Here is a 103447-nt window from a genome sequence, read left to right as displayed (position 1 = left end):
GCTTTACTTTATTTGCATTTGATTTATCACCAGATCAAGAACCAGGAGCTCATTCTCTCTAGTAAAGACTGGAAATCTGAGAGATTAAATAAAATTCACAGAACCTACACCAACTTCTATTAATATGATTCTATATTCTGTAAATGCAAACATTCTTGAGATAAACAACAGAAGGAAAATATTGTATGATTAAATAATTAAAAATGAATAACAGAAATAACGCACACTGTGAAATTAGACACACAGGCACAGAAATTTTTTATGGGTGTATTTCCATGCGACTTATTACCGCGCCACAAGGGAGTTCAGAAGCCCTCTGCATATATTGTAAATACCAACAATTCACGGCAGCGTGGGCATCACTGGGTCGTAATTTGTTTATGTGATGGTAAGAACTCTATATTTTTTGATAGTTATGGGTTATCACCAGAAAATATTGCATTTCCTAAGGATTTTATACAATTTTTAAAAAGAAATTTTAAAAGAAAAACATACCAAAATCACCAGCTACAGGATACCGTTAGCTCATATTGCGGTCATTAATGTATATTCATGTTACATCACATAGCCATGGGCATTTCGTATAAAAATATATGCTGCATTTAACGTTAAGGAACACACAGGGGCCGATTCACTAAATTCGAGTGAAGGATTCGAAGTAAAAAAACTTTGAATTTCGAAGTATTTTTTGGGCTACTTCAACCATCGAATGGGCTACTTCGACCTTCGACTACGACTTCGAATCGAACTATTCGAAGTAAAAATCGTTTGACTATTCGACCATTCGATAGTCGAAGTACTGTCTCTTTAAAAAAAACTTCGACCCCCTAGTTCGGCAGATAAAAGCTACCGAAGTCAATGTTAGCCTATGGGGAAGGTCCCCATAGGCTTGCCTAAGTTTTTTTGATCGAAGGATATTCCTTCGATCGTTGGATTTAAATCCTTCGAATCGTTCGATTCGATGGATTTAATCGTTCGATCGAAGGAATAATCCTTCGATCGTACGATCGCAGAATTTGCGCTAAATCCGATATTCGAAGGATTTCAATTCCTAGTCGAATATCGAGGGTTAATTAACCCTCGATATTCAACCCATAGTGAATCAGCCCCACAGTGTTGTAATAACAACCAAATATGTATAACACATTGTGAAAATGCAGCAATGATCTGTAACTGAACCCATTAAGATATACAATACACATTTTATTTCAAATGTACAGCTAACGGGTCCGTTTACTAAAGCACGGTAATGTCGGGGGGCCTATCGACTCCCACCGGGAGGAGTCAGGACCGAGGAGGAAGCCCAACAAGGGCTAAAGTCTGCAGTACAAATAATCAGGCACAATCGTTAGTTAAAGTCCAGGCAAGAGTTCAAACAGGCAGGCAGATAAGGATCAGAGTCATGATCACAACAGGAATCAAAACCAGGAATCAGACAGACAATAATACACCCATGTACTCACAGGATTGAAGACCTATAATTGGGCAAGGTTTCAGAGTCCAGGGCGCCCTTTTATTACAAAATCCCGGCAACAGTGATGACGTCATCATGCAGCGCCGCCGCACCCATGTGTTCAGCATGGGCGCCGCCAACTTGGATTTTCATCACAGAAGGTAAGCAGAGCCGTTGGGTGCTTCCGGCAGTCTTGACAGTACCCCCTCTCCTACGGGGGGCCACTGGACCACCAAGTCTTGGTTTCTGGGGAAACTGTTTGTAGAATAACTTCACCAAGCGAGGGGCATGGACATCAGAGTACTTTTCCCATGAACATTCTTCGGGACCGAAGCCCTTCCAGTGGATCAGGAATTGTAGAGACCCTCTGGAGAATCTCAAGTCTAGGATCCTTTCCACTTCATATTCTTGTTGGCCATCCATGGAGAAAGCTGAAGGGGGAGACTGATCAGAAGAGAAGCGATTGGCAATTGCTGGTTTCACCAGGGAGACATGGGAATTCACATCTCAGGGGGAAGCTGAAGCCACAGGATTGACAATCTCCACGATGGAGAATGGACCAATACATTTTGGACCCAACTTGGGTGAAGGCACTTTTAAGTGAATGTTCATAGTGGATAACCAAACCTTGTCACCAACCTTGTATGGAGGAGAGGACATGTGTCTCCGATCAGCAAACGTCTTGTGCACAAGAGCGCTCTTTTCCAAACTTGATTTGGTTGCAGCCCAAATAGCAGACATATGGGCTGCATGATCGTCTGCAGCAGGGATGTCAGCAATGGTATGTAATGCGCCATCTTGCTGAAGCGGTCAATAACTACCCAGATCACAGTGTTCCCTCTTGAGGGTGGAAGCTCTACAATGAATTCCATTGCTAAATGAGTCCATGGATGAGAGGGGATGGGTAAAAGTTGTAATAAACCGCTAGGGCGAGTATGGCTAGCCTTGGAAGTAAATCGTAATTCTGCTCTGCAGGAGAGAATTATTTGGAGAAGTAAGCACAAGGATGTAATTTCCCATCAGCAGGATGTCTTTGGGACAAGATAGCTCCAGCGCCAACCTCAGATGCATCCACCTCAATGGAGAAGAATAACCCAGGATCAGGGTGTCGAAGGACAGAGGTGGCGGAGAAAGCATCCTTCAGAGACTGGAATGCTTCAACAGCTGAAGGGGGCCATGAGCTAGGTTTACCCCCTTTTCGGATGAGAGAAAGGATGGGGGCAATGCGGGAGGAAAACCCCTTGATGAACTGTCAGTAGTAGTTAGCAAACCCGATAAATCTTTGTATTGCCTTGGTGCTCAAAGGAAGGGGCCACTCCTGGATCGCAGACTTTAGCACAGTGATCCCCAACCAGTAGCTCGTGAGCAACATGTTGCTCTCCAACCCCTTGGATGTTGCTCTCAGTGGCCTCAAAGCAGGTGATTATTTTTGAATTCCAGGCTTGGAGGCAAGTTTTAATTGCATAAAAACCAAGAATATTGCCAAGTATAGCCTCCTGTAGGCTGCCAGTCCACATAGGGGCTACCAAATAGCCAATCACAGCCCGTATTTGGCACCCCAAGGGACTTCTACATGCTTGTGTTGCTCCCCAACTCTTTTTACATTTGCATGTGGCTCATGGGTAAAAAAAGGTTGGGGACCCCTGCTTTAGCAGGATCCATCTGGAAACCCTCTGGGGAGATGATATAGCCGAGGAAAGGGTTCTTGGCCACTTTGAAGACACATTTCTCAATCTTGGCAAAGAAGGAGTTCTTCCTCAAACGAGAGAGTACCTCCTTCACTTGTGTGAACATCTTATATATAAAACATCTTTATAGCCTGCTTAACTACAGTTTATGCCAGACTAGAATTGTACACACTTCTAGATAGACAACAGGAAAGGTGCCTCTAACATGACACTGACTGTTATTTTTGTAAGTAAAGAGGGTGACTGGAATCCACCTTTGGGAGATTACCTGGGTGAACTGAACAGTGAGGTGCCAAATAACACACACATTACAGAATTTGTATCTGCAGGCCCAAAGACTTATAGTTACATGCTTAATACAGGTAAAACAACATTGAAGGTGAAGGGCTTAACTTTTAATGTTGAGAACACCCAGGCAATTCATTTTGACAGCCCTTTAAAAGACCTGGTTCTGGATTATCCAAACAACTTCGACATTAAGACGCAAAAAACAATAGGAACACAACAATCTGGTATTGTCAGAAACAAGAAACATTGGCAGATAAAGACCAGGACACTACGGAAAACATAAAAGTGTGTTTACACAAAGAGACAGCTGTCGTACAATTGTGCAACATTACCTTTTGGTTACTAAATAGATGGATACATGACTTTAACACCCATTCTCCTGTATTTTAGCAGGTCCATCTAACTCAGGAAAAAGTTATTTTGTAAAACAGTTGTTAACCAATGCTGATACACATTTGTCGCACAAACCTGATAATATTGTTTGGTTTTATGCATGTTGGCAGAAACTGTATGATGAATTATCTTGTTCATTTCCACATATTAGGTTTATTGAGGGTCTACCTCACACATTTATGGATGATGATTTGTTCCCACCCGGTAAGGTAAATTTGACAATTGTTGAAGACCTTATGGAAAGCGCTAGTGACAATGTTGAAATAGAAAAAGCATTTACCAAGTATGTGCATCACAGAAACTTAAGTATTGTGTATCTTGTACAAAATGTGTTTTGTCAGGGTGAGAAAAGACGGACAAAAAACGTAAACACCAAGGGGCCAATTCATTAACTTCGAGTGAAGGAATAGAAGAAAAAAAAGTCTAATTTCGAAGTGTTTTTTTGGCTACTTTGACCATCGAATGGGCTACTTCGACCTTCGACTTCGAATCGAAGGATTCGAACTAAAAATCGTTTGACTATTCGACCATTCGATAGTCGAAGTACTGTCTCTTTAAGAAAAAACTTCGACCCCCTAGTTCACCACCTAAAAGCTACCGAACCCAATGTTAGCCAATGGGGAAGGTCCCCATAGGCTTGGCTAAGTTTTTTTGGTCGAAGGATAAGCCTTCGATCGTTGGTTTAAAATCCTTTGAATCGTTCGATTCGAAGGATTTAATCGTTCGATCGAATGATTATTCCTTTGAACGTTCGATCGAAGTATTTGCACAAAATCCTTCGACTTCGATATTCGAAGTCGAAGGATTTTCATTCCCAGGCAAATATCGGGGGTTAATTAACCCTCGATATTCGACCCTTGATGAATTTGCCCCCAAATATATGGTGCTTTTTAAAAACCCTTGTGATGTTACAAATTATTACACTGGCAAAACAAATGTACCCTGGAAAAATATGTTTCTTTTTAGAGGCTTTTGAAGATGCAACACAACAACCTTATGGGTATTTACTAGTTGATTAAAGATCAGACACGCCAGAGGCGCTCTGCTTAAGAACAGGCCTATTTCCACCATCCCTACCAGCGGAATACATACTTAAGAAAAATAGCTCTAAAAATATTTTTTTTCATTGTTCTGGTCACTCTTAATACTGTGTGCATTGCTGGTAGGATATCTAGCAGGCTACGTCACAACTGGATGCTCTTAAAAGCTCTGGTGGCCGTGAACCCATCTGATAGGAAATCTATTTTATGCAAAGCCAGTAATGATCTGATAGTGCCAATAGTGAAATTGCGCTTAATGTGCCTAAAGGGCAAATACCACTGAAAGCCCCAAAAACCTATATTGTGTACTGTAAAGGTGTCTGCTGTCAACTGGTTTGTTTTCATCTCCTTCCGAGCCTACAATTGGTAATTTCTTGGGTTAAGTCTAGCAATGTTAAAGTCAATCAGTCTGGAACTTCTTTCCATGAAAACAGCTTTCTTGAATGAGGTAACCTCAAGTTGAGAAAAACTGAGAAAAGAACCATAATCAAAAATACTTCAAGATAAGGTAATTATGAGACTTCCAGAGAACTGCCTACTGAAAGTGATTACTTTGTTTCATGCAAGTAAAGAAATAGTTTAGATAGATTTAGTGAGGTGTATCTCAACTTGAAAAAACCTTTTGGAGCAGGCACTCAATGAAGGCAATCTTCCACCAGGCAGATAAATTCAAAGTGAAGAGTTTATCTCAAGGTGTATCTCAACCTACCGCAAAAGAACAGAGGTGTGATAACCTATTGATTTTTGGGTCTGAAATAGGATTGCATTCATAAAAAGGTACTGTTGCTAAGTGGATCAAGGGACGCATCACTAAAGCTTACATTATGTGCTCAGCTCTCTTCAATTTCCTCCTATTAAGGGTCATTCAACTAGGGCTGTAGCAGCTTACTGGGCCATCCAAGCTCAGGCTATACCGGGAGGCATTTGTGGCGCAGCTACATGGTCCTCCATTTTGACATTTGTAATTTCTTCAGGCTTGAAGTGGAAGCAGCTAAAAGAGTATCATTTGGTTATAGGGTGCTGTCTGTAGAAAATATGTTGTGTAGGACAAATCCAAAGCAGCAAACTTTGAATGCAATTTTCTTTATTGGGGAGTGGATACGCACAACATGTTTCGGGCAAAGCCCCTTATCAAGTGTGAAGGAACATTCAATAAACCAACATTTAAAACCACCTGTGACCTATCACGTGTTTTAAAGTGCATCATGGGAAAGATACTTAAAGTGACCATCAGGTATAACACGTGTTTTAAAGTGCATCATGGGTAAAATACTTAAAATAACCATCAGATATAACACCTTTTCTTATTATCATGTTTAAAACAACACATATAAATAAGTACGAAAAATCAATTACAAAACACGAAGTCAGATAAAAAGTCCAGTAAATCCAAATCCTGTGAAATGTGCTGGTTAACCCAGTGTAAGTCCATACACAAATTCAATGAAATCCAGGTAACTGCTTGACTAAGCCTAACCTGTGATAAAAGTAAGGAAATTGCAATTAAGCCTATCCAGAAACTTGCTTCTTGTAACTATTTTGTTGCTTAATAACAAATATATTATCAATAGTACATCTTGTAGCAACAATGTTGCAATACTGTTATATATTTATTTAAAGCTAGCACTATACACTTAAGCTCCCCATAGACATGACGATTCTTCTTAGGGGCACATTTACTTAGCTCGAGTGAAGGATTAGAATAAAAAATACTTCGAATTTCGAAGTACTTTTTTGGCTACTTCGACCTTTGACGAGGACTTTGAATCGAAAAATTCGAACTAAAAATCGTTCGACTATTCGACCATTCGATAGTCGAAGTACTGGGAAGGTCCCCATAGGCTTACCTAGATTTTTTTGATCTAAGGAAAATCGTTCGATCAATGGATTAAAATCGTTCGAACGATTATTCCTTCAATCATTCGATCGAATGAATTGCGCTAAATTTAACTTTGAGGGTCGAATATCGAGGGTTAATTAACCCTCGATATTCGACCAATATTAGGGGCAGATTTACAAAATTCGAGTGAAGAATTCGAATGTAAAAAACTTCGAATTTCGAAGTATTTTTTGGGTACTTCGACCATCGAATTGGTTAAATTCATTCGAATTCGAACGATTCGAAGTAAAAATCGTTCCACTATTCGACCATTCGATAATCGAAGTACTGTCTCTTTAAAAAATACTTCGACCACCTACTTCGGTAGATAAAACCTACCGAAGTCAATGTTAGCCTATGGGGAAGGTCCCCATAGGCTTGCCTGTGATTTTTTGTTCGAAGGATTTTCCTTCGATCGTTGGATTCAAATCCTTCGATCGATCGATCGCAGGATTTGCGCAAAATCGTTCGACTTCGATATTCGAAGTCGAACGATTTTAGTTCCCAGTCGAATATCGAGGGTTAATTAACCCTCGATATTCGACTATTGATGAATCGGCCCCTAGATGTGCTGAATCGTCAGATATGCAGGTTAAAACAAAAAGAATTCTTTAGCTCTATCTGATGATTCAACATTAACTTTACGATGCTTGGAGCCCTTCAAAGGTGCCCGATCCAAATTTTCAGTCCTGCCTGATTGAAGAGACTACTGAAATGCCAGGCTTTTTACAGATATTGGTCTCCATGTCTTCCCCCCCCCCACCGCACACGCACCAATTACTGTACTAAAGATCTTTCGTACTATAATATTGGTGAGTCTATGGCCACCTTAAAGGCAGAAGAGGCATCATATGCTTCTGTGTATGCTGACTCCTTCTGTGTTTATTTGACTATGATTTAGCTGATAGGATGAAATCACTGAAAGGCAGTTCTCTTTCTGAATAACGGACTTATCTATTTCATGAGACAATACAATAGCAATGGTGCTATCAGGGTGTGACTGGTTAATAGTGCCTGTGTTTTTAGACATAAATGCGCCTCTTTGCCTGTATGCATTAACATTTAATTGATTATTTTTGCAGAAAGAAAGATGTTTTAGCACTTCTAAAATCCTTTATTATTTTAAGTAATCAATCAGCTTCTGGCTGGGGGAAAGCACCTTGTCCCATTTAGATTTGCATCCCGAGGATGGAGTGCAAAGAGTTTTGCCATACTTTGTATGCAGTGCTGTCTGTGTTTACCAGCACTGCATGAAGAAGGGGCACAACGTGGGTGGCGCATCGATATCCTCTGGAATGAACCTAGCTTGGACTTTATTCGGAACACACAAGCTGTGGAGTGCCAAGGGATGCAAGGCATTGAGCAACTCTGTGATTAATACTTGCCATAATGCTTTTATCCATAGTACTGATAAAGAAGCCCCATATCTCTCTATGTATTTATACATTTACATCTAGCTCTAAGGGCAGAGACACATGGGCAGATTCGGGGAGATTAGTCGCCCCGACGACAAATCTCCTCTTCTTCGGGGCGACTAATCTCTCCGAACTGCCTTCCCACTGGCTTGAATGTAAATCGCCGGGGGGATGGCACTCAGAGCTATTCGTTTTCCGAAGTCGCCCGTAGTTTCCTTGTGAGGAACATGCTGTTTCTCTCTCCTGTGTTTCAGTTTGGCATTGAAATACAAGAGGCGCAGACACTGAGCCTATACAATCTGCTACATTTGCTGATACGTTTTCTCAGGATTTCTCAGTTAGCAACTACTGTATCAGTTGTAACAGCCTCTTGTTATGACACTCAGGGGTTATGCTCATCAGGGCTAAACATAAAAACTGTATCAGCAAATGTAGCAAATTAGTATGTATGTGAAATTATACAGAAAATACAGACATTTGTGAGCAGAATACATAATGAAAAAGTGTTTTCCTGGCTACTAGAATGTAAATATAAAGCAAATAATAATTAATTGAAAGACTGTGCTTTAACGTTTTGAATATTTGCCAATGACACAGGGTTCTGATTACAAGAATTTTCTGATTACAAGACAGATTATATATACAGTAGTAAGTGACGTTAATAAATACACCCTAACGACAAGAATTTTGGGCTGGGGGTCTATTGAATGGGTGCCTCTGCACATCTGTATTTTGTATTTATTATTTTAATGACCCCTGTTTGTACTATTTGGGGCAGATTTATCAATGGTCGAGGTGAATTTTCGAATGAAAAAAATTCGGATTTCAAGCTATTTTTTTGTGTATTTTTGACTAGGGAATAGTCCAAATTTTATTACAATTTGAAAAAAATGTAGGGGCAGAATTTCGACTTGAAAAAACTTCAAAATTCAAATTCAAAAAGACCTACCAAAATTAAGTCTAAGGGGCAGATTCACTAAGGGTCGAATTTCGAAGTAAAAAATACTTCGAAATTCGACCCTCGAATTGAAATCCTTCGACTTCAAATATCGAAGTCAAAGGATTTAGCGCTAAACGTTCGTTCGATCGATCAAAGGATTTTTCGTTCGATCGAACGATTAAATCCTTCGAATCGAACGATTCGAAGGATTTTAATCCAACGATCGAAGGAAAATCCTTCGATCAAAAAAAGTTTAGCAAGCCTATGGGGACCTTCCCCATAGGCTAACATTGACTTCGGTAGGTTTTATCTGCCGAAGTAGGGGGTCGAAGATTTTTTTAAAGGGAAAGTACTTCGACTATCGAATGGTCGAATAGTCGAACGATTTTTCGTTCGAATCGTTCGAATCGAAGTCGAAGGTCGTAGTCGAAGGTCGAAGTAGCCCATTCGATGGTCGAAGTACCCAAAAAATACTTCGAAATTCGAAGTATTTTTCATTCGAATCCTTCACTCGAGCTTAGTGAATCGGCCCCTAAGTTTTTTTTTTGTCGAATAGGTCTGTTTTTAATCGAATAGGTCCGCATTTGGCCGAATTTGAATCGTACGACTCAAAGTAATAACTCATTCGATCAAATTCGATTAGTAGTTTTTCCCAAAAAAACCTTTGATTTTTCAAAGTCCACCAATTGACTCCAAATGGGTTCTAGGAAGTTCCCCATAGGCTAAAACAGCAATTCAGCAGGTTTTAGATGGCGAATGGTCAAAGTCCAATTTTTAAAGAGACAGTACATGATAAATTTCGATATTCGAATTTGTTTTCAAATTTGAATCGAATTTGGACTATTCCCTAGTCGAAGTACACAAAAAATAGCTTGAAATTCAAATTTTTTTCATTTGAAAATTCACCTCGACCTTCAATAAATCTGCCCCGTACTATCTCTTTAAAAATTCGTCTACGACCATTGGTGGACCTTGAAAAATCTAAGGGTTTTTTTTGGGAAAAACTTATAATCGAATTCGATCGAACACCATACTCTTTCGATTCGAATTCGGCCGAATATGGACCTATTCGATCGAAAACTGACCTATTCGACCAAAAAAAACTTTGACTTAATTTTGGTTGGTCTTTTTGAATTAGAATTTCTAAGTTTTTTTCAACTTGAAATTCGACCCTTGGGGGCAGATTTATCAAGGGTTGAATTTCGAAGTGCAAAAAACTTCGGAATTCGACCATCGAATAGGCTATTTCGACATTCAAAGTCGAATTCTTAGTTTTTTAAGATCGTATGTTTGTACTACGATCGTACTTCGAATCGAACGATCGTACAATTTTACTTCTTCTAAAAACTTAGCCAAATATTGTCTATAGGTTCTAGGAGGTCCCCATAGGTTAACATAGCAATTCGCCAGGTTTAAGGTGGCGAAGTGTCGAAGTTTTTTTAAATAGACAGTACTTCAATTATCGAATGGTTGAATAGTGGAAGCATTTTCACTTTGAATCGAAGTCGAAGTTGAATTTGGCCTATTCGATGGTCGAAGTACCCAAAAATTACTTCGAAATTCGAAGTTTTTGAATTCAAATATTCACTTCGAATTCACTTCGACCCTTAGGAGCAGATTTATCAAGGGTAGAATTTCGAAGTAGCAAAAACATCGAAATTCGACCATCGAATAGAATGCTCCGACATTCAAAGTCGGAGGATTTTATACATTGTACGATCGTATTCCGATCGTTGTACGATTGTACGATCATACTCCGATCGTACTTCGAATCGAACGATTTTATCCAAAAAAATCCTTCAAGTTACAAAAACGTACCAAAACAAACAGGAGGTCCCCCATAGGCTAAACAGCAATTCGGCAGGTTTAAGTTGGTGAAGTATTGAATTAGAAGTTTTTTTTTAAAGAGACAGTACTGCGATTATCGAATGGTCGAATATTCTAACTATTTTTACTTCGAATCGAATTTGAAGTACGTTCGAAGTCGTAGTATCCTATTCGATGGTCGAAGTTTCCAAAAAATTACTTCCAATTTCGAATTTTTTGACTTCGAAAATTCCCTTGAATTCACTTGGACCCTTGATAAATCTGCCCCTTAGTAAATGTGCCCCTTGTTCTGCTGTACAGCACTGTGTACATAAGTAGCTGTATAAAAACCAAATATACACACATACACGACTAAGAAGAACTCTGTGGGATGACAGGTTAGCAGCTGAGCATATCTTAATAAGTACACCATAGTCGCTACAGATCTATTCCCAACTTTTCTCACCTATCCCGAAATCAAAATACGCTCTACTACTCCACCTGTCCCATATCGAGCACCGTCCTATCAGCAAGTGTCACGTGACCTCGACGTCACTACTCTATCCAGTGTGGGCAATCGCTGTGACAAGGGGCAGAGACTGGATTCTTCCTTTGACGTAAAGCGGTGTGACGTAAAATGAACGCGACCGGCTTTAAGGAAAAGTAAATAAAGAGGTACGTGTGTGTTTATCGCTTAGATATAGTGGATTTGGGTCTACGAACCCGATGATATCGGGGAGCTTTGGAAACCTGCATGTTGGACAGTGTAGTGCTAAGCAAGCCATATATGTGCCGCGGAATTCGACTGAACATATGCGGCGTTTACGGCAGGTTGGGGACGGTGTCATCTGAAAATCGAATCTGCATTTGCAACATGTGGGAGGAAATGAAAGTCAGTTGCTCTTTGCTTCCTGCAGTTCTGTCAGTCGGAACATATATGGAGTGTGTAGTACGTGTGTAGCATTTGACCAGTATGGGGGCTTGTTCTACCTTAATCTTGGCCACATTTGGGAAGTTTCTGTCTTGTATCAAGTTACGAGTTGTCTGACAACTGTCCTACAGACAGTACAGAGCTGCCCTTAAATTCCACCCATGCTGCGACCAAAATGAATCTGCTGGTCCCAACGAAGATTTCAGTCCTGTCTAACATCCACCAAAGCCCCCCAGAAGTGAGAGAAGTGACAAACTGGTGGTGGGGGAGAAGGACTGCCATTGAGAGCATGACTTGAGGACCTGAACTAGGGGTAGTCACACAGAAGAGAAGAGGACCTGGACTAGGGGTAGGCACACAGAAGAGCACCTGGACTAGAGGTAGGCACACACAAGAGAACCTGGACTAGGGGTAGGCACATAGAAGAGAACCTGGACTAGGGGTAGGCACACAGAAGAGAAAAGGACCTGGACTAGGGGTAGGCACACAGAAGAAGACCTGGACTAGGGGTAGGCACACAGAAGATGATCTGGACTAGGGGTAGGCACATAGAAGAGAACCTGGACTAGGGGTAGGCACACAGAAGAGGACCTGGACTATGGGTAGTCACACAGAAGAAGACCTGGACTACGGGTAGGCACACAGAAAAAGACCTGGACTACGGGTAGGCACATAGAAGAGCACCTGGACTAGGGGAAGGCACATAGTAGGGGTAGGCACATAGAAGAGCACCTGGACTAGGGATAGGCACACAGAAGAGGATCTGGACTAGGGGAAGGCACACAGAAGACCACCTGGACTAGGGGTAGGCACACAGAAGACCACCTGACTAGGGGTAGGCACACAGAAGAGCACCTGGACTAGGGGTAGGCACACAGAAGAGCACCTGGACTAGGGATAGGCACACAGAAGAGGACCTGGACTAGGGGTAGGCACACAGAAGAGCACCTGGACTAGGGGTAGGCACACAGAAGAGCACCTGGACTAGGGGTAGGCACACAGAAGAGCACCTGGACTAGGGCTAGGCACACAGAAGAGAACCTGGACTAGGGGTAGGCACACAGAAGAGGACCTGGACTAGGGGTAGGCAGACAGAAGAGAACCTGGACTAGGGGTAGCCACACAGAAGAAAACCTGGACTAGGGGTAGGCGCATAGAAGAGCACCTGGACTAGGGGAAGACACATAGTAGGGGTAGGCACATAGAAGAGCACCTGGACTAGGGGTAAGCACACAGAAGAGGATCTGGACTAGCGGTAGGCACATTGAAGAGTTCCTGGACTAGGGGTAGGCACACAGAAGAGAACCTGGACTAGGGGTAGGCACACAGAAGAGAACCTGGACTAGGGGTAGGCACACAGAAGAGAACCTGGACATGGGGTAGGCACACAGAAGAGAACCTGGACATGGGGTAGGCACACAGAAGAGAACCTGGACTAGGGATAGGCACACAGAAGAGGACCTGGACTAGGGGTAGGCACACAGAAGAGCACCTGGACTAGGGATAGGCACACAGAAGAGGACCTGGACTAGGGATAGGCACACAGAAGAGCACCTGGACTAGGGGTAGGCACACAGAAGAGAACCTGGACTAGGGGCAGGCACACAGAAGAGAACCTGGACTAGGGGCAGGCACACAGAAGAGAACCTGGACTAGGGGCAGGCACACAGAAGAGAACCTGGACTAGGGGTAGGCACACAGAAGAGAACCTGGACTAGGGGTAGGCACATAGAACAGGACCTGGACTAGGGGTAGGCACATAGCAGAAGTACATACCTAGCACCCCAACCGTTGCTCCATAGGCACATACCTCTTCTGCCTACCTCTAGATCAAGCTCTGATCACTTGTAGTGTTATATGTGATGTGAATTTTTTGTAAAAGTAAATGTAGAAGAAAAGTTAAATCACTGCGGGGTGCCAAATGTTAGGCACCCCCCAGTGATTATTATCACTTATATATCTTTGAGTCTATGGCCATCTTAACAACACAATGGACACCCCCCAGTGATTTAAAGTTGTATGCAAAATGGGCAGCCATTTTAGCTTTAAATTTCATAGACTTTGGTGGGTAGTTTTATATGTATTTTCAGTACTTGTAATTGTAGTGTATATGGATTTTCAGTACTTGTAATTGTTGCATATTATACGTGACATATGTTTCAGTACTTGTTATCTGTTCTATATTATATATGTGGCGTCTGCTATGTTAAATCTTTCTCTTCAGAAGAACCCTTCTGCACAAGCATCATGGTACTGCTGCCTACAAGCCTTACAGAAGAAGAGGAGGCTTTGCAGAGGAAGTTTGCAAAGTTGAAAAAGAAAGTAAATAATCCTTCTAACATACTGCATCTCTAATATATTAAAATACATTTAAGGATCTAATTTACCCCTTTTTTATTTCTATATGCATTTTATAGTATCTGTCCTCACTCCTAGCGTAGCATTACCCTATAGTCCAACAAAGTGACCAGATTTCATAGGCTGAAATACAACTGCTACAGTATCTACAATCAATGGGCAGCTGTGATTCTTTGGGATTTGAGTAACTCTTTGCAATTTCCACAATTTAGCTGTTAGACCATGGGGAAATTCTGGGCAGGGGTGGGGATGATTGTGCATAAAGAAGCCACCTATTCTTATTTGTTTCTGATTCTGGCATGGTCATGTCATTTTAGGTATTAAATAGCCTTAAAGAGGGCATTGACATTTCCTTTATGGGTTTGGTTATTGTATTTTGCATTAAATTGCACATTACCAAGTATATCTTGTGGACACAATACGGTTCTCTTACAACCTCAGATACAATTGTGTTCTATGTTGTGTTTGAACAATGAGTTTTAACAGGTTGGAGATCACTGGCAGAATCTATTCTCCTGTTCTTGTTTCTCTCTTGCAGAAAAAAGCCCTTCTTGCTTTAAAGAAGCAAACATCTACTAACCAGACAAGCCAGACTGGTATTAAGAGATGTAAGTTGACTCAATCAGCACATTAAAAACATTTGTTTTTTTTTTTTGTATTATCATTCGAAATTCTCTGGTGCCTTGGGTCTCATCTTTATTTATCTGTTGCTGTTGTTTTCTGTTTGTTCACTCTTCTGTCTTACAATTACTTTCCATGCATTCTGTATTTAGTTCTCTCTCTCATTTACAGTCAATTTCTTCTAATTTTTGGATTTATTTCTGTCATGGCTTTGTCCTGTGATACTGTTTGGCTATTTTTCACCTAATTCTGTGTTACCTCTGCCTTTGTATTATAAAAAATGTTCTCAGCTCTGTCGGACCAGCCTGCAGTTGACACAGCTACAGCTACAGAACAAGCAAAGATGTTAGTGAAGACTGGAGCAATCAGCGCTATAAAGTCAGGGACAAAAAACAGTGGCTTCAAACGTTCTCGAACCTTGGAAGGCAAACTCAAGGTTCTGTTTCTTTCTTTTGTCAAGTGAAAGATATTTTTGTAAATCAATTCTCTCAATGCTTTTCCCGTATTACATATCTGTGAATTGACCATTTATGAATGTTGTAACGGCCATCAAACTCTTTTTATATCTTTTCAGGACCCTGATAAGGGACCTGCTCCAAGCTTCCAGCCTTTCCAGCGCAGCATTTCTGTAGATGAGGAACAGACAGAGGTAACAGGGCCACAAATTAAAGGGAAGAATTAGCTGAGAACTACATTATGTAGCACATGAAATAATGCCCAACCTCTTCATCTCTTATACAGGGTTCCAGAAGATCTCAGAGAAAATCACTCTATGAAAGGTAAAGAGAAGCTACATGTCTCACAGCTTCTTTACACTTGTCATTTACTTGTGCCTATGTTAGTAGATCAGATGTAGTACACCAGAAATATATATATTTTTAAATTGACGTCTAGTCCTTATTTGTGACTGTTTTTCTAATATTGAAGTTTTTTTACCTTCTCATGTATCCCTGGGAGGGGACTACATTAACTATACAAACTAATTTTCTACATTTGCTGATAAATTTCTTATGTTTAGCCCTGATGAGCATAACCCCGGAATGTCATTAAAAGCGGCTGTTATAACTGATACAATAGTTGCTAACTGAGAAATCCTGAGAAAATGTATCCGCAAATGTAGCAGATTGTATTGGCTCAGTGTCTGCTCCTCGTTTATTTAGATGCCAGACTGAAACACCAGCAACAATGTTTAAACTTCATGAAATAAAATTATAAAAATAAAGAATATAAAGCAATTGAAAAAATACTTTATTTCTGATGAACTATCTGATACCAACTAAGTTAAAAAAAAATTGTTTGGAAGAAAAGCAACTCCTTTAAAAATAGTATTCACTTTCATAAAACAAGTTCTGTGTTAATCCATGCTAACTAGCAAATATAACAAGATTTTTCTCTATTATGTTGTGCATAAATAAATAGAGCTTACATGTTGTATACCTTTCTCATGGTTTTTGTTTTTTAAAGGAGAAGAAAAGTCAAAGTCACTTGTGGATGCCAAAAGTTAGGCACTCCCAAGTGATTATAAACACTTACCTGATACCCCAGGTTCCTGTTATCAGAATACTGCCCGGCCCATGGTGGTTCTTATTGAGCACCACAGAGCGATCGTCTTCTTCTGCTTCTTCTTTCTCCAAAATCCCAGGAATTGATGCGTGCACAGTAAAGTGAAAAACACAACTTTTTTTTTTTTCACTCGACTGCGCATGCTCAATGTGCGAAGAAGCAAGAAGAGGATTGAGCAATGGTGCGTGCTGGAAGAACCCCAGGCCATGTATATTTCTGCTGATAGGAGCATCAGCCTGGGGTATCTGGTAAGTGAATAAAATCACCCAAGCAAGCCTAACTTTTGGCACCCCCCAGTGATTTTTGCCTTTCCTTGACATATAATATGCTTTCTTCATTTTGTCTTTTAAAAATTCCATATTTCATTTTTCCTTGTTAATTTATTGGTACTGTTGTACCTTTTCCTTCCTTTCACCTTTTCTTTTTTTTTTTTTTTTTTTTTACTTCCTAGTTTTGTCAGCCCCAGTGAACGCATGCAAGATGTTGAGAGAGAAAGTGAGGAACAAGAGAGCGACAAGGATACCCGTCAAGGAGAAAAGGAACTTTTAGACAGAGAACCTTTTGATAAAGACCGTGGAAGAGAGAGAGATCGTGATCGGGACAGAGAAAGAGATCGAGACCGCAGTGAGAGAGACCGGGAAAAAGATCACGAAAGGGACAGAGATGGCTTTTACCGCAGTAATTTGCAGCAGCCTTTTATTTTTGTTACCCTAATGAAGCACTTCTGAAATTCCATTGGAAATATGAATTGAAAAATAATCCTTTTTGTTACGTAGTAAAATAGAGGGCTAGTCTTGGATCACCTGGTTATCTTCATTTCCCTTAACTTCTTTGACAGGGCTCATTAACTAAAATAGGTGCTGGATTTTTATGTGTGTGAAAAAAAGGGTTTTTGTCAGTGATTTAACCAGTGCCTTTATGATGTTACCTGTAGGATCAGATTCATTCCCTGAACGTCGGGCCCCGAGGAAAGGTAATACTGTTTATGTCCATGGTGTGGGCATGAGCCAGACAATGCTTCATGAGGCTTTTTCCAGCTTTGGAAACATTATTGATCTTTCTTTGGATGCTCCAAGGAAGTAAGTAGGCAAAGTATGGATGTTACTAGTGTGTTTTTTTTTTTTTACGGGTAGCCATGTAATTTGCAGCCTTTTATTCCCAGCTGTGCTTTTGTTACTTATGAGAAGATGGAGTCAGCTGACCAGGCTATTGCAGGGGTGAGTTATGCTTCATGGCTCCCTTTAACTACCTCCTCCTTTCCATTTGGCCCCTACTATGCTCCTCTCTTTTTTTTTATGTCACTTGGGAGCATTAGACACTTATAACTCAAATAATTCTTAGTGTTTATTTTCTTTTTTAGCAGTCTTTAATTGGGTGTTTTTCCAGCATGCTGAAATTTTTAGTAAATTAAAGACGCTCTTTCTTTTAAAAGCAACAGTGTTATGTATAATTCATTAAATGTTTGTTTTAGTTATTGTGACCTGGGCGTTGGCTGTGATAAGCATTCGAGGCCTTAAAGGAGAAGAAAAGTCTGTTTGCACTTGGGGGTGCCAAATGTTAGCCACCCAAAGTGATTGTATTTACTTACCTGAAACCCTGGGCTGGTCTTGTTCCGTCTTCTTCTTTCTTCAAATTTCCCCGGGCAAACGCATGCACAGTAGAACGAAATAGACGACTTTTTAGTTTAAGTTCAGATATTCGTTCTACTGTGCATGCGCAACCGCACAAAGAAAGAGGAAGCAGGAAGAAGATCTCTCTGTGGTGCTCACTGGTATAACCCCGGGCCGGCACAGGTTTCTGCCAATAGGAGCACCGGCCCTGGGTTTTAGGTAAGTCGATACATTCACTTGGGGGTGCCCCCAAGTGCAAGAAGACTTTTCCTTTAAAGGGGTTTTTAACCTTCCAAACAATTTTTCCTTTTGATTTGTTTTCAGATTGTTCACCAGAAAAAAAACTTTTTTTCAGCTGCTTTCCATTTTTTACTTAATTATGTTTTTTCCAGAATTGAAGTTAAACATCTCCAGGGTTTCAGTCTGGCAGCTCAGTAATCCAGGTGCATATTCTGAACTGTTATAATTTGATACATTTAGTTGATATATTTAATTAATACATTTTTCAGCAGTATCTTTGGAATATTGGCAATTATAAAATCCGTTAAAACAGCTGCCTTTAATGAAACTCCGTATTCTGCTCAGCATGACCAAAGAAATGTATCAATTTAGTAGACACCAAGCTGTTTTAGACATAAGGTGAAAAATTAAACTTTCCACCTCAATATTAGAAAAACAGTCACAAATAGTAAATTATTGGAAAAAGTCTTTATTGCTGGTGATCTATTTGAAATGAAAAAAGATTTGAAGGCAAACAATCCCTTTAATCTCAAACTCAAACTGTTCTTTGAGAGGTTTAACCTCAGGCCCCTGTTGGGTCCGGTTTCTTGAATTTCTGTAATCATTTATTCTTGGTTTCCCTGAATTTTTCCTCCAATTCAGCTTAATAACAAGTCGATAGAAGACATACCGGTAAAGGTCAGCATAGCTCGGAAACAGCCAATGTTGGAGGCAGCTACAGGAAAATCAGTTTGGGGTTCATTGGGTGAGTTGAAACTTAATCTGTAAATCTTTGTCTGTTGTAATTTATGTATATAGATCGTCAGAAGGCTGCAGAGTTATGGCATCTCTAAAGATGGCTATACATGGGCAGATCCGCTTGTTTGAATAGTTTAACAAACTAGTGGGCAAATACAAGAGTCCTCTACACTCAACCCATTATAAATATATTTAAGACATTGATACATTTTGTGCTTACAGCTATTAAAAAAATGCCTTAACCTTTAAAAAAAACAGGGATTGTTTGTCCATATATTGCAGTATAGTTAATCTGGCCAACTGCGTCAGTCATCACATATATGGCCAATCCTACACTCAATTTTCATCTGATTCATTAAGAATTCTATTGCTTCGTTATTCGTTTTACCTGCAACTTACTTGCTGCTTTCAAAGTAAAACTCCCAAACTTGGTTGCCCTTATATTAGCCACCAGTGGGATCACCTGACTATAGCTGAGAAGGGTGGAGGCTAGTGGGTCATGCCCTGATAAGTTGGGCTGATTCGATTGCGGGCCCTACTGTCCAACAATTGGATCACAATGCCAGGAATGAAGGTGGTCCAGCGACAACCGTATCAATGAACCATGAATCATTTCCAGCTGTAAATGTAGCTCTTAACATTATCAGGACAGGCTTTTTGGGGTACCGCTGTCTGACGCAAGGTTTATACCTCCACATAGGTAAAGCAAAGAAAAGTTTACCAGTAACAAAACTTTCCCCTTCTACCCTGGGTTGGTCCTTAGATATTTATAAGAAATCTCACAAACTTGTATTCTCTTTTTTTCCCCCTCCACAGCTGTACAGAACAGTGTGAAAGGTTCTCACAGAGATAAGAGGTCTCAAGTCAATTACTCTGAAGATATTTTTTAGTGATAATCAAACTGATGCTGATAAAAAGTGAAGAAAAGAGAAGATCACGGCCCATGAATTTCCATGTGTACATAGTACACAAAATAATTTTGAGGATGGTAAAAAGTGTCTATTGACTATTGAAAGAAACAAGACTATGTTTATCTTCTATGCCCAGGAAATCATGTCTATTTTTGTCTTTTTTTATTATTTGCACTTTTCTTGTAGCCGTTTTTATACCATTAACATTAGAATGTGTAGTAAAACTATCATTTAAAATTACTTTTTGGTTATTTGTGGACATTGGGATAATTGTATGCCGCATTTCTGTATAATTGTGTTAATGCAATTGCCCATGCACAGAATCCTTTACATGTGTGCAAATAAAGCCAAAAACTCAAAAGTGTTCATGCGATCCACAATTCATATTATCTCCCCCACATCCTCTTAAAGGAGAACTAAACGCTAAAATGGAAGACGGCTAAAAATGCCATCTTTTATTTACTAAACTTATTGCACCATCTTCAGTTTCTCAATAGCAGCAATGATCCAGGACTTCTAACTTGTCAAAGTGAATCAGCAGAAAAGAAGATGGGGAGCTACTGGGGCATCTTTGGAGACGCAGAGCTTTACTGCTAAAGGGCTGTGGTTGCCTTGGGCTTGTACAGAAGCCCAAAATATTATGTACAACATTTATAGCTACTTCTTTAGTTAAAGGACAAGGGAAGTCTAAAATAGAATAAGGCTAGAAATGCTGTATTTTGTATACTAAACATAAGCATGAACTTACTGCACCACAAAGCCTAATCAAACAAATTATTTATGCTTTCAAAGTTGGCCACGGGGGGCTGTCATCTTGTAACTTTGTTATACATCTTTGCTTGACCATGACCCTTTACATGCTCAGTGTGATCTGGGCTGCTTAGGGATCATCATAAACAAAGCTGCTTCAATTCTGCATGGCTGGTAAGTATGGTGGGTGCTCCCCGTGCTGTTAATAAGTATGATTGTTTCCATGCTCAGCAGGGACTAGCTGACAATTCCTATCCACAGCAGTAAATGAAGGGAGAATTTCACTGCATACAGTCAGGTTTCTTATAAAAACAGTACACATTTTTTAATTAAAGTATATTGGAGATAGGTTTCTTTTTCATTAAAAGAAATTGGATTTAATTTTTTTTGCAATTCCTTGTCCTTTACGCTTTAGTTTTCCTTTAAATGAGTACTGTCTGCCTGTTTTTTACTAAATGGCAAACAGCTGCTGAGGAGAAGGGACCATTGACAGACATAGACTTAGCAAGTACTAAGAGCAGACTCTCTGGTTATACTGCCTTCTGAAGGATTTTACTGCCAAAGGAAGCTTCCTGAGCGATGTCTACTCTGTTGTGTTGAACAAAAGTATTTGGATTGCTCTATGTAGCAGCTCTATAGATGTGATCCAGGGAATTATCATCAGCTTCAGTGCATGAGGCAGACACTTTCCTTGTTGATTGAGCTCTGATCTTTAATGATGGAATGAGGTTTTTGGAGAAGGCTTAGAGGCTAGGGATGAGGTTTCTGCATAATGGATTCCATACCTGTAATTTGAAATTAGAATTTTTTTCAGATCTTCTGGCCAGGTTTTTGTAATTTTAGTAAATTGCATTATGTCATGGTCTTAAAGGGCATAGCACAGAGCACCTATTTTAATACAGCAGATGCTCAAAGTATGATGGAAACAACTAAACAAGCTGAGTTAATGCTCTTCCTAAAAACAACAGCAAAATAACTTTAAGTGATAACTTTCTGGTATACAGGAGGTCAGATTATCAATTATTCAGCACCTGCAGATCCAGAAACTTAAATTTAAAAGCTAGTCTTTTGCCATTCTTAAAATGGACCTGCCACCCAGACATAAAAAAACTGTATAATAAAAGTACTTTGCAAATTAAACCTGAAATCCAAATTACTTTTTATTGTTGTTGTTTTTTTTAATTAAAACTTCTTTACCTGCACCTACCTACACTGCTTATGAAACATGCCATCACATCCTGCAAGTTGTAGATGTATTTCTACAGTTTGAAAAAAAAAAACATGTATCTGATAAAAATTTGACTCATGAATTTGCCACTACATAATCTGACATGTCTATAGAGGTTTGGGGAATTTGACATAACAAGCAAATATTTAAAAAAATATATATATAGAATTAGCTTTGTTTAAAGAACTTGGGCTTTCAGTATTGACATATTTGTCTTTAACCCTTTAACCGCCAAGCAAGTACGGCAGCTGCTGAGCCCTTCTGAGCTTTTTGTTCCTTATGTATCTTTAGTATAGTTTTGCTGTTTGGTGCTTTGGTATAGAAAGATATATTTTAATTAGTTTGATCCGCCAGAATATATGCTTTCCAAAAATATATGGTGTTTTTTGGGTCTTTTTATATTTTGGGAGTCTTACAGGACATAACATACAGTTAGGGTTCTCTTTTCAGCAGCTGAGTTGGCCAGCGTGAAAATTCATATGCAAGTTTTTAATTTGTGGTCTGTACATACCACATACTTTGGTAAATCTATGTATATTGGGCATCAAACTGATCTGTAAACCTCTCACGTCACTATTTAGGGTGATTTTTCTTTGTGCGTAAAACATTGTGAGATAAATGCGGCAAACTGCAACATTTTTAGGCGATTTTCAGAGATGTAAAAACCTCTGTTTAGAAAAGCTTTGCAGTTTGGTAGTTTGGTGTAGAAAGACATTTTTATCTTTGTTGGATTCGTCTGAATGCCTACTTTCCAAATACATATGGTTTTGGGGGGTCTTTGCTGTTAAGAGGGTCTTGAGGCACATAATATGTAGTCAAGGGTCTATGTTCACAGAAAGCGAATTGGCAGCAGAGGGGTCCGCACATGCCAGCTGACTTGTTTGTAGGCCACATTTATCTCTTGTTAGAAATTAGTTGAGATAAATGTGGCCAATTGCAATATTTTTAGGCGATTTTCAGAAATGTCATAAAAACCGTTGCATTTAGCATAGCTTTGCAGTATGGTAGTTTGGAGTAAAAAGACATAATTACCTAATTTTGATTCGTCAGGGAGGGGAAATCGTCGGAGGGGAAAAGGCCAGAGGGGAGCGAAAATTGCCAGCGGGGAGGGGAAAGGGTGTCCATTTAGCCTTAGCCCTCAACTTTGGTTGGAGATAATATTTATGCCCAACAGGTGCCTTTCCCTTTAAGTATTTTATATGTAGTGATTCCCGCCCACCCCAGAGTGAAGAAGATTTCCCACAGGTGACAAAGTGCTGTCTGTCATTGTCCTGAAGGGAATGTGAGCCTGTCTTGTGGGACAATGTCTCTGAGAGTACAGCTAAAATCTCTGCCACAAAGCAGGATAGTCTTCCATTGTTTTTGTCAGAAAGGAACTGAGATAGATCGGTGAGTACCACATACAAAATGCACCAGTAATTTTTGATACGGTGAATTAAAATATTTGATTCCAGGTAAAATTGACGTTCTCTCTGTACTCGGCACAGTATCCCCTAAAGTTCACTTATGGCGCCAAGTTCTAAGGCCAGTATCCCATGATCTGGACGTGTATGTAGGAAGTCAGGGGGCAGTGATGTGTGTGACCTGTAAATTGCCTCAGGCAGCAATGTGTACACTACGCTGGGCTAAACGAGAGTACGTGGGCGTGGCTTGTTCGGCGGTGGGTGTGATTTTCACGCCGCTTACTTCGCACCTGTTTCTATTCCTAGGGTGTTGGTTGTGGGCGGGGCTTTTGTGCATTCAGGTAAAGGGTTGGGCGTGGCTCAGCAGGGCAGTGGGAAAGGTGGTATAGCGGTGGGAGCCGGCGGCTGAAAAGGGAAGAATGGGATCTGATGAATATGGTAAGTAATGGGTTGTGTTATCTTTCCACTCACTTGGCCTCCTCTTTATCCATTCGCTCATCTGCTTCTGCTCAGCACCTGTTTTTATTTATATTTACTTTCTCTCACTGTCTGCTCCCACACCTCCTGATAATCTCTTTATTATACTCCAATTGTACCTGCCCCCCTTGCCTCTAATACATCAATCCAATCTTCTGCTGCCCCCTTCTTCTTGTTTCTGCCACTTCTTCTTCTTGTTTCTGCCCTTATTTCTTGTTTCTGCATTTTCTTCTTGTTTCTGCCCCTTCTTCTTGTTTCCCTGTCCCATTTACCTTTATCCCAGGCAGAGTTTTCCCCAGTATGTCCCCTTGCACTTCCCCTTTCTTGCACATATCAAAGGGGTTTGGGGTAATCACAAATTCATTTACAGCCCAACAGACCATAATCCAGCAGCTGGTTCCTATAGTTTCTCCAACAATAATTATTCAAGATTGTATTTCATATTCTGTCCTGATCCCATGCAGGGCTAATATTCTACCTAATGGATTTTCCTGAAATCTAGAAAGTATGTTGGCTACCAAGCTTGACCTTCCGTGTAATACTACTGCTCCTTACTATATTTCTGGTATTATTCAGATTTTTGTAAAGTGACACTTTCCCATTTCTCCAAAGAATGCATTTTCTACCTGTTTTAATTTTTGCTATAATTCCTTGCTCAGAGGTTAATTTTGCCTTCCTCTTTGTACGACCTGACAGCAGGACTCCTGTTTCCTCTTTAATCCCAGTAGTACAAAACCAGTTAACCCTAGCAATGAAACCCAAACAGTTGATTCTAAAATTTGGAAATGCTTGAAATAATATGTTGACAGTGTTTGCCAGTCACCCTTCAGTAACATGACTCTGGATTCCCATTCCACTGCTTTGTGTTGGGTAACATATTAATACTGACTGACTAGTGCAGACATTCAACCTTGCTTCCCTCAACTAAAGTGTGGGCTCTGTTCGCACTCACCTTTGTTGGGGTTTTTTTTTTTGATGACCACTTTAGTTGTTTTGAAATGCAACTATGCAAATAATCCTTAAGATTCTGTGTTTAGCCAATCTTTTGTAAATTTTTTTACAAAAGTTTTTTTGGTATATGTCCAAACCACAGCATAACTCACTCGATGTATCCGCATTTATAAATGATAGCCATGCTTGCAACTGCGGGAATGTAAATGTGTTTTCATACGTTATGTATGCTATGGATAATCATGGAACGGTCTCAGTCTTTCTTGTTCAGTGATCAGCTTCACATTGCTCCTAAGCCTATGGCAAAACAGATAACTACCTTGACTAGTTGTTATTATAACTGTCATTTAGTAGTTTATCTAGAAAAACAACTGTCCACAGAACTGATAAATATTCTAACATGGTACTTGAGGTTGAAAAAAGACACAAGCTAATAAATGTGAAACTTTTTGTCCTGTCAAACTGCTAGCTGATCCAAAGGGAGATGAGAAAACCCATCTATCTGGAAAATAAAAAAAGTAACATAAGATTATTGATCATTTACTTGGTTAAATGACTTGTATATCAAGATCATTGTCTTGTAAATTAAAGGTTGCTATACATGCCAAGAATCAGACCATCTGGGCATGTATTAAAATCAATAGGGTATTGTTTCATTGATCTCTTACATGATCCATTATAAAAGCTCCAGTGCCCAAAATCTTTATGGAATAGCACAAAATTCAAGAGCCTATGTCGTGTTGTATTTACAGTATCACACCCTTGTGACCAAAGTTCATAGAACATATATTAAATTGTGCATTTGTATCTTGCAGACCCCAGTAGGAAAGCTTATTAACAAAAGGAATATAAGAAATAAGAAGTGGCACTTACCTAAACACTTAGGGGCCGATTCACTAACTTCGAGTGAAGGATTCGAAGGTAAAAAACTTCGAATTTCGAAGTTTTTTTTGGGCTACTTCGACCATCGAATGGGCTCCTTCGACTACGACTTCGATTAGAAGTAAAAATCGTTCGACTATTCGACCATTCGACTGTCTCTTTAAAAAAAACTTCGACCCCCTAGTTCGCCATCTAAAAGCTACCGAAGTCAATGTTAGCCTATGGGGAAGGTCCCATAGGCTTGGCTAACTTTTTTTGATCGAAGGATATTCCTTCGATCGTTGGATTTAAATCCTTCGAAACGTCCGATTCGAAGGATTTAATCGTTCGATCGAAGGAATAAGCCTTCGATCCTACGATCGCACTATTTGCACTAAATCCTTCGTCTTCGATATTCCCAGTCGAATATCGAGGGTTAATTAACCCTCAATATTCGACCCTTAGTGAATCAGCCCCATAGTGTAGCACTAGTTTCACCCTGTAACACTAGTATTCCTTGTCCCTACACCTGTGCTTCGTGTAATAGCTGAAAGCCTGAAAGCACAAGGAGTAACTTTGGGCTACTAAGCAGGTTTTCCACTGACAATTTACAAAAATGCTGGTGCGAAGGCTTTTTCAGATGAGTTGCCTATGGTAAAACTGCTGTAACTCCATGTGTGCCATTGCATATCTCTAAACAATCAAAATTTTTCCACATATGCCTCATATAATATTAGATACCGTATAATATGTGACACCGTCTATTTATGTTCTGCAGCCATGGAATATATGTATATCTGCGTTTGCAAACACTTTTCTAATTCTATGAAGAGCGGCAAACTTTCTTTCAGGCAAAGTGTTCTGTGGATGAGCAGTACAGAGCATACTGTTACACCACTTAGTGCTCTTGCATTACAGCCTGTTGGAAGAGTAATTGACCCTTCTGCTTGCTTGATGAGGTTGTTGGAGAAGTAAACCAAATCCAATCCAAGATTCAGTTTGGCATTCAGACACCTTTCCTTTAAAGGATTTGGTATTTGGGTAAACCAACACTGAATGAATTTGGTGTATCCCTACGGAAAAGAAAACATTCTAAAATTTGGTTCCATCTAGTAATATGCTTGTTGTTATACTTTATATGTTACAGTATATCGTTGCATGCTTTGTGTTTCTTTCTGTTAAAAAAATAAACACTAAACTTTAGGAAATATCTACCTTCAAAGTCTGAATTTATCTCAATATTAACTGAAAAAAATTCAGACCAAATCCGCACCTGTTTTTTTTTGGCTTATTTATTGATACGCTTTCCCGAAAATTTTGTTTGCGGGAAAAAATCGTGAAAAATACAAATATTACGAGTTTTTCTGAATTTCCACCCGAAAACCCTCAAAACTTCGGATTATTGCACGAAACCCAGAGCAGATCAAAAAATCTTTGGGACTTCTCCCATTGACTTTTTCCATCCTCGGGGTATAATAAATTCTAAAAAAAAAAATTCCATTAAAAATTCTGATTTTATACCTAAAAATATGAATTTTACAGGTTCTTGGCATTTGGAGTATAGTAACTAACCCCATAGGGTAATTTTTATATATTTTTCACATTCTGATCACATGAATCTCTGCTGCTGTATATCGGGTAATACAACTAGAAATAATAAGGACATATAATAACAGCAAGCCAAAAGGCTTTTCAAACAAGTTGTTGGGTCTCACTAGCCCAGCAAACTTCAAGATATCTTTGGTACTACTGTTATCTGACAAAATAACTGTGACACCTTCTTATCACTCAGTCTTCAAGTCAGTAGATCCTGAAGGCATGCTACATGAGCTGCAAGCAAAGATAGGAGACTTTCTCTGCACTGACAATACGAAGACCAGTTTGGTTGGCTGCTCTATGTACAGGCAAGGTTAGGTTTTGTTCAGGGTGTTTTTGTAGTTAATCATGCAGCAATGCTGTACAGATGGAACCAGATCCAATCAAGGTTTTGTGTAGGCAGCTGTAATTGGAGATCTGCTGGGAAAGGCTTGTAAAATGTTTTTATCACTGTTAACTTCCTCCTCTTGCCGGTATGACAACATGAGAAGTCTATTTAAATCAGTGCTGCAATATATTGTTTCTTAACCCTTGATGCAGACATGGCCACTCTTGCCATGTGGTATGGTGAGAATCTTGATCTCATCGGTGGGCCCCCACAACTGCTCCAATACATTTCTAGTAAGGCTACCTCAAGCAGGGGAACTTGAATACAATAAGACAGGAGATACAAAAAAAGTATGACACGAAGTGCAGTCATGCCAGCCTTTACCAACAATTGTGGCAAAAGATAAACTGTAATCACAAATCCGGAAAGGGGCAATTGCCCCGTTTTCCAATTTAATGTGTGACAGGTTGCCTGACACAGCAAAAAATATGTGACTCCTTCCGTTGTTGAAGTACAAACTGGGTAAGCATGTGAGCAGAATTAGGATAGATTCATTGAGGTGGTGCCGGGCACAGAATTGTCCCGGGTGCAGGAGAAAGAGGCTACTGCACAGTACTAAAGAAAAATGGCATACGATAGGGTAGGGACATTTAATCCTGGCCACTAGCCTTGGTGTATGTTCATTGGCTAGAATATATCTTTGGTAGAACTATGTATAATTGCTTGTACAATAGTAGTTATTGTTCTCAACAAGGATTCTAAATCTACAACCTTTAAGGCTAGGGGCACAGGAGGCCCTACTACACTCCATGCTCTGAATTAACTGAAGGGCATACAAGCCTGACCATGCACACACAATAAACATGCATAGTTTATGCATTTTCACCCCCCACCACCATCACTGCTGCCTATATAGGCACTACACCCTTCCTAACAATCTTTTAAGGGTTAATTCAGAGTAAAGAGAAAACATGCTGAATGGGAGCACAATTTTTTTCAATACTGTTAATATGTCATCTATTTCCTAGCAGTTGTGATTCAGAAAAGGCAGTGGTTAAATATATAACCGCAAGCAACAGCAGTAAGTAATCCATCTAATTATGAGATTTTTGCTTCTCCCATATTTCCTTGTTTTGTCTCTTAACCTTTAATCCTTAATAAAATGAGCACAGTTTTACATGAAGTTCCTATTTCTTCTTTATACTGTAACTATTGCCAGGGCCTCCAAGAAGAAATATTTTAAGTTCCTTTGCTCAAGTGATTTTGCAGGGGATGAATCGATGCGTGATTGTCACGACAATCAGGGCACACTGGCCCCTTCTTTGGCCCCCCAGATGCTGTGTCTGTTTACCATATGTAAAATTTAAAAGGTATCACTGTATTGTTTAAACTTCAAATTCAGACTCCAATCCCCTGTATCACACCTGTGATCCCCCTGTATTGTTCACACTTGTGACACCTCTATTGTTCACATCCTAAAGCCTGTACTGTTCAACCTGAGACCCAGACTGAAACTGCCACATTGTTCATCTGTTCACACCTTATTCAAAATGCTAATGGGGCACCAGCACTGTGTCACTGTATGTAGTACATATTAGAATGAGAGTTTTCCTTGTCTCCTGCTCTTTTCTGTCTTCCCTCCCTGCAGGGCTGGAACTAGGGGCAGGCAGAGTAGGCGCCCACCTAGGGCGCAATCATGGATGGGGCACACTTTTAGGGAAATTTCTTTTCTTTCTTTTTTAAACCCTGAGTTGCTTGGCCTTTAATAGTTTTTCAACTTTATAAACCCCCTGTTCCAGACAGAATCACTCCCCAGCTCCCTTTTGGCAGCTGCTGGCACAGGTACATATTTGTGGGCAATATCTTGGCTGCTACTTGCACAGGTAAACAGATGATATAATGGATATTTGGCTGCTGCTGGCACAAGTACATATATGGAGGCAATAGTGAGAGCATTGGGCATTCCAATCTAGAAAGGCAGACGAGGATTAAGGGGTGCAGTGTTCATGTAAATCAAGAATTAAGAAGATCGGAGTTAATGGGAATAGTGGACAAAGCAAAATTTAGGACAGGAGAAGGCTGAGCTATAGGATCAATAGACATCAAATATCTAGATTTTGGTAACCGTGTTATGCCAAGGTAATGGGGACAGTGGAAATCTAGAATGACTACAACATCAGAGATTAGGGAACATGGTATACCTACAGTATAACCAGGAGTCAGAGCTAAAGAATGGGTCATAAAAAATCAGATTTTTGCAGCACTGGGCAATCCAAATTAGGAACAAAAAGGAACAGAGTTAAAGGAGAAGAAAAGTCGTTTACCACTTGGGGGTGCCAAATGTTAGGCACCCCCAAGTAAATTTATTTACTTACCTGAAACCCCAGGCCGGTGCTCCTATCAGCAGAAAACTGCACCGGTCTGGGGTTATTCTATCGAGCACGACGGGATCACTCCTCTTCCGGCTTCTTCTCACGGCTGCTCAAGTGAAAAGCCGACCTTTAACTAAAAAGTCGGCTTTTTCATTCTACTGCGCATGTATCTGCCCCGGGAAATTTAATGAAAGAAGAAGCCGGAAGAGAAGCGTTCTGTGGTGCTCGCTGGAATAACCCCGGGCCGGTGCAGTTTGATAGGAGCTCCGGCCCAGGGTTTCAGATAAGTAAATACATTTACTTGGGGGTGCCTAACATTTGGCACCCCCAAGTGGTAAATGACTTTCCTACTCCTTTAAAAAAAGGCAATGCTAATTGCAAACATAGAACATGGTCTGTATTATGGGAAGCAGAGAGTAATTCAAAAATGCCACACAGGCCCACAGATCTCGATTTACCTTTGGACACCCCTGCAGTGGCGTAACTACCGGGGGAGCAGGGGGTGCGATTGGACCAGGGCCCACACCCCCTCAGGGCCCCCCGGAAGCTCGCACGCTGCTGATTCTGGGCAGATTCGGGGCCTACGGAGGGGGCGGGGGCCCGGCTGCACGTCCCGCGCCAGGGCCCGCCCCCCTCTAGTTACGTTGCTGCACCCCTGATTTAACATGTCTGTTGAGTTTATTATGTTAGGATGTTTAAATACAGCTCTATAACATGTGCTGTCTTTTGGGCTCTCATTCACACTGTGCTGATTAGTGGACTACCATCAAATCACATCCTAGCTGCACAGTCCCTACCTCAAATACCAGGGTGTCACTTTTCTACATGGATAGATTTGTTAAGGAAGTGTTACTTAATACACAGATTAAGAGAGTGACGTGGCTCTTATTTAGTATACAGCTTGTGTGTGCCTTAGGGAAGAGATAAGAAAACCTGTTGAGGTGGAGGAGAATATGTGAGGAGGAAGGAGATTTGAGTAGGAAGTAAAAAATGAAAAAATAACAACCCACAAGGGCTTATCTAAACAAAATACTGTAACGTTAGATATGTGTAAGGATGTGTAGACATAAATAGTCACATGGAGAAATTTAAGATCCTTTTTATATTCTAATAGAGAACTTAAAAGGTCTACATGACCATGTATATTTTAACAAGTGTTACTGATTCTGCGTTCGCTTTTAAACACAACTATCACACCCAAAAGACTCCCTTTTAACACAAACTCTAATACTATGTGGTCATAGTCTTTTCTAGGGTTAAATAGACAAAAGTTCTGTAACAGTTAAAATATGTTGCCTGGTTAATGAGTAGTGATGGGCGAATAAATTCGGCTGGGGCGAATTTGCTGCGAATTTCCGCAATTCCGCGCCATCGAATAAATTTGCAAAACTCTATTGAAAATTCGCCAGCATCAAAAAAATTTTATGATGAAAACAGTTTCACCCATGCAAGAAAAATAATCATTTGCAGGGAGTATGTGGGGGTTACCCCACTACTTGTCTGGATAGCCATAATTCATTGTCCTTGTTTTGGTCTTTTCTTGTATGATCAATTGAACAAGCATTGTGAAGGTGAACTGTTAGAACCATACATGCATGCAGATGTCTGTGTATGGTTAGTTTTCATTTGTAAGAGCTATGTTCTGAAACTTGTTATTCCTGTACATGGCTATCTTCAAAAATAGTGATATTGAATAGCAAAAAAAAAAGGATTTTTTTTGATTGCCTTCCCAACCTTAATTGGAAGACCCCTTTAATAAATCCGCTATATGAACTACATCATGCAAATATGGTCTTAAAAATATTTCATGGTTTTAAAGGGCATGTAAAGGCAAAAAATAAAATCCCATTTTTATTTTCTTTAATGAAAAAGAAACCTATCTCCAATATACTTTAATTAAAAAATGTGTACTGTTTTTATAAGAAACCTGACTGTATGCAGTGAAATTCTCTCTTCATTTACTGCTGTCGATAGGAATTGTCAGACAGTCCCTAACTGCTGAGCAGGGAAACAATCATACTTATGAACAGCAGGGGGAGCCCCTGCCTTACTTCCCAGCCATGCAGAACTCAAGCAGCTTTGTTTATGATGATCCCTAAGCAGCCCAGACCACATTGAGCATGTGCACAGTCTTAGTCTGGCAAAGATGTTTAACAAAGTTACAAGATGGTGACCCCCTGTAGCCAACTTTGAAAGCATAAATTATTTGTTTGATTAGGCTTGTGGTGCAGTAAGTACATGGTTATATTTAGTATACAAAATACAGCATTTCTAGCCTTATTCTATTTTAGACTTTACATGCCCTTTAAAATCAGGTTTCAGTATTACACAATGGGGCATATTTGCTAGCGTGAGAACTTCTTCTTGTCTAGCTCCATAAAAATTTGCATTAATACGTCAAGCTTATTTTTATGCCTTCACTTGAAATCATTATTATTGCCATTGCGAGCATCTAGGTATAAATACTTTGTGTAACTACCCAGTGTTTGTTTCCCATTACATTGTATGAGGAAAAGTTGATGGCGAATTTCTAATACTTGAAAACCCTTTGCTGGCAATGACAGCCTGAAGTCTTGAACTCATGGACATCACCAGATTCTGGGTTTCCTCCTTTTTAATGATCTGCCAGGCCTTTACTGCAGCGGCTTTCAGTTGCTGTTTCTTTGTGGCCTTTCTGTCCGAAGTTTTGTCTTCAACAAGTGAAATGCAGCTCAAGTGGGTTCAAATCAGGTGACTGACTTGGCCATCCAAGAATATTGCACTTTTTTGCTTTAATAAACTCCTGGGTTGCTTTGGCTGTATGTTTTGGGTCATTGTCCATCTGTATTATGAAACGCCTCCCAATCAATTTGACTGCATTTAGCTGGATTCTGCGATCATCAACCACTGTTGTCATCAGTGGACGTCCAGGCAGGCCCGGACTGACAATCTGTGTGTTCGGGCATTCTCCCGACGGGCCGCACTACATTTTATTTAAGTGGGCCGCTCCTCACCTTCAACACAGCACTGATTGCCTCAGGAGCTCTTTGAATACATCCGATGGGCACTAGGACCGCTCCTCCGTCCTATCTCCCACGTGGCTCTGCCCCTCCCACTCCTCTCACGCTGCTGCTGCTGCCGTGCTGTGTGAGTGTCCCTGCAGCCCTTCTATGGAGTACTCTGTGCTGTAAGTAAGGCCCCGCAATGGGGAGGGGGGTACTGAGGGCTGTCCACCTTTCATTCTCATTATATTTAGGATTGTTTAGTCTTCTTGGGCTGGTCTTATCCTACCCCATAATAAAATGATTTATGCTGGCTTAATTAAGATCTAGTTCTGTCTTGTTATTACAGAATAAATGAGGTATTTTTTGTTTAAATAGGATGCTGTGAAAAATGGTTCTGGATAAATTTTTTTTCTGGGAAATACCAGGAATGGTTTATGCAAAAAACGAAGGAAGGACAGATGGTTTATAAAATTTTTATTTAGGAATGGCAGCTATTATTTATATTTAGGAATGGCAGCTATTATTGTTTGTGCCCTGGTGAACATTGCTTGTTTATATGTGATTCAGTGTGCTGCTCATTAATATAAAGAAAATAACACCCTCCTAATCCTTACTAATTCCTTTCTATACATCTTCAACTGTGATGCTTGGGGTGGGGACTGAATGGATGAACCTGAGGGACAGGTGTATTTCTCCTGTAAATGTTATATGAAGGGAGTGTGACTGTGGGATAGCAGGTATAGTAGGGAGAGATGGTGCCTATAGTAACAGTGGGATAATAGTCTCTGGGAAGGGAGTGTGACTGTGGGATAGCAGATATAGTAGGGAGAGATGGTGCCTATAGTAACAGTGGGATAATAGTCTCTGGGAAGGGAGTGTGACTGTGGGATAGCAGGTATAGTAGGGAGAGATGGTGTCTATAGTAACAGTGGATAATAGTCTCTGGGAAGGGAGTGTGACTGTGGGATAACAGGTATAGTAGGGAGAGATGGTGTCTATAGTAACAGTAGGATAATAGTCTCTGGGAAGGGAGTGTGACTGTGGGATAGCAGGTATAGTAGGGAGAGATGGTGCCTATAGTAACAGTGGATAATAGTCTCTGGGAAGGGAGTGTGACTGTGGCATAGCAGGTATAGTAGGGAGAGATGGTGCCTATAGTAACAGTGGATAATAGTCTCTGGGAAGGGAGTGTGGCTGTGGGATAGCAGGTATAGTAGGGAGAGATGGTGTCTATAGTAACAGTGGGATAATAGTCTCTGGGAAGGGAGTGTAACTGTGGGAATACAGGTATAGTAGGGAGAGATGGTGCCTATAGTAACCCTATACCCTACTGTAAATGATAAGGATATTAGAAGTCACTGAGGTGTTGTTCTGTGACATTATAAAGGCACAAGGCTGCAGGCTGAGTTATACAGGGAACTCTGAGTATCACTCATGTATTATAAGGAATAATGTACCCCCTACTGTAAATGATAAGGATATTAGAAGTCACTGAGGGGTTCTATGACCATATAAAGGCACAAGGCTGCAGGCTGAGTTATACAGGGAACTCTGAGTATCACTCATGTATTATAAGGGATAATGTACCCCCTACTGTAAATGATAAGGATATTAGAAGTCACTGAGGGGTTCTATGACCATATAAAGGCACAAGGCTGCAGGCTGAGTTATACAGGGAACTCTGAGTATCACTCATGTATTATAAGGGATAATGTACCCCCTACTGTAAATGATCAGGATATTAGAAGTCGCTGAGGGGTTCTGTGACCATATAAAGGCACAAGGCTGCAGAATCTTTAACATATTTTTACATGAATTACACTTAAGAAAGAAAGGCAGCTCATTTTGCACATCATTTTTTGCAGTTTTACCCCAATATATGAGTGGATGTGTACAAGATCATCACATGTTTACATGTGGGCTGCTTTGATTTTTTTTGCCCGGGCTGCTTTTTACCCCCAGTCCGGCCCTGGGTCCAGGTCTTTTTGCGTTGCTGAGTTCACCAGTGCTTTCTTTCTTTCTCAGGATGTACCAAACTGTAGATTTTGCCACTCCTAATATTGTAGCAATTTCTCGGATGAGCTTTTTCTGTTTTTGCAGCTTAAGGATGGCTTGTTTCACCTGATAATGACACAATGAAGGAATTGCCCACACCTGCCCATGAAATAGCCTTTGAGTCAATTGTCAAATTACTTTTGAGCCCCTGAAATGAAGTGATCATGTTAAAAAAAGGCTTTAGTTCCTCATATTTTTATGCAATCTTTTTGTTCAGCCCACTGAATTAAAGCTGAACGTCTGCAGTTCAACTGCATCTGAATTGTTTCATTTAAAATTCATTGTGGCAATGTACAGAACCAAAATTAGAAAAAAAGTTGTCACTGTCCAAAGATTTATGGGCCAAACTGTATTTTTGGCCTATTTTTACTCACAAAATGTTTTTTTTTTTTTTAAATGTCATAAGCTAAACAGGGACATTGACACGATTCCATGCTTGGTGCTTTCAATGCAGATCATTTGATTACTAGTGCACAGAAGGACATTTATTCATTGCACTCATGGGAAACAAGGGGGTATACTGCCTTTATAAGTATAATATTTATTTTTTATTTTTGTGTATGTTTGCAGATAAACATGCTCATACAGCAATACTTCTACCTGTAAACTGTAGTTAATGGATATTGGCAGTTCTCAAGGTTAGATGAGTAATTTCCACTAGTAATTAGCTGAAAAGAAGTAATTATATCTTGTAATCACACACACACACACACACAAACACACACACACACACACGAACACACACACACACACGAACACACACTAGAACACAGCTTATGCAAATACACAACATCTTCCCCCTCTCTATTATGCTTCAAAACCTGGAAACCTTATAAAGTACATAGTCATCCAGATGCCTAGGTAAGTTGCTTGTGCTGGCTGAACTTCGGCATATTTCAGTGGCCTGTTCAACAAGGGGTGGAGTATTGCCTGATGGGTTTTCTGGTGTTTGTGGCTGTGCAACCACATTCGGTGTATCATCCCAGAAATACCAGTTAGAGGCAGTGTCCCGCACCTGTGAAGGCTCAGAAACAGGTACTAAACTGCTCACATGCAAAGTAGATCCATCCTGCAATTTGTAGGTGACTGGTCCCAACTGACTGTGGGTCTGAATGGGGTCAGACAATATGGGATCAAATTTTGACCTGGTTGAGGGTTTTCTTATTCTCACCCATTGCCCAACCTTAAAGGAGAAGGAAATTCCCTGGGCGCAAAAACCCTCCACCCTCCCCTGTGTTACCCCCCCTCCCTCCTCCCCCCTGGCCTACCTGTCCCGCCGGGCAAATGCCCCTAACTTGTTACTCACCCCTCTGCGCAGGTCCAGTCCACGGAGTTCACAGGCGCCATCTTCTCCCAAGCGGTCTTCTTCCTGCTTTGACCGGCGTTTTTGGCGCATGCGCAGTAGGAGCATTTCACCGGTACGGATCTACTGCGCATGTGCCAAAAGTCACAAAGTTTTCCGATTTCACTTCGAATTAGTTAACAATTCAGCCCCCTTACAGTATATCAACTGACATAGATCAGTAGAGATTGCCCTCAAAAGTTTGGAAAGATATGGACTCCATGGCTAACTGAACATCTCCCCGCTCTATTGACTCAGAATGAACAAGATCATTCACAAATCCCCCTTTTGTTTTTTGGTTTACCCCGCCACCCTCCCACACTAAGAAACAACAGTATGGGAAAATTGTTTATTTAATGGGAAAATTGTTTATTTGTTTAATGTATATTATAGCTGCCACAAAATGTATACTGACACTTTCTTCTACTGATACAAAATATCTCTAAATAGCATTGCCTTGTACAGAAAGAAACTTTTCTTTTAACTCTATAATTGGAAAATGTCATCTGTTGTTCAATGTATAAGCTCTTTTGGTTATTGTTTTAAATAGCAAAGAAAATCAATAAAAAAAATGAAAAAAGATGCTGACAGTAAATTACACACAAAGTATAGAATGTGACTGTTCCAATAGCAACAACCAATCCAAAATAACAGAGAGATAAAAAATGTTTTTTTTTTTAGTATTTCTATACCCATTTTATAATATACCCTTATAAATGTTCTATTTTTCTTCCTGCAGGTGAACCTGCAAAATATGACCCTAGTTTTAAGGGTCCCATTAAGAAACGGTAAGTCAGAAAGATTTCCTATTTTGTTTCGCCTTTATCCAACCTATATGTTAGCTTCTATTCTCACAACTCTCTCTTTTCAGGAGCTGCACTGATATCATCTGCTGTGTTCTCTTCATGGTATTTTTACTTGGTTACATGGTAGTGGGAATACTAGGTATGAACTACTCCTTTTATTTTTATATTATTGTAATGTTTGGGGACTTTCACCTAAAGAAAACTTTAATACAGTAACAACTAGTTGGCTATACTTAGGACAGTTTTCAGGATGTTTTTAATACAGGTATTGGGCCGTCCAGAATGCTTGGGATTTATCAGTTAAGACGTCTTTCCATAATCTGTATTTTTATATTTTAAGTCTACTAAGAAATAATTTAAACATTTATTAAATCCAATTAAATAAAGATTATTGATATCTTAGTTACAAGTTACTGATTTATTATCACAGAGAATTTTTTTTAAAATTATTTGATGGAGTCCATGGGAGATGGACTTTCCATAATTCTGAGCCTTCTGGATAACGGTTTCCAGATAACGGATCTCATACCAGCATTGTGACAGTGGTAAAGTTCTTGTCTATGGGACGTCTCCACTGGAAGAGTTTGAGTTTACGGTAATTCCCTGAGGCATTTCTTAATCAGAATGGTTACCAGGGTGACTTTGTTGCACTTAGCAAAGCCAAAGTATTGCGGCACCAGGAAATCAATCTGATTCCACATAAAAACTACAGCAATAGCAATCTTATGATCCTTGCCTACTGTATAACAATTAAATGGATTCTGTCATGATTTTTATGATGTCGTTTTTATTTCTAAATTACACTGTTTACATTGCAAATAATTCACTCTACAATATAAAATGTCATTCCTGAACCAGCAAGTGTATTTTTTTAGTTGTAATTAGGGATGCATCGAATCCACTATTTTGGATTCGGCTGAACCCCTGAATTCTTCGTGAAATATATCGAACCGAATCCTATTTCGTAAATGCAAATAAGGGGTGGGAAGGGGTAAAACATTTTTTACTTCCTTGTTTTGTGACAAACGTGATTTCCCTCCACTCCCTTAATTTGCATATGCAATTAGGATTTGGATTCAATTCCGCGGGGCAGAAGGATTCAGCTGAATGCGAATCCTGCTGAAAAAGGCCGAATCCCGAACTGAATCCTAGATTCGGTGCATCCCTAGTTGTAATATTGGTGTGTAGGCGCCATCTCAGGTCATTTTGCCTGGTCATGTGCTTTCAGAAAGAGCCAGCACTTTAGGATGGAACTGCTTTCTGGCAGGCTGTTGTTTCTCCTACTCAATGTAACTGAATGTGTCGCAGTGGGACCTGGGTTTTACTATTGAGTGCTGTTCATAGATCTACCAAGCAGCTGTTATCTTGTGTTAGGGAGCTGCTATCTGGCTACCTTTCCATTGTGCTATCACTCCAACTTGCAGTACAGCAGTAAAGAGTGACTGAAGTTTATCAGAGCACAAGTCACATGACTGGGGGCGGCTGGGAAACTGACAATATATCTAGCCCCATGTCAGATTTCAAAATTAAATATAATTAATTTTTTTGAGAAACGGATTTCAGTGCAGAATTCTGCTGGAGCAGCACTATTAACTTATGTATTTTGGGAAAAAAAAGGTTTTTTCCCATTACTGTAACCCTTTAAGCCCCACACCCTGCATGCCAAGGCCAGAAGACCAGCTGGTTGGACATGTACAACAAAGCAACTGTTTGTTTTTAAACATCTTTTAAAAACCTAACAATTAATAACCAGCTTTTTCTTTGTTTTATTTTTTTATAACCTCAAAATGCAACTCTATAATACAATACAGAATGTGCTCTCAAGCTAGTCAACACCCTAAAACATAATAATAACTGGTATGCTTACTCATATTTCTGCCCCTTTTTGGATTCAAGAGAAATAAGGCCAAGTAGCCATTAGGGCAAGAAGCAGATAATGTGCATAGGTACCATCTACTCTATTGTATGCCGTACACACAAGTTTTATGATGCACCTTTGCCTTTTTAATGAGTTTATCACTTCATAGTAAAACCACCATAGCCCAACCCTCCTATATAGTACAGTGGCTAATGGAGACTAGGGGAAAAAGAGCAGGGTAAAAGAATAAAGATATCCAGTGCCATTTGTACCATGGGACAAGAAATCAGATTCCCATAACATAGGATGGTCAGGTGATACTGCCCAACAAATAATTAGTCTCAGAAAATCGTTGAGAAACCTGAATAAACACTTAAACCTCTGACATGGCAAAAACCAGAATTAGCAGTTTATCCATTTAAGTTGCAATGATACCTTGCCCATTTTATTCTTCTTCTTTAAGTCCTTAGAAAATATAAAAAAATAAACATTTAGAACTGGTGCATATTTGATCCATAAACATTTTATTTGGCTTTGTAGCCAAAATGTTACCAGGAATGTCTAGGGCTATTGCTCTATAGACAATATCTAAAAACAAAAACTGCTATATTTCAATATTTCATTTTCAAAAAGTTCAGTATCCTTTCCAGGATGTAGTGGGGTTAATTATAGCAGTGCTGAGATGTGAGTGGGAATGAGAGGGTCTAGGCTTGCCACACTACCAAAGAGCATTACCGTATATACTCAAGTATAAGCCGAGTTTTTCAGCCCCCAAAATATGCTGAAAAACTCTACCTCGGCTTATACTCGGATCAAGCGCAAAAACAATCTAAGAATAGTCGCCGGCCTCCAAGAATAGTCGCTGGCATCCAAGAATAGTCTCCAAGAATAGTCGCCGCCATCCAAGAATGGTCGTCGACATCCAAAAACGAGACGCCGGCACCTCCAATGGGAGCAGAAACCCTCAATTTTTTGATTGAAACTTACCAGAAACTGCTGCATTTCTCACCCTAGGCTTATACTCGGCTTATACTCGAGTATATACTGGAGGTATATTTGGTACCTCGGCTTATACTCGGGACGGCTTATACTCGAGTATATACGGTACTTGCTGTGTAGTCAGTACCTACACGTGGATATCATTCTAAGTAGCTTTAAGTGTTTATCTATAGTGATAAAGCTGATATCTTTTAATGATAGCATATATCCTTACAATGCTGCAAAGCAACTCAGAGTCATAAAGTTGGTGGTGTCCTGTTTATTTTGTGTATCTCTTGTGCTGGCGACAGTTTTAATTGCAGAACAGATTACACTTTCTTTCTCATACATGTAATTGTTTTATAACGCAGATTCTCACCTGCTTATTCCTCCTATTTTCCTTCTTGAATAAATGTTTGTCATTGGTGTAACTCTGAGGGCCTGCCTCAAGCTCCCCTCACCCAAAATGTTTTGGGCCCCACAATAACAAACACAAAATCACGAGTCTCCTGCAATTCCTCTGTAGTTATGCCATTGATGTTTGGGCACTGAGTATTTTTTCTTGTATGTTCTTGCGGTACAGGTATGAGACTTTGCTTGTATTGTGCTCTTTTGTTTGATTTTTCCAACTGTATTAACTATGTTTTGGGTATATTTACTAAAGTCTGCATTTTCTCCTCGTAACTGCACCAAATGGTCACCTCAATTTGCAAGAGAAATTTGGGGAATTTTCTATTGACATAAAAATTCTCTGTGAAAACTAACAGGGAACGTTCCCCGTGCACTTGTAGTGGGGAACATTATCTAGAGACAGTAGCCATTAAAAAAAAAATGACGTGGGATATTAGCTTGGAAAAGGTGACATCGATAATAAGATACAAAAGTGGCTGCTCTATATTTATAAAGGCAGTTTGCCATTCGGAACCTAGAGAAAAATCCATTTTCTGCTCTTGGTAATGGGGAATATTTACTGGAGACAGATCACCTAGAGCAGGGGTCCTCAACCTTTTGTACCCGTGAGTATTAAAGTATTAAAAACGTTCCTGGGGGTTCCAAATAAGGGCTGTGATTGGCTATTTGGTAGCACTATGTGGACTGGCAGCTTATGGGAGGCTTTGTTTGGCAGGACACCATGGGGCAGATTTATCAAAGGTCGAGGTGAATTTTCGTATTGAATAAATTCGAATTTCGAGCTATTTTTGTGTACTTCGACTAGTCCAAATTCAATTAGATTTTGCAAAATTTATCATGTACTGTCTCTTTAAAAATTCAACTTCGACCATTCGCCATCTAAAACCTGCAGAATTGCTGTTTTAGCCTATGGGGGACCTCCTATTTGGAGTCAATTGGTGGACTTTGAAAAATCGAATTCGATCGAATGCGCTATTCCTTCAATTCGAACGATTCGTATTCTGCTGAATACGGACCTATTCGATCAAAAACTGACCTATTCAACCCAAAAAAACTTTGACTTAATTTCTGTTGGTCTTTTTGAATTCAAATCTAGAAATTTTCGAAAGTCGACCCTTGATAAATATGCCCCTTAGTTTGTATACAACCAAAACTTGCCTCCAAGCCTGGAATTCAAAAATAAACACCTGCTTTGAGGCCACTGGGAGCAACATCCACGGGGTTGGTGAGCAACATGACCTAGAGAATAGTTGTAAATGTTTGCCATGGTAAAGAGAATCTTCACCAATGCAGTTAATTTGGCAAAACTTGTCATGTTCTCCTTTTTAATTAATTGGTGATGTGGTGAATTTCCATTTTTGTTGCAAATACTCCAAATTTAAACTTTTATGGTTGATAAATATGCCTGTGTAAGTGGAATATTTTCTTTTTATTGTGATTTGTGCTCTGCAAAGAAATAAGTGCAAACTGCCATATTTTCAGACTTTTCACCCTGCGCAGCACCCATAGGTTCAGGTCTTGGTGCTCTAGTCAGCACTATTTGATATTCATGTGGGGCAGGCTGGGGGAAATATCTGTGCGACCCCTATCATGCTGCATAACTTTCCCTTTAGATATATGCACAAATCAGAGAGCACTGGTTACAGACAGCCTCCGTGCTTACCATGTGCCCTATGGCAGGCTTCAAGTACAGGGCCATGCTGCTTCTGGCACCTTGAACTCCATTCCCTGTAACAGGGGATTTACTAAATAGTCCACTGATTTGATTTGTTTGTCTGGTGTAACATATTTAGACTAAAAGGTACACAATCAACCATGAAGAGCAGGAGATCATGGCATTCCTGGTCTCTGGTAGAAAGCATGGGGACGGGAAACTGCAGATCTTGCTACTTAAAGTGATACTGACACTAAAAACTACTTTTTAAAATATGTACATTTAAAGTTACCTATAGGTCATGTTGATCGTTCTTTGCTATGAGGTTTGTTTATCTAAGTTATTGTAAGTTGAAGTTTCTAAACCTGACTGTTTTGCCAACCTGACTATCCCATCTCAGCCTGTTAGTTTCTAATGCTAACAGACTCCTGCTGCACAAATATGGCAGCCCCTTCATACAGGAACATGAGGCATCAAGCAAGTAATGTAAAAGCATCCTGCAAATACTTTATGACAAAGTTATAAGTAGCTTTCAAAGGCAATATTATGACAGAGTTGAATTTCTGGTGTCAGTATCTCTTTAAGTATCCCATGAAGCTCCTTTTCCCCATCCTGCCGAGTAGAAAGAAATCTAGTTCCCAGTGCCCAGCTCTTATAAGGGGTGGGTGGAAGGGAAGACTGGGAACAACTCATTTGAGTCCCCTTGGAGGAGAAAGGCATGATCAAGGGGATTTTATATTCTGATGTGATTCACTCCTTCAAAGCTCTGGTTTCTCCTGTGTGATTTTTTCCATTATTCAGGTAAACTGTGAGTGTTATAGGAATTACTTCTGCATTCAAACACAAATGGTTTACAGGCAGAAACAGTGAGTTTGGCTACTGTGAAAGTAATGGTTAAAGGAGAAGGAAAGGTTAAAAGCCTTATCAGAAAGGTCCACCAAAATATACCAGTAAACCCTCAAAGTAGTGCTGCTCTGAGTCCTCTGTCAAAAGAAACACTGCATTTCTTTCCTTCTATTGTGTACATATGGACTTCTGTATCAGACTTCCTGCCTTCAGCTTAAACCTCCTTGCCCCGGGTGTGAGCATGCTCAGTTTGCTCCCCTCCCCACCCCCTTTCTCTTCTCTGCTATAATGTGAGCCCAGAGCTATGAGTGAGCAGGGAGAGACTCAGGCAGGAAGTGATGTCAAACCAAGCTAATATGGCAGCTGTATCCTAAACAAACAGAGAGCTTCTAGAGCTGTTTACTCAGGTATGGTAAAACATTCTACAGAATAAATATAGCATTCTAGCTTGCACTATTGCAGCTAATCTATTGGCAATAAAATGCCTCCGTAGCTTTCCTTCTCCCTTAACAGAGGAACACTATTGCTTAGGAAATATCAGCATACAACAACACTGCAGGGATTGTGGGGAAAAAAAGAAACAAAATGACCATATTTGTGCTTGGCTTTCCGTGGGGTACTAGATGTTGGACAAGACTTACACCATTCACATTACTTTTTTTAAATGATCAGGTCCAGGAAATGGCAAAAACACATTGCAGACAAAGTGAAAATTGCCTTCCTTATATTTTTTTTGAATTCAAATCTGCACCCATTATTGCACCCATAAACGACATTACAAAAGGCCATAAAGAGTCATTATAAAAAGCCCAACCTGATATTGCTATTTATAGCTGCTATATAAGTGCACTGTGTAGCAGGTAAAACTCCTTACTGCCAGCAGTAGCATTAACATCAGTTGTCGGTTACAATTTTAAGCTCAGTTAATATTGTCCAATCTATCATACAGAACAAGTATTTGCCTTAGCCTGATATAGCTCACATTCTGTGGGCACATTGGGGGGGAATATCTGCTTGTTAGGTAACCAAATGATGTAGGCATTTTCTTAAATAACCATACTATTGATTCATTGATTCATATGCATATATTCAGCTCCCCCTATTTTTCATGTAAGGCCTTGATGTACAGGAACGGGACCTGTTATTCAGAATGCCCGGGACCTGGGGTTTTCCGGATAACGGATCTTTCCGTAATTTGGGTCTTCATGTCTACTAGAAATTCATTTAAACATTAATTAAACCCAATAGGATTGTTTTGCATCCAATTGAGATTAACTATATCCAAGTTGGGATCATGTACAAGCTACTGTTTTATTATTACAGAGAAAAAGGAAATCATTTTTAAAAAATTTGGATTATTTGGATAAAATGGAGTCTATACCTGTACCTCTTCACATAAATCAACCTTTTTAGTAAGAAAATTAGATAAAATAAAATTGATTGAAGCATCAGATAAAAGGGGTCATGCGCCCATAAACTGTTTGTTTGCATAATGAAAGGAAATATAATTCTAAGAAACTTTCACATATTTTTTTATGGGTTATAAAGTTATTTGTAAATGTAATTGCCATTGAAATCAGTATTTGTTCATCTCTTTCTGCCATTTGGGTCTGATTCTTGAAAGTATAGAACAGGATTCAGTTTTTCTCCTGGTATGTTAATGAACTTTAATCAGCTGGCTTGCAACAATATTTTGGAAGCTAGAACGAGGGGTGCAGAGAATATAAACCAAAATATACTGCTTTTAATATTTATTAGATTCACAAAATACTTTAAGGGCACAGGCACACGCGAAGATTCAGAGAGATTTAGTCGCCAGTCGACTGATCTCCTTTTCGGGCGACTGATCTCCCCGATTTAGATTCTAGCCGGCTGGATGGCACTCGGAGCGCTTTGTTTTCTGAAGTCGCCTGAAGTTGCCTCATGAGGAAACTTCGGGCGACTTTGGAAAACGAAGCACTCCGAGTGCCATCCCGCCAGAAATGTAGATTCTAGCCGGTGGGAAGGCTTTTTGGGGAGATTAGTCACCCGAAGAAGAGATGATAAGGCTGATAAATCTCCCAGAATCTTCACGTGTGTCTCTGCCTTAAAACCACTGAAAATGTTTATTGTATATTAAATCGTTAGTATTAGACTTTCAAAGATTATACAAAAAGTGTAGGGGTTGACTACCCTTTAATATGGAAAGATTTAAAGACATAACTGGTGCATGGATTAAAAGCATTGAAACGTATTACTAACAACCATACAAGAGTATAAAAAGATAAATAGAAAAATGACAATCTCACTGACGATCAAGGCTTGTTTTTTCCGAAATTCCAGGTGATACATGTGAGGAATTCTAACATGCCTGCAGTCTTTTTGAGTAGTAATTAAGTACACATGTCTGCTGTATGTATATATATATATATATATATAAAGTAATATATTCTGCATTCCTGTTTGTTTCCTAGCTTGGTTATACGGTGACCCTCGCCAGGTTATATACCCGCGCAATTCTACAGGAATGTACTGTGGCATAGGGGAAAATCAGTGAGTACACAGACCCCCCCCCCTCTTCACCTTTCTTACGTTTGTCTTCTCACGCATGCATTTTCCTCTTTGCTTGAATTACATAAAGATGTCTCACTTTTCTTTGTTTCTATTATTCCTCATTCTGATTTTGCCCATTTTCTCCTTATCTGGCCCCTTTTTAATTACATTTTTGTGCACCAGAGGGAAGCCCAATGTTCTGTATTATGACCTGCTGAAGTGTGTCACTGGCACAAACATCCTAGCTGCAGCAATGAATGGCTTGCAATGTCCCACCACACAGGTATTTTCTTTTTTGATTTACATTCTATTATTTACATCTCACACCATTCTACTCCTCCACTGAGTGCAGGTATATGTGCACCCTACACTCCTGTTTCTGTAGGTATATGTATGTATTTTCAAAGCAAGTAGTCGGCACGACACTTAGGGGCACATTTACTTAGCTCGAGTGAAGGATTAGAAGGAAAAATACTTTGAGTTTCAAAGTATTTTTTTGGCTACTTCTACCATCGAATTGGCTGCTTCGACTACGACTTCGAATCGAACGGTTCGAACTAAAAATCGTTCGACTATTTGACCATTCGATAGTCGAAGTACTGTCTCTTTAAAAAAAACTTCGACCACCTACTTCGCCACCTAAAACATACTGAGCACCAATGTTAGCCTATGGGGAAGTTCCCCATAGGCTTTCCTAGCAATTTGTGATCGAAGGAAAATTGTTCGATCGATGGATTAAAATCCTTTCGAAACGTTCGATTCAAAGGATTTAATCGTTTGATCGAACGATTTTTCCTTCGATCGAATGAATTACGGTAAATCCTTCAAATTCGATATTCAAAGTCGAAGGATTTAACTTCGATGGTCGAATATCGAGGGTTAATTAACCCTTGATATTCAACCCATAGTAAATGTGCCCCTTAATTATCATCTCTTGGTAGTGCACGCACCATCAATGTACAATATTAAGAACAGCACCACAAATTGGTTTTGATAAAAATGCCTTTATTGCACTCTTAGGGCATAACAGCAACGTCTCAGGCCATGTGACCTTTTATCAAGCTTGAGAACTGCTTAAAAAATGTAGAAATAATGTAGTAGTGCCATGATTTCTCTCTCTCTCCTCTATCAGGTCTGTGTCGAGAAATGTCCTACGGAATTTATGTGGGCAATTTCTAATGACTCCCCAGCCAAAGTTTATAACCAGGAATACTGTCAGCCAAGTATTAATCTGACCATCACAAACTTGGTGAGTGTCATGACTTCTGTAGTGTGTCTTAAAAGGGACATTAAAGAGGTGGTTTAAATTAACTTTTAGTATGTTATTGAATTAATAATTCTTAGCAACTTGGTCTTATTTTTAGTTTTTGAATTGTAGGCCTTCTTCTACCTCAAAGAAGACCACACATAATAAAAATGAAGACCAACTGCAAATTGTCTTAGCATATCCTTTTCTCCGTTAAAGGGTCATTTGCATGTCTTTGTTGCTCTTTCTGGGAAGTCAGGGGCAGCCTGTTGCTAGGAAAATGAGGATAGCTTGGAATGAAGTGCTCACTTGTATGACCTATTTAATATATATATATTTCTGGCTCTACACCTACACTTAGGGATGGGTGAATTTGACCCGTTTAGTTTCGCCACAAATTTTTTGACGCACAACGCAATACAAGTCTATGGGAGTCATTTTTGCGGCAAAACAAGGCGAGAGAATTTGCCCATCCCTACCTAAACTCACAAACCATTGACATCCTTGGACTGGTCAGGCTGCTATACTGCTTTCTTGTTATTTTGAGCAGAAATATTGTACAGGTATGGGACCTGTTATCCAGAATGCTCGGGACTTGGGGGTTTCTGGATAATGGATCTTTCCATAATTTGCATCTTCATACCTTAAATCTACTGGAAATCATGTAAACATTAAATAAACCCAATAGGCTGGTTTTGCTTCCAGTAAGGATTAATTAGTTTGGATCAAGCACAGGGTACTTTTTTATTATTACAGGGAAAAATTTAAATGATTTTTCAAGATTTGGATAAAATGGAGTCTATGGAAGACAGGCTTTCCGTAATTCAGAGCTTTCTGGATAACGGCTTTCCAGATATTCCCATACCTGTAGCTGATAGCAGGTCTGTTTTGAGGTGTTTTTTCAATTAAAAAAACGTGAAAGTTCGATTAGCACTTGAGAGGGTTGAAACTCCTTTTATTATAATGAAATGATGTCACAGTACATCGTTCAGCAGTTTTTGAAATCTGAGGTGCCCTGATGGGCAAATATTACCTAATGCATATTCTCATGTGATTTATTTCTCCTGGCTTACAGACAGTGGCAGAAATTGCTGCTAAGGAGCTGTGTCCCGTGTTCCTTGTTCCTTCAACTTCCTGTAAGTACTGTTACACAGGCTAGCATGTTGCGGGACTGGCCAAAGCAGGGGGCCAGTGAGAATAAACGCCTTGCCTTGGATGTATGTGAAATTATTGAAGAATGACCGGCACACTCACGTTTACATAGATTGCTAAAATCTTTGGAAGATAACATTCTTTTACATGCTTCAGATATTACTAAATATAGACCTTATTTTATGATCCCATTTCACACAGAGAGATTTGTCACCCATGCAAAATCTGTACTACGGGGTGACAAGTTTCCTAAAAAAATACCTCTCCATTAACGAAAACGGTAATCGGTGGATGTGAAACAGCTTACAAGTGGTAAAATGCAGAATAATGGATTGTCACATGTAAAGTGTGTTGCATGCAGCGATCCAAGTGTTGGTTATTGAAGAGGTATTTTCAGGTGCCCTTAGTGTGACAAAAAATAGGCTTAAAGGAGAAACAACCCATTAATTAAAAAAAAACCCTACCCTACATAGATGACACCCCCTCCTCCCCCCCCCCCGGCCTAGCTGCTACCCTGGGCAAATGCCCCTAACGTTTTACTTACCCCGTGGTGCAGATTCAGGCATCAGAGTTCACGCGCACCATCTTCAGCCGCTTTGGTAATCTTCGGAATGAGACCAGCGCTTCTGCAATTTTCTGAGTTGTCACGAAACAGAAAATTGCTCCAACTGCACATGGCCCGATACGCTGGCCTCATTCTGAAGATTACCGAAGAGAACAAGATGGCTACCATGAACTCCGCTGGACAGAATCTGCATGGAGGGGTAAGTAAAGAGTTAGGGGCATTTGCACAGGGTAGAAGCGAGGTTGGGGGGAGGAGGGAGGGGGTCTATGTAGGGTAGGGGGGTAGGAGTTTTTTTTATTAAGGGTTTGTTTCTCCTTTAAAGAGAATCAAAGACTGGATTGTTTTGTCTTCATGACATAGGGTTGGTGTCTGATAGTAAGGTATGGGTCTTGGCTATTTTGGAAGTAAATTGCACCTGGCTGAACATCTAACTCTGCATCTTCTATTTTTTCCTTTAGTCTTTAACAGGTGTTTCCCAGGCTCTAATCTCACCTTTCCTGCGGATTTCAGCATTAATGGCTTAACTGGGAACCAGTCAAAAGCTAATATCAGTGAAGCTGCTAGGTAAGAACATATTTTGATTTCCCATCACTTCCTTTTTGATACATTTTCCTCCCTTTTCTCTCCATGTCCAACAACAATTTCTTTCTGTTTCAGTCAAATTTTAGATTCCTTCAATTTCCAGAACGTTGGGAAGAAAATATTTGAAGATTTTGCCAAATCTTGGCCGTGGATTATCACGTGAGTAATTTCTACCTATGACTATTTTACATTCCATAAAACATTGTGCACCATGAGGCTTTTGATTCTCAAACAACTTGTCTTTGTTTCTCAGAGCACTGGTTATTGCAATGGTGGTCAGCCTTCTCTTCCTGATCCTGCTGCGTTTCACAGCTGGAATCCTGGTCTGGGTGCTTATCGTCGGTGTCATTGGGGTTATTGGATATGGTACAGATACTTGTTACACCCACTGTGATATGAATTTTTAATGTTTATTCATCTGACCTTATTTACAGTGGTCCCTTTCCTTTATGTAACTTCCAAAAAACGATGCTTTTTTCTGCTTCCACTGTTTAAAGGGCACCTGTTGCCAAAATATATTATCCCCAGCCAAAGTTGCAGAGAGACCACACTCCGGGTTGTGAGTAGAAGTAGTTTTTTTTTTTAATTGATTCAGGGATCAGCGTTTCGGCAGCCATCTTCTGGGTCTCTGTGTCTTCTGGTGCTTCTGCAATTTCCGTTCATTTCGCGCATTCACAGTTGTCGCTAAACGGGAAATTGCTCCAACTGCGCATGAGCCACTCCGCCAGTCTCATTCTTAGATGACCGAAGACCCGGAAGATGGCTGCCGTGAACTCCGATCCCTGAATCTGCAGGGGTAAGTAAAAAGTTATTGGCATTTGCCAGGGGTAGCAGCTAGGCTGGGGGGGATGAGGGTCTATGTGGGGTTGGGCGGTAGGGTTTTTTTTAATAAGGGGTTTGTTTCTCCTTTAACTTCTTGCAGTTCTGATTGATTAGAATAATAGGAAGAGGAAGGCGGTCATAAATGTATTGGGATATTCCTACAGAATCCATGCATTTAGCTGAATGGTCTGATACCCTAGTGCAGGGGTCCCCAACCTTTTTTTACTCGTGAGCCACATTCAAATGTAAAAAGAGTTGGGGAGCAACATAAGCTTAAAAAAGTTCCTGCGTTGACAAATAAGGGCTGCGATTGGCTATTTTATAGCCCCTATGTGTACTGTTTGGCAGTACACCTGATTTTCAAAAATAATTACTTGCTTTGAGGGCACTGGGAGCAACATCCAATTAGTTGGTGAGCAACATGTTACTCTTGAGCCACTGGTTGGGGATCACTGCCCTAGAGGATCAGCCAATGTATGGCCATATTTACTCATACTCACCAGCATGATAGGAATTTATGGATTTCTTCTCTTACAGGAATATACCATTGCTACATGGAGTATGATACCCTGAACAAACAAGGGGTATCCGTGTCAGATGTGGGTTTCACCTTTAACCTTGGTGTTTACTTCCGAGTGAAAGAAACATGGTTGGCAATCTGTAAGTCCTTACTGTTATGTCACATAAATCTGTTATCTGGAGGTTTACTTTACATTTTACATTTAAAACTAGACATATTTGGGGGTTATATAATAAAAGGCACTACGTTTGCCCAGGAGCAGTAACCCATAGCAACCAATTAGCAGGTAGAATTTACTGGACATCTGGTTAAACACAGACATCTTATTGGTTGCTATGGGTTACTGCCCCTGGGCAAACTTAGTGCCTTTTATTACATATGGGGGTAGTTGTGCCTTTACACCACTCAACTCAAACTTGTTATGCCAAGTTGTTGTGATCACATAAGACTCATTTTATTGTTAGTAAGCAAAGACATATCACTTTACTGACTGAGCTCTCTCTCTATACCTCACTCTTTCCTCAGTAATTGTCCTGGCTGTGATTGAAGCAATCCTTCTTTTGGTCTTGCTTTTCTTGCGGAAAAGGATCCTCATAGCCATCGCACTGATTAAGGAAGCCAGCAAGTGAGTTGAGGATGTTTGCTGTTTTTTGCTGGGGACTGTTTACTACAGTTACTAGAAGGGAAAGGGCAATGGACTAAAAAATGGCATACATAAATTCAAATATATTATTAGTTATTGATAAGATGGGGTGTTATTATGGAAAAAGGGTTGGTTGATACATGATTACATGAAATGTTTATGTCTTTTATTGTACTTAATCCTCATGCAGCATTCATCTTTTTCTTATTTCCTCCATTCTTTCCATATCCTTGTCATGTCTCATGTTCCATCGATCAACCCACTGATATGCCACGGCACTTCTCAGAGCGATTGGGCATATAATGTCCTCTCTCTTCTATCCTCTTGTCACATTTGTGCTCCTCGTTGTCTGTGTAGCATACTGGGGAATGACCGCACTGTATCCTTTGCATGTCATGACAACCGAGCATCTGAGCAACGCTGGAAATAAACCTTGCAGATTACATGTAGTTGTGTTGAATATGACTGTGGACTTAGTTAGTGCTGAAAGGAGCAAGGTTCTGCATTTTATTTAGAATTTTGAACCACTGTGCTCCGTTACATTAATTAGTATTTGTACAGTTAAGGGAATAATATATCATCTAAGACTTAAATGACCCGCAGGCTGCATCTTTTGTGAGGGAAGAACATATACCAAATACATTTCCTTATTTAGGCAGGCTTTATACATTTTCAAAGATTATTTCTGTTATTGAACTTTATGACATATTCTGCAGTACTTTTATAGAGATTATAAACCATTCACATAATAAATTATGGTGAAAGCAACTGACTGGTAGAAAAATGTTGTCTGCCCCAATTGGTATTAAATAATTAATTTAGACCAGAGTTTTCCAGATAACACAATGTTTTCCTTTCTTTGTTTTCTGTGTAGCCTTCTAAGTTAATGAGGTTGTGCTCTATTGGTATGATAAGAAATAAAGCAATGGTGACTGCCATGATAGCATATAGTGACTGTCACGATCGGCACCCTATATCCAGAACCCAAGCTAAGCTCCCTGGTCTCTCACTTTTGCCTTTAACCGCCGCCTTTCACCTTGGGAGGAGCCCTCGGCTAATTGGATGCCGCCAGGTCTTAAAAGAGAGAGGCGCAAAGCTAACGGTTCTGGACGAGCAAAGGGGCACAATCGTTTCACCAGGATACTGTAAGGAAGAACACCACCAGGAACAGGCAGGCTGGGCCAGCACAAGCATATAGAATGGTCAGACAGGCCGGAATCAGGATAGAGAGTGTAGAATAGTCGAAGGACAGGCTAAGGTCAGATTGGAGAGGTCAGAATAGTCACAGACAGGCAGGATCAGGATTGGAGAGATCAGAGTAGTAATCAGGCAGGCAAGGGTCAAAAACACAATAGATCAGTCAGAATACAAGTATGAAGCACCTAGGAACAAAGCAAATTGAACCTAACAACAGGCAAGGTCCTGTAAACTAAATGGGCTTTATATACATTTGAATTTCACCCAATTGCGCGCTGGCATCATCACGCCAGTGCGACTGCGCCTTTAAATGAAGAACGTGCGCGGCGCGCGCCTTTAGAGGAAGCCAGCACAGAAGCAGGAAGCAGCGCAGTGGGCGTCCACGCTGAGAACGCGGCATTGGACCCCGCTGCCCACTTGGCCACCCGGGTAATGCTTTCTTACAGTGACTAGGAGCAATTGTTCTCTGCCCGGGGAATATTTATGTAGTAGAAACCACAGCTTTTGGTTCCTTAACACAAAACAGATACCTCGCTACCTCTGGGGCTCCAATCTATAGAATCTCCACAGTAAACACAAGCCTCCCAGGATGTGAAAATATCACAGGAAATGAAACTTGCAATCCCATGGTGAGTGTGAAAGTGAAGTGGTAAGGAAATAATTGTGTGGTTGTTGCTATAACGATGGGTTTGTGTGTGTCATAGAGTCAATAACTATATAATATAGAATACTCCTGTACTATAAATTCCTCCTACTTCCTCTGTGCTACAGCCCTTGGAGAACTTTGACCTGTGTAATGAGTTTCCCTATTCTGATCTACCTTTCTAAGTGTTCACTTATGTGTATTAATCACTGCTTATTGTATCAATTAAACACAATGTAACTTTATACATTTTTATTTAATTTTTAGACGTTTTCACCCTCCAGTTCTTGCAAAGAAGCTCGCTGTATTTTCCAAAGATACAATAACGAGGGACTCTTCCAAACCAATCTCTTCAACCTGCAGATTTATAATGTAATTGGTTTCCTTTGGTGTATTAATTTCGTCATTGCTCTGGGACAGTGCGTCCTGGCTGGGGCTTTTGCATCTTATTACTGGGCTTTCCACAAACCCAAAGACATCCCATTCTTCCCCGTGGCTGAATCCTTCATGCGTACTCTGCGGTGAGTGTATTTGTTATTGTGTCATTATATCCTGTCACTCTTACGAAACTGAAAAGATAAATGACTTCCTGGTAGCTAGTGAATTTGCGAAATATATTTATGTTGTATCTTTAGAGACCAGGGCAGAACATAGCCACATATATTTACTATAAAATCTAGAATAGCATTCTCTTGCTCTTGACTTTGCTACAACCTCTATCCCTGGGGAAGAGAAAGTTTCCAAGATGGTTAAGAACTGTTGGGTATTTTTGGAATCGATAAATCGTTCTATGGCTGTTACCAATCAATTATTGGCTATAGAAGAGGTCACAGTTGTAGGGAATTGTTGATACATTACCTTATATACTCGAGTATAAGCCGTCCCGAGTATAAACCGAGGTACCTAATTTTACCTCCAAAAACTGGGAAAGCTTATTGACTCGAGTATAAGCCGAGTATAAGCCTAGGGTGAGAAATGCAGCAGCTTCTGGTAAGTTTCAATCAAAAAATTGAGGGTTTCTGCTCCCATTGGAGGTGCGGCGTCTCGTTTTTGGATGCCGATGACCATTCTTGGATGCCGGCGACTATTCTTGGATACCAGTGACTATTCTTGGAGGCCGGCAACTATTCTTAGACGCCGGCGACCGTTTTTGCGCTTGACCCGGGTATAAGCCGAGGTAGAGTTTTACAGCATATTTTGGGGGCTGAAAAACTCGGCTTATACTCGAGTATATACGGTAACTCTTATTTCCTACTACAAACATAGATAAGGGGGATACAAAGATGCCCTAATTGTATCACATGTAGGAGTATGTTGACTTGAGTATTTTTCCATCACCCTCATAGTGGAAAAAGACTTCTATCAAGCACAACGTCATATTTTTGTACATAATGATGAGTAAAATAAATTATCTTTGCCAGTTGTTAATCATCAAAGCTCAATCAGAGAAGCATTTGAGAGACATAATTATTTAGTTGTTTATCCAATTTATTACATAAGGGACATACTCTTACATCATTAAATGCATGGTAATTTGTCACACTCTAAATAGGATTAGGGGTGCTAAAAAATGTTCCCTATAGGTTATGCACTCCCGGCACACATATAAATTATGAGGCCAGTACACAATAATGCTGGTCCGCACAAACAACAACACTTAAAGGGGTTGTTCACCTTTAAATTAACTTTTAGTATGATGTAGAGAGTGATATTCTGTGACAATTTGCAATTGGTTTTAATTTTTTATTAGTTGGGGGTTTTGAGCTATTAGGCTTTTTATTCTCCAGTTTGCAATGTCTGCAGTTTGGTAGCTAGGGTCCAAATTACCCTAGCAACCAAGTACTGATTTGAATGAGAGACTGGAATATGAATAGAAGAGGGCTTGAATAAATAGATGAGTAATAAAAAAATAGCAATAACAATAAATGTGTAGCCTTACACAGCATTTGTTTTTTAGATGGGGTCAGTGACCCCCATTTGAATGGTGGAAAGTGTCAAAAGAATACTAAGAAGAAGAAGTGTCAGAACAAACTAATGGGCAGATTTATCAAAGGTCGAATTTCGAACTTGTGATTCTTTTTTACTCAAATAAATTCGAATATACTCACAACTCGAATGGGAGGTTGAAAATTTTCAAATGTCTAATTTTCGATCGAATAGTCCCGACCCGAAAATTCTAATCGAATTCGAATCAAGTTTTTCCTCTGAAAAAAACTTAAATGTCAGGAAGGCAATTAACATATTCAAATGGTTAAAGGGAACTCTGCCATTAACTTGTAAATATGGATGCACCGAATCCAGGATCCTTTTTCAGCAGGATTTGGAATTCTTCTTCCCGGTCGATCCGAATCCTAATTTGCATATGCAAATTAGGGGCAGGGAGGGAAATTGAATGACTTTTTGTCACAAAACAAGGAAGTAAAAAATGTTTTCCCCTTCCCATCCCTAATTTGCATATGCAAATTAGGATTCAGATTTGGTTTGATATTCGGCCAAATCTTACACGAAGGATTTGGGGGTTCTGACGAATCCAAAATAGTGGTTTCGGTGCATCCCTACTTGCAAATGAACTCAGCAGGTTTTAGGTGGAGAATATTCGAATGAGAACTGTTTCCATAGTCAAGGTGTGATGAATCTGACATTCAAATTGACATTCGAATTGGGGAATTGAAATTTAATTGTGAATTTTAACACCAAAAAGAAATTCAACATTTTTTATTTGAATCTGAATTTACTATTCGACCCTTAATAAATCTGCCCCTAAAAGTTAACTTTAATTATTTAATTGTTTAGGACTACTTATGTCTGTGCACACATAAAATGATACATTATGCACACGCCTTTAAGATAACTTTATAAGCGCATGAAGGATTTTTTTTATTTTTTGACACACAATGAAAAGAAATAAGAGGTAACATCGGTGGTGATAGAGTTAAAGCATTTTACAATGCAAGAGTAAATTGATTTTCAGGTTTAATACACTCTCCTCCATGGACTTAGTGGAATAAACTTCCTGTGCTGTTTTCTAACTGTATTCTCACGCTTACCATTGGTGTGATTATGGGCTTTATCTTGTGAAAGAAAAGGTCACAATATTGAGCTAAATATAAACTGATAAATTGACGGTGCGTAGTTTCATCTATCACGTCTGATGGGATATATACACAGTATATAAAAGTATCAAGTATTCGCTTTGTTACTTTGTTTGCCACTGTTGACTTTGTTACGCTTCTTTACTATTGTTATGGTTTTTATGCTTCGTTCTGCTTCCTTAAAGGAACAGTAACACCAAAAAATGTAAGTGTTTTAAAAAACACTACTGTAGTTCATATAAATAAGCTGCTGTGGAGCAATGGCGGAAATTGAAAAACGGCTATATGGCACAGGTTAACTAATGGATAACAGATAACACCATTAGACAGACAGAGCTTATTTGCTATCTGCTGTGTAACCTGAGCCTTTTCTCCTTTGAATGGCTGCCCCCATTGCTACACAGCAGCTTATTTATATAAACAATAGTAGTGTTTCTGACACAGCAGTTTTACCAGTGCAGGGCAACACTGCATTATATTTTCATTACTTTAAAACACTTTTATTTTTTGACGTTACTGTTCCTTTAACGACACTGGAGCTGTGATAAATTGTTTCTGTGCATTTGTACTGCTGGCAAACCCAAGTCTTTTATTTTAAATTTCATTCTTAGTGATGGGCTAATTTCTCCCGTTTCGCTTTGCCAAAAATGTTGCGAATTTTGTGCCTTACATGTATCTCTTTTATACCATCCATTTCTTTGTGATGTAAAACAATGCTTCCGTCCTAATAGATATCATACTGGCTCTTTGGCATTTGGATCTCTCATCCTTACCATTGTTCAGCTAATCCGAATAATATTGGAATATCTGGACCATAAACTAAAAGGTAATGAGTGGTGGTACTGTTGACGATTAACATGAAAGATTATATGAAACAAATATTTGTTGTTGATCTTTTATTCCCTTCCTAGGTTTTACACAAATACTCTCCTTAAAGGGGATATAAAGGCAAAAAATAGAATCCCATTTTTACTTTCTTTAATGAAAAATAAATCTATCTCCAATATACTTTAATTAAAAGATGTGTACTGTTTTTATAATAAACTTGACTGTATACAGTGAAATTCCCCCTTCGTTTTACTTGCTCTGATAGCTGCAGATAGGAAACTTCAACAGTAGAGAAATATATATGGTCATATCTTTAAAACATGACCGCCTTTTTGTTTTTTTAAAAAAAGGGGCCCAGAATCCTTGTACACGTTTCCTACTCTGCTGTCTGAAATGCTGCTTCTGGTGCCTGGAAAAATTCATCAAATTCCTAAATCGCAATGCATATATTATGGTAAGATATCTAATAAGGCCGCTACTTATAAATGAAATAGTAAATACCTACAAGAATCTTCCATGAAGTGACACTTAGGAGTACTGGCAATTGGGTGCAGCTGCAGGAGCCAAAATAGTATTTTAGTCTTGGGATGCAAGAGGCAAGGATTTCATTTTGGTGGTTTGGGTGCAAGTCATTGAACTTCATCTTATTTAAATTCTAAAAAAATTGCTAATGAATGTGATGAATGTCGTTCTTTTATATTGGATTTGGATATTTCTATACTGTGAATATGTAATTGCTAAATCTGTGGGTACATTTAGGAAGTGATTGGAAGCTCTGTTAGTTTGTAAGCTCTATTGAACAGGGTCCTCTTTACTTTGTGCACCGCTCAATATTTTATCTGTATTATATATATATATATATATATATATATATATATATATATATAGATATATATATGTGTGTATGTATACACCATCTATTACATTAATAAAATAATGTCATGTTATATGTGTCATGTAGGCTTGTGAATAATGAAAGCATGGAAGACTTAGGAGAATGATTTGTCACTCCTCTGCTATATTAATATGTATATAATATGTATATTTCATATTTTTGTAACATATTCTTACTTTCTCACAGATTGCTGTTTATGGGAAAAACTTCTGCGTTTCTGCTAAAAATGCTTTCAAGCTGTTAATGCGAAACATTGTAAGGTAACCAACCCTCCTAATGTAATTACCGTTCTTACAATACTGGCATCTCTTCTTCAGCCACAGTTTGGGCACAAAACATATACTCTGTGTATTTAAATAGTCACTGAATTGTATAATAACTATAAAACTTTTATGATTTTTTTGCCAAGTTCAGCATATTGTGAACACACTTGTTTCGGTATTTGCAGGGTAGTTGTCCTGGATAAAGTCACTGATTTGCTCATATTCTTTGGGAAACTCATCGTTGTTGGAGGAGTAGGTAAGAAAACGGGAATGAGCAGAATGTACTTAATTCTCATGAGGGTCTGCATCCCCATTGCACCATCACCTTTTTCTAGGCCCCTGTATGTTCTTAGCTCTACCATTTTTAAAGGAAGACTTTTACAATTGTATATACCTATTTTCTATCCCTGTCTTCTTGTTAGTAGCTTTTCCTTAGCCGTATCAGCTAAGCTCGTGATTAAAACTTTAACATTCTGTTATAAATAGTTGTTTTAAAGGGATACTGTCATGGGAAAAACGTTTTTTTTCAAAATGAATCAGTTAATAGTGCTGCTCCAGCAGAATTTGGCACTGAAATCCATTTCTCAAAAGAGCAAACAGATTTTTTATATTCAATTTTGAAATCTGACATGGGGCTAGACATATTGTCAATTTCCCAGCTGCCCCAAGTCATGTGACTTGTGCTCTGATAAACTTCAATCACTCTTTACTGCTGTACTGCAAGTTGGAGTGATATCACCCCTTCCCTTTCCCCCCCAGCAGCCAAACAAAAGAACAATGGGAAGGTAACCAGATAGCAGCTCCCTAACACAAGATAACAGCTGCCTGGTAGATCTAAGAACAACACTCAATAGTAAAAACCCATATCTCATTGAGACACATTCAGTTAGATTGAGAAGGAAAAACAGCAGCCTGCCAGAAAGCATTTCTCTCCTAAAGTGCAGGCACAAGTCACATGACCTGGGGCAGCTAGGAAATTGACAAAATGTCTAGCCCCATGTCAGATTTCAAAATTGAATATAAAAAAATCTGTTTGCTCTTTTGAGAAATGGATTTCAGTGCAGAATTCTGCTGGAGCAGCACTATTAACTGATTCATTTCATGACAGTATCCCTTTAAAACAACTATTTATAACAGAATGTTAAAGTTTTAATCACAGGCTTAGCTGATACGGCTAAGGTAAAGCTACTAACAAGAAGACAGGGTTAGAAAATAGGGTTAGAAAATATTCTGCTGGAGCAGCACTATTAACTGGTTCATTTTGATTTTTTATTTTCCTATGACAGTATCCCTTTAACCTTTTAGCTTTTTTAACATCTAGTCTTATTAAACCATGGCCTTTCCTCTCTCTCCTCACCAGGATCTGCTGTCATTTGTCAAGTTTGAGATGGTCATCAGCTCCCTTTAATTGTTTTTCTTTTGTTGCCTTGCTAGTTTTTTCATTTTCTTGCTCTAAAACAAAATGTATTTCATTAGGTGTACTGGCATTCTTCTTTTTCTCTGGCCGGATTCCAATTCCAAATGATTCATTTAAGTCCCCAGCGTTGAACTATTACTGGATTCCTATTCTGGTAAGTAGAGTAAGCGTGCCACCACATGGACACTTTTACTATTGTAGTTACAGGAGATGAAATGGTGGGCTCATTTTTGGTTACACTGCTAATTGAATGTATTTTCGTTACAGACGGTGGTACTTGGGTCATACATGATTGCTCATGGTTTCTTTAGCGTTTACAACATGTGTGTGGATACCCTGTTCCTGTGTTTTTGTGAGTATTATATAATAAAAGATTCTTAGGAAGTTTACTTCATTCTGCAAACTCCAAGTTATCATCACAGCTTGGCGACACAAATCTGCAGCTTTGTAACAGTCCCATAACAGAATCATGCATCAGTAAGACCCTGCTCATTAACCTAGAAGACCACTTTAAAGGAAATGTTCAGTATAAAAACTGGGTAAATAGATAGGCTGTGAAAAATAAAAAATGTTTCTAATATAGTTAGTTAGCCAAAAATGTAATGTATAAAGGCTGGAGTGACTGGATGTCTAACATAATAGCTAGAACACTACTTCCTGCTTTTCAGCTCTCTTGGTTTCCACTGATTGGTTACCCTGATGACCAAGCAGTAGCCAATCAGTGACTTGATGGGGCATACCTTTCCAACTGTTCCGTTTTGAGCGGGACAGTCTTGCTTTTGACATCTCAACCCGCAGTGTGACATTTCCTGAGTTTCTCTTTGATCTCCTGCACTGAACAGCCAGAAAAATAGACAAAGTTTCTAACTTAATTGGCTCTTGGCAGAGAGCCCAGAATACATACTTAAGATACTTTTGTAACAGTTTTAGATAAGATAAGTAGGAAGACTCACAGCTTAAAGGGCAACTCACCTTCATAAGCAAAACTGTAATTACATATAAAAAACAAAGAAATGTGTTCAAACTTTCATAACCTATCAAATTTTGTAAAATGGACATGGTAATTAGGGGTTATGGCCTAAAAAATGAGTGTGGTCAAAAAACATTTTCCGCGCGGCAAATCTTTTTGTTCCTCACTAACTAACTATATTAGAAATATTGTTTATTTTGCACAGTCTATCTATTTACCCAGTTTGTATTTTTACACTGAACTGTTCCTTTAATGATTGCTCTTGCCATACCAGCAAGTGTCAGCCTCTACTCAAGCTGTGAGAAATTCTCGCTGCTGCATCTTCCAGCCAATAGAAAATGTAAAATCGTACCAACAGATAACATTGTGGATCTTGTATGTAACCTGACTCCAGTTTTTCAGTTGGCCTATTCCTAACGGCTGGCCCTAAGCAAATGTTAAAAATAAAGAGTTACAAGTCAAATTCTCTGTTAATAGAAACCACACATTCCTATCAATGTTCCATGCTGTTTTACCCAACAAATCCACCACTCCACATTGTTATCTACTAAAGCAAAAGCAATTGTAATTTGAGATTTGTAATCTCTACAACCACAAAACATGATAATATGAGATCCCAAAGGTGCTTTCTGGGTCCTGCAGCAAAATATTTTATTCTCAATCCATGAACCTTGTAAAAAATTATATATATTGAACAAATAAAATTAGCCCTTGTATCTGTTGTTTCTGTTGTTATGCCCTTGCTAAAGCCAATACTGAGTCCTTTTTAACAAAGTGGAAGGCAAATAGCAAGTTAGAACATGAAAGATCTGAATGCTAGCTATGGTAACTTTAATGGTGTGATTAGTACCAATGTTAGTAAATGTACCACCATCATCTGGACAATTCAGTGGCAACTCTAATGGCTGGTCTTACCACAAAACCTGGTCTAACATTTCCCTTTTACAGCCAATACTGATAGCGTAGTCCAGTGATCCCCAACCAGTAGCTCATGAGCAACATGTTGCTCCCCAAACCCTTAGATGTTGCTCTCAGTGGCCTCAAAGCAGGTGATTATTTTTGAATTCCAGGTTTGGAGGCAAGATTTGATTGTATAAAAACCAGGTGTAATGGTAAACTGAGTCTCTTGTAGGCTGCTAGTCCACATATGGGCTACCGATAGCCAATCACAGTGCTTATTTGGCTTCATCCAGGAACATTTTTTATGCTTGTGTTGCTCCCCAACTCTTTTTACATCCAAATGTTGCTCACGGGTGAAAAAGGTTGGGGTTGAGGTTCTGTTGATTCAGCTCAGCGTCTCTGGGCAATACCACTTATAAAAAATGGCCCTAAAATGGAGGATTATAGCAGCTGATAGTAGGGTGCACTAGTACAGGCAGAATATTACAGAAATGGCTCGATCACAATATTTACAAGATCGAGCCATTTTTGTAATATTCTGCCTGTACTAGTGCACCCTACTATCAGCTGCTATAATCCTCCATTTAGGGCTCCCTGTTAAGCATGGGAAAACTTACAAAGTATTTCTGCTATCTTTTTACAACCACCTCTTCCATTTACTTCTAGAATTATATCCCTGAATCCCCCCTAAGGAAGCCTCCGCCAACTTCAAAACTAAACTCAAAAAGAAGGCAGGCACCATTTTGTGGACACTGTAATTAAAACAACTGGTGTATCACCTCCAAAATCTTGTGAATGCACCAGAATGGGGGACCCAATGACCAAGTGCAGTGCCCTAGATAAAGATAGAGCCTGAGGAGTGAAAGGGAAATTTGAGGAGTGTAGTGACATGTAGGAATTGCTGAATGGAAAGTGAAAGTAATTGACTGCCCTGCTTCTATGCCTCATGCATAGAGGCGGGGAAAATAATATTTGATTGACAGCTCAGATATTTAAACACCTTTATAACAGGTATGAATGTTTTAACAAAAAAAAGAATGTGTCTCATGTTTCATTTGCAAAGGACTTCCATTATGCAGCTTTTTATGTGTAGGTGACAGGTCCACTTTAAGTCTCTAGTAATAGTTTAAGTTAAAGCACTGTCCAATAATCTAAAAATAAAAAGCCTTTATTAATATAGTATGGCTCAGATGTCTGACAGATCAGAGATATGAACGATATAATACCAATAAAGACTTTTTTAAACTAGATTCTTGGATGTGCTCCTGTTTATTTCTTTTAGAGAAGCTTCGTTAGTGCCGAGCCTTTGCATTGCCCCTTTAAGCTCCTAGAACAGGGGTCCCCAACCTTTTTTTTACCCGTGAACCACATAGGAGAGCCACAAAAGCATGAAAAATGTTTCTGGGGGTGCCAAATAAGGGCTATTTGGTAGCCCCTACGTGGATTGGCAGCCTACAGGAGCCTCAGTTTGACAGTATATATGGTTTTTACGCAACCAAAACTTGTCTCCAAGCCAGTAATCCAAAAATAAGCACTTGCTTTGAGGCCACTGGGAGCCACAGCCAAGGGGTGCTTTTTTTTCATTTGTACTTTTTATAATCCGATCTTTTAATACCTTTCATGGAATTTGTGGTTTTAGAGAAATAGAAAAACTCGAAAAAGCCCGAAAGCTAGTGTCTGATAGTGATGGAAGAATTTGTCCCATTTCGCTTCGACACGAAACGGGTGAAAAATTCACAAAACACAGATTCTGACGCCAGTGACAATTCAAAGTTGACGCCGGCACCCATTAAAGTCAATGGGCGTCTGTTAATCGTCGGCAGTATCGAAATTGACACTGGCATAGATTTCGTCACCAGCGTAAAAAAACGCCGATGAATTTTCGCAGGAAATGTCGTGATTTTATTTGCTGGTGGCGAAACTTGGAAATTTGAATAAATTCACCCATCACTAGTGTCTGAGCTTTAGGAGTTGAAAATGACTTTTCTATAGAAGATTAAATATTAATATTAAACTCACACATTGCAACTGCTGATAAATGTATATGATGGTCAGCAAATGAATATTCAGGGTGCAATTCATTGTTAATGAACGACTGTGTCCTTTTTCAGTGGAGGATTTAGAACGTAATGATGGGTCGCCAGAGAAGCCATTTTACATGTCAAAATCCCTCATGTCTATTTTAAACAAGAAAAACCGCCCACCCAAGTCCGAGGAGAAGACAAAGAAAAAGTAACATCTTTACCTCCGTTATCATTTCATTTGATCATTTCCGTTTTTAACTGACCAATGTCCTGAGAGGACTTCATTTCCAGGATATCTGCTTGTGTCTGTATATAGATTTTATTACTAGTCGCCAGTGCCATAAGTTTACATGAATTGTGATCCAACTTTTTCCAAAAAGAAAATCTCACATGGAGCAAGAAAGATGAATATATTATATGACCTCATTTCCTGTGAGAAAGGATCAGAGTAGGAAATATAAATGCCACTATTCTGTTGCACTTTCTGTATACAAGATGGAATCTTATCCACTTCCAATAGAGTATTCAAAGAGGAAGACAATAATTTATTACAGCATTTCTTTAAAAAAAATCTGTATTTGTATTGATTTTCTAACATTGCTGTTTCAGATCTCCAAAATGGCAGCAATTTAGAGCCTTTGGCAGATTTTTCTCTTTGCTGTTACACCTTCTTCCGTTTTCAGTTATCACTTTATTTTTCTTCCTGTGTGACCACTTACTTGCCACAGAATTTAGAACCTACAGTCCTGACTGCCACATACCTGCATAAATGCCCTTTTTAGCTCACATTAAACAATTGTCAGTGGATTTCACCCTTCTTTATGATGCGAAGAAATTTGATTCTGACATAATGGAGCAAGGTCTGTCAGTTGGAAAAGGCATTATGAACAGGGTCGGACTGGAACATTGGGGGCCCACCAGGCTGCAATATGAAGGGCCCTCCTGGCAGTCAATGAGGCCCCTTCCCGACCTCCAAACGCCGACCCTTGCATGCACAAATGCGTTTTCGATGCTCGCATGCACATAAGTCACGCCGTGAGCATGCGCAAATATCCTGGCTCTGCAGTGCAGCACCTGTTCTCTGTGGACCAGCCGATCAGGGGAGCAGGTTTGGGTCGGCGGGAGCCCATCAGGTTTTTTCTCTGTGTCCCGCCGGCCCAGTCCGAACCTTTTATGAAACATAGCCAATTTTGAGGCATTTATTAGAGCCATACTGATGATAACTCGGACTTTAATGTATAGATACTGTGTACATTTTTTATAGATATCTGCTGTTATTTTTTTATCTGCTAACATTTACTTTCATACCTTGAATAAAAAATCCGACTGCTTAATAAAAGTTTTATTATTAAAGTGTATATATTTGTGTGCCTGGATATACAGCTGAAACAAACCATCATCCTTTGAGAATTCAGTAAACACAATTCTTATTTGCATTGCTTTATGTGCACATACATAGCTGCAGGTACACTGAATGGGAATCCACATATGAAGACAGATGTATGACACATGTACCCTTTGTATAAAACTGCCATGTTAAAGGCACCAAGAAGTTGGCATAGAAAGATGTGTCTGATGCACAGGGCATAGGCAAGGTCACCACATTTCCTAAATGATAGGAAAGAGAGATGAGGATAAATGGTAGAATACACAAAGAATGATAGTTATGGAAGAAGGGGAGATTGCAAAGAGGATGGATTATGGAAATTTAATCTCTAGGACATGTAATGAATTGCGCCCTCTATTGGTCATGTTAGGACGTACACAGGGTTGGACTGGGCCAGCAGGACACAGAGGAAAAACCTGGTGGGCTATGCCGAACCAGACCAGATGGGAATTGAATTCTAAATAATTTGCATAATTTATAGTGCAAATTTAGTACCTGGGGCAGAATTGCCCCAACCTTAAAGGAGAACTAAAGCTTAACTAAAGACGTAGCTATAAATGTTGTACATTATATTTTGAGCTTCTGTATCAACCCAAGGCAGCCACAGCCCTTTAGCAGTAAAGATCTATGTCTCCAAAGATGCCCCAGTAGCTCCCCATCTTCTTTTCTGCTGATTCACTGCACATGCATGTGCTGATGTCAGTTACTGAGCTTAGGGACCCACTCACAATATACAGTACACATAGAATAAAAATGTCACAATATAAGGCTGATTAGTAATTAATACAGATAATTACTACATGGCAGAACAGAAACCAGTGCAGTTAGCATCAGAATTTAATAATCAGACCTGTAGCATCAGCTTATTTTACAGATAAACCTTGTTTTCTGCTGGATAATGTGTGACAACCCCTAAGCTTCTCAACAGCTGATCAGAGTCCACTGAGCATAGATGGTGACCTCCTGTGACAAGTTTGAGGTACTGGATCATTGCTGCTATTGACAGCCTGCTCCATACATGCCAATTCAGAGCCTTACTCCCCAGCATCTTCAGCCAAAATTGTGAGTCAGTTATTTTGGACAAGCTGTGGTCCAGCCCCCCTACCCTTCTGCCCCCTACTTCTCCTGTAACTGTAACAAACCTGCCTCCCTTAGTCTCCACTGCCCTTCCTCCACCCCCCCCCCCCTACACTGGCCCCTGCCAGTGGTTGATCTGTGTCTCCTTTCCTCCCCCACATTTGCTGCTGCCTCAGTGCTGCCAGTTCCCCCCTTAAGGTGGCCATAGACTCAAAGATCCGCTCCTTTGGCGACATCGCCAAACGAGCGGATCTTTTCCCGATATGCCACTAACGGCATGGCTATATCGGGGGTAATTCGATGTCGGCCGATCGATCGAATTACGATGCGCCAAGGGGCTCCGACGGGTCGGTCAAAAATCAAACCTTCCTGATTGATATCGTGGCCAGATATCGATCGGGAAGACCCTTCGGAAGCCCCCATACACGGTCAGATTGCTGCTCGTCAAATTGGTCTAAACGACCGATATCGGCAGCTTTATCTGCCCGTGTATGGCCACCTTTAGAGTCTGCAGTTCAGATTCCAAGATGAAAACCCACAGACATCTCTCACATGTAAATACTGCATGGAACTGCTGCTCCAGCACCACATCCATGTGACAAGACCAGCAAACCCACTTGCACTTATATTTACACTGGGTACTTACAGTCTCCCAAGTGCAATTCCTCAAAAATGGATTTTTGTTTTTAAACACCTTAAGGTTTTTAACGCTATTTAAAACTTAATTCACATGCAACACTCGCTTAGCAGCTCCCACACTCGCTTTGAAGTCACAGATTTATAGAGGTATTAAACCAAAGAACACAAAGCCTGGTCAGAATTTACCTGATTAACTCCTCCCCCTTAATTAGCAGGCATAGGGAAAGAGATAGAAAAAAAATGCTGTTTGCTGCCAGCAGTAAAATAACAGCCCCTTATTAACCTATTAACGTTCCCCTTAGAAACCCTCATGCTAAAACACAAAAAGAAAATAAATGCCCTAAGGGTAAGGTCACACTGGGCGTTTTGGAGAGATTTGGTCGTCTGGCGACTAATTGCCTCGTCTTTGAGGTGACCAATCTCCCCAAACGCCTTCCCTCACTCTGCGCCGGCTAAAACGGAAAAACGACGGCGCAAATCACATGCGGCGATTCGTTTTCCAAAGTCGCCGAAGTTGCCTCGGGCGACTTCGGAAAAAGGGCTGAGCGAGTCAACACCCTACTAATATAACAATATCTCCACAGATAGCATAATAAATTAAAAAAACATCTTTTATTTTCTAATGTTTAATAGAGAATTTAAAAGAATCATTTTTCCCATTAAAGTAATGGGCAAAGCAATCTTCATACAAAATGAACTCAATTTGATTATATTATATATTGGGACTGTATATACTGACCCATTAAAGAATTCATTGCAAATGTTATAAAGTTGTCTATGGATTTCTAAATAATATTCAAGCCATTTAACTTGCTCTCACAAAGCTGCAACACTTTATTATCAAGTACTATCTGACCTTTTCCCACATTGTCCAGTCTGTCACTTATATTCGGGGTTGGAATCTGTGAAATATCATCTTCCCAAGTAAATGTACCTTAATCACGGAGATACAATCTTCACTAAAACCCCAGGTAACAAACCCATGTTCGGTAATACAGATACTTCCAAATTCTGCAAGATGGAAATAAGAATTCTTCAAAGGAAACTATTTTCTCCTTTAGCACACTTTTCTTCAGGAATATGGTCTGGCAGTGGGTTCCAAACTCCCAGTATGCTCCGTTCATATAATAGAAATCCAATAAATGCTTGAACATGTATTTACAAAAAAACCTTAACCCTCTCAACCCTCCCATGGCAGTGGCTTAAAGAAATAAAAGTAACTCCCCTCCATATACCTTTTCAATACCATGTCCCAAGATTTTACAAGACTATACCTGGATTACACTGTGGTGACAGTATATAAGGTACTTCATTTTGATGAGCCCGGCAGTGTTCTTGTACAATTTAAATATAGTAACACTGCAACAGGCAATGTGCAATACTCTCATGGGGGGGGTGTAACTATACTCTCCCCCCCATAACATTCCTTTAAAGGAACAGTTCAGTGTAAAAAATAAAATCTGGGTAAATAGACTGTGAAAAATAAAAAATGTTTCTAATATAGTTAGTTAGCTAAAAATGTAATGTATAAAGGCTGGAGTGACTGAATGTCTCACAGAACAGAACACTACTTCCTGCTTTTCAGCTCTATTGGTTTCCACTGATTGGTTACCAGGCAGTAACCAATCAGGAAGTTGCGTTTTGGCTATTAGTTTAGACATCCAGTCACTCCAGCCTTTATACATTATATTTTTGGCTAACTAACTATATTAGAAAAATTTCTATGTATTTACCCAGTTTTTATTTTTACATTGAACTGTTCCTTTAAATTCATAAGGCCCTGGCAGTGTTCTGTACATTCTCTCTATCATGCTGTATATATAAATTCTAAATAGGTTCTTGTTTTGGTTTGATAATTTGGAAAACAATCAATAATCCTGTTCTTTGTGCATTTATCACTGCACGCATGTCTTACATATTCAGTGAATCTAACATCTGGCCAGATCCAACACAGAAAATTTTTAGGACACAAACATGATTTTCATTCATTAGAAATAACACTAATAAATGCTACTTACAATAATACACAATGCATAATAATTCTTATAACTGCATCGATTCTACAAGAGCAAGTCCTGTCTGTTACAAACCTAAAAACAACCCCAAGGCATTTGCGCAGGATATAATTAATCTGTATCATGCTGAATGCTATTGGGTTTGCCCAAATTACTGCCCTTGAGTTACAAGGCTGTGTACTAGTAATGTCAACTTTGACGCTGGCGCCCATTACAGTCAATGGGCGTCCGTCAAAATTTTTTCTACGCAAATTTGTTCCATTTCAGTTCGGCACGAATTTTGCATCAAAATGGGTACCCTCGTCAAAGTTGACCCCATTTAGACGCTGGCGACAATAAACGGATGCCCATTGACTGTAATAGGCGCCTCTGGCGACGGTTCCGACAGCAGCGTGCATTAGGCGCTGGCGACAATAAACGGATGCCCATTGACTGTAATGGGCGCCGGTGTCACGGTTCCGACGCCAGTGCCCATTTAGACACTGGCGACAGTAAACGGATGGCCATTGACTGTAATGTAATGCTGGCGACGGTTTAGACGCCGGCGTCAACGGTTTTCCGACACCGGTGCCCATTTAGACGCTCGCAACAATAAACGGATGGCCATTGACTAATGGGCGCCGGCGATTGACCATCCCTTTATTGTTGCCAGCGTCTAAATGGGCACCGGTGTCGGAAAAATGTTGACGCCGGCTTCTAAACTGTCGCGAATTTTCGCAACAAATTCACAAATTTATTCACCGGCAGCGAAATGGCCAAATTTGCCGTGATTTTGCGCCTGCCCAATAAATTTGCCCATCACTGCTGTGTACTACTCTATACTACTCTATACTACTCTGTACTACTCTATATTAATGTCATTGGTTCTCAAAACCTTGACATAATTATTTGTACCCATGTGTCTGTGCTCTCTTAGCAAATGACCCCCTACTGGCAGTTTCGAGAGGCACCAAACAATCTTTTTGTGCAGAAGTACATCTATATATTGGCAACTGTATAAGAATTAGATAGAAACCTGAACTTCCACATGTCCATTTGTAAACCTAATGCATTGGCACCGTGGAATCCCAATCTGGAATTGTCAGAAATAGATTTGATCCTAAATGTTCATCTTCATTGTAAACAAAGTACACTGGTAACAAAGTATCCATCCCATGCTGGAACTGACAGCAGTGATCAGGTGAATCAGTGGTGAATCTGAAAAAGTATAATAAAAAGGTGTGAGAGGGAATAACAAGGGCGAATCGGGAGAATAATACAGAAAAAGAGGAGAAATTTAAGTGGGAGATAGTTGGAGGAAAAGAGAATATACAGGCAGAAGGAAGATTAAAGTAAAGTACTGAAGGATGAAAGAGTGTGGTGAGTGGATTTCAAGTAGGAACAGCACAAACCTCACTCTCACAACATGTCTCTCATGACACCTCCCTGGCTCAGTCGCTCTTGCAGCCTCTTGATTGTATGGTCTCTGTTCTGTGCTTCCTGCAGCAGCTTCTAAATATGTCAGAACCAGATATCAGTGACTGGATGTTCTGCTATTTACCATTTACATATTTAGGTAGGAACATCTAAGCCTTTGCCTTTAAAGGGGAACTATACCCTAAACATGTATATGGCTAGAAATGCCATATTCTATATAGTGAACTTGTTGCAATAAGCCTAAAGTTTCAGCTTTTCAATAGCAGCAATGATTCAGGACTTCAGACTTGTCACAGGGGGTCACCATCTTGGAAAGTGTCTGTGACACTCACATGCTCAGTGGGCTCTGAGCAGCTGTTGAGAAGCTAAGCTTAGGGCTCGTCACTAATTATCCAGCAGAAAATAAATTTGGCCTGTAATATAAGCTGATGCTACAGGGCTGATTATTAAATTCTGATGCTAGTTGAACTGGTTTCTGTGCTGTCATTTAATAATTATCTTTATTAATTACTAATCAGCCTTATATTGTGACATTTCTATTCTATATGTACTGTATATTGTGAGTGGGTCCCTAAGCTCAGTAAGTGACAGCAGCACAGAGCATGGGAATCAGCAGAAAAGAAGATGGGGAGCTACTGGGGCATCTTTGGAGACACAGAGCGTTATTGCTTAAGGGCTGTAGTTTCCTTGGGCTGGTACAGAAGCCCAAAATATAATGTACAACATTTATAGCTACTTCTTTAGTTCAGCTTTAGTTCTCCTATAACCTTTTGCTGAAACATACATGCTCACAGCAGTGCTCCACCAGGGTCACAAAAGAGATAAATAACCATGGTCACTCCATTACCTGTGTGGTCCTATCCCTTTCTCTTGCTGTGCCCTGAAGTTTAGCCATTTCCTCATGTGCCAGTTGCATATCACACATATATCTCTGTCTCTCTGCCCTAAGTTCTGCCTCGCACAGCCGCAAAGCCTCACGTAGAGTGTTTTTCTCCTGTGCTCCAGCCTGAAGGCGCTGTTTACAGTGCTGCAGCTGATCCTGGAATGGAAAGGTTTTATGACAAGATTATGATTTGTATAATACATGGGGTTAACGAATTAGTACTGCAGCCTACATTTCTTTAAGGAATAAGCCCCTAAAATATATTCCTTGGTGTTTGTAAAAAAAAAGTGAATTAGGAAACTGAACACAAGCCATAAATTAGGGGGCACATTTACTAAGCTCGAGTGAAGGATTAGAATGAAAAAAACGTTGAATTTAGAAGTTTTTTTTGGCTACTTCGACCATCGAATTGGCTACTTCGAATCAAACGATTCGAACTAAAAATTGTTCGACTATTCGACCATTCGATAGTCAAAGTACTGTCTCTTTAAAAAAAAACTTCGACTTCCTACTTCGCCACCTAAAACCTACCGAGCACCAATGTTAGCCTATGGGGAGCTTCCCCATAGGCTTTCTAAGCAATTTCTGATTGAAGGAAAATCGTTCGATCGATGGATTAAAATCCTTCAAACTAATGATTTCCCCTTTCTTTAAGGAATAAGCCCCTAAAATATATTCCTTGGTGTTTGTAAAAAAAAAAGTGAATCAGGAAACTGAACACAAGCCATAAATTAGGGGGCACATTTACTAAGCTCGAGTGAAGGATTAGAATGAAAAAAACTTGAATTTCAAAGGTTTTTTTTGGCTACTTCGACCATCGAATTGGCTACTTCGACCACGACTTTGAATCAAACGATTCCCCATAGGCTTTCTAAGCAATTTCTGATCTAAGGAAAATCGTTTGATCGATGGATTAAAATCCTTCGAAATGTTCGATTCTAATGATTTGCCCTTTGATCGAACTAAATGCGGTAAATCCTTTGACTTCGATATTTGAAGTCAAAGGATTTTACCTTGATGGTCAAATATCGAGGGTTATTTAACCCTCGATATTCGACCCTTAGTAAATGTGCCCCTAGCTGTTTGTTGACAAAGGCATCAGGTACTGCCCATGCAAAAACGGGGTTATGACTAGTGATGGGCGAATAAATTCGGTACAAATTTGTGGCAAATTTCCACGTTTGGGCGCTGGCGAATAAATTTACGAAACTGCCGCAAAATTCAAAAAAAATGTGGACGCTTGTCGGAAAAGTCACTCGTGTCAAACCCATCACACGTCAATATTATCCGGACGCCCATTGACTTTAATGCGGCGTCAGACATTGACGCAAGCATCAGAATTGATGCGGGCGTCAAAATTTGCGAATTTTTCAGAGAAGCAAAACAAATTCGTCCATCGCTAGTTATGAGAACTTACCTGCAGCAGAGTCTGGCTTTCATTGAGATCATTCAACAAATCCTGAATGTCTTTCTGGTGCTGAATACTCTGTTTCTGACTGTCTGTGAGTGACTGGGACACAAGAGAACTTTTTTCCATTAGCTGAGTCAGTAGGGCTTCAGTAGGGGAGACACCAGGGAGCATCCCATCTAGATCTTCCAGCCCCTGAGAGAGAAGCGAATCTGCAAGTGCCTAGGAGATATGTACATGTATAATTTACTAATAGGAAAATGACAAAATGTGTGGGGCTGGTTAAGGCTGAGAAGTAGTGAAGTGAGAATCGACAAAAAGTCGCCCCGCACCCACCTGCTTCCAGCCCCTACCTGACCAGCACTTCTGTTTATAAACCTGCACCCGACCAGTCCAACTCTGATGTAAAGAAAGGGGGAGGTGGGGTACAGGTGCGCCTATAAATGGTGGCTGCCAGAAGGCAGCACAGTAAGGTTTCCCGCACAACCCGCAAAAATGGTTCTGGCTGGCCTGCACATCGCTATATGTAAGGATTGGGCCGGCCTACACATACCAGGTACATGTAAACATTGATTGGCAAATTAATACTGCAAACACCATTAATTGAAACAAGATGACATCTGCTATGTTAGGATATATATATATATATATATATATATATATATATATATATATATATATATATATGTTTGTAGATGGCATTTATGTTCAAAAATCGTGAGAGATTACATTTGGTACATTTGGACTTGGCTTAGGGTTAAATCAGTTTACCCAGATCTCACCTCCACATCCTGGTTACTGCTACAAAGTGCTCCCTGCACGGCACTGATCAGTGTATCTTTCTCTCGCAGAGCAGCCAGGCGCAGGGCATCTTGGGAGGCGGCAGATCTGACAGCGGATTCTAAACTTATTTTCATTTGCTGAATTGAAAATTCCTTTTCACTCAGAACGTCTCGCAGATCCTGGCAGATAGGGATTAATGTTATCAGTTTACAATTCGCTCAAGTTTACTAAATCACTCTTGGCATTTTCACACTGCGAAGGGGCAGATTTATCAAGGGTCGAAGTGAATTTGAGGGAATTTTCGAAGTAAAAGAATTCTAAATTAGTAATTTTTTGCATACTTCGACCATCGAACAGGATACCACGACTTCGAATTCGATTCAAAGTAAAATCGTTCGACCATTCGATAATCGAAGTACTGTCTCTTTAAAAAAACTTTGACTTCAATACTTCGCCAAATTAAACCTGCCGAAGTGCTATGTTAGCCTATGGGGACCTTTGAGAGCATTTTTCTAAGTTTTTGGAAGTCAAAGTAAAATTGTTCGATCAATGAAATCCTTCGAATCGTTCAACCACAGGATACCCAAATTCCAGTGGCGTAGCTACCGGGGAGGGGTGCAATTGGGCCAGGGCCCCCAGCAGCTCGCGCGCCACTCTGCTCTAAGGGAGCAGAGGGGGGCGGGGCCCGGCTGCACGTCCCACGGCAGGGCCGGCCCCCTCTAGTTACGTCTCTGCCAAATTCGATGAAAAAAACTTCGACTTCGATATTCGAAGTCAAAGTATTTCAATTCGATGGTCGAATTTCTAAGTATTTTTAACTTCGAAATTCGACCCTTGATAAATCTGCCCCTAAATGTTCATTATTAATACATTCATCTCTTAACACAATGCTCTCACAGTAATGGTGTCCTGGTTCCCTCGCAGCACTCTCGATAGGCGCGCCAAATCCTCTTCTCTCTCACGCAGCTCCGTCTTTAAGCAAATGGTTTCTTCTTTGTTCTGATGCACATTCTCTTTTAATTCTTCCTGTTCCGTCTGCACCAAGACCAAGAAGGAGAATCAGAGATGAGAGCTCATTAAAGAATTTTTGGTAAGGGTAATTGTTACGGAGCATTTTTCCCATGGTCCTGAATGAATAGTAAGGGGTTTACTCTAATTTAGAAACCTATCATAGGAACATGAAAGAGCACAAGCAAATTAAGTGAGTGTCCAGAGTCACAACAAGCTGCCACAGGCATTTAAGCCAGACTCTTTAAAGGAACAGTAACATCAAAAAATTAAAGTGTTTTAAAGCAATAAAAATATAATAAAGTGTTGCCCTGCACTGGTAAAACTGATGTGTTTGCTTCAGAAACACTACTATTGTTTATATAAATAAGCTGCTGTGTAGCCATGGGGGCAGCCATTCAAAGGAGAAAAGGGCTCAGGTTATACAGCAGATAAGCTCTGTAAAACATAATGGTGTTATCTGTTATCCGTTATTTAACCTGTGCCATATAGCCTTTTTTCAATTTCCACCATTGCTATATATAAGTATATAGAAAATAGATTCTTAAGTGGCAGCTTGCTTGTTTGGCTGATATAAAGACAGTGCTTTGTTGAGATAGCACACAAAGGTGATTTAGTAGTTTATAAATATTTATCTATGTATATTTTTTATAAGAAAGCGTTAAATGATTTAGTATCATAAATTAGTATTGTTGATTTTGAAATTTGTTATTTAATAATCTTTGGGCCACAATATAGTATGTGCAAAGGAGGAGTTTAATATTGTTGGACTTTTGGATTTATGAGTAGGTGATCCTCCTTGCAGCTTTGCAGCAACTTTGAAGTATTATTCCCATCTATATAATTAATAAAGCACCTTTTAATAAAGGAATGTTGTTCTACTGTGTAAGCAGACCTTGTGAGGTTATAATATGGAAACTCACCTACAGATTGCGGTTAGATGGTTAAAAGTGAATGTCAAATTTTGTAAACTTAAATCAGTGTGGCTAGATGCTCTGCCAGGCTTGTATTTAAAATATTTATTTGATTTTCACAATAAACCATAAAGACAGTATGGCAACAAGTAGAATGCAGAAAAAGAAAGCAATTAGTACAATGACACAATATTCAAAATGTAGAACTTACAATGAAGTATTATATAAAAGAAATGAACAAGAACTAAAACTAACTAAACCAGTGGATACAAAGACAATCATAAAAGAAAAGAAAGAAAGAAAGAAAAATAAAAAGTCCATTGTCCTCGGAAATGTCAAATACAAACCTGCAATCTAATTACAGTTGAAGGGACTCTGCCAGGCTTGTAACAATCAACGTAGTCACTAATGACTAAACTATGCCAGGTTCTGTCGGTGGTACATGCAGGTTTGTTCTCTCATTGAAGACTAAAATTGCAAATTTCAGGCTTTGCATCATGATGGAAGTTGCCATGATGTACTTGAGAGTCTGTCTCGGACAGCAGCTCCCTAGAAATTCAGTTTTTTTAAATTGGAATGTTCTACTTCAGCTCCTAAAATGAGGCAGGGGAGGGTGTGTCTGGTGAGGATAGGTGGCATTGGAAAGTCTGCCTCAGAAAGCAAGGGGTGGATCATATGACAACCCACAGAGCTTTTACAAAGACGGAAACAGTTTTTGTCAATGTAGCTACTGGAAAGAGTGCAGGACAGCAGACTTACTTTTCTCCACAAACGCAGGAGGAGGAAAGTGGATGCACCCTGGCTTTTTGGTATGGGCATATTAAGACCACATCTAGAAAACACCAAAGCACCCTGCATATAAGATCCTATATGTGTAATATTACTTAGAGATTAAATGGGTTGTTCACCTTCAAACACTTTTTTCAGTTCAACTGGTTTCAGATATTAAGAGCTCTTACAGACGAGAGTTTTTACCTGCGCTCCCCTGCGTTCCGTTTTTCTGCATTCAGCCGCAGGGGAGCGCAGGAATAGACGCATTACATTTTTTCCAATGGGGCTGTACACAGGCGTGTGCAGGAAAAATGCAGCATGTTGCGTCTCAATCTGCGTTCGGCGCCTACACGCGCCTGTGTGAGTACAGCCCCATTGGAAAAAATGTAATGCGTCTATTCCTGCGCTCCACTGCGGCTGAACACAGAAAAACGGAACGCAGGGGAGCGCAGGTAAAAACGCTCGTCTGTAAGAGCCCTAAGACGTTCAGAAATTAAGACTTTTTTAATGTTAAGTGTCATTTTTCACCTTCTGAAGCAGCTCTGGGAGAGGGGGTCGCCGACCCTGTAAACTGTTCTAAATTGATACATTTAGTTGATACATTTCTCATCTCTGTCCCTGCAGAGCAGAATCCCTGGGTTTCATTACAGGCAGCTGTTAGAATTGATACAATAGTTGCTAATACTCCAGAGATGCTGCTGAGAAATGGATCAACTAAATGTTGCAAAATTGTAATAGTTTAGAGTCTGCACCTGAATTACTGAGCTGCCAGACTCAAACAGAGACACAAACATTCAACTTTAAATTTAGATTTTGGAAAAACAGTAAAAAATAAATAATGGAAAGTAACTGAAAAAAAGTCTTTATTTCTGGGGCACAATCTAAAAACAACTGAATTAAAAAAAAAGTGTTTGGAAGGTGAACAACTAGGGATGGGCGAATTTGACCCGTTTCGTTTCGCCAAAAATTTGCTGCTGCCGAAATGTCTATGGGCGGCACAAAAAATGTTGTCGCACGGTGCCATACAATTCTATGGGCGTCGTTTCTGTGGCGAAACAAGGAGAAAAAATTCGACCATCCCTATGAACAACCCCTTTTATTGTTCTAAATGGATACATTTAGCTGAGTTATCTTTGTCACTGCTGAGCAAAATCCCTGAGTTACATTAATGAGAGTTGTTAGAATTGATACAATAGTTGCTAATATTCCACAGATGCTGCGGAGAAATGTATCAACTAAATGTAGGTTCAGAATCTGCTCCTGGATCACTGAGCTGCCAGACTGAAACACTAGAGACGTAAACATTCAACTTTGGGAAAACGGTAAAAAATAAAAAATGGAAAGCAATTAAAAAAAGTCTTTGTTTCTGGTGAACATTCTGAAAACAACTGAACTGAAAAAAAGTGTTTAAAAGGTGAACAACCCCTTTGAGCAAAATATGAAGTGAAATATTATGGCCAGGCCTAACTAGTAATGTGATTATATTGCGCAGTGCTGTAATATTGTGTCACCATAATTTACTGCTTTGTACTGTTGGTCACCTTTAGCTTCTTCTCTTGTTCCCTTAGCTTCTCAATAAGGGTCACCACATTGCCATACGACGGGTCGGATTCCACTGGCAGGGACAGCAATAAAGTCAGGCAGTCCTAAAGGAAAAATATAGGAGTAAATCCCTACCACTATAACCTTTAGGGGCACATTTATCAAGGGTTGAATTTTGAATTTGAAAAACTTCAAAATTCGGATTCAAAAATGAACTGAAATTAAGTCAAAGGTTTTTTTTGGCTGAATAGGTCAGTTTTCGATCGATTAGGTCAATATTCGGCCGAATTCGAATTGTATGAATCAAAGTAATATCACATTTGAATCAAAGTTTCCCCCCAAAAAAAACTTTGATTTTTCAAAGTCCACCAATTGACTTCAAATAGGTTCTAGGAGGTCCCCCATAGGCTAAAACAGCAATTCGGCAGGATTTAGATGGTGAATGGTCAAAGTATAATTTTTAAAGAGACAGTACATGATAAATTTCGATATTCAAATTTTTTTGAATTTGGACTATTCCCTAGTTGATGTACACAAAAAAAATTCAAAAATCCTCATCGACCTTTGATAAATCTGCCCCTTAATGGGATGTTGTCACTGGTAATAACGCTAAAGTACACAGATAAAATAAAGAGAATTGATTGCATAACATGAATTAGTAAAGCATTAAAACAGTAATAAAAGCATACAAATGACAAAAAAATTTAAAGCAATGCAAAATCATCTAAAGTTGATGGATTATAGACAGACATGACATGGAATATGTTGTCTGGAAATACTGCGGAGTTGTGTTACTGTTTTACAGAATATTTTATATTACAGCCGCCTGTTTGCCTAAATATACGGGAAAAAAAGAATATATAGCTGTGACCTTAAAACTGTGTGGTTAAAGGATCAGTAACATAAAAATTAAAAAAATTAGTTTCTACTTAACAAAAAAAAAACCACCAAGGCAGTTTTAACTTAAATTCGCAAAGTCTTCATTACTTGCCGATTCTCTGCTTGCGCTCCTCTTCAGAAATAGCGACAGGGCGATGATCCATCGTGCGCCGCTCGATTTCTCCCCCCTGGCTATCTCCTAAAGAAGGCAGGGAGGAGAAATCGAGCGTCGCACGATGGATCGTCGCCCTGTCAACGTTTCTGAAGAGGAGCGCAAGCAGAGAATCGGTAAGTAATTTCTTAATAAAGACTTTGTGAATTTAGTGTTTAAACTGTCTTGTTGGGTTTTTTTTTTCATTAAGTAGAAACGAATTTTTTTAAAAAAAATTTTTATGTTACTGGTCTTTTAAATGGGAAGTAGTCAAAGTGGGAGTGGCCTACTGAAACGTATGGTAACGATATGTTAACCTTACTGTTATTTAAGAGTTTCAACCAGCAACATAACTAAACCCCTATAGACCTGATGCAAATATTTACACCTGCTCTGAGGTTTACAGCACCTCCACAGTCTCCGCCAGGGTCCCCATAGGCCTAGATGAGGTTGCACCCAACCTCCAGGTAGTTCTACCATTGGTGTCTGCATATATCTGCATACTCCTCTTAGCAACAGGAGCTTAGGATTCCCCTGTAGTTTAGTACCTTCTTACTGCCACCATCACTGGTGATCAGGTTGTATCAGTCTAATATGGTATCCCGCAGCATTTATATATCTTCTGGGGGTTTTCTACCCACCTAGTGGACCCAGGGTAGGCCACTGCAAAGAGCAAAGTAAACCTCTGCAGGACTACTCAGTAGTTGATGCACATATCCATAAAGGTTTCAAGTATACACAGGGAAGACAAATCATACAATAAATATACACAGAGTTCATATCAGCACAAAGAGCTTTATGTGCTATGCGGTAAGAGACACAGTGGGAAGAAGTCCCTGCCCCGTAGAGCTTACAGTCTACATAATAATATACAATTATACACATTATGTTGTCTTTTACATTATAAAAATGTTAGAATAAGAGGGTGTCATAGAAACGTAATAATTCATATTGTGTTTCATATATTCCTGTCCTGGTCTGTATATCTTTTTACTGACCCTCCACAAAGAGAGAAATCTTTACTTGCAAGTCCTTATACTCTACCCACCTCCAGGATTTCTTCCTTAACGTTTAAGGCTTTCAGCAATTCCTGGATCAGTTCCTTCTGTTCTTTGAAAGACTCCTACAGTAACATAGACAAACAAAGTGATTCATAGTTACACAGTTGATATAGAAAACTGCCCATCAAGGACAAATCTTCATTATAATCTCCAAGCATATACACTACTGGTCAAAGGTTTTTGTAGAATTGAAGCATGAGCGAATTACACAAATCCAATTTACAGAATTGCAACTAATTCCTGAAAAATATAAAACAAATGACAAACAGGCTAAAAGGAAAAACAGGCTAAGTCTTGGACTGACCAAAACAGCCACCTTTGGCCGGGAACACATTCTATTAACTAAAGAATCAGGTGTTTGTCTGAAAGTTAACACCAACACTATTGCAGCAGTTCTCATTCATGATCTGTGAATCAGTTAGCTGGCTTTTCTATCTAATTCAGGGCTTTCCAAAAGGTAGATCGGGACCTACTGTAATGGAGTCTACTGACCTGCTCCAAGATGGCGTCCAAAATGGCGATTCCTCTTCCCTGCACATGGCTCCGGGTGGTCGCAATCATCCTGCATCATCTCCTTCTTGCCCTGTGATTGGTCGCCGGCGACGGAACGGACGCCGGCGTCAGAATCGGGCGCCGGCGTCAAGGCGTCAGCGTGGGGACGCTGGCGTCTGCGTCTGACGCCAGCGCGTCAATTTTGGCGCCAATAGACTGGACTATAAAGACCCTCATTTCCATCCTGACCTTGCCCAATTATAGGTCTATTTCATATAGTTCCTGGGTGCGATATATTCTGTTTTGCTTATCCGTGTTTGAACCTTGCCTGTTATCGACTTTGAATCTGTACTGCCTGTCTTGACCATTCTGCCTGTTTTACGACCATTCTTTGATAAACCCTTTTCTGTACCGCGAACTTGGATTGTTGCCTTCTCTTTGGTCCTTACTTCAACTGCGCCTTCGGGCATTACAGTATAATTGGGCCATGGACCCCTCGGAGGAGGCCCAAGTACCCCTCGATGTCGGAGGGGCCATTCGGGGATTGGCTTCTCGCATGAAATCCTATGAAGCCCAGCAGTCTCAAATTGGCCAGGCAATTGATGTTATCCTGGAGAAATTGACTGCCATGTCTCCAGCGGCTCCTGCGGCTGTGCCTGTTCCTGCCATTCCTGCTCCTCTCCAGGTGTCTGAACCTCGTGTTCCCGCTCCACCTCTTTTCAGCGGAGACCCAAAAGCTTGTCGTGGTTTTATTAACCAATGTGAAATTCAATTCACTCTGCAGCCAGGCCAGTTCGTCTCCGAGCAAGCCAAGGTTGGTTTTGTCATCTCCCGTCTGCAGGGGAAGGCTCTGGAATGGGCGTCTCCCCTTTGGGAGAAGAGAGACCCGCTGATCGACAACGCCGGGGCCTTTCTCCAAGAACTCCGGACGGTGTTTGACGCTCCTGGTCGTACTACTGCAGCCTCGGCTCGACTGTTCCAGCTTCAACAAGGCACTCGCTCAGTTCCCGAGTATGCCATTGAATTTCGTACCCTGGTGGCAGAGACCTCCTGGAATAACGATGGTTACCACGCGGCCTTTTACAACGGCTTGGCTATACGCATTAAGAATGACCTCGTTTCCCGGGAAATTCCTTCTCGGTGGGAGGATCTGGTGGCCTTGGCGGTGAAGGTGGATACCCGGCAGAGGGAGTTCCAGCTTGAACTCGACCGAGAGCGTACAAAGAGGTACCCCCGGTTCCAACCTTCTTTGGCCCCCCGCTTCCAGAGACCCCTGCTTTTCAATCCTGTTCCCCCTGAGCTTCCTCCTGCTCCTATGGATTCTGCTTCTTCCTCCTTGCCGGCTGAAGAACCCATGCAGATTGGGCGGGCCCGCCTGTCCGAACAGGAGAAACTCCGGAGAAGGGCTGCCGGCCTGTGCCTTTACTGTGGGGGTAAAGCCCACTTTGCCCAGGAGTGTCCAGTGAAGCCGGGAAACGCCAAAGCCTAGGTAAGCTCGGGGAGACTTACCTGGGTGGGATTTGTCATTCTCCCCATTCTTCTACTCTACGTTTCCTTCTTCCGGTGCAGATCCAGTTTGGCTCTTTAAAGTTTTCCTCACAAGCCTTTCTAGATTCCGGTGCTGCAGGAAACTTCATGGATCGATCCTTTGCAAGACGTCATTCCATCCCTCTCCAACCCTTGGCAGTTCCTCTTCGTGTCCTGGCGATTGATGATCGTCCTCTGTCGTCTGCCTTCGTCTCGCATTCTACTCAGGAACTTTCTTTTAAGGTGGGCACCTTGCATTTGGAGAGATTATCCTTCCTCCTCATTGATTGCCCTTCCACTCCGGTTGTCCTGGGACTGCCATGGTTATGTGCACATAATCCAGTCATTGACTGGTCCACATTGCAAGTTTCCAGATGGAGTCCTTTTTGTTTACAGAACTGCCTACCCACTGTTCCGGTTGTCAAAATTTCCTCTGTGTCCTCTAATTCTTCTCTTCCCTCTGTATACCAAGCATTTGCCGATGTGTTTAACAAGTCTTCTGCTGAGATTCTTCCTCCCCATCGGCCTTACGATTGCCCAGTGGAACTTCTATCCGGCTCTATGCCCCCCAGGGGCCGCACCTACCCACTCTCTCCTTCGGAAACTTCTGCTATGAAGTTATACATCCAGGAGAATCTTCAGAGAGGATTCATCCGTCCTTCCACCTCCCCTGCCGGTGCAGGTTTCTTCTTTGTTGAGAAAAAGGATGGTAGTTTGCGGCCCTGCATCGACTACAGAGGACTCAACAAGATCACAGTTAAAAACAGGTACCCTCTTCCTCTTATTTCTGAACTGTTTGATCAACTTAGGGGTGCCAATATCTTTACAAAGCTGGATCTTCGGGGGGCATACAATCTTATCCGGATCCGTGAAGGGGACGAGTGGAAGACCGCCTTTAATACCCGTGATGGACATTATGAGTATTTGGTCATGCCCTTTGGTCTCTGTAATGCTCCTGCGGTCTTCCAGGAGTTTGTTAATGATATTTTTCGGGATTTGTTGGGTCTATGTGTGGTCGTTTATCTGGATGACATTCTTGTTTTTTCTAAAGATCTTTTGGAACATCGTGCCCAAGTACGTGAAGTCCTCTCCAGACTAAGGAAGAACAATCTCTTTGCTAAATTGGAGAAATGCACTTTTGAAGTCTCGTCTATTCCTTTCCTTGGCTATATCATTTCTCCTCTAGGTTTCAAGATGGATCCTGCCAAGGTGTCTGCAATCCTGGACTGGCCTCTTCCTACTAGTGTCAAAGCCATTCAGAGGTTTGTCGGCTTTGCCAATTATTACAGACAGTTTATAAAAAATTTTTCTTCCAGACTTTCTCCAATTCTGGCCCTGATTCGTAAGGGGGGCAAACCTCAACACTGGTCTCCTCAAGCCCTGGAATCCTTCAAGTCCCTCAAAGAGGCCTTTTCTTCCGCTCCAATTCTTCGGCACCCAGAACCTCTACATCCCTTCTTCATGGAAGTCGACGCCTCTGATGTCGGAGCTGGAGCAGTTTTATCACAGAGATCCATTTCTGACGGTAAACTCCATCCTTGTGCGTTCTTTTCTAAAAAAATTTCTGCCCCAGAACAGAACTATGATGTGGGGAATCGTGAACTACTTGCCATCAAATTAGCCTTGGAGGAATGGAGACACTTACTGGAGGGTTCTTCGGTTCCTGTGACGATTTTTACCGACCATAAGAATCTTGAGTTCATCCAAACCCTCAAACGCCTGAATCCCCGGCAAGCCAGGTGGGCACTTTTCTTTTCCCGTTTTAATTTTGTCATTACCTTTCGTCCTGGCTCCAGAAACAGGAAGGCCGATGCCTTATCCAGAAGCTTTATTCCCGAAGATTCTGTGTCCGAGGAACCTGAACCTGTGGTACCCTCCATCAAGATTATTGCTGCCTTGTTCCCTTCCTGTGCCTCCCAATTGTTGTCCGCTCAAGATTCTGCTCCTGCGGAAACTCCTCTTGGTGTTGCTTTTGTCCCTCCAGAATTTCGTCTTGCTATTTTGTCTCAGTCTCATAGTTCCAAACAGGCCGGACATCCTGGAATTCAGAAGACGACCGAGCTCTTATCTCGTCTAGTATGGTGGCCAACCTTAAGAAAGGACGTTAAAGATTTTGTCTCCTCATGTTCCACGTGTGCTGTGTCTAAATCCGGACATTCTCCTCCCAAGGGTTTTCTTCTTCCACTGCCCATCCCATCTCGACCCTGGACTCACCTCGCCATGGACTTTATTGTCGATTTGCCCATTTCCTCCGGCCACACTGTCATTTGGGTTGTTATCGACAGATTCAGTAAGATGGCTCATTTCACTCCTCTCCGCAAACTGCCTTCTGCTCCTGAACTTTCAGAACTGTTTATTAAACATATTTTTCGCCTCCATGGCTTCCCAGCAGAAATTGTGTCCGACCGTGGTCCCCAATTTGTGTCTAAATTTTGGAGGTCACTGTGTAATGCTTTAAATATCTCTCTTCAATTTTCTTCTTCTTATCATCCCCAGTCCAATGGTGCCGCTGAACGTGTTAACCAGGCCTTGGAGCAATTTCTTCGTTGCCATGTGTCTTTGTGTCAAGACGACTGGTCGGACCTTCTTCCCTGGGCGGAGTTTGCCCATAACAATTCTTTACATTCTTCTTCCCAGAAATCTCCTTTCTTCTGTGTGTATGGCCGGAACCCATTGGCATTCCCTCAGGATCTCTTACTCACAAATGTTCCTGCTGCTAATGATCAAGCCGCTCATATGCTGGCCATCTGGCAGGCCACCACTGCTAATCTGGAAAAGAGTTCATCCTCTCAAAAGAAGTTTGCCGACAGGAAGAGAATTGCCGCCCCACCCTATGCTCCTGGTGACAAGGTCTGGTTGTCTACACGGAATATTCGCCTCAAGATTCCCACTCCTAAGCTTGGCCCCAAATTCATCGGTCCCTTTCCCATCATCGAGGTCATCAACCCTGTGGCAGTTCGTCTTCTTCTTCCTCCCGAGATGCGGATCCCTAATGCCTTTCATGTGTCTCTCCTTAAACCTGCAGTGTCTTCCCCCTCTTCTTCTTCCACAGCTCCTGTTGTTATCGATGACCATTTAGAATTTGAAGTCAGCAGGATTCTGGACTCTCGTTTTTCCAGGGGCGCTCTCCAGTACCTTGTCGAATGGAAGGGTTTCGGTCCCGAGGAATGCTCTTGGGTGAAAAAGTCGGATGTCCATGCCCCCATCCTTGTTCGCAGGTTTCATAGGCAGTTTCCTTCCCGTCCTGGTCCCGGTGGTCCTGAGGCCCCCCCTAAGGAAGGGGGTACTGTAATGGAGTCTACTGACCTGCTCCAAGATGGCGTCCAAAATGGCGATTCCTCTTCCCTGCACATGGCTCCGGGTGGTCGCAATCATCCTGCATCATCTCCTTCTTGCCCTGTGATTGGTCGCCGGCGACGGAACGGACGCCGGCGTCAGAATCGGGCGCCGGCGTCAAGGCGTCAGCGTGGGGACGCTGGCGTCTGCGTCTGACGCCAGCGCGTCAATTTTGGCGCCAATAGACTGGACTATAAAGACCCTCATTTCCATCCTGACCTTGCCCAATTATAGGTCTATTTCATATAGTTCCTGGGTGCGATATATTCTGTTTGCTTATCCGTGTTTGAACCTTGCCTGTTATCGACTTTGAATCTGTACTGCCTGTCTTGACCATTCTGCCTGTTTTACGACCATTCTTTGATAAACCCTTTTCTGTACCGCGAACTTGGATTGTTGCCTTCTCTTTGGTCCTTACTTCAACTGCGCCTTCGGGCATTACACCTACCAGTAGACCTTTAGCTGGTGATCAGAAGATCTCAAGACACTGTCAACAAACATCTTGACTAAATCACCCATGCTTTTCATTTTGATATGTATTACATCAAAGGGGTTGTTAACCTTTAAATTAATTAGTATATGTAGACAATGATATTCTGAGAAAATTTGCAAGTCATTTTTTATTATTTGTAGTTTTTGAGTCATTTAGCTTTTTATTCAGCAGCTCTCCAGTTTGCAATTTCAGCAATCTGGTTGCTAGGGTCCAAATTACCCTAGCAACCAAGCACTAATTTCAATTAGAGACTAACAATACATTTCTAGCTCCCCATAGATGCAAAGATTTTTCTTGCCGAAGACCGATTTTACCGAAGTCTGACCAATCCTTCAAAATTATCGTGCCGTTAGTGGGATTCGAACGATCATACATCATACAATTTTTCGGCCGACATCTGTCAGGAAATTGATCGGCCAGGTTAAAAAATCTTTGTCTGTCCCAATCTCTCTATGTTTGCAGGGCCAAGCAGGCAGCTTCCCTTTGTTTTCCTGGCAAATTGGTCTTAAAAAATCTTTACATCTATGGCCAGCTTTACAGAGCATTTGTTTTTATATGGGATCAGTGACTCCCATTTGAAAGCTGGAAAGGTCAATCCACATTGAATTGGCTTGGTGAGAACAGAAGATTTTGGTTAAGAACTTCGAATCTCTGCATTTTGAGATGTAGTCTGTTTGCGACAAGCCGATTCAATGCAGAAAAGAGAGGCTACTGCCCATGGTAGGATTGAAATCAGCAAACAAATGGTGCAACAGGGGGCAGTTCCAAGCATTTTAAGGATAGACCAAAATGCCCCAAACTGGTTTTGAAGCCACTCAGGGTTTATACTTTCATAGGACAACTGAACTGTACCTTATGATCCTGGTGATTGTTTGCTTGCAGCTGACTTTGTAACCATTTAATTGTATCCTGGATGCGCTGAGCACGAGAGACTTGAGACCTGCAGACCTGCAAGAGATAGTGAGGTTATATATAAGCACAAAGAGAAAGGACAATATGAAGCAATGCGGAGATGCTCACCAGATACTGAAATGAACCCAGATTGTTACCATTATTTTTTTTTCTCCACCAAATCAAAGTAGGAGAGATGGTTTGTGATGAACATAATTTTGCAGATGGCTTGTGATGAACTTAATTTTTGCCATTCGCTTAATCACAAAAATCTATGATTTTTGGTATTTCTTAAGCAACACAGAACAAATAGGGTGACTAAGGCTATTTCATGCATTGAGAGGTAAATAATTAGATTAACAGAATGTTTGCCCTGTTTAGGTCTAGAGATGTCGCGAACTGTTCGCCGGCGAACTTGTTCGCGCGAACATCGGGTGTTCGCGCTCGCCGGAAGTTCGCGAACGTCGCGCGACGTTCGCCATTTTGGGTTCGCCATTGTTGGCGCTTTTTTTTGCCCTCTCACCCCAGACCAGCAGGTACATGGCAGCCAATCAGGAAGCTCTCCCCTGGACCACTCCCCTTCCCTATAAAAACCGAAGCCCTGCAGCGTTTTTTCACTCTGCCTGTGTGTGCTGAAGAGATAGTGTAGGGAGAGAGCTGCTGCCTGTTAGTGATTTCAGGGACAGTTGAAAGTTTGCTGGCTAGTAATCGTTTTGATACTGCTCTGTTATTGGAGGGACAGAAGTCTGCAGGGGTTTGAGGGACATTTAAGCTTAGGTAGCTTTGCTGGCTAGTAATCTACCTTCTACTGCAGTGCTCTGTATGTAGCTGCAGTGGGCAGCTGTCCTGCTTCTGATCTCATCTGCTGACTGCTGCAATAACAGTAGTCCTTGTAAGGACTGCTTTTATTTATTTTTTTGTTGTTTTACTACTACTACTACTACTACTACTATAAGAGCACAGTGCTATTAGTCTAGCAGTGTTGGGGAGTGGGACTGGTGTGCTAATCTGCTGCTCCTAGTAGTTCAGCAGCACCAACTTTAATTTTTTTTTTTAATATTCATTTTTTTTTTATTTTACTTTTTTTTATTTTACTACCGCTGTAGTAGTGTATAAGTTGACCTTTTAGGCATTATTTGCCCTGTAGGCATTATTTGCACACTGTTTTCTTCAACCCGCCATCGAGCTGTGTGACCTTGTTCCCATTCTGTCTAAATATCCATAATATTACCGTCTCCAGAAAAAACACCGGAGTCACTTTTTTCAAGCAGCCATAATATATTTTACGTAATCCGTATCCACCGCTGTAGTAGTGTATACGTTGGCCTTGTAGGCATTATTTGCACACTGTTTTCTTCAACCCGCCATCGAGCTGTGTGACCTTGTTCCCATTCTGTCTAAATATCCATAATATTACCGTCTCCAGAAAAACACCGGAGTCACTTTTTTCAAGCAGCCATAATATATTTTACGTAATGGCGAAAAATGACTATTTTCAGCATTTATATGGCATATTTTTTCTGGCAACTGTGCTTCAGTGGCTGCGTCCAAAAAAACTGGGCAAACAATGCCTACAAGGTCAACGTATGGCAGTTGTTTAAAGAGAACAGTAGATTACTAGCCAGCAAAGCTACCTAAGCTAAAATGTCCCTCAAATCCCTGCAGACTTCTGTCCCTCCAATACAGAGCAGTATCAAGCAGATTACTAGCCAGCAAACTTACTATCATCTGTCCCTGAAATCACTAACAGCTCTCCCCCTACACTATCTCTTCCAAGCACACACAGGCAGATTTTTCAGATACATTTTTGCCCTTGATCCCCCTCTGGCATGCCACTGTCCAGGTCGTTGCACCCTTTAAACAACTTTAAAATCATTTTTCTGGCCAGAAATGTCTTTTCTAGATGTTAAAGTTCGCCTTCCCATTGAAGTCTATGGGGTTCGCGAACCGTTCGCGAACCGCTCGCGTTTTTGCGCAAGTTCGCGAATATGTTCGCGAACTTTTTTTCCGACGTTCGCTACATCCCTATTTAGGTCAACAAATAACAAAAAAACATAGATTTTTCATGATTAAATCTATTATAAAATATGTCCAGCACAAGCCCTAATCATTGTAGTCATGTTGAACAAAGGGGTATACAGCCCTTTTAAAGGGGTTGTTCACCTTCTACTTTTCTCAGTTCAGTTGTTTTCAGATTGCTCACCATAAACAAAGACTTTTTTCAATCTATCAAAACTTTTATTTTTTACCGTTTCTCCAAAATTTAAAGGGATCCTGTAATCAGAAAACATGTTTTTTTTTCAAAACACATCAGTTAATAGTGCTACTCCAGCAGAATTCTGTACTGAAATCCATTTCTCAAAAGAGCAAACAGATTTTTTTATATTCAATTATGAAATCTGACATGGGGCTAGACATTTTGTCAATTTCCCAGCTGCCCCTGGTCATGTGCCTGCACTTTAGGAGAGAAATGCTTTCTGGCAGGCTGCTGTTTTTCCTTCTCAATGTAACATAATGTGTCTCAGTGGGACATGGGTTTTTACTATTGAGTGTGGTTCTTAGATCTACCAGACAGCTGTTATCTTGTGTTAGGGAGCTGCTACAGCAGTAAAGAGTGGTTGAAGTTTATCAGAGCACAAGTCACATGACTTGGGGCAGCAGGGAAATTGACAATATGTCTAGCCCCATGTCAGATTTCAAAATTGAATATAAAAAAATCTGTTTGCTCTTTTGAGAAATGGATTTCAGTGCAGAATTCTGCTGGACCAGCACTATTAACTGATTCATTTTGAAAAAATGTTTTCGACAGTATTCCTTTAAGTTTAAGTTCCTGTCTCTAGTGTTTAAGTCTGGCAGCTCAGTGATCCAGGAGAATTTTGAAAGGTAAGGGAGGAACTCCATGGGTGGTTTCAGAGCGATCCGACGCTCTGCGCAAAAATGCAGGCGTCAAGACGGATGCGACGGAAATAAGGTACGTGATGGAAATGTCGGATGAAGTCGCAGCGTTGATCTGACGTGACACGACTGCCGGATGCAGATGTAGCATGTAGAGTCTGCATCCAACAGTTGTGGAGCGTCGCATCAACACTGAGACACCATCCGACAATGATATTACTTACCTTTTTCCCGTTGCATCAGACGTGATGCCTGCGTTTTTTCGCAGAGCGTCGGATCGTCCCGAAATCGCACGTGGAGTTCCTCCCAATTTGCTGCATTTAGTTGCTACAATCGGTTGATCGATTCATCAGCAGCATCTGTGGGATATTAGCAACTATTGTATCAATTTCAACAGGTGCTTTTTAGTGATGGGCGAATTTACCCGGCAGGTGCGAATTCACAGCGAATTTCCACGTTTCACCGCAGGCGACAATTCCGGCGATGGTGACAATTCTGATGCCGGTGACAAGTAAATGGACGCTTATTGACTTCAATGCACATCAACTTGTTGCTGGCGTCGGAATTGTCATCGGGTCGGAATTGCCGCTGGCTGAGAAACGCGGAAATTCGCTGCGAATTTGCAGCTGGCGAATAAATTTGCCCATCACTAAAAGGCACCTGTTTGAATTGATTTTGATGCCCGTGAATTGACGACGGAGTCAAAATTTGCTTTTTAGTGTATTTTTCGGTGAAACTAAATGGGACAAATTCAAATTCGCCCATCACTGGTGCCTTTAATGAAATTCAGGGATTCTGCTCAGCAGGGCTAAAGATAACAAATGTATCAACTATATGTATCAATTTAGAACAGTTACAGAGTCGGCGACCCCCCCCCCCTTTGTCAGAGCTGCTTTAGAAGGTGAAAAATGAAACTTTACACTTCAATATTAGAAAAACGGTCACATATAGAAAATAATAAGTAATTGGAAAAAGTCTTTCTATTTCTGGTGAACAATCAGAAACCAAATGAACTGAAAAAAGTGTTTGAAGGTGAAAAACCCCTTTAACAATGAGAGTGAATTATAAAAGGCATAGTAAGAATAACTGAACACTATTAAAGCTTATTTTAAAGTCTAATGGAATCATAAAATAAGTTAATCTAAGTTCAATTAAAAACCTGAATAAAACAGAAGTTATTCTGCCTTTCGACAAAGTTTCTCACCTCAGGCTCAATTCCCATAAATGCATCCATGTCTTCTTCAGTCTCTTCTCCTAAGGACTGCTCTAGAGTCTCCTCATCTTTGTTTCTTATGCTTCTGGTCTCAGCAATCATCTTTTCATAGCTACCCCTCTTCCTCACTGGAATTCTGCTTTGGGCAGGAGTTTTCACAGGGCTGTATGTTATCTCCTTCAAACCCTTCAATGCCTCCCGTAAAACGGGCTTAGAAGAAGGGAAAACTGGAGGTGAATTAAAAAGAGGGGATTGGGGCTCCCAAACCCCCCCCATTTCATCTTCCCCTGTAAAAGAGAGTCCATCTAGGGATGAGGTGGAAAATGACAACAGGGTCTCTCTGCTACTCTCCCCGCAAAAACTTCCCAGTGATTTACTCCGATGTAAACTAGATAGATCCATTTCATCTCTACTATGTTTCCTCCTTCGAGGAACAGTGCACACAGTTTCATAATTTGAATCCGAAACCCTCCAGGAGGAACAGTATCTGCATTTGTCTCCTTTGGCACAGCGTGAGCATGTGTCACTTCTATCTTCCCACCAGCTTTCATGCTCCCACGTTGAGCGGTCCTGCTCCAAAAGTTGATGGTATAACTTTGTAGGTGTCCCAGAAGTGAGAGAACCTAGAGAGCCATGGTACGAGTTTTGCTGGCCAGGAAAAGGGGAGCCAGGGCATAATAATTGGTACCCAGGAGAAAGGGGCCTACGGTGTAACGGATGGTCAGTAGAACACAGCTCACTGGTCAAGCCATAATATCCATGTCTATTTCTGTTTTGACTGTGCTCCTGGTAGTCAGGAAGAGGGAGGCCCCATGCCCTGGCATGAATACTACGCAAGGTAAAGGAGAGCTTCTCTCTTTCAGCAAGTAGACGTGTAGATCTGCGTTCACACAGCTGTCGCATGCGAGACATTACCAGGTCGTAGCGATGATAAACATTGAGTGAGTGGCAGCACTTCCCGCAGAGAAATTCTGAATCTTCTGGTGATCCTTTGCTTCCATGAGATCTTGGGGATCTTCTAGGTGGGGTCCTTGAAATAGGAGAACCCATAACATGGTTATAGATGGCAGAAAGGGAACCAGAACCCCCAAAAAGCCATTTGCGGCGGGACCCGCGAAGGGGGTTGGCACACAGGCGGCAGTGATCAGACATGGCTATCAGATGAAAGATTAAGATAAAACATCAATAAACAACTATCCTTACAAATAGCAAAAAAAGACCAATATAAGTGACAAAAAAAAAAAAAGTGTACAAGCACATTAAAAATAATAAAATATTTTAATTTCTGTCATTATGGATTTGTCAGTAACTGCTTTATCAGTTCTATGCCCATGCACACCATGTTGGTCTGGCACACAGTTTGAACCAATTTGTTGGCCTGACATCTCTGGGCTCCACATTTGATAATGAAATACATTCTAGTTTGGCCTCCACCTCGTCTTTCTATTATCTGCTATACATTGAATTACATGCATGAGCTCACAAAGGTATTAAACAGCCAACAGGAATGTACAAATGTGAACCAGCAAATGTATTAGAATAATTCTCTAAACCCAACTACAGTACAGGATTTAGAGGGATATTGGTAAACTGGAGAAGTGGGACGAGGCCAATCAGTAGCTCAAGTTTTAATAAAATAATAATTGTATTCAATACATTTATTTAATAAAATAAAATGTATTAGGACATACAAGAAGCCTAACCCATTTGGTGCCTGAATGGGCACTTACTCATCTTATACCATATATTACTATATCTATACTCATATTGGTACACTGGCTTGTATCACGTCTATCTCTCAGAGAATGTTTCATAACAACTTGTGGTTACGATATAAATATATTTATAAACAATATGCACAGTTTATGGGAAAGACTAGACTGGGCGGATTAATGCACAGGCTACCCTAGACTATATCCTATGGTATCTATTTTTATTTGTGCTGCTGGTGCACCTGCTAGGAGATAAAGGTAGGCAAGGCATGTGTGTGCTGAGATGTGGCACGTGCAGATCCAGTCATTTTATTGGTGTGCACCAAACCTGACCCAGTGTAGGGAGATTGAGTGCACAAGTACCTGGATCTGCACCCATCCAGACAGTAGTAGCCTAGCCTGGCTGGTAAAACTTATGGTTGATCCCAATGTTATTAATAGGGAAAAAATATAAATATATGCTGCATTTTACTTTCTGATTATGCTCCTGAATCTGTTGTTTGTGCTTCTCTTTACATGACTAATCCCATGGAAATTTCACAGTAAACAATGATTTAAAACTATCTAACACTAGATCTAACAATACTAGTTATGTGCAATGTCAGTACAAGGGGGAGGGCAAAGTGCTTACTTGTATGGCTGTGAGAGATTCTAGTTAAAACTCTGGATCTTCCCTTGGAGAATCCCCCGCTCCAGGCTCTCAGCCCCCTATAAACATGCACTATAACAGTGATCCCCAACCAGTGGCTCATGCTCTCCAACCCCTTGGATGTTGCTCCCAGTGGCCTCAAGGCAGGTGCTTATTTTTGAAATCCAGGCTTAGGGGCAAGTTTTGGTTGCACAAAAACCAGGTGTACTACAAAATAGAAACTCATGTAGGCTGACACTCCACATAGGAACTACCAAATAGCAAATCAAAGCCCTTATTTGGCACCCCAGGTACTCTTTTCATGCTTGTGTTGCTCCACAACTCTTTTTACTATTGAATTTGGCTCAGGGGTAAAAAAGGGTTGGAGACATCTGCACTATAGCCTGTTAAACATGTTCTAAAGCTGGAACCTGCCCTTCCACTGACACTACCCCTCCCTCTGAGTCATTCCTTCGCTAACTGCAACACTTCTTTAGTTACACATGAGTTTCCCTGGCTTGTCCTATATGGGAGCCTGGATAGGGCTAAGCCCACCTCTCTACTACACTGCCTCCCACCATCCCATGATGTCTGCCAGTCACACAGCCTTCCCAGACAAACCACTTCCCTGTCACATGATGGCTGCTGCCTGTCACATTCCGTACTTTGCCGGCTGTTCCATTCCACCACAGGGTCATGCTTGAGACTTTAACCCCTTGCACAAGTTTCCATGTAGCCCAGAAAGCAGAATGAGCCTCTCACCAGTGTAATTTCTTTGTGTCTCCCTTGGGTGCCAGTAGCTCACCTCTCAGCCCAGGAAGCTGGCGGATGGTTCTGGCCACAGTATACACAGGGGAGGGGCTGAGGTGTGCACATACCTGAGCACACTTAACCCTGTCAGTGCCGGAGCCACAGAAGGAATTTTGCTGAGCTCCAGTGGTTTGAAAAGTTCTGAGAGTTCCAGGGAAGAGTGACAGTGTATGACCATTTTGGGTAGCAGGTTTGAGAGGAATGTTTCTGCGGGCACCATAGAGGCAGCCAATAAACAGGAATCCAGTGACAATGACACAGTGTCACTTTCAGGGTCGTAACTATAGGGGAAGCAGACCCTGTGGCTGTAGGGGGGGCCAGAAGGTATAGGGGCCAATGAGGCCCCAATTCATATACAGTTTCAAACAAGTCAACTGCTAAACATTTTGGGGGCCTGAAAAATAATTTGCTGTGGGTCCCAGTTATACCTAGTTATATCTCTGGTCACTTCCATACATTAATAATGACTAGCACCAAAATAGTCACCATGGCTATATAATGCCCCACACGGGGCTTAGAAGGCTGTTGCCGACGGGGTTATTTGTTCATTCAGCCTGCAGCCTTGCAGCTGTTAGACTACAAATCCCAGAATGCTCGGCACAAGAGCTATAATTCAACTACAGCTGGAGAGAAGTAGCATGGAACACCTTTGAGTTAAAGGGGTTGTTTACCTTTGAGTTAACTTTTAGTATGATGTAGAGAGAGAGATGTTCTGAGACAACTTGCAATTGGTTTTCATTTTTTATTATTTGTGTTTTTTGAGTTATTTAGCTTTTTATTCAGCAGCTCTTCAGCTTGCAATCTCAGCAATCTGGTTGTCAGTGTCCAAATTCCCCTAGCAACCATGCATTGATTTAAATAAGAGACTGGAATATGAATAGGAGAGGACTGAATAGAAAGAGGAGTAAAAAAAATTAGCAATGACAATAAATAATAACAATAAATGTGTAGGACTACATGGACGTTTTCGGCGGGATCTGACGTGCTGCGACAAAATGCCGGCGACATGCAATGGAAATAAGTTAAGAAATAGAAATGTTGGATGAAGTCGCAGCGTTGATCCGATGCGACACAACTGTCGGATGAAGTTACAGCCTGCAGAGTCTGCATCTGACAGTTGTGTCACCTCGGATCAACGCTGTAACTTCATCCGACAATGCTTATTTCCGTCGCATGCGATTTGTCACTGCCATTTTGTCGCAGCGAGTCGGATCGCGCCGAAAACGTCCGTGTAGTCCTACCCTTACAGAACATTTGTTTTTAAATGGAGTCAGTGACCCACAATTTTAAAGCTGAAAAGAGCCAGAAGAAGAAGGCAAATAATTACACAACTATAATAAATAAATAATGAAGACCAATTGAAAAGTTCTACAGCATACTAAATGTTAACTTAAAGGTGAACCACCCCTTTAGGGCTCTTACTCATGAGCGTTTTTACCTGCGTCCCCTGCGTTCCGTTTTTCGGCGTTCAGCCGCAGGGGAGCGCAGGAATAGATGCATTTCATTATTTCAAATGGGGCTGTACTCACACAGGCGCATGTAGGCGCCGAACGCAGGTTGAGACGCAACATGCTGCATTTTTCTTGCGTTCGGCGCCTACACGCGCCTGTGTGAGTACAGCCCCATTTGAAATAATGAAATGCATCTATTCCTGCGCTCCCCTGCGGCTGAATGCCGAAAAACGGAACGCAGGGGAGCGCAGGTAAAAACGCTCATGAGTAAGAGCCCTTAATGTTCTGCAAATCTACTTGAGTTAGTTTTTGGGCAAATATTCAAAATATTCAATTCAAAATCTTTTTGTAGAGGAGTCAAAGATCTGCAAATGTTGTGCCTGCAAATTCCCAGCGTGCTCTATCGGTATTGGCTTGTTAGTGGACCCTGTGATCATAACTTGCACGTCCTCTAATAAGTTCCCACAATGGGCCGAGATATCTCTCATCACTACTAGTCAGGTACGCTGCATGGGCTGAAGCTATGCTATAACTAACTGCTACTCAAAACTCATATTAGCAAGTAAGGGGTTAATGGCTATTACCCCGACAGATGAGTTTGGGAAGCTGATAACAGCTTTGGTAAGAATGTATAAGTAATGTGTAGTAGGCTATCTTAAGGGCTCTTACACATGAGCGTTTTTACCTGCGCTCCCCTGCGTTCCGTTTTTCGGTGTTCAGCCGCAGGAGAGTGCAGGAATAGACGCATTTCATTATTTCAAATGGGGCTGTACTCACACAGGCGCGTGTAGGCGCCGAACGCAGGAAAAATGCAGCATGTTGCGTCTCAACCTGCGTTCGGCGCCTACCTGCGCGCGGGGGAGCGCAGGTAAAAACTCTCATGTGTAAGAGCCCTTAGAAGCAAAATTGTTAATTTGTCTTTTGCAGATAAAACTTCTATATTAATCTATTGGGAAGTAATTGCTGCTGTTTGGGTGATTGATGGATGTGACCACAATCTGCTCCCAATCACAGTCTTACTCCCCTCTTGGATGATGGTTTAGTCCCTTTGTAGATTCCTTTCACATATACAGGTGAGGGCACCGCCCTTTTAAAAAGATACGGTCCTAAATACGTCAGCTGCTTTTCCATTGATTGCAACTCAGTAGTAGTTTTCTCATTTAGAAAGGTACTGGATTCAATCTGGTTGTCCTAAATTTAAGAAACAAAAATTACACACCACCTGTATCAGTTAAATGTTCCGTTGATTACATTTATTCTTATTCAAATGTATATGCATTAACCTGTTTCTTCATTTTAAAGTTATTTTTAAAATAACAACTTATAGCAGTGTTTGGGTTTACATTTTTGCACTGTTAGACCTGACTTGAAAAAAAAAATAAAGCAACATGAATCGACTCTCCCCACCCCAGCAGAATCCATCTTCTGCAATACTTTATATGCCTTTCCACATGTCTGTTAATCAACTGGTAAATGCTATATTGTGTCAATAGCCAGAACCAGCAATGCAGAAAATATAGCAAGGGGCAGCCGATTGTACAATTGTCCTTAAAAATTAATGCAAGAAATGTATTTATTTAGAATAATAGTATCTTTCATTAGCAGGGCCAGAACTATGGATAGGCAGAAGAGCCACTTGCCTATGACTAGGGTTGCCACCTGGCCGGTATTTTACTGGCCTGGCCGGTAAAAATTATGGTTTATCCCAATGTTATTAATAGGGAAAAAGATAAATATATGGGAAGGCCTGTATTTTTTTTCCAGAGAAGGTGGCAAACCTACCTAGAACAAGTAATTGGGGGGCACTAGGCACGTACCCATTTGTCGCCTACCCCTAGTCTGGACTCAAGTCCCCCACTGGCTCTTCCTCCCCCAGTAGTCAATGTGTGTGCACACGTGTGGGGGTGTGGGAGTTGTGGCCTGTCAGGTTGCTTGCCCCCCCCCCCCGTTCATTAGACAAATTGTTATTTTTGACTTTACAAACTCTTTAAAGGGGATGTTCACCTTTGAGTTAACTTTTAGTATGATGTAGACCAGTGTTGTCCAACTTCTGTCATACCGAGGGCCGGAATTTTTCTGGCCTACATCATCACTCGTGAAAAGTCATACTCGTAAATATACCATAAACATACTATTAAATCCATATGCCGCCTCCATCCCTATGGATAACACAGCACACACCCCCAGCACATGATTAAACACCTTAGGGCCCCTAAAAAAAAAATCCAAATGCTAAACCCCCAGAACAAACCCTACCAGGCTCATGTCCCACAGGGTACAGAGTAGGGCAGGCTGAGTATGGCACACTGGGAGCATAGGGCAGGCAGAGTATGGCACACACAGGGAGCATAGGGCAGGCAGAGTATGGTACACACAGGGAGCATAGGGCAGGCAGAGTATGGCACACACAGGGAACATAGGGAAGGCAGAATAGAGCAGGTACAGTATGGCACACACAGGGAACATAGGGCAGGCAGAGTATGGCACACACAGGGAACATAGGGAAGGCAGAATAGAGCAGGTACAGTATGGCACACACAGGGAACATAGGGCAGGCAGAGTATGGCGCACACAGGGAGCATAGGGCAGGCAGAGTATGGTCCACACAGGGAGTATAGGGCAGGCAGAGTATGGCACACCCATGGAGCATAGGGCAGGCAGAGTATGGCAATGGCATAACAGGGAACATAGGGAAGGCAGAGTATGGCACACACAGGGAGCATAGGGCAGGCAAAGTATTGCACACACAGGAAGCATTGGGCAGGCAGAGTATGGTACACACAGGGAGTATAGGGCAGGCAAAGTATTGCACACACACACACAGGGAGCATTGGACAGGCATTGTATGGCACACACAGTGAGCATAGGGCAGGCAGAGTATGGCACACACAGGGAGCATAGGACAAGCAAAGTATGGTACACACAGGGAGCATAGGGCACACATGACAGCAGCTCCATCTTCAAGATATTGGTCAGATCTGATTTAATCAGAGGAGACTGATACCTTGATGGCATGGCAATTGGTATAGAATTTAACAAGTTGAAACAAATTTAAAGAATTTCTAAAAACCTAATAAGGGAGGCTATGCTCTTCCACAAGCCTGCAGCACAAGTGATTCTTGATTTACATCTAAACCTTTCCCCATCTGATGACACACACACAGACCATAAATAATCCTTTCAGTGTTAAAAACGAATGCCCTTTGTAAACATCATAGCTCATCTGCAGATATCATGGGCACATATCTACAGTATTTAACTCATTTACAGTGTCTCTAAAAGCGTACTCAGGATCTGAGAGACATAGGTAGAGATGTGGATAGGCAAGGCAAGTCCTAGAACTGTAATTGAAGGACAGTAGCTGATAAAAAATAGAAGACAAACCCCCATATGTAATATAAGGAACTAAGTTTGCCCAGGAGCAGTAACCAATAGCAACCAATAAGATGTTTGCTTTTAAACACGTGACCAGTAAATATGACCTGCTGATTGGTTGCTATAGGTTACTGCACCTGGGCAAACGTAGTGCCTATTATTACATAACCCCAAAAGTGATCAGTACAGTATGAGGCATCTGCAGTTGGGGAAGTAGTATGTGGATTAATTTCCAGGTAAAGAAAACAGCTTTGGGATCTTAAAGGAACAGTTCAGTGTGAAAATAAAAACTGGGTAAATAGATAGGCTGTGCAAAATAAAAAATGTTTGTAATATAGTTAGTTAGCCAAAAATGTAATATATAAAGGCTGGAGTGAACAGATGTCTAATAAAACAGCCAGAATCCAACTTCCTGCTTTTCAGCTCTATAACTCTGAGTTAGTCAGTGACTTGAAGGGGGGCCACATGGTACATTTCTGTTCACTGAGTTTGTAATTGATCCTCAGCATTCAGCTCAGATTCAAAAGCAACAGATATGACCCATGTGGCCTCCCCTCAAGTCTCTGATTGGTTACTGCCTGGTAACCACGGTAACCAGTCAGTGTAAACCAAGAGAGCTGAAAAGCAGGAAGTAGAGTCCTGACTGACTTGTTATACATCAAATCTCTCCAGCCTTTATACATTACATTTTTGGCTAACTAACTCTATTAGAAACATTTTTTATTTTGCACAGCCTATCTATTTACACAGTTTTTATTTTTATACTGAACAATTCCTTTAAATGGGACTGACATTTAGATAAATCTTATTTTGTTGAGTACAAAAGAGCGTATGAGTGAGTTTGGGAAAATGTAATTGTTTGTAGAGCAAAAATATAAGTAATGCTGGTGGAGGTAGACTATAGAACCCAATATATGAAGCACATCTCTATAGATGTAAATTGGTGGTGCAGAGAAAGGCCAGAAATGACATATACTGCCTTTGAACTGATCTGCAAAAACACCCCTCTGGAAAATGGGGCAATTCCCTATCTATTTTCTTAATTCAACCAAAACCCAAATAGAGCCAAATGACACTATAAGGAGGACTGGGAGAAAGACATGGGCTCTTCCCTCACTATACATCAATTGAAAAAAATCTCTACCATAATAACTAAAGGTAGCTATAATGTGGCCCTGATGGAAACATCTATGAATCTATTCCTTCGTGCTTATTATGTGGCCGCAAAGTTACATAAAATTAACCCTTCAGTTCCTCAGACCTGCTTTTCAGCTCCATGTGGCATATCTGGTGGGTATACCCTATCGCTATGTATTGTAGATTTGCTCTCCCACTTCTTACAAGTACAAGTAAACCCACAGGTGATGCTCCGTGGACATACATTAATAGGGTACAACAACTCTGCACAGAAACCAATTCCACATACAGTATCTGCATGGCTACTAAGATACACATCGCAGCCAGTTGGAAAACTGGCACTCTTTCATATGCAAAAGTGCTACAAACAATTATCTATATCAAAATAAATGAGAAAATAAAAGCCCACGTGGATGACACTATTGAACTCTTTAATGAAATCTGGGATATTTGGAATCTTTATCAAGTAGGTCTCATGTAACACCAGGTCCTCCAGCCTTTCTACATTACATTTTTGCCTAACTTAATATATTTATAATATTTTTATTTTGCACATCTTTTTACATGTGCATCTATTTGCCCAGTTTTTATTTTTACACTGAACAATTCCTTTAAGGGTGTTATGCATTTCACTAAACGACACTACAGAGGATGATGCAGATATTTAAAAAAAAAAAAAAAACTGGGTGTTTAAAAAGATTTTGTCACTCACTGAAACTTTGTTCCAAAATCAAAAATATTTTTTAATATTAAGGAATGATTAGAAGGGAAAAATAGTCATAAGTTATCAAGCAACAACCAGATAATCATTGGTATAGTAAAATACTTTCAGTCACAGACCACATAGATCATACTAGGTTGATGGGGTTTCCAGCCAATCAATGTGTTAAACAGGCCTTGATCAGATATCTATCTAATTCCGGCGTCATCTTCTGTATCTTCTGGTTCCTCACAGAAGTGAGTGTCGGCACAGAGCTTTTTCGTGCATGTGCAGTTGGAACAATTCTAGTATTCGTGCCTACTGCACATGCGCGGAAAGCTCAGAAGATTTCCGAAGGAAAAGAAGAGTATCCGAAGATATAGAAGATGGCGCCGAAGAGCTTCGTTGCACTACTCTGCATAATTATGCCAAGGTATGTGACAGGGATACTTTTTCCACTGAGTTACTAAGGAGGGAGAAAGCAGTGAGGGGGGCCAATGGATGGAAAGGGATTTTTGATTAACGGGGGGTTTAGTTCTCCTTTAACAGCTCAAACTTCTCCAACAATAGGATCATGGACTACCAGGCCCAGATTTGTGGGAAGGCCACCTAGGCCCGGGCCTAGGGCGGCAGGATTTTAGGGGGGCAGCATGCTGCCCAACCACACCCACATTGGTTCAAAAACACTGGGGATGCACAGGAGATACAATCTCCATGAAAATTTGCACGAATAAAGGGGAGGGGACAGGGGCGACAAATGGCAGTGGGCCTAGGGGTGTCCGCTATGTAAATCCGGCCCTGTGGACTACTGTGGTCTAGATAATCTGTTACACAGACAGTTTACAAGTATTTTTTTAAAAAAATCTTTGTGGAACAGATCTGTCCAACAAGGAGTATAACTGCCTTATGTAGTATGATTGACATACAAACATTGTGATGTTACCTCCTGATACAGTTCTATACCACAATCCTGTCCTCTAGTATGTCTGCCACAAAAATTGGTTGACGAAGCAATTTATGTCATAACTATAAGAAAAATCCATAAAAAGCAAAAAGAGCAACTTTGGGCTATGTCCCTAATGTCTTTAGACAACAACCCCGAGCTGCTGGCCACTCCCATGCTAACTCCTTGTGCGGGTACTGGGGATTATAAACCAGTATTAGGTTTGGAACTATTGTGTTGTACCAGTCTGATGGCAAGCTATGCAGACTATAATATGTTTCTTTTCTATGCTCCAAAGTAGCAGAATTCATAGATAACTAATTATTTTATGCAACAGCAATCTGATTTTGAGCTACTGTACTTCTATCAAGGGAAGCAGCACTTTGTAAACATCAACCCTCCTGCTGTCTTACTAAATGCAATGACTATTCCCTTGAACTAAGCTTCAAGTGCCCTAAATTAAAATCTATTTTTGGATTTTCAAAAGTCAGAGAAGTCATCCACTGGGAAATACGTGAAAGGAAGAAATTCTAGTTAGCATAAACTGAATGAAAACTGATATAAAACTGTGACATTCATATTGTTAATTAGAATGTACCAGGAGGTAATTTTCATTTACTGGCCCAGCACCATATTAAAGGAAACATATAGCATAACTGAAAATACTCATAATCGTGTAGACAATAAAGAATACTGTATGTTGCTGGGGTTTCCCTGGGCTAAAGATCTCTATCATATTTAAAAATGGACCCTTTATTGGAGCTTTCTAAAGATGTGTTATAGTCTCTGTCTGTGTTTCAAGTAAGTGGTGGGTGTGTCTTAACGGTCCCCACCAGAAGCACAGGAGGAGGAGAACGGCCAATCCCAGCCCTGTACAAGCAAAGACAGCTTTCAGTACTAAAACATTTAAAATAGGGTTCAGAAAAGTCAGAAGAATATAGAAACTGACCACATTAGGAAAGAGGCCCAGGTGCACTGCCCTGAGCCTCCAGCAAAGGGAGCGGATCAACCGAATATCTGATGAGCAGGCACTCAGCCTATGACTAAAACTGGCCATAGACCCAATGATCCGATCATACAAATCCTTGATTGGTACGATTTTCGAACCATGTGTGGAGAGTCCCGACATTTTTCGTCCCGCGAAGATCGGTCATTTGGTCGATCGGGCAGGTTAAAAGGTTTTTGTCGGCTGCCGAGATTTCTCTGCATGTATTGCCGATGGTACGATTTTCAGTGGGAGACTGTCACTAGCTTTTGTCGGACATAACTTTCATAGGATTGCCGCAGGGGCAGAACATCGGCTGATCTGTTCTTTTACTACTTTATTTGATCTGAATGGTTAGTGGCAGGTCGGGAGATGGGGAAGTTCGAGGATTCGAACGATCGGATCTTTGCATCTGTGGCCAGCTTAAGTGTTTGTAACACAAAACGAGCAAGACCGCTCAACAATAGCATAAATAAAGTGGTGGAAGACTGCCTTATTTGAGTGCCTGCTCATCAGATATTCTGTTGGTCCACTCTCAGGTCAGCCTAGCTGTTGATTAGTTCCTATTCTAGCTGCAGTGTGCTGAGAGCCGCTGGCACCCCTGCACAGCCTGGGAAAGGAGGCTCCGAATTCAGGATTCGGTCTTTTTCAGCAGGATTCGGGCAAATCCTTGTGTCTGGCCAAACCAAATTTGCATATGTAAATTAGAGGCGGGGAGGGAAATCACATGAATTTTCATCATAAACCAAGGAAGTGAAAAACATTTTCACAGTTTTTCCTTTCCTGGATTCGGTTTGGTATTCGGCCGAATTTTTCACAAAGGATTCGAGGATTCAGCCGAATCCCAAATAGTGGATTTGGTGCATCCCTAGCACATATTGTGCTATTTTTAGTCTTTTTTTGAAGCGCCTTTTCGCTTGTTTTGGCCTGCTTTTGTACCGGACTTTGAAAATTAGACCTGGTGGTGGCAACCCTGATTAGCATCGGGACTAGCCACAACCATATGCGTTTTCTTTCGCACGTAACCATTAACGGAGACTTTGTTAAGCGATGTTGCTTAACGAGCGGATTTCTCCCCGATATGCCCACCCTGAGGTTGGATCCTAACGATGGGTAACGGGAGGTCGGATTGCGGGACCGCATCAACAAACAGATGCGGCCCCGATCCGATGGTATTTTTAGTCCCGTCCGATCGACATCTGGCCGACTTTCGGGCAGATATCGATCGGGGGAGCCCGTCGGAGGGCCCCATACACGGGCCAATAAGCCTTTAGGGACAAGACTGTCGGCTGAAAAGAGAGATCTGTGAGAGGAGTGCTGAAGAAAGAGGGTGGAGAGATGAGCAGGGAGGGCAGAAGGAAGAGCACTGAAAGGAAGAGGACTGAGGGCGGAGAATGGAGGATTGAGGGCAGAAGGCTGAGGGCGGAGTTAATATGACTGACGGCCAAAAGGGAGGGTAGAGGACGGAGGTGTAACTGGAGATTTGGATGAGTGACAGCATACCTCCCAACTGTCCCTTTTTCGGAGGGACAGTCCCTCTTTTGACAGCTCAACCCGCAGTCCCTCATTTGTACTGGAAAGTCCTCTTTTCTATGCACTGAACAGCCAGAAAAAGAAACAAAGTTTCTCACTTAATTGGCTTTTAGCAGAGAGCCCAGAACAGCTAACAGGTGCAAATAAGATACTTTGTAACAATTTTGAGACACAAAAACACAGTTTAGATAAGGAGAAATATGTTCAAACTTTCATAACCTGCCAAATTTTGCAAAACAAACATGGTAATTAGGGGGTGTGGCCACAGAAAGGGGTGTGGTCAAAAAAATTGCTGCACTACGTGCGAAAAACAAAAAATTTTGTCCC

General features: G+C 40.7%; 3 protein-coding genes across 10 annotated transcripts; 2 read left to right on the top strand and 1 right to left on the bottom strand.

Moving 5' to 3' along the window:
- Positions 1-11427: 11427 nt before the first annotated feature.
- On the top strand, positions 11428-20238 carry nelfe.S (negative elongation factor complex member E S homeolog). Of its 4 annotated transcripts, none has more exons than XM_018231761.2 (11): positions 11428-11577; positions 14061-14155; positions 14730-14799; positions 15103-15248; positions 15387-15461; positions 15554-15591; positions 16827-17053; positions 17310-17454; positions 17538-17592; positions 18868-18970; positions 19780-20238. In XM_018231761.2, the coding sequence occupies exons 2-11, from the start codon at positions 14081-14083 to the stop codon at positions 19851-19853; spliced, it is 1008 nt and encodes a 335-aa protein (XP_018087250.1). In that variant the 5' UTR covers positions 11428-11577; positions 14061-14080; the 3' UTR covers positions 19854-20238.
- Positions 20239-23617: 3379 nt separating this feature from the next.
- slc44a4.S (solute carrier family 44 member 4 S homeolog) lies at positions 23618-64423 on the top strand. 5 transcript variants are annotated; one of them, XM_041575249.1, is made up of 22 exons: positions 23618-23693; positions 36961-37009; positions 37093-37166; positions 45228-45306; positions 45490-45589; positions 46439-46555; positions 47628-47688; positions 48728-48833; positions 48927-49010; positions 49105-49217; positions 50211-50333; positions 50719-50818; positions 51123-51215; positions 52560-52662; positions 52944-53197; positions 56500-56594; positions 56947-57050; positions 57678-57751; positions 57940-58010; positions 59231-59325; positions 59439-59523; positions 63153-64423. In XM_041575249.1, the coding sequence occupies exons 1-22, from the start codon at positions 23675-23677 to the stop codon at positions 63275-63277; spliced, it is 2124 nt and encodes a 707-aa protein (XP_041431183.1). In that variant the 5' UTR covers positions 23618-23674; the 3' UTR covers positions 63278-64423. The 5 variants fall into 5 exon arrangements, with proteins under 5 accessions (XP_041431183.1, XP_041431184.1, XP_041431182.1 ...); XM_041575248.1 differs by lacking the exon at positions 23618-23693 and adding an exon at positions 32664-33006; XM_041575250.1 differs by lacking the exon at positions 37093-37166 and having other exon boundaries at positions 23623-23693.
- A 2338-nt stretch (positions 64424-66761) lies between these two features.
- LOC108700229 (myosin-J heavy chain) lies at positions 66762-93019 on the bottom strand. The gene is made up of 11 exons (XM_041575247.1): positions 92992-93019; positions 89838-91000; positions 85700-85795; positions 78987-79061; positions 76908-77012; positions 73571-73708; positions 72673-72852; positions 71900-72112; positions 70447-70638; positions 69575-69674; positions 66762-69380 (listed from the first exon to the last, which is right to left on the bottom strand). Exons 2-10 carry the CDS (start codon positions 90996-90998, stop codon positions 69582-69584), a joined length of 2253 nt encoding a protein of 750 aa, XP_041431181.1. The 5' UTR covers positions 90999-91000; positions 92992-93019; the 3' UTR covers positions 66762-69380; positions 69575-69581.
- Positions 93020-103447: the final 10428 nt, after the last annotated feature.

Source organism: Xenopus laevis, chromosome 8S, assembly GCF_017654675.1.
Source record: "Xenopus laevis strain J_2021 chromosome 8S, Xenopus_laevis_v10.1, whole genome shotgun sequence".
In the NCBI taxonomy this organism is placed as follows: Eukaryota; Metazoa; Chordata; class Amphibia; order Anura; family Pipidae; genus Xenopus; species Xenopus laevis.
The sequence above is the reverse complement of the archived record's forward strand: the minus strand, read 5'-3'. Positions and strand labels throughout refer to the sequence as shown.

Excerpts from the sequence above, each read along its gene's own strand:
- nelfe.S (XM_018231761.2), top strand. The coding sequence starts at position 14,081 with ATGGTACTGCTGCCTACAAGCCTTACAGAAGAAGAGGAGGCTTTGCAG. Across the intron at positions 14,800-15,102 it reads CCAGACTGGTATTAAGAGAT|CTCTGTCGGACCAGCCTGCA; the intron begins GTAAGTTGACTC and ends AAATGTTCTCAG. Across the intron at positions 17,054-17,309 it reads CAGAGATGGCTTTTACCGCA|GATCAGATTCATTCCCTGAA; the intron begins GTAATTTGCAGC and ends TGTTACCTGTAG.
- LOC108700229 (XM_041575247.1), bottom strand. The coding sequence starts at position 90,998 with ATGTCTGATCACTGCCGCCTGTGTGCCAACCCCCTTCGCGGGTCCCGC. Across the intron at positions 70,639-71,899 it reads AAAGCCAGACTCTGCTGCAG|GATCAGCTGCAGCACTGTAA; the intron begins GTAAGTTCTCAT and ends TTTCCATTCCAG. Across the intron at positions 69,675-70,446 it reads AAAGGGATAGGACCACACAG|AAGCTGCTGCAGGAAGCACA; the intron begins GTAATGGAGTGA and ends TGACATATTTAG.
- slc44a4.S (XM_041575248.1), top strand. The coding sequence starts at position 32,880 with ATGGGCACTAGGACCGCTCCTCCGTCCTATCTCCCACGTGGCTCTGCC. Across the intron at positions 47,689-48,727 it reads CCTTGTTCCTTCAACTTCCT|TCTTTAACAGGTGTTTCCCA; the intron begins GTAAGTACTGTT and ends TTTTTCCTTTAG. Across the intron at positions 57,051-57,677 it reads ATCGCAATGCATATATTATG|ATTGCTGTTTATGGGAAAAA; the intron begins GTAAGATATCTA and ends ACTTTCTCACAG.